Source organism: Camelus dromedarius, chromosome 18 (genome assembly GCF_036321535.1).
Source record: "Camelus dromedarius isolate mCamDro1 chromosome 18, mCamDro1.pat, whole genome shotgun sequence".
NCBI lineage: Eukaryota > Metazoa > Chordata > Mammalia > Artiodactyla > Camelidae > Camelus > Camelus dromedarius.
Window position 1 is genome coordinate 11426049 of NC_087453.1, and position 143580 is coordinate 11569628.

Consider the following 143580-nt stretch of genomic DNA (forward strand, 5'->3'; position numbering starts at 1 on the left):
CAGCATAAGCAATGAAATGGAACTAGTCACAGTTTAGAGAACAGCGAGAAGTTCTGTGTGGCTCAAGTGTCAGCTGCCTTTGAGGAAACTGGGTTCTGAAGAGGGGCAATGACTTGTCCAAAGTGTCACCTTGAGTTGGGGCACAGCTAAATTACAAAATATCTTATTTTGTCAGAAAGCCAGAACTTCAGAGCTAGTCGGATCTTTGAAAGACTCTAGTCCAAACTGCTCATTTTTCAGATGGGGAAATAGAGGATCAGGGATGCTCAGTATTGTGCTTGGGGTCCCACTGTAAGGAGGTAGCAGAGCTGGGATTTGAAATTTGGTCAGTTTGAAATTGAAGTCTGAACTGTTTTCACAGAACCAAAGTTGGGAGCAGGGTGAGGCCATCTCAGCTCAGCTGCAGAAGGCTGGGCAAGGGCAGGCTGCCCCAGTGGGACCTGTGCGTGTATGGGACAGGCAGCCTGGACCAGCTTCTATCCCATTATTGGCACTCGATGCTTGCACAGGTGGAGCACGACTCCAGCAGGAAAACTCAACAACAAGACCTTCCTCTTGGCTGGAGTGAGCCTGGTACTGCTTGCAGTCCTGCCTCTGACTCTCTGAGTGACCTTGGGTGAGACATTACCCCTCTCCACGTCTTAGTTTCCACAATCATCTCTACCTTAGGAGAATCCTCCTTGCCTACAGTCTGGGGCAATTGTTCTTACTGGCCAGTGGGGAGGGGGCATGGTTTGGATGCCCAGGGGACATTTGATAGTGTCTAGAAACAGTTTGGTTGCCAGAGGTACTACTGGCATCTGGTGGGTAGCGGCCAGGGATACTGCTGAGCATCCTACCATGTGCGGGACAGCCCCCACCACATTATCCAGCCCCAAGTGTCAACAGTGCCAAGATAGAGAAGCCCTGTAGTCTGAGCCTTGTTTGTGAGGAGCAAATGAGGCCACAAGGGTGGGCATTGAGGGCTGTGCAGAGGTGCATCTAGCCCAAGCTGTAACGTAGAGAAGCAGCAGTGGCCTTGATGTTGGGCAGACCCAGCGGTGTTGAGAAGTACTTAACCTCTCTGAGCCTCCGTTGCTTCATCAGTGAAACAGAGGCGGTAATAATAGCACTGATCTCAGGAGACCGTTGAGAGGGTGTGATGAGATCATGTACGCAGATGGCAGAGGAAGACCGGAAGCCAGAGGGCCCCCAGCCTGAGCCCCTCTACTGCAAACACAAGCCCTGAGCCTTTAAGCTCAAACTCCAGAGCCAGCTCTGCCACTCAGGGCTATCAGTTCTTAAACAACTTAACCTCTCTGGGCCCCAATTTCTCATCTGAAAATGAGGATTACAATAGTACCTCCCATACAGGCTTGGTGGGAAGATTAAAAATGAGTTAACAGATGTAAAGCACTTAGAATGGAACGGAGCAAGTGCTATGCAAATGTTAGCTACTACTATTGTCGTGGTGGTGGGTGTCGCTGTTGTTATTATTATTGTCATATCGATTCTGTCTTGCACAAGGCACTCATGCAAGTTGCAGAAGGTGCCTCAGACACAGGCCTCTCCAGATGCCATCTCTCGACCGCTTTCTGCCTGTCCCTCCTCCCAACCCAAGCCTCTCATGGACCCAGCAGAGGCCCTCTGCGACCCTGCCAAGGCTGCTGACCTCCCCCTCAACAGCTCCCACCCCCCTGGTCTATAGCTTCATGAGTCCTATCTCCACCTTCACCCTCCTCTTCTCCTGTTGAGTCTGCCAGAGCCAGAGATAGCTCTGAGAAGCTGACTTCATGGGGAAGGGGACACATGGGCCCCTGCAGCTCACTCTGTAACTCAGGCCCCGTCACACCAGCCCTCAGCCCTGAACACTTGTATCCTGAGCCTCGGCCCACCTGGATTAGCGCTTGGCTAACCCTTCAGAGAAGGGATGAATTCTCTAGCACGGGGTTTCTCAGCCTCAGCACTATTGACATTTGAGGCTGGATAATTCTTGGTTGAGAGGGCTTTTCTGTGCCTTGTAGGATGTTTAGTGGCATGCCTGCCTGGTCTCTACTAAGGAGATACCAAGAGCTCCCCTCCACCAGCCGCAACAGCCGAAAATGAGTCCAGACCTTGCCCAATGTCCCCTGGGTGGCAAAATCATCTTTGGTGGAGAATCACTCTTTATGACTTTGTTATAAAATGAGTTTCTGTCTTACAATAACCTGGCAGAGAAGCTTTTAAAACCTAATGAATGTCCTTAAGTTGGGTCCCTGATGCCACTCTCAACTTTATCCCATTTTTCAACTGAAATTTCAATCCTTTGACCCATTGTCTAAACCAGTTGGCCACAAACATCAGGCCCAACTCCCAAAGTCTCAGCCATAACCAAAGCCCCTGGATCTTAACGTTAAATCCCAAACTTCAACCTGTTTCCCCAACCCCACACCTTAATTCAATCCTAAATCCTAATTCTAAATTCAAATCCTAATCCTAAACTCCTGACCTCTTCCAAAACTTCAGCTTCCTTAACTTCAAACAGAATTCTAAATCCAAAGGGTAGCCCAGTAGGGAACCTCCACTTCCAGATCCTTCTAGCACCAGCTCCCAATCCCATCCCCTGTCCCTTCTGGCCTCTGGAGATTCTTTGGTCAAGCTTCTAGCTCCTCCCCTCCAAGGTAGCTCCAGGTCCCGGGGAGAGGCAGGAAGGGCTACAGGAGTCAGAGGCTCCGGGAGGCAACTCTGTCTACCTCAAAACCCCTCCCTCACATCACCCCAGGCAACCCATCTGGAAATTCTATTATTTATTCATTTGTTTATTGAAACATTTAATGAGCACCCACTCTGTGCGGGCTCTGTGTTGGACACCAGAAAAACAGTGGAGAATTGGAACCAGTTGCTGCCTACTCTCTGAGGGAGAGAAAGAAGTAGACAAACAAGTAGACAGAGTGTTAAAAACAGTGGTTCTAGAGCCATTCGAGAAATGGCCACTGAACACCTATTATATGCCAAGCAGCATTCTAGGTGCTGGTGGTGCAGCCCTGAGCACAAAAAAAACAAGGCCCCTACATGTAGAGCTTCCATTAAAGGGCAAGGAGGCAGATAGTAAATCAGTGAATGTGTACTGTAACAGACAGGGCTAATTTGTATGGGGGTGGGGCAAGGAGAAAGCCGAGTGAGGGGATAGGGAGGTCCTGAGGATGGAGGAGCTGCTTTATCTCAACTCAGGGAAACTCTCACTGGGCTCAGCCATTTAAGCCAACGTCTGAAGGAAGGGAGAGAGTGAGCCGAGCAGGTATCAGGGGACAACGGTGTTCCAGGCAAGAGAACCAGCAAATGCAAAGGCCCTGAGGTGGGAACATGCCCGTTACATTCAGAGAACAGCCAGAAGGTCAGTGTGGCTGGAATTAGGGGGGCAGGGGAGGCGGGCTTGGTAGGAGGAGTCTGGGAAGTAACAGGAGGCCAAATTGTGTTGGGTCTTATGAGCCATTTACCCCGAGTAAGATGAGAAGCCAAAGGAATTTTGAGAGGAGTGTTATGATCTGATTTATGTTTTAACACCATCACTGAGAACAGTCTGTAGGGGGCAAAGGCAGAAGCGGGGACACCAGTGAGGAGGCTGTTGTAATCACCCAGGTGAGAGATGACGGTGGCTTGGACCAGGCTGTTAACAATGAAGGTGGTGAGAATAGTCAGATTCTGGATCTATTTTAACGTAGAGCTGGTGGTGTTTGCTGATGGATTGGATATAGAGTGCGAGATAGACAGAAGTCAACAAGGACCCCAGGGCTTCTGGTGGAAGCAGCTGGGACGACGGAGTTGCCCCTTACTGAAATGGGGAAAGCTGGAAGAGGGGCAGCTTTAAATTTATTTTATTTTACCTTTATCTAGGGGTGGGTAGGAGAATAGAAGTCCGGAGTTCCGTTTTGGACATGGTGAGTTTGAAGTGCGTTTTATACATCCAAGTGGAGCTGTTGAACAGGCAAGTGGACACAGGAGCTGGGGGAAGAGATCTGAGTTGGAGGTACACACTTGGGTGTCATCAGCAAACTGATGGGGTTTCAAGTCGTGGGACTGCATGCGGTGACCTAGGGAGTGAGACAGAAAAGATGAGCAGCCCAAGGACTAAGCTCCGGGCCCCACCAACATATGGGGGTAGATGAGTTGGAAACAACAAAGCCGGGACAGTAAAAGAGCACCAGGCAGTGAGGAACAGGGTGCTGGGAGGGGCGTGTGGTGCTGTCCCCGCTCCCTCTTGTAGTTGTCATCATACCTTTTAATGAAGTTGTCAGTTTAATGCAGTCGTCAGCAACAGAGAAGTTGCTAGCAGAGAAGGGAGTTGATACTGGTCAAAGGGAGAAGAGAAGAGAGACACCAGATCTCGAGCAGCCAGGGAGGCTTCATATATCAGAGGTGATATTGGAGCCTGGTTTTGAGCAATTAATTTAAAAAAATCTCCCATCAGACAAAATTGGAGAAAAGCATTCCAGGGAGAAGGCACAGCACATGCAAAGGCTCAGAGGCCTACGACCACTAGGGCAAGCAAACCAAGCTCATGGTTCCCGACCCTCCAAACCTGCTACTGACTCTCCCTCTGCTCCCCACATCACTGCTGGGGCCACCTTGGAGTCCTCCCTGACAGGCCCCTCTCCCTTACCTCCCGGAAGCACTCCTACTGTGTCCTGAGGATTTGGCCTCCCATAGATCTCTAGAAACAGCCCTCTCCTCTCCACCCTCACTGCCCCAACCCTGGACCGGGTCACCATCATCACTCACCCGGACAATAGCTTCTCTTCCCATCTCCCTGTTTCTGTCTCAGCCACCCCCGCAGGGTGAGGGAGGCCAGTCTGCTTTACACGCACAGCAGCCTGGGTGAGTTTAAAAACGGGATAAGGTTCATGTTGATCCTCTGCTTCAGAACCTTTCAACAGCTTCCCATTACTCTCAGGACAAAATTTAAAATTTAACAAGGCCCGCAAGGCCCTGCGTGGTGTGGTCTCCCTCCTGCTTCCCCGTCTCATTTCAGCCCTCCTTCCCCCTTGCGCCTGATGCGCCAGCCTCCTGCTGCCTTTCAGGTTTCCCTACTCGACTTGCAATCCGCCCAGCCTCGGGGCCTTTACCTGTGTGTTCCCTCTGCTGTTCTCTCCCTCCCCACCTTCACTGTGTTGGTTAACACCCACTCACCCTCCAGTCTGAGAAAATTGGACTTCCTTGGGGAACCGTTTCCAGAGCTCAGACTGGGCCGGCCCCCTTGTTTGATGCCCCATTCACTCCGCGTACCTTTATTTTGTCATCATCATCCTGTTTTAATGTAGTCCTGAGTTAATGACAATAATAGCTAACAATGATTGAGAACTTCATGCTCAATAATAAATGATAGTACATTACATGTTTTCATGTATTTTTAGCCATTTAGTTGCCCAAACAACCCTATGAGGTAGCTACTATTATTATTCCCTTTCTACAGAGGGAGAAATTGAGGCCCAGAAGAGGTTATTTGTGCCATAAGATCACACAGATAGTAAAGAGCCAAACTGGGGTGTGGACCCAGGCCACGTGGCTCCAGAGCTCACAGACATCTGTCTTTTTTGCTTGATGTTAAACCCTATGGGATGAGGGACCATGTCTGTCTTGTTCACAGCTCTGTCCCCAGCATCCTTCAGAGGACTCAGAAATGTTGAATGAATAAATGAATGAATGAATAGGAGTTTGAGTGGTACAAGGCTCGTGGTGTGCAAATGCAAGCAGGGAGGCAAGCATTGGACAGGATGAGACAGGAAGAGCCCTGTATGGCCACCAGATGAGTCCAGACTTGGCTATGGGCCATGGGAACCATGGGGTTTTCTCGAGCAGAGGAGGGTGGAGCTCAGATAAGTGTGTGATAGAGATCTGCTGCTGGTTGTTGTGGAGGAGGGCCAGAGGTGGGCTCCTTTCCTGCCCAGCAGCCGGGCAAGGCTGGCACCCGCCCCCTCCCACTTGGCCCTATTAGTATTCCGCGTGTGGCTTGGGCTCCACAATTAACACAAAGGTACAGTCATTCATTCTGACTGGCGGACTCAGGGGATCAGCGGATCGAGGGCTGGCTGTGCGGGGCTTCTGCTGGGAAGGCCTGTCACAGCACAGCGGCCACCGAAATGAAAAGCTATTAATAATGATCCTGGAACTTCACTCCCATCAGCTGTTTGTTTAAAGGTGTTCCGTACTTGGAACCTCCTGATTTATGTGGGCAATAACGCGCCCCGGTCGGTCCGCACTTTTTAAAGCAGCGCTAATGGGGTGAGACCAAGACCCGGGGGGATGCTGGGGAATAAGCCTTGAAGGCCAGGCCTGGTCAGCCTCGAACCTTAACTCCCCGCCTGGCACCATCTTAAAAGGCCCTGGAGAGGACAAAAAGCTGAAAGAGCCAGGAGGGCTGAGTTCAAGTCCCAGCCTCTCCGCCCGGCCAGCCTGAGACCATGTCTCTCCCCCTCCCTCCACCCCAGCCTCAGTTTCCTCATCTGCACTTTGAGTAAAAGAACCCCTGCTTCGCAGGGTTGTTCGGACGATCGTGAGAAGCATACAGTAAGGGCTCAATGACGTCTTCATTTTCTCCACCTTCTCTTTTTCTAATGGAAAACTGTCCCCACCACCTGCCCAGTCCTCTCCAGGAAGGAGGAGCCTTCAATGTGTGTCGAGGATACACATTGTTGTGTTGTCATTTGACATTTAAATTTCTGAAGGCCTCACAACAACACAGAGGGGAGACATTGTATCATTCCTATTTTAGAGATGAGAAAACTGAGGCTCAGAGGAGGAAGAGACAAGTTGAAGGTGATCCAGCTCAAACTCCACTATGACCTGAGTTCCAAGTGGGCAGAGATTGTATCTATTTTGTCTGCCACTGAATGCACAGCACCCTTGCACGTTGCCTGACACTGAACAGAGGTGCGATATATGATTGTTAAATTGAAAACAAAGTGTCAGAACCCTGAGTCTTAGAGGTCTAGACACAAAAGCTAGGTCCTACCCCCACCTTTTAGGTAAGTTAGCTAATGGGGACATTGGATCAAAAGACTCTAGGGAGAGGTTTCTCTGCCTTGGCACGATTGACATCTTGGGTTGGATCATTCTCTGTTGTGGGACTGTCCTGTGCACTATAGGCTGTTTAGCAGTGTCCCTGACTTCCACCCACTAGATGCCAGTAGCATCCCTCCAGTTGTGACAAGCAAAAATGTCCCAGACATTGCAAATGTCCCCGGGGGTCAAAATCACCCCTAGTTGGGAACCACTGTCTAAGAGCTTTCCCCGAACATCACACAAACTCTGCACAACAGAGTTATGTTGTGGAGGTCTGGGGAGAAGGGGAAGATGAGACTTGAACTCATGACCCAGCCATGCCCCAAGGAGAAATGTCATATTGATATTTTCACAGTTACAGTTTCCCACTTGGCCTGTTAGAGGTCAGTTCTTCTCCTCGCCAGAGCCAATTGCCTGGCAGTTTCTGCTGAAGATGCTAACCTGGTCCACACACAGGTCACTTCCTTTGGGTAAGGTGCATTTCCCAGAATGCACTGCAGCTAAAACCAGGGACTGCTGGGTCCCTAGTGGGTTCAGAGGTGAAGGAGAGATCTGAGGCTGTCTAGGATGAAGGCCAGGAATGGCTGGTCTCTAGGGAGGCTCTGGAGGTTTGGAGAGACAAGAGAAAGCGGTAGGCAGGTCAGGGGACAGGTACAGCTTCAGCCAAGATGAGGAGGCAGGAGTGAGCGGTGGTAGGGACTGAAGAAGAAAATGGCCTTTAGAAGGATAGAAACCAGGGCATCTTTCCTTCTCCAATAGGCCCTCCTTCCCACTTTCCCACCTGGGGAAGCCAACCCATTTCCCCAGGGGACACAGTTCCCCCTGGCTCCGGTCATTCCCTGCAAGCCTCCCTCCCACTGGGACTCATTACACAGAGGTGGCCTGGAGGGGCAGGAAAGGTGGATGCTTTGATGTGGGACACCAAGGGTTCCAACTGCAGATTGGATCCTACTCCCTGTGGCCTTGACCCCATCACATGACCAAGGGTGACATTCAAAGTATTTAACAACTGCACAGGCACTGACCAGTCAGAACAGATAACATCTGGAAAAAAAAAAAATAAAGCTGGTAGACTATACACCATCAGCCCTGCCTCTGCCCTTCTGTCTCCACTTCTACAGAACAGTGACACATCCACCCCGTTGGGCTATGGGAAGAAATGGAAGAAAAGTTCCCAACGCAGCAACTTGCATACAGCAGGCAATCAATAAAGGTCCCTTAGCTTCCCCAGAGGATGCAGAAGGTGCTGAGGTTTGAACACCCCGCAGTGGGCCCTGGATCCCAGCAAAGACTTCTCTCTTTCCAGATGTTTAGGAAGCTGTCTAATGAGTCCTCCCCCCGCCCTCTCCCCCACCCGCCGGCCAGGAGCACAGAGGCTGGAGAGAAGCACAGGGTCCAAATACATCAACTGCGACCAGCACGCATTGAGCACTTACTTTGCAAAGGCCCCAGGCTGGGACTGGACGTTTGCCCCCAGGGGCCCTGGAACACCCAACTGTCACTCACCCCAGGAGGACCTGGATCTGTCACTCCATCCTGGCCCAGCCAGCCCCCCCCCTCAGTGTGTTTAGGCAGCTTGTCATTACAAAATCCATTTTCTTATCTCTTACCATATCTATTTTCCTATTTCTTACTTAACGAGCTTCCCCGAAAATAAGAAAATCATTGGAACAATTTCCTTAAGTGTGAAAGATTAGTCTGAAATCGGCATTAAGGGGACTAATTACCTCCATTCTCCCACCTTTCCGACAGCCGTTTGTTAGCTGCGAGGACTCATTCATCTGCTGCTCAGGGAAGTCAGTCAACATTTGGCTGCGATGGGATTCTCCACTCTTGCTTTTATTCACAGGGCGTGTGTGTGTGTGTGTGTGTACAAGCCAGAGCAGAGTGTCCCATGGGCAGGCATCAGGGGTGAGGGTGGCGTCCTATTCAGAATCAGGGGTGGGTGTGTACCTGGGGGAGGTGGAGGCAGGACCTTACTGCGCAAATGAGGAGGAGAAAGTGGAGGATCAGAGAGGTTAGATAACATGCCCTAGGTCACACAGACAGTGAGTTCAGAGCTGGAGGTGGAACTTAGGTCTGTCTGATTCTGGAGCACATGTCCTGTCCACTCTGCCTGGATTCTGGACTTCCATCTCCTCCCAGAGTGGCACTCCAGGTAGACATGGAGTCTGAAGACCTGGGCTCCAACCCCAACTTGAGATCGTACCAGTGATGGGACCAGAGACACCTCTAGGCATCTCTCTGAGCTTGGTTTTCTCCTCTGTGCATTGGGGATGGTTATCATACTTCCCACCATAGGATGTGTCAAGGCCCACATGTTGGAATGCACTCTGTGAACCGAAGTGTGAGGTAGCCAAGTGGAGGATGGCGATGGAAAAGCTCACTGGAGGGCGGAGGACCCAGGGAGAGGGAGAGACTCACACAAGGGCATGCTCAGAGTCTGCGGAAGCTGGAGACAATAACCCAGGTGTCCAGACTCCCACCTCCCCTACCTCTGGTCAGCTGCCCCGGCTCCTGTCCCCAGTGTTCAGGGACCTCCTTCTTGAACAAGGCTCTGAGATGCAGGAAGGCAGACTGACAAATGGCAACACCCAGAGCACAGCAGGGATAACAGACTCCAGCGTCCAGCCTGGTACCTGGTGTGGGGGAGGGGCCATCACCCACCCCCTCCCCCCGGGGAAAACTCACTGGGGGAGGCGGATAAGACCTGAGAAGACGACGGGAACATCTTCCATTTTCCATTTAACCACCTGATATTGAATTATAAATAATTCATACACCTGCCAAACATTTGATTAAAAGAACCCAATTCGCACTGCATTTGTCAAGGGGTAAGAATTGCATTTGGTGTTTTTATTTTAATCTGTCCTTTAACTCTTTTACGAATATTTATTTATACTTGGCTGTCAGATTTTATTCTATTTGCCCTGATTTTATTCTGGCTGTAGCTGGCATTTTTTCCTTTCCCTTTTTATTTTGTCACTTCTGCCTCAATAGTCATGCATTTGAGAACCCAGAGGTAATAAATAAGGAAGCAGGACTCCTTCTCTGCTCTCTCTAGGCACTCTTGCCCCACCCCCACCTGTGCCCACTGTTGATGGACCCCTCTCTCTCCTGAACTGCGCCCCCTCACCCAGGCGAGGCTACTCGGGGACTAACCCGCCAAGTCCAGGGTGTCTGGGCACATAACACACGCACCCTTCTGTCTCCTGACTTCTATCCATGCCCTTCGCCTGCCACCTTTATTCTTTGTTGCCAAGCGTAGAGGAGGCTCTCTAATAATTCTTTTTTGAATGAATATATGAAGCAACATCATTAAAATCATCAGTATCGGTGTCTCGGGGGACAAAAGAGAAAGTATTGGTATTCATCAGGTTTGGTGATGAGAATGAGCGGTCACAGTGGACCTTGCACTTGACAAGCTCTAAACCCCAGCTCTGCCACTTAGCCAGCTATGTGAATGTGGGTAAAAGATTTCAGTTCCCTAGGTCTGTACTCCCTCGTCTGTACAAGGTATATATTAAAATAGCACCCACGTCAGAGATGGATACAATAATCAGTGCGTGTGCCCAGCATGCAGTGAGCGCTCGAACACCGGCACCTGCTATTTTCACTCTAAAGTGCAGTCTCCCTCTCTCGACGCTGTCAATATTCCTTCCTGCCTCTCCCTTGAGTCCGAAGTTTCGGGCGTTTGTGATATTATCCTGAATGCCAGGTGTAGGTCAACAGAGGCGTCTGTGACAAACAAGAAAAAGGAAAGCGGTCCATTTCTTTTTTGCTGGCTACCTGCTTTTGCAATAATGTGCTGTGTTTGTCGGAGGGCTTACACTGGTCGGTTTGTGAGTTGACATAAAAACTTGTTTCTGCCAAGTGATTCAGGTGAGCTGGGAATTTACTGGAGATCTTGGTGATGCTCCCTGAATACAAAGGGGCAGGGAGATTGTACACCCAAGAAAGCCTGTGACTATGACAATGAGAGCATCAGAGTGGGTGTATGTGATTTTTAAAAATATTCTCACGTACATCATGTGTTTTATCTCAACCTCCCATAAAATCCCAGCGTCTTTCAAAATCCAACCAGCCACCCTACTGTCCCCTGGCTTTCTCCAGTTCACCAGGATTCTCACAAGATTAGAAGGGACCTCAGGGCCCAACTCTCATCTGAACTGTTCTCCAGAGCCTTGCCACGGGTCTCCCTGCCTCCGGGCTTGTCCCTTCCAAAGCCATACTCCACACAGAGTGTGCTTTCTGAGACCTAGCTAACCATGTCACTCTCTTGATTAAACCTTCAATGGCTCCCACTGCCATCAAAGTAGCTTTCAAGATGGCCCTTGTTTACGAGTGGGGTTTGCTACTCCAGTTAGATTGTGGTGATTTTTCTTGTTGTGAGCAGTGATTTAACCCCAGGAGAAGCCAAGCCACAACTTCCCTGGGCACCTACTTTATGTCATGTACTGTGTCTCAAGAGTTTAGAGGTGATTCAGGCCCCTGCTTAGAGTTGAGAGAGCTGTGGAAAGAGGCACAAAGCAGGAATCAACACTCACAGAGCACTTCCTGTGTACATTTTGCCTCTTGCAACCTGCAGACTCGGTATTATTTTGCAAAGCAAGGAAGTGGGTTATTGAAGGTCACCAGCTGGTAAGTGACAGACCTGGGATTCCAATCTTTCCGAGTGTGATATCTAAGGTCAATACGAGCACCATACTGCCTGCCAGAAACCAATCAGTGAGGGTCTCTAGAGAGAACAGCCCCCAGACCATGTTGCTGAGGTCTTTGGGACCAGCTCAAGTTGGGCAGCGGGACTTCTGCCTAGAGGCTGCCGGTTCTCCGGAAAGGGGGCTCAGAGTCTGGACGGTGCCTCCTTCATGATTATCCTATGACAACAGAGACCTGGAGACTATTTAAAAGGCATTTTCATCCCAAAGCCTGAAGCAGTAGAAAGAAGGGTCTAGGCTATCAGGCTGGAATCCCAGTTCTGTCCCCACACACCCCACGGGTAGAGCTCAGTGGTAGAGCGCGTGCTTAGCGTGCACGAGGTCCTGGGTTCAATCCCCAGTACCTTCATTAAAATAAATACATAATACATACATAAATAAATAAACCTAATTGCCAACCCCCCAACCAAATCACTTCACGTCTCCACGCATTGATTTCCTCCACACTAGAACAGGAATTATAATCCATCCCTCAAAGTCTCATTGAGAGGATGGAGTAAGGTCATGTGGCTAAAAAAAATGCTCTGTCAACTGGAAAATGAATTATACATTCTCTGTGCACATATAATTTGGTCCTTCAAACAATTTAGTGAAATAGGCAGGGCAGGAATTTTTTAAAGTTAATTTCTTTTGAAAAATTAATTTTATAAGAAATACATCAATCCATTCTCTTAGAAACCAGGACATTGTTGATGAAACGCAAGTCCCCTTTATCCGCCACCTCCAATCTGCTCGCTTCCCCACTTCTTTAGAAATCACTCCTGTGGTGTGTTTGATGTGTATCATTGTGTAGCATTTTTATACTTGAGCATTCGTGATTGTACCTACAGAAAATAAGTAGTATTGTTTTGTATTTTTTAATGTTAATGGAGTCATACTAGATACAGCATCACTCTGCAGCTTGCTTTTTTCTCTCCAACAATGGTTTTGAACGTTCTCAGTGTTGATAGGTCTAGCTCTGGTCATTCCATTTAAGTGACTGTGTCCCATGGTATGAAGGTACCCCGTTTTATGTGTCCACTCTTACCGGTAGACATGTGGAATGTTTTCTCTTTCCCACTTATTACCAGTAGTGCTTCTGTGACTGTCTCCGTGCACACCTCCTGGAGCACGTGCTGGTGTTTCTCTAGCACAGATGTTGAAATAGATTGGGGCGGGGCTTGTTAATAACGATAATAGTTGTCCTGTCCTGAGCTTTTGCTGTATTCTAGAAGTGTTGTGTGCATTATCTCACCTAACCATCACATAAAACCACGTGGGAGTGAAAATCGCATCCGGTTTTCAGATGAGAAGACCGAGGCCCAGAGACATACAGAATTTACTCATAGTCACACAGCTGGGTTGGGACAGAGTTTGCACCATGATCTGGTTTTCCTTAGCCCGCACACACCCTCCCCAGTGACAGTATCCCTTCTGCTCTTGGGGGTTTAGGGCAAGACTATCTGGAAAAACCAACTGGGCCATTCTGGACCCAGGACCCAGAATCCACAAAATTCCATGTGGCAGGTGTCTTCTGGTGATTAGAAAGGTGTCCAGGTCATTTCTGGGACTGGAGGCTCAACTTGTCAGCTGGGATGACCACCTACCCCCTCTTGAGTTTTCCTTAATCGGCACATCAGAGGCTGAGGTAGCAGAGTTGGGAGACTGGCAGGGACACCGAACTGTGAAATCCTAAGATACTGGAGCTGGACCTTTGAGGAGAAACCGAGGCCTGAGGTAGGGATGGGGAGGACTCGCAGATGGCTACACCGCCAACCAGAGTATGAGCAGGGTCAGGAGGCCGCCTCCCCACTGTCCAGGGGCCCGAGCAGTTGAGTGAAGTGGCTTTGAAGCCTGGGCCGAGGTTAGTGGCCAACGTGAGACGCAAAGCCAGCACTGTCCCCAGGAGGCCACGACCACGTGGGAAAGAGCGGGAGGGGCGGTCCCAGGGAGAGGAGGCGTGGCTTCTGCTCCCAGCTCCGCCCTTCCCCTCCTGTTACATCAGAGGAGCTGTCCTTTCTCTGCCTGTGCTCCAAGCCCGTCTCCTGCTTCTGCCCTCAGTCTTCCTCACGTCAGCCTCTCTGGCTCTCGCGGCTCCTCCTCATCAGTACAGACACACTCAACTCTCTCTCCTTTCAAAGTCTCTCCCTCCTTCCCACCGAGTTCCTCTCCAGCTACTGCGGGCCTCCCTTCTTCCCTTCCCAGCCCAACTTACCAAGTTGTCTCCGTTTCACTCCCTAGCCCTCCATCCTCAACCCACTCTGCTTAGCTGTCCGCCCTCTTCCCTGTTACAACTCCCTCAGGGTCCCCACGGCCTCCCTGGTGCTGTCCTGTACCACGATGTTTCCATTCCTCACCTTGGATCCCAGTACCCCGCCCCCTCATCGCCTTGGTCCTTTATCAATGTTGGACACCTGTGGCCACGCCATCCTCCAAAATCTCCCTCCTCCAACCTCTGGGACCCCTCTCCTGGTTTCTTCCTGCCTCTCTGAGCGCTTCTTCTCCATCATCTTTGCCATCACCACCTCCACCTGCCCCTCAATTTGTTTAAAGACACTTATTTTTATTTACCCCAAAAAGATCATCCTAACACCCTGTTACGTGCTTCTGCCATCCTTTAAATCTTGGGGCTGACCTGAGCCTTTTCTCACTTCTCACTCTTGTCTTGAACCAGAGTGGTGGGTGTAACGCCCAAATCACTTGTTGTTAATTTCTTCTCTGGATTCCAGACCCACATATTCAATCATAGAGCTGGCATCTCTGCTTGGGTAGCATCCCCCACTTTTGGTGGGTTTAGCATCTTCCCTCACAAACTGGCTCCACCTGTCACTTCCCCCCACACCCAGCCACCCCCGTTTCCCCAAATGTCTCTACCACTCAGCTAAGCCAGCAACCTGGGCTCACCCCAGAAAGCCTAGCTCTAGCCTGTGTCTGAATCTTGGATGCACCACTTTGGTCGTGGAACCCCCAATATGTTTCAGATTCCTGGTGTGTTGTGTGGATTAAGAGATAGGACCCGTCAGGTGCTCAGAGCCTTTCCTGGCACATGGTACCTGCCCAGGAAATGCTGGCTGTGATTATGAATATTATCCATGATCCCTCCCTTTTCCAACCACCTACATCCAATCAGTCACCTGTGACTGTCCATTCTCCCAGCTGAACTGGTTTAAACATCCCCATCCAGCCTCCCCCAATCAACTCAGGCCCCTCCATTCTGTTCTGCTCTTAAGTGATCCTTCCAAAAGGTAAATCGAATTATGGTCACTCCCCTATTTAAACCTTTCAGTGATCATCAACACTTTGAACTCCACGGTCTCTCCTGTGGCTTAGGGCACAACAGAGATACAGCTGGAAGGTCCCAACTGTGAATGGCCAGTGTCTTTTCTGATTGGTTGGTGCCCTGCTGAACTGACCATTACATATTCTGATGTGCCCTGTGCAGTCCAGCCCCAGCCCACCTCGCCAATCGCATCTCTCCCCCAACCCCCTTACAGTTCATGTTTCAACTGGAGCAAATATCTTACATGTCTCCAAACCAGACACACTTCCTCTCTGACCTCTGGCCTTCACATACGCTATTTCCTGGACCTGAAATCCTCTTTCCCTCCTTCCCACCTGGCCAATTCCCACTGATCCAACAGTTCATTCTCCAGGAAAACCCTCCGACCTCCCACTCCTCTAACAGCCTTTTGTAAAGTTTACCACACTTGTGATTTCTTGGTGACGGAGCTGGGGGTTCCCCTCCATTACTGGTCTAAGATTTGTTGTTTCCTATGGTCTCTTGACCACTAAAATGCAAGCCATCTAGAGGTGAGAGATTTGTTCACCCATTCACTGCTCTGTGCTCAGCCCCTAGCACAGAGAGGGTGTTCAGGAAACGTCTGTTGAATCACATGTTACTTCTTCCACTTAACAAATATTTGTTTCAGTCCTTTTTGTGTCAGTTATTGTTCTATGCCCTAAGGGTACATTGGGGAATCAAATCAACACAAATTCCTATCCCAGTGAAGCAGATATGCTAGTGATGAGAGAGAAACAGACAATGAGCATAATAAATAAGTAAATTACATATTAGAGGGTGATAAATGCTATGAAAAATAAAGAGCAGAGAAAGGGGGGTTGGCAGAGCCTTGGAGGGGGCTGCAGTTTCAGATGGAGTGATTGGGTTGCTTTCCACCGAAAGGATGATGTTTGAGCAAAGATATTAAAATTGGTAAGGAAGAGAGCCCTGCAGATATTTAGGGAAAGAATATTCCAGGCAGAGGGAGCAGCCAGTGCAAAAGCTGTCAGGTGGGAATACATCTGCTGTGTTCATGGAAAACCCAGAAGCCTGCAGGGCTGGAGCAGAGGGAGGGAAGGAGAGGATGGGGGTGGATGAGGTCAAAGAGGCCATGAGAGCAGATCATGTAGGGCCTTCTAGAAACTCTGGCTTTTATGCTGAGAGAAATGAGCCTTTTTTTCCCCATGACAGCTTTATTGAGGTGTAATTTACATACTATAAAATTCATTCATTGTAAGTGTACAGTTCCATGACTTTTAGTAAATTACAGAGTTGTGCAACCATCATCAGTACCCAGTTCTTAGAACATTTCTTTTATTCCAGAAAGATCCTTTGTGCCCATCTGCAGTCAATCCCCATTCTCACTGCCAGCCGCAGGTGACCACTATTCTGTTTTCTGTCTCTTTAGATTTGCCTTTTCTGGACATTTTACATAAACAAAACCACACAATGTGTGGTTTTTTTCCATCTGTCTTCTTTCACTGAGCATAATGTTTTTTATTCCATATGATAGCATATATCAGCAGTGTGTTCCTTTTTTATTGCTTAATAGTATTCCTTTGTGTGGCTATACCACACTTTGTTTCCCCATTCACCAGTTGATAGACTTTTGGATTGTTTCTACTTTTGGACTATTTTGTATCATGTGGCTATGAACACAGGCATTCAAGTCTTCATGTGGACATATGTTTTCACTTCTCTTGGCTATCTAGACATGGAGTTGCTGGATCGTGTGGTAAATTTATGTTTAGCTTTTAAAGAAACTCCCAAACTGTTTTCCAAATGGGCTGCTATGTGGAGAAGTCTACAGTAGATCAAGGATGGAAGCTGAGACACCAGTTGCTTAACTAAGATAAGTAATTAAAGAAACCCACTGGGTCTGGGGAGAAAGGAGTTAGGACTGTCATCCGGTTGGCACTGAAGACCGTCATGGAGGACACAGGCCAGGGAACCCCCAGCTGCAAACCTAGCCTTCCCAGCCCCAGAAAGGTGCAGGGAGGCCTGTCTCACCCCTGCCCGTCCCTCCACACTACCCAATCCCCAGACAGCTGCCACGCAGCCAAAGCGTGGAAATCCCCAGTGTGGAGAAGAATCCGCATCAGGCGTGACTGTTCGAAGCTCCGGAGCCCTCTTCCCCCAGGGAGATGACAAAATTTTCTTTGCAATTAAAATTCCTTTGAAACTGGGACCAAGGAAAATGCAGAGGAGAAAGCTTTTTAAACGAGGGGGAAAGACTCTTCTTAGCAATTACCATGTGCGTATTTCAACAAAAGCTGTTTCTCCTCCCTGCTCCTACCAGCTGCAGGGAACTGCCCCTGCTGGGGCTCTGCTTCTAAATTCACTCTGGACCCGTGGGTCTCCCTGGGTCTTCAGAACTTTTCCCTGGCTGGTCCTTGCTACTCTGCCCACTGTCCACTGTTAGCTCCTGGATTTCTCACGCATTCCAGCCTTCACTCACAACGTCACTTCCTATAAACTCTCCTTTCCCAACCCAATGGCTCCTCTGCCAAGATGCACTTCCATCTTTGTGTTCACCCTCGCTCTATCCTCTACCCCATGCTGTTGTCCCTCCCCATTCCCACAGAGGTCTTCCCCTCTCTGAACTCATAGCCCTGCCTTTCTACACAGCTCGCTGCTCTGACCACAGCTCTCTGTTAGTACGCCGGCCCGGGAGTGCGATGGCCAATGCATTAGAAAGAACGGGGATGTTGGAGACCTGGATTCACTTCATCCATTCAATCAACAAATATTCATTGAGTCATGACAATGTGCCATGCATGTTGCCAAGCCCTAGGGATTAGCAATTTCTGTGTTTAGAAACAGGAGACAGGTTTTTTGGAACAACCCTTCAGCTGGAAAGAGCTAAGAATGTTAGATAAAATAGAAAAAGCATCTTATTAAAGCATCAAAGAGCTGACAAGTAAGCTCTTTGTAAGGAATTACCAGGAATTATTAGGTCAAAACTGAAGGGAAAACAGAAACCCAGAGAAGTTTGACAGCATAGAATCTGTTTTTGTCCTGAGGGCGTTTGCTGATCTTGGAAATTCTGAATTTTTTTTCTTTTTTATGATCTCACAGCAAAGTCCATGGCCTGCACAAAGTAGGCAATCAAGTAGGAGATCCTCACCATAACAAGGTAGGACTCCAGAGGGCTTCACCCTTGGGGTAACGGTGAGCCAAAAGTAACCCAGTCCTGAATCATGGATTGACAGCTTTCTCCACATGACTTGGGTATTCCTGGGAACCTCAAACCTTGAATTTTATTTAAAGCAATCCCAGAATGGTAGCACCACAGCTAAATGCAAATCCTTCTTAGAAGTAAATACCTTCATCCTAAGCATGAAATTCTTCCTAAAAAAGAATATTCCTGAAAAAAAAACAAAACAAAACAAATCCAATCACAATGGTCAACACATAGTCAAAGATAACCAGACATGGCAAAAAGCGATGCTACTGAGCTAAGTAAGCACCAGAGGTATAGTGTGAGCAAATACATGACATCCCTTGCCTCATAAGGCTTACAGTGTAGCAAAGAAGACAGACTTCAACACTCTGATCAAAGCCACTAACAACCTCTGCATCCCCTAGTGGAGTCACTTCTCCATCCTCAGTTTGCTTTGCCTCTCAGCCGCTTTCAACATGCTGACCTCTCATTATGTTCTTGGTTTCCATGACACCACAGTCTCCTGGATGGCCTCCAACCCCACTGGCAGCTTCTTCTCAGTCTTTCTGCTTCCTTCTCATCCTCTGTTTCATCTCTGATGTAGGAGTTCCTCAGGGCTCACTTCTGGGTCTGCTCTCTATCTCTCCCCAAGTGATCTCATTCACTCCCTCAGCATTAAATATCACCTACATTCTGATGAATCTTGGATTTATATCCCCTCTCTTTGGAGTCCAGATTGTTCCATCCAACTACCTGCTACATATCTCCTCTTGCATATCTCATGAGTGTCTTAAACCTAATATATCTAAATAAGAACTCTTGCTTCCTCCCCCAACCATTCCTCCTCTCATTTGCTCCATCATGTGTCACACCATCCAGTGACAAGCCAAAGATCTAAGAGTCACCCTGGCTTGAATTAGGGTGGTAATGGAGATGATGCCAAGTGGACAACTTAGAGAGTTGTTTAGGAAGTAAAGTGAACCAGACTTAATAATAGATTGCCCACTGGGGGAGCAGGGATGAGAATTGTCCAACATGACTTCCAGTCTTCTAGCTTGGACCACTTGACAGGTACGGGTGCCATTCACGGAGATGAGGTGCCCAGGAGAAGGACCAGTACGGAGGAAGGAGGACATATGCTTGGCTTTTTACAAGTTGGGTTTGAGATTTCTGAGGCATCTGAGTGGAAGTGTTGAGAAGCAATTGTATTTTTATCTCTGGACTTCTTCAGAAGGGAGGTTGAGACTAAGCTTGGGAGTCATTATAGTACTGATGGTAATTGGAGCCACTGGCATGGCTGAGATTGCCCAGGAAGAGATTGAGGAGTTTGAAAATGGGACAGAGAAAGATAAGCCTAAAAAGGAGATATAGCAAGCATTTTAGAAGAAGGGAAGGAACCCAGTTGTTTAGTTTCATGTTTCAAATGCTGCTGAGAGGTCGAGTAGAGTGAAGAGTGGAGAACATCCATTGGATTTAGCAAGACGTAGGTTGCTGGTGACCTCTCTGAGCCATCCTGATGCAGTGCTGGGGATGAAAGCCAGATGGCACTGGGTTGAGAAGACAGTGGGAGGTGAGTAAGGGAGTTAGTGAGTACAACTGGTTTGCAGAGAAGTTCTGCTGTTAAGGGAAGGGGCTGAGAGGTGACGGCAGGTATATGCTTATTTTTGTTTGTTTGTTTTAAGATGGAACTTACTTGATTACATGTAAATGCCAGGAGCCCATCAGAGAGGGGTAAAGATCAGGCAGGAGAAGGGAGAATTTCCAGGGGAAGGTTTCAGATGCCAGGAAGGTGTGAGTGGGCTCCAGAACTCAAATCAAGGGACTGTCCTCAGACAGGAGAGACATTTTCTCTTTTGCAAAGAGTAAGAAAGAGGAGAGACAGAGGTGTATTCTCTTCTCTCTAAAATGGGGATTATAATAATGCCTACCTCTGGGTGGATGGGGTGGGGCTTCTATGAGTGGGTATTCATGATGGGTTCAGCCTGGGATAGTAATGGCAGGTGCTTAAAGCTCTACAGACAGCAGCTACTAGGATTATCTTTCACTCTCAAAGCTCTGATCCTCTCGCTCGTGGATCATGATAATCGAACCTCACCTGGTTACAGCACTTGACTCTTTCCAGAGGATTACTTTTACATTCATCTACGTGAACCTCACAGCCAACCTGGGAGGACTTATTTCCCCATTTTGACAGAGGAGAACCCTGAGGCTCAGAGAGGTAAAGTGACTTGCCCGAGGTCACACAGCTGGTAGCAGTAGAGTTGGGAATCCAGTCTAGGTCTAACGCCCAAGTCCCCTCCCCTCCACACCAGCTCCTGCCTTCTCCACAAAGATGAAATCAGATTTAGGGTCTCACCACCCTCTATGCAGCCCTTACAGGACAGCCCTGTGTGTGAGCTCTGCTTCCTTTAATAGTCTTAGTGTCCCCTGAAGAAAAGGATGGGGAATCCGTGATTTGAATCTATAGCTTTAAACTCAGGAAGGAGAGGATTAAGTTTTGAACAAGGTGCCGAGCACAGCTTGCTTTCTTGTTCCAGCCTGAGACAGGAGATTAGGAAGAAGATGTCCTATCTGCCAACTCCATCGCTTGTCAGGAGAGAGAATAAAGTGAAGCCTCCTTCAGGCCTGGCATTGGTGCCGGTTAGCTGTCACCCCAGATGAGGCCCTGCTCCTAGTTTAGGGGGTGCGATTTGGCCGAACTGGTTTGCAGCTGGCAGCTCCAGCAGTCCCAACCTGGGGATGTAGGACCCGTGAGAAATATTCTCTCCCTGTTCCCTTCCCCAATCTGTTCCACACACAGCTAGGTCATAATGAGTGTTTCCACCTCTACATTAGGCCCCAGCCCCTTGCCAAGGTGCTCAGCCCAGCCACATCTTACTTTTCTGCCCTCTTCCCCACCTCCTAGACCACCCTACACTGAATAGTCCTTCCTCCAAGACATTGCTCAAGCAGGTTCCTCTGCCCGGCACTCCCTTTCCCCTTTATTCTATATGGTGAACCCCTACTTATCCTTCAAGGAGCAGTTCAAATGACACCTCATACAGGAAGCCCCTCATGACTTCCTTAGAGAAAAGCAAGACTTTACTGAGCACCTACTATGGGCTGGTCCCTGGGTTAGGCACAGAGATGCAGCAGATCCAGGCTCTGCCTCCAGAGGTCCAGGGTTGCAGTCCTGTAGGAAGAAATGACAAGGCTGGAGGTCCCTGGGGACGTGGATGGGAAGCTGCAGAGGAAGCAGGAAGTGAAAACCCCAAATGGGCAGACTTGGGGCAGGGGGAGTGCTGACCTCAGGACCCAGGCCCGAAAATGTAAGTGACAGGCCACTTTCCCTGACACAGCAGCCATCCTTACTTCTCCTTGGTCTGTTGGCCCCTCTTGGCATCTTCTGTCTGCTCAAACATTTACAAACAAGCCAGGTGGGGTGGGGAGAGGCAACGTGGAGCAGGGGAGCACCTGGAGAGGAGCCTGGCTCTGATGTCAGACCGCCTGTGGGACCTTGGGCAAGTCACATGACCTCTCTGTGCCTCGTCCCCTCTGCAAAATGACAGTAGAAATAGCACCTACCTCATAGACTTGTTCGAGAATTAAGTGGATTACATATGTGAGATGCTGAGGATGGCGGTATCAAGCCCTCAGTGGATGTTAGCTGTTTTATTAATATTTATCAATTTAGTTGGCAGAAGATTTGGGTCCATGACCTGCTCCCCCTGTGCACTAGGGAAATCTGCCTCCTCTCTGAGCCTCTCTCCATCATGAAAATGAGGAAAGTTTTGGATTTCCATGTCTGATATTCTGGGATAGGAATGAAGAGGGGTCGTAAATGTCAGGAGCTAGGAAACTAGTATAAGAAAAGACCCTGGGGCAGAGCTGAACCCTAAGCAGGGAGGAGACCCCCAGGAAGCCTACTGGGTTGATGAATCACAAAAGGCAAGTTTCTGGAAAAGAGTTAGCTGCCGGATCACGGAGAACCTTAAATGCCAAAACAATGCTTCTGAGAGGTGACAGGACTTGATCAATTATTTGGAGACTGTGTCTAATCATTAGAGAGATAATGGGCCCTCCAGAGAGGCAGTGATCCCCCAGCAGTGCGAGCAGGGGCTGAGATCTAAGAGAGGATTCAGACATCAGATGGGTGGGCCAAGGTCTTTGAGAGCCTGAAACCTCTAAGAGACGACAGCCCTCCAGGAGCAGCGGCGGGGGGAAGAGGCAATGGCCATAGTGCTTAAGTGCCACAGCCCTGGAGTCAACTGCTTCCTTGGTGTTTGACCTTGGCAGTTGACCTCACGCTCCTGGGCCCCAGTTTGCCCATCTATAAAATGGGGGTGATGATAGTGTTTGCATCATGGTTAGTGTGAGGATTAGATGGAATAGCATCATCAGCTTGCTCCTTTATCGCTAGGGTTACTGTTGTCTCTCTGCCTTGGCCCCCAGAAGCCTGTTCTGCCGTCTTGGCCTCTCTTCCCTTCCTTCCTAGGAGGAAGCAGCCGCCCTGGAGTCTGGGGCTGAGTAGGCTCCAGCCCGAAGCCTCCCTAAGGAGCTCGCCATGGTTACCAGCTGCCTGCAAGGAGAGGCCATAAATCCTGAGCCTGGGGTGGCGGGCGGGAGGGAACCCATGTGTGGGGTGGGAAGCGGGGCAGCTAAGTGGAATTGAATCTTGTTTAAGGAGGAGGCCCACGCCTCCCCGGGCCTGTAATTTACTGCGAGGTTGACAAGATGAAAGTGGAATTTTCAGTGGCATAATCGCTGGGACCTCGGGGAGCCGCGGGAGACAAGCCGCGAGGCAGGCGGTGGCAGCCAGGCTTTAAGCGAGATCTGGGGCGCTGATCCCACTGTGATCACAGCGTGTGGCCGACCCGGGGCACAGGGCTCAGAGCAGGGCCAGGGCCTGGCTGGCTAAGCCCCAGGCTCAGGCCACGTCTTGTCTGCTGTCGTCTCCAGAGCCGAGGTCGGGCCCCGACTTTTCAGCCAATTTTATGTAGTGGAATCTACTGCCCAGGACAGCTGTGACAGTGGCTGCTGACAGCCCTCAGCTGAGCCCCTTCTCTGGGATTGGCCTCAGCTAAAGGGAGCTGTCTAGCTCAAGGTCACGCCCCCAGAGAGGTGGACAACTCACGTCCAATATCTGGTAGATGCATAGATTCAAGGCATCCAAGCTGCAGAGCGACCGTGGGAGCAGCTGGAGCCTCTGCTGGGGTTCAACTTCTCACCTCTCCTATGGCATTGCCTTCAACTCTTCCCAACAAACCTCCTGCAGGCAAATCCTTACCCGAGGAAGCCTGTTTCCAGGGAACCAGACCTAAGACCTTCCATCACCAGGAGGCTTATTGTAAAGCAGCTTTTGTGTGTAGTGTTGGAAGAGGATCATAGAAACTTCTTTTCCAGATGGGGAGACTGAGGCCTGGAGAAGCAAGAAACTTACCCAAGGACACATGGTGTTGGAGGCAGAAGCTAGGAGGCCAGACTCCCCGCCCACTAGTCCTGCCCCTCGTTCTTATAGATGGGAAGACTGAGGCCCAGAGAGTGTGGGGATGCAATTCAGCATCTATTATAAGGTGCAGGGGAAACTGCAGGAATGAAGGCAGTGTGCTAGGGTGAAAGCTCGTGGCTTTGGAGCTGGACCCTAGCCACACGGTCTCGAGCAAGCCACCTCTTCTCAGTGCCTATTTTTCATCAGTAACTGGAGAGACTGAAGCGCATCTCAGGAGGACGGTGTGAAGCTTACCTAAAATAATAACAATAAGAGCTCGTACTGGTTGTGTGTTGGGTGAGCCCTTCACACACATCTTGATGAATCCTGTGAAAATGTGTGGCTTGTCATAGGTACACGATGCTTGATCTTTGCTACACAACTTCCTGGCTACCTGGTCCAGGGACTCCTGGGTCAGTATCAGAGTCTGCCAGGGGGCTGTCCCAGACATAGGACAGGCTCTGGGGCCAGACTTTTCTAGTTCAGGTCCCAGATCCCCACTTCCTGGCTGTAACTTTGGACAAGTCATTTCACCTCTCTGTGCCCTTGTGTCTTCATCTGTAAAATTATCATCATCATCATCATCATCATCATCATCATCATCATCAGTCCGTGGCACAAATTAAATAAGGTAATTCATGTAAAGTGGTCAACAAGTGTACCTTCTTATTTTTAGCTCATCAAATACACAAGTCCTGGCACATAGAAAGCACCCTATACATGTTGCCTGTTAGTATTATCATTGTTACTGAATCAGATGTTCTGGGGACCTGTGGATATGTGTTTTGAAAGAGTTCCTCTTGTTCTGCTGCCAGCATGACCCTGCCCCCAGCAGATCCTCCGACAAGCCCTGGGAACTGCAGTTTGACCTTCCATTGTACAGAAGCCCAGAGAGGGCAGGGACTTGCCCAAGGTCACCCAGTACGATGGAATCAAAGCCAAGTTCCAACTTAGCCCACTTGCCTTCCAGCCTGGGGAGCTTTCTCCGGTGCTGCAAAAGGACAGATCCCTTAATGTCATCTGCTCAGGTTGCAATAAAAATTAACTACCCTGAAATATGTGTGTCATCAACGCAGCTCCAAGACAGAGCTTGGAAGCAAGAGGTGCCATGTGTGCTCCTGGGGGATCCAAGCAGTCTCTTTCATGACTCCTTGGAGGGCCCTTCACCCTATGAGGACCCCCATCAGCCTGCTGGTCTCCTCTGCTCTAGCCTGAGTGAGACCCAATGCTAGGCACAGGACGGGTGGCCCAAGAGACCTTGAGTGAGCAGAGCTGAGGGTGGGGCTTCATCCTTGGCCAGCCCAGGTTCCAGTCCCCACTCCTAACTCATCTGATATCCTACAGATGGCCACAGGGCCACTTGGGGCCACCTGGGTTCTCACCCCAGCCCAGAGGGTAGTGTTTTACTTGTCTGAGCCAGAGTAGAAGCTGATGTGCAGGGCAAAGGATCCTGCTGTGGACCCCAAGTCTCTGCCTCTAGGGATCCTCTGTGACAGATAAGCTTTAATAGACTCAGATCTGGGGGAACCTCCTTCTGTCTGCAGCCATGTATTCCAGGAACTAGGTGGGAGAGAGAGAGACTCAGAGAGAGTATTCAGTCCCCTGGTAGGATGGAGGAGCTGGGATCAGGTGTGTGTGTGTGATATGAACAGATGTAGCAGACAGAACAATGGGAGAGAGACAACCAAGGAGGCAAAACAGAGGGAGAAGAAGACGGAAGGGAAAGAAGAGATAGACTTAAAAGAAGAGCAGGAGAAAGGAGGAAAGCAGAGGAAAAAGGCAAATGATTAGAAAGGATATATAAATTGTGGCATATGCATGCAATGGAGTACTATATAGCAGTGGAAAGGAAATGCGCAAGAACAAAGATGAATCTCAAAAACAATACAAACAAGATGCAAAAGGATGTGTACAGGATGATTCCACCTATCTCAAGTTCAAAAACAAAAGTAAACTAAGACTTTAGGAATGTATAATTAGGTGGTAAACTGTTAAAAGGCCAGAAACTGGTTATCATAAAAGCCAGGAAGGAGGAAGCAGTAAGTTAGATCAAGGAAGGACACAGTGGGAGAGTGCTGAAGAAGGGGTGATTTTCAGTGTTTTGATCAAAAGGTGATCCATGGAGTTCATTTTATAATGATTTGTTTTGTGCCCTTTTTGGCATGACTGTTTAATTTCCCAATTTTTAACTGGTCACAAAGTCGAGAAAGAGGAGGAGGAGAGACAGGAGGGGGCAGCTCAGGCGTGAGTGGGAGAAAGGCCTCCTCCTGGGGCTCCTCGCAGCTGGCACCACAGCAGGGCCCTGCCCCCGATTCGGCGAGTTTGTAAAATGGAATAAATATTGACACGGCCAGGATGGTATTCAATTTGTCCTGATCACTGGGCTGCGGTGAGTTCTGACAGGGCGAGGTGTAAAACAGCGGCTCGGATGTAATTTCTACTGTCAACATGATGTACAGCGGGCTCTGCCTGCGGCACCAGCCGGCGAGCAGGGTGGGGGCAGGGCGGGGAGACAGGTGCGCGCTTGGGGCACCTGGAGTAGACAGTCCAGGTGGCCACCCCAGGGCAGGTGAACAGTGGCAGCCAAGGGGTGTGTGTGTGTACATGTGCATGTGTGTCTAAGTGTGAACATGCATACACGTGTATGTTCATAACTTTCATGGGAGCTCCGGCTTTAAGAGGCCTGCCGTAAGCAGTGTCAAGAGGTGTTTGAGGGAGGGACACGGTTTATGCTTAGAGTCAAATGCAGGCCTTTCCTTCCTTCCCAGCAGCCACTAAGTACCTCTGGGCCCATCCTCACCCCCTCTCTCTGCCACAGCCCATCTGAATTCCACAACTACCACTAGCTAGCTGTGTGACCTTGGGCAAGTCCCTCCACCTCTCTGAACCACAACAGCCCCTTTTTCTGTAACAGAAATTTTAAAGAGAGCTGTTGTGAGATTTCAATCAGATCATTGAAATACAGTGCCCTCCACGGAGCTAAGTGTTACCTCATTATTGGTTAATTGGATGGCACCGAGCCTGGCACACAGTAGAAGTTCTAGAAATGTTATCTATCATTATTCTCACTGACTCAGAATCAGCTCAATATATGCAAACTGCCTCCCTCTCTTCCTTCTTTATTCCTTTGATCTGCCAAGGCTGTTCCCCCAAAGGAACAACCCCACTGTGTCCCATTGGTATGCCCACCCGCCGCTGCATTCTTATCAGAGTGAAATGAGATTGTGAAGGGGGGTGATGGTAACTTACCTTATAGGGTTATTGTGAGGAATAAGCAAGGTGATGCACATCGAGTGCTAAAGAGTGCCTGGCTCTTAGGTCGGTGATCAATAAAATACCACTTAAAACAAAAACCGCGGGTCGTGCCCAATGTCTCTCCCCCTTCATTCCGTACGTCTGACCCATCACCAAGTCTGGTCCATTTTACTTCCTAAATATTTCAAATCTGTCACGGTCTCTCCATCCCACGACGGCCTCCCTGGTCTGAGCCGCCACCACCACCTCTCGCCCAGGCACCGCCACTGCCTTCTCACGGGTCTCCAGCTTCTGATCTCGCACACGCGCAGTTTGTCCTTTAAGCCACAAGCTTCTGATCTTCAGAACACAAATCTGATCTCCTCATCTTCGCTAAAAACCCTTCAGTGCCTTCCCATTGCTCTGGGGCCAAAATCTAACAAAATCCAAACGCCTTAAGCCCCTTTGTAAGGCTCCCCTCCCCCTGACACGCTATGCTCTGGCCCCTGAACTTTCAGGCCCTGGCATGTGGCTTCACACATTCTATTACTGGGCCCCAGGATCTCTCTTATCCTTTACCTGTCAGCTCAAAAACCTCTTTCTCAGGGAAGTGCCCTCCCGTGGCCCCACCCATCCCTAAAGAGGTTGTGTCACCTGTTAAATGTAGGAGTCCCCCGTACTTTCTCTTTGTGGAACACGACCCTCTTGGTAATAGTACATTTACTTGTGAGATGATTGGATTGATGAGTATGTCCCCCTACGCGCGCACGTGCTCACACACGGAACAGAAGGCATGCGGCAAGGGACTTTGATTTGCCCACTGTTACATCCTCAGCCTCCAGCACACTGCCGCCAGAGAGTAGGTGCTCAATAAACATTCGACGAATCAATGAATGGAACAAACAGAAGGAAACGATGCCATAGGACAGTGTGGGGGGAGGTAGTGTAGCAGTAACCAGGCAACCCCACCATGACCTTCTGACTGTCCATTCATCCATCCATCCATGCGTTCTTTCTTCCATTCACTCACACATTTGCAAGCACCCACTCTGAGCACGGCACAGAGGTCTGAGCTGAAGGGCAGAGAGCAGTAAGGGAGGTGCCCTCGGGCAGCTGGGAGGGTGCTGAGACCTAGACAAGAGAGAGCCTGGCTCTGAGCCACCTGCTCAGATGAATGAGCTCACTGGGATGGGGGGAGGGGTGCAGAGGAGGCAGAGAGATTGCATGGAAGAGAGGCAGTTGGGCTGGGCCCTGAGAGAGGTGGGCCAGGGTTGGATGTGGGGCAACATGGGAGAGAGGAAATCCTGGCAGAGGGAACAGCAGGAGCAAAGGCCCAGAACGAATGTAGTCAACAGTGGTGGCTCCATGTGCCCAGAGAGATGAGTCCATGAAAAGATGCAGTGACTATAATGCAGAGTGGGTGGGTCCAGATCTCCCAGAGCTTTGAGTGGCCACATGTGCAGTGGCTAAAGGTACAGGCTTTGGAGCTGACAGCCCAGAGTTCAGATCCCAGCTTCACATCTTCCCAGTTGGATCTTGGGCATTTTTCATGAATTCTTTGTGCCTCAGTTTCCTCACCTGGAAAATAAGGGAAAGTAACAGTACTTACCGCTAAGGATTCCTTGTGGGCCGAGTCATTGAGTGTAAAAAATTCAGATACTCTGAATGATAACTAATGAATGCCAGGCCCGAGTTGGACTTTATCTTGAAAGTGAAAGGGAGCTGGGGAAGGTTTTGAACAGAACCTTCCAGACTGAGCCAGGCTTCATGAAGGTGCATCTGGCAGCATGCCCAGCATAGACTGTGGCCAAGACTAGGGGCCCTTGGACCAGCCATGTATATGGGGTGCACATGGCCCCAGCCCTGCTCAGCCCCTCTCCTCTGACCTCCCACGTTTGCCTCCCTGGATAATGGGAGGCAATATAATGGATAATGGTCCAGCTACCAGGTCCAGAAGCTCTGACATATCCTGACCCCCACCATACAAACACAGAGAGGCAGTCCTGGCCCCACCTACCAATATAGTGCTGGGCTTATAGGACATGTGCATCACCCCCAGGGCCCCGGGAACATTTTGTGGGCTCAGCCTACAGCGAGCAGGCCACTAGCCAGTCACTCGCTCCACATGTACCGAGTGCCTGCTAGGTAGGGGTGTTTGTTCTAGGTGCTAGGATGCAGTGCACATGCGTGCTGCCCCTGCACACATCATTACTGATGAAATGCACACGTGTACTCAGGCACACATGTGCTCATATGTGTCAAGGCAGGCCGAAGTGGTAGTCGGTCTGCTTTCTTGTTCATGGCTCCACCCTGTCTTCCACAGAGCAGGGTGCGGGGGAGCAATGATGGGTGAACAAGATGGCTCTGCCCAGCACCCGCTCCATACCTCAACAGCTCCTGCATTACCCTGGGAGCCATTCTGGCCTGAAGGGAGAGTACTGAGCTGGTAGAGATAACGTCACCCCAGGGAGAAGGCAGCAGCCAAGCAGAGAGCTCTGGGCTCAGGACTCGGCAGGCACAGTGCCCATGGGACTCAGACAGGGCAGACAAGAGCCAGACTGCCAGGCACAGCTCCCACTGGCAGACCTGGGAGCCAGGTGGTCATCGAAAGAGGACATGTATGTGTCAAACCAGTGTTCGGGTCAGAGGGAGTGAATGAGTGAGCAGATGAATGAGCTGCCTCTTCCTGCATCACCCTTCACCCAGGCACCAGCCTAGCCCCGGAGCCAGAGGAACCACCCTTACACAGTATGGGTCTTCACTCTTCTCAGAACGAGGTGCACTCCTGGGCTCAAATATCTATGAACCCCCTTTACCTAGTCAGGATACTTTGTGCATAATAGGGGTCCAGTAGTATTGTTCAAGGGACCAGAAATAATAATAACAACAGTCATTACCATTACATTAGCTAAAATTTGTTAAACACTGTGGGTCCCTTAACATGCACCATCTCGTTTATTCCTCACACTGGCTCTAGGAGGTAAGCACTGTGATCTCCATTCTTCAGATGAGAAAACTAAGACTCAGAGAAATGGAAAAGATTACTAAGGTCACATACAGTAACACATGCAACTGGGACACAAACCCTGGTCTGACTTTGGATCCCATGGTTTGAGGTCCGCTGAATATAAAGTTCTGTCCCAGAGATAGGGGCTAGGAAGATTATCAGGAATTTGGGGAGGAGGCAGGGATGAGGAGCTTCAGGCTGCACCATGAAATCTCTCCTGCTTTGTCTTGTGTGAGGAGGTGGTGGGGAGGGTCACTGAGCCCAGCCTCTCTTCTTCGTCTTGGCAGAGTGAGAAGCTGGGAAACAAACATAAGATGGGTAAGATTAGACCTACCTTCCTCCTTCCCCAGGGAGACAGCCAGATGACAAAGGAGGGCCTAGAGTCACTGAGCTCATACAGCCTTGGCAGCAATGGTACTGGGGCACTGAGAAGTCAAGAAAGGACGTGCTGGTCACCCAGCCCAGATTCTGGAAGGATACAGTGTAGGCAGTGGAGGTGATGCCCACAGGATAGATGGGGCCACAGCAAATCGGCAAGGTTGGCAGATCCTCAGTGAGAGGAAAAGACATGTTGTCCAAGCAGCTCCCAAAATCTATCTGAGGAAAGACTCTCCGGAACCCCTCCCAGGCCCCAGCTCCGTGCTTAGCTCTGGCAGGTGTGTTTGTGAAGGCCAGGGGAGGAATAGAGGAAGGAATAGCCGTGATCTCTGTCTTCCAGAAGCTTGCCATCACAGCTGACACCAAACCCCAGAGGAAGACCCAGCCATATAGGTCTGAGGGAGTTCAGAGGAGAGAAAGAGTAAGAGTCTGGAGGAAGTTGGGGCTGGAAATGGATTGTCAAAGCCCAGAATGGATACATTTAGTGGTTCAACAGTATCATCAAGGGTACCGATTTTTCTATCATTTCTTAGTAGGTTTCCTTGGCCTCTTTGAGTGGCTCCCCTCATTGTCCCAAAATGGCTGCTATTTTTCCAGACATCACTTTCTTATACATGCAGAAAACAAAAAATTTCTCTTCAAGGGATCTCTTTTTAAAGTATAAAAAATATATATCCAGAAGCTCTTCAGGAGTTACCCTTTTATATTTCATTGGCCAGCATTGTGTCATGTGATGTTTTCTAAATCAATCATTGGTGGGGAGGAGGGGAATGGTTCTTACTGGCTTAGGCTAATCACTGTTAAAAGGGGAGGGGCTGAGCACATGGCCAAGCTGTGGGAGGGTGAATATGGAAACAAAATTGAAACAAGAAGGAAGGATAGGGGGACGAATTAGCTGTTAGCAACCAGCCTATCTTTTATATTTCCCATAAATCTCTTTTACACATCATAAAACCCAGCCAGACTGCTGAAATAGGGGTGGAAGCTGGGGGAGCAGGCAAACAAACCTTCGAAAATCTCTAGCGGACCAGCCACTCACCCACATGTGTCTCCACCTACTCTCTTCCCAGTCTCTCCTGAATCCACTCCAGCCAAGCTTGTACACCCACCACTTAACCAAAATAGCTTTTATCAAAGCCACTAATGACCTCCATGTTGCTAAATCCAATGGTTAACTCAAAGTCTACATCTGACTTGCCGCATCAATAGGATGACTATATAACTTATCCTCCAAAATGAGAGTAAAAGCGGGTAGGACACTATTCACAGTTATGCCAGGACAACAGATGTAAGTGTTAATATCCCAGGTAAAGGTGGACAGACGGTCACTAGTTAATGCCTTCTTCGTCCTTTCTTCTGATGGCTTCCAGGTTACCTCCTCTCTCCTTGTCTCCCCTCCTCCTCTCTCCACTCTTTCTCAGCATCCTTCTCAGCTGTTTCCTCCTCATCTCCCCAATCTCTATGTGTTGAGGTGCTGGACCTCTTCCAGTCTTATCTATAAATACCATCCAAATCCCCAACTTTCTATCTGCAGCCAGGACCTCACCCCTGGGCTCCTGACTACAAGTATAGTTGCTTGCTAGATGTCTCCCCTGGGTGTCTAATAGGCAGTGAATGTAATACGTCCAAGACTTGATTGTAACATGTCCAAATGAGTCTCTGATCATCTCCGCAAATCTGCTCTGCCCACACATGTCTGCAGCTCGGGAAAGGACACCCCATCGTTTCCACTGCTTAGGCTGCAGGTATGGCCTTGCTCGGCTCCTCTCTTTCCTTCACACACTGTTTCTGACCCATCAGCATATCCTGTGATACAGCCTTACTTCTCAGCTCCTCTGCAGCTCCCACTTTGTCCAAGCCACGTTTATTCCTCGTCTGGATTATCGAAATAGACCCCAGCCCCAGCTTCCCTTTATTTTGAACACAGCAGCCAATGAGAGTGATCTTTTAAAACATAGATCACGTCTTTCTTCTGCTTTCAAACCTCCTAGGGGTCTCATCTCACTCACAGAAAAACCTAAAGGAGAACCTGCGGGCTCTGAAGCCCAGCTGCACTTCTGACTTCATCTCTTGCTGTCCCCCTGCACTCACTCTGCTTCGGCAGCACTGGGCTCTTCACTGTTCCTCCTGCGCACCAAACATGTGCTGACCTCAGGGCCTTTGCACCTGCTCTTTCCTCAGCCTGGAATGCTCTTCTCCCAACTATGTGCACAGCTCTCTCCTCTCCTCACTTTGGATCTCTGTTCAAGTGTCATCTTAACTGTGGGGCTTTCCTTGACCACCTTGTATAAATTATCATTTATAATAGATGACTAAGAAAAAGGGTAGGAAAGAGCAAATCCCCCCACCCCAGCACTTGCTGTGCCCCTTACCCTGCTTTGTTTTTCTCTGTAGCACTTACCATCATCTGACATGTTATTTATTTGTTTATTGTCTGTCCCCCACTAGACTTGCAAGGGCAAGGACTCTACCTGTTTCCTCTCATTGTGCCTAGAACAGCACAGAGTAGAAACTCACAAATCTCCGTGGAATAAATGAATGTGTACCGGATACACACACACACACACAAACACAAGCACTGGCATCCATGCTTGCAGACACATGCCCACACGCACACAAGAACCACACGCACTTATGTGGGCCTGAGGGCACATGGATTATAGGAGGTGAGGCTGAAAAGTAGACAGGGAAAGGCCAATATTTATTAAACCAGACCGGGGCTTGGCTTTAAATCCTATCTGGGATTAAACAACTGTGCAGCAGGTTGAGACGGGCCCCAGAGAAGGCCACCAACGTGCCCAAGATCTCAAGGGGAGGCCCAGCAGAGCCGAACACAGCCCCAAGGGGCCACAGCTGCCTCCCCTGCCTCCCCTGAAGGACTCAGAATGGCAGGACAGGGTCCTGTAGTTGACACCCACTCAGGAAAAGCAGCTGGAGCAGGAAAGAAAGGAAGGGAGGGAGGGAAGAGGCTGGAGTGTCTGCGGCAGTCCTGGCAGGGCCGTGCAGAGCGGTGAAGAGTTGGCCAGAAGCCAGGGAACCTGGCCAACCCGCCAGAAAGAGGGCCCAGTGGGCTGAGGTATGAAGGCCCAGGGAGGGAGGGAGAGACGGGGCTGTGAGGGCCTCGCCCCTCAAATGACAATGCCGGATGTGCCCTGTACGAGGGTGTCCGGCCAAGGAGGGGGCGGAGGGTTTGGGCCGCAGCCACCCTTGTCCTATCAGGCGTGCCCCCAGCACTGAGCTGCATCCACTCAGACGAGCATCTCTTCCCATCCCCTCAAAGGTGCCCTCTGACAGGGGGACTCCAAGTCCTGGGTTCGAGGCCCCACTCCATCACCAAGTATCCTATGCAACTCTGGACAACACTCTTGGACTCTGCCCCCTTAAAAAGTGGGATCTCACCTCAGACCTTTGCAGCCCTTCCAAAGAGAGCGCTTCTCCCCAATACCCCAAATTCCACGTGTCCAAATCTTTCTGGTGCTTTACCTCCAAGTGCCACCTTCTCTATGATGCTGTCCCTACTCGACAGCACACTGTGCCTGGCCCTCCAAAGTCGGAGGACTCACATCATGAAATTCCCTTATGGCTGTGTGCCATTTCAGTCTCCCAGGGTTTTTATTGTCCCTCCAAGTGCTTCTCTGCACACTCAGAATAAAATGGAAACTGTTTCCCTTCCTCCAGTCCCGCCCAATCTGGCCTGTACCCCCCATCTCCTGATGCATCTTCAGACACCCCCTTGCTCCATACCAGCCACAGTGACCTTCTTACTGTTCCTCAGCTTGTTCCAGCCTCTGGACCTTTGCACACACTGTTCCCTCTGTGTGGAACCTTGGTGTGACCAGCTCCTTCTCATCCTTCCAGATCAGCCAAATGTCACCTCCTCTGAGAGGTCCTCCCTGATAACCTATCTATAACACCCACCCCAGCCCTTCCATCAACCTCTTCCTCCCTCTTTCCTGCTTTATGTTCCTTCTTAATACTTATCACTGAAAGTATATGGTAGATTTCATTCCTTTGTTACCAGAAGGTCAGCTCCTTGACAGCCAGAACTTTATTTTATTACTTTGTCCCCAGTGCCTAGCACAGGGTCTGGCATCAGGGAGGCATAGGTAAATATCTGTGGAAAGAGTAAATGAATAACCAGAAGAAATGCATCTCTCTCCTGACATATACCTGAGCGGCTGATTGCATCTTGCTGAGATGGTTTTTAAAGTATGTTGAATAAATGAATGAATGAATGAAAGAAAGGCATTTTTGTCTCCCCACCTGTAGTAGACACTAATGTTTGGTGAATGAATGATTGACTCTTACTGTGCCCCCCTCTTATAAAAGGTTAAGAAAGAAAGAAAAGAAAGAAAGAAAGGGAGGGAGGAAGGAAGGAAGGGAGGGAGGGAGGGAGGGAGGGAGGGAGGAAGGGAGGAAGGGAGGAAGGAAAGAAGGATACAGGGAAGGAGAGAGAACCACAGTGGGGTGCCTGTGAACACTGAGGGATCTCCCCGTGCTTCCACCTCCTGCGCCCCCCACACCCCCCTAGTGATGGCCCCAGCCTCGCCCAAACCCTCCCTCCCCTGTGCATCCCTGCAGGGCTGTGATGGGCCCTGAAACTGCCTGATGGAGTCAGGGGACCAGTTCCTGCAGCGCGCAGGGAAGTCATAAGCTCCAGGAAATGAAGGTTTCGGAGCAATGCCTCCGCCTCGCCCATAACTCCAGCCTCATTATGACCAGCCCATAACGTGGGGAATCAACGCCGGATCCCCAGAAGCAGCAGCACTCGGGGATTGCGGAGCGGGGCTGCCAGGGTGGAGGAGGGTCTGCCAACATCCCTTGGTTGTGCCTTCATGCTTAGGCCCCACAGAGGGGGTGAGGAGGCAGTGTGATGGGGGTGCTGGGGATGCTTACAGCAGGCTCATGGATCCTCCAGACATCCATTAATTCAGGGTGGGTCCTAGAGGGAACAGCTGGCTCGACTCCTCCCCTCCACTCTTCCCTATGGATGATGCTGATGTTTTCTCATTCTCATTGCCCTAAGATGCAGTTTTAATCCCCTCAGCATCACCCCCACCTCCCAACACATGACTCCCTACCCTGGAACCCCTTCTATAAAGGAATTCTGGAGCTGATACTGGGAAAGAGCACTAGGGAATTGAGCATATGCAAAATGGGTATAAATAAGACACCAACTTTTACAGTTGTAGTGACTCATGTGAATTAGTGAGTTAAAGGGATGAGAATTGCCCACTGTGGTCTTGGGTCACAGAAGGTGATCAGTATGTCTTCTGCCCAAAAGACTCCAGCCACTTCCCTTGTCTTGAGGACCGGGCTGGGGCTAGGTCAGTAACTCCCAGATACTCTGCCCAACCTCATATCTCACGTTTCCAACCTGACTCCCCAAACTAGACAGACTACCCCCAGCCTGGATGCATACTCCTCTGCCATAATGCCCATCCCTTTCTTCCCACTCAACCAGATACCCCCTCCTCCAAGAAGCAGCCCTGATTCCCTCCTGCCCACCTCCCCCTTCCAGACACCTGTACCCACTCCCTTCCCTGAGCCCCGCAGGGGCCAGGCTGCCCCTCCCTCTTATAGCCCTGATCACACACCACCTAGCATTTAGGTTGTTACTGGGGGTCTTGTCTCTCTCCGCTAAACTGTGAGCTTATTTATCTTTGTCTAGCATCCAGTCCAAACCTGGCCCAGAGTCAAAGCTAAGAGGAATGGAGTTGTTGAACTGAACTGAACTGGGCTTAGGGAGAGGATAAGTGGGGACTGAGCCCCTCAGCCCCACACATGCTTCTCAGTGCCTGAAACGCCTCCACGAAAGCAGCATTGCTGTCCCCTGTAAACACCCACATTAAGCCATTATTCATCATTATGGTTTGAGTAGGAGTCAGTCTCTCAGATCCTTTCTTGCTGAAAGCAGGATCTCATGGAGGGAGGGAAGGAGAGATGGATGGATCTGGGGATGGCAGTGCTGGTCTAGGAAAGGGGAGAAGTGTCTCTCAGACTCTGGGAAAGGAAGGTCTTCGGGGGGGATGTGGGAGACCCCAAAGGCAAGCTCAGAGGGGATGTGACTGTACCCAAAGCCACACAAGGGAGTCTCCAAGTAAGGCCCTCTGAGACTCAGGTGCCCCATCCCTGAAACGGGATGTGGAGGGACTCACATGAGTTCAGAGGACCTTCCCTGGGTTCCTGTTTTGGATGGAACGACCTCTAGGGGCTGCTGTGGGAGGGCAGGAGTGGTGGCTGGCAGGCTGGGTGCCAGACTGTGCACCCAGGAGTCCTGAGTCCTGGGAGCTCTTGAAGACCCCTTCTAGAAGGGCCTCCTTCCTCTCTGAGATGGCGGTTATCTAGGGGGTAGGCTGGGCTGGAGAGAATGGTCAGCCAGGCGCAGGGAAAGCAGCTAATTAGGTCCTGCCCCTGTAGGCACGTGGGCTGGTGGAGAACCAGGAGAAAGAGCTGGATTGGGGGGGTGGGCGAGGAAAGGGGGGGTGCAAGGAAAGGGGGTGGTGCTGGGAAAGGAGAAGTGTGGGCTAGGAGTGGAAAGGAAGCGTCTAGGGCGCGGGGGGGGGGGGGGGGCGGGCAGGACTACTAGAATATGGGTCCAAGAAGGCAGGGATTTCTATGTCTTGTTTGTCCCACCCTGCACAATGCCAAGCACACAATAGGTGTTTAATTAGTAGCTAAAGGATAAAGAGATAGACCCAACCTGCCCTGTCCCCACAGAGAGCCTCCTCTTACGTTTTCTTGTTTCTCCCGCAGGCTCCTGGTCGGGACGGCCACTAGTCCCCGAAGGATCAGCAGGGCCCCAGCCAGCACCCCACCGCGCAAAGACCATGGCGCACCCCAGACTCTGGAGCCGCCGAGGCGCCGCCTGGTGATCCTGCCGCGGCGGCGGCGCCAGGGGGGCGCGGGCGGGGACCCCCGGGGGCCGTCCATGCCCCGGGTGCGGCCGCGCCCCCTCCCCCTCCAGCCGGGCGCCCCCGCGGCTGGGCGGCGTTCAGGGCCGGGGGCCTGTCCGGGTGCCCCGTCGGGGGCGGCGCGCCGGCGGCCGCGCTGAGGCCACCATGTGACGCGGCGCCGCATCGTTGTGCCACCGAGCGGCGACGCCCCGGTGCCTCTCGTCCATGCACCTGGGCCCGGGCCCCTCGCAGGCCAAGCATGAGACCACGACCCGACGGTCGGGGGCTCCGGGCGGGAGCCATTCTGTCGCCCGCCTTGCTGCTGACGCTCACGCTGCTGCTGCTGCTGCCGCCAGCGCCGCCGCTGCCGGGACCCCTGCGGGCGGCGGGCACGCCTGCGCCGTCGGCGCCCGGGGCTGCGCAGTACGGCGCGCCGGGCGCGGGCCGCGTGAAGCGCGGCTGGGTGTGGAACCAGTTCTTCGTGGTGGAGGAGTACACGGGCACCGAGCCCCTGTACGTGGGCAAGGTAAAGTGGGGCCCCGAACCCTCTGTCCTGCTCCCAGGACCCCAGAGACGCCCGCTGCCGGACGCGAGGGACTCCAGTTCTCCTCCCCTCTAAATCCCAGTCCCTGCTGCCTCCTCCCAGCTGCCCCTGATCGGAGGCGGACAACTGGGTCTTCTCTCTGCTCCCGTCTCCTTATGTAGTCTCTCTCCCATTGCATCTCAGAGCAGAGAGTACTCATACGTAAACCCGGTCCATCCTGTGGCTAAATGCATCTAGAACGAGTTTGCAGATCTGATCATGTCACACACAAACTCGCCCTGCTCTGCTTAAAATTCTTTAATAGTTTCCATTCACTTGGGGTCAAGCCCAGATTCCATCCCATTGCCTGCAAAAATTCGGCTCCCCCTCCAGCCTCCATGCCTGCCATACTCACTCCCATTTGGGACACAACACCCTTCTGATGCCCTTCTGATGGTCCATTCCTCTGATGCCCACAGGCTCCTGTCAGCACCACCCCCCTCCTTAGATTCTTCAGGAACTGCTCAGTCCTGCTCCTTCTACTGCTTATGTATCTCACACTCAGGCCTCCATTCAAATGCCACCTCCTCAGAGAAGCTGTCCCTGACCACACCAGGCTGGGACAGATCCCCCTGCATGTGGCCATCCCTCTCTGTTGTGTGCCCTCTGAGGTCCCCGTATCTTTCCCTCATAACACTTAATTATGCATGTGTTTGTTTGATTACACAGTTAATGTGTGTCTTTCCTAGTAGATTGTGTTTGTTTTGCTCACCATAAACCCCCAGCGCCTAGCACAGGCATTGCTCACAAACTGTTCATTAAGTGAATGAATGAATGAAAGCTGCTTTCTCAAACTCTCTGAATAAATGTTGGTTAGTATGGCTGAAGAATTGTGTCCTAAGAGTATAAGGAGTGGAGAAAGACATTCGTTCATCCATTCAATCCCTGAGCCCCTCTCAGGTGCAGTGCTGGAGAGGCAGAGGCTGGGTCTCACTTGCCCACTCACAGAGGCAAGTGAGACCCAGCCTCTGCCATTTGGGGGGTCCCCAGAGTAGCAGAGATACCTTGGTGCATAAAAAGTTTCACAGGTCAGTACCTGGACACCGAGGCATTTCATAACTGGTTTTCTGTTGGCTGGCTTCGTGGAGGTGTTTTCTAGATGCCTGAGCTGGGTTTTGATGTTTGAGTAGGAGTTCAGGCTAATGGGGAAGAGGGCATAGACTGTGCAAAGTCTTGGAGGCCTGAGGGAGCCTGGCTTATTCAGAGACTTGTCAGCAGTTACGATGTTGAGGTGGAGGGTGCTCATAGGGCAAGGAAAGCGGGGCAGTGCCCAGGGACAGTTCTCTGGCTTCTGCCAAGGCCAGCTTTCCAGGAAGTTTTGGTCAGCAGAGATGCGAGGGAGACCAACTGTGGAATTTCCTGTGTGCTTAAATGAGTCTGAGAATTGGGAGGCTGACCAAGCTGCTCAGTTCAAGGCTCAAGGATCAGGACCTTTGTCAAGGAGAGGAAAGTCTTGATGTAAACTTGTGCGTTAGTCTTGCCAGGAACCCAGATTTTCACCCATCTAGATACAGTAGTAATCCCTGGTTCTTGGCTACACTCCCCTCTGGACACGTGGCTGAAGTTGATCCCCAAAACTGAGCAAAATGAGGATTTGACAGAGTACAGGGAGGTTCACGTCTTTGCTCAAGGTCACCAAGCAAACTAGTGGCAGACCCTAGGACAGTAAGACAGTGGAATGGGGTGAGGGGAGGGGGAAGGAGGAACCAGTGTCAGCTGAGCATGAGGTAGCTGGGAATGCAGACTTTGGAGCCGTCACACCTGAGTTTGACGCTTGGTTCTGCCAACCCGTTAACCATATTACCTTAAACAAGTTACATCACCTCTCTGGACCTCAGTCTCTTCTGCAAAAGTGGGGCCAGGAGAGCCCACTTCCTCTGGTTGTAAAAGGATTAAAGTAGAAAACTGAGCACAGAAAGTGTTCAGCCTGCCGCCTGGTTGGTTGTTTATGGTTGTTTTCTCATTATGCCCGTATGGAGCACTTAACCCTTAAACTGCAAGGTGGAAATCTTTTTTGTAAGGCAGGAAAATCCAGGTGCAGGTAGGGCAGAGTCACAGAGTGGGCAAGTGGCTTAGACAGGATTTGAACTTGAGTGTGTTGGAGGCCATTCCCAGCCTGATTCTCCAAACCTCTCCAAGACCTCCAGGCCTGGAAGAGAGACTTTGGTCCAGGAAAACCCCAGAAAGTCAACGAAGGACTCTGACACATCTGCCTAAATGTCTGCTGTCATGGTCTCAGGCATCTCAGCCCAGCTGTCTGTTTGCCCAGCAGCTGGGGCTCTGAGATGGCCCCCTCAGCCACCCACATCCTGAAAAGATACGAGAAACCAGCCACTGACTCACCACTTCCATCTGTGTCTGCCTAGCCATTATCTCAAACGCCACCCCTGTCTCCTTGAACCACAGTCTGTTGGTGATGGGAGGGCCCTAGTAAATCCTTTCATTGTAAGATGGGGAAACTGGGGCTAGAGGCAGAGAACATCATGCCAAGCCCAGTCAGCTTTCTAGGGAGTTTTGATTAGCAGAGATGGGGTGAGACTAACACTGTGGTAGAACCAACCCCAAGAGAAGAGGCTCTGCTGACACTGGCTCTGGACCCAGTGCAATTTAGCTATCTTGTATTAAGCGTCTACCATGAGCCAAGCGTTGTGCCTGGCCTCGGGGGTCTCTCTTCTCCTCTTCACAACAACCTCTTGGAGCATCTCCACTGCTGTCATGACTACATTATCTTCCCCCTCCGTCATCTTCACCCAGAGCCCTCGTCTCTTACTCTCAAGGCCACGTCCAGAAAAGCACTCCATGCAGGGAGGAAAGAGAAGTTTCCATCTCTTTTTAAAATTTGCCCAAAGCGCCCTTTCTTACGAAAGATGGTAGAGTGTGTGGTGCTGGGGGCCAACCAGAGCCAGGTTGCCAGGACTCAAATCCCTGCTGCTTAGTCCCTCTCTGACCTTGGCACGTTATCTAACCTCTCTGTGCTTCAGTTTCCTTGTCTGCTGAGTGAGGCTGTTCTGGCACCTCCTCAAAGAGTTGTGGTGAGGATTCAGTGAATTAGTGTGTGTCAGGAACCTGGACAGCTCCTGGTATGTGCTCAGTAAGTATCATCTTCTGTTATGATAGGTGTTGCCTGATATTTCCACCACCTCGAGTATATACAGATATGATGAACCCCGGCCCCAAATCCCGAAAGCCTTCTTGGCAACCTGATGTCCCAGTTTCTCACTACAAAGTGGGAGGAGGTGGTTGCCAACCCACCCCTCACTCTAGGAATATGAGCTCCGCCTCTTGAAAACGACCTGTCCCTTTCCAGCCGAGTCCCACATTTGTACAAGTGGTTGTGGGTGCACACATGCCAGCATACACACACACACACACACACACACACACACACACACACACTCACTCATACCACGCTCTCTGGCTCTTCAGGGAGAAAGGACTTCTCCACGGTTTCAGTTAATTCATTGCTTCCCCGTCCCCCGCCCCAGAGAGCCGCTCGGAGCATCCGTCCTTGTCGAATTCCAAAGGTAGCTTAGCAACAGCACCATCCGCCAGTGAACCCTGGGCGCCCAACGGTAACCTATTTTACAACCGCCTCCTCCATCACTCACCGCCAGGTTCCTGTCGGCACCTGCGGGAACCACTGGGCCCCCTGTGGTTGTCGCCAGGGCCCCACACCGACAGCTCCCTCTACTGTCCTGCCCCCCTTGGCAGCCCGACCCACCTCTTCCCTTCACCGCACAATACCCACCCTCAAAGCAACCTCCCAACATTTCCATACAATCTGGGTACTTTGACTAATCTCTTTTCCAAACTGTAATTTCCCTCGAGGCTTCTGTCAGCTGGATGTGGATTTTGTAGGATTTTTAATTTTTTTTTTTAAAAGAGAGAATTATGGGGTCAGCACTTATGACCAACTCCTGTGGGCGGTGAGATCTATTTTAGATATACGGCAGGATTAAAGTGGGGAGGAGAGCAGATTTAATTAAGTTGCTAATATTTAAAGAAAATTGATGAACTCCTGGTTTACGAGGAGCACAGGCATGAACAGACCCCCTCATTCCGGGGGAGGCTTTTTATTTGATTTGCTTTCCGTTTAAATCCTGGACTCGTTTTATTTGCGTAGCCGCACCGTCCATTTAATTGTCTTTAATAAGGAAAACGTACCTCTGCTCGCATTTAATTTTGATTTAATTAGGAGGAAGTAATTAATGGCCTCATAAATCCCATTTTTCAGCCCCCCGGGATGAGAAGCCATCACTCTTGTGTTTTCCACGTTGTTTATGATCCAGGGCTGGGGCTTTGGGAGGGGGAATTCACTCTGGGGCTGTCGGCACTTGAGGCAGAAGAAGGAACTCAGGATACGGAGTCAGACAGGCCTCCGGCTGTCTTTTATTTGCTGTGTGGCTTTCAGTAGGATGTGCGCACTCGCTGAGCCACAGTTTGCCAATCTATACAATGGGAAGAGCATCATCTCTGAGTCACAAGATCACTATGGGATATCAAGGAGGTAGTGGTAGAGGGTCTAGAAGTGCCCCATGACTCTCCTTCCTAGCCTAGCTCTTGTGTATCCGAGATTTAACAGAGGAACTGGATCATCCAGAAATCCCCAAAGACAGTTGGGGAATTCTAATGACAGTTGTATATTTCATTATTCATTTAGTCAATGTTTGGTGCTGTGACCTGTACTGGGTGCTTTAGAAACAAACGGATGTATGCTTGATCCTCAGGGAGCTCACAATCTCACATATGTGTGCTCACATACACACACACTCACCTCTCCCACTCCCCCTGTATTTTCTCTGCACGCATTGTCAGGACACCGAGTGTGGGCCAGGCATGGGGAGTTCAGACAAAGACAAACCAAAGGCCCTGAGGCCCATGGCAGCTGGTCAGATGGACTGCAACACGGAGGTGTTACAGAGGAGTGTGGAGCAGAGGGGAGTGTGCGTGGGGCAAGGGTACAGAGCAGGGGGAGGGCAAATAGGAGGGCATCTGGGAAGGCTGCCTGAATGAAGAAACAAAATGAGTTTAAAAGACAAGAAGATGTTGCATGGTGGCCCCTGTGTCTCTAGTGTGTTGGGATTTGAGCCTGGGGTTCTTGTGTCAGATGGGGTGGAGGGATGAACTAGGTGAACCTCAGTCCTTCCTGAGACCAGGTGATGGAAAAGGAAGTGAAGCTCATCAGCGCTGAGCACTTACTGTGTGCGAGGAGCTCCCACATGTTATCTGATGAATCTTTGGAATCTGTGGGGAAGCAACATCAGTCTCATTTATAGATGAGAAAACTGAGGCCCAGAGGAGCGTAACGTCTTGCTGACACTGGCACCCAGCCATTCCTGAATCCAAAGCCCATCCCCTCTCTTGATAAGTGATTTGAAATTCTTTTCCAAATGATGAAATAAGAGGCTCAGATTGAAGAGGCTGCCGATGACTATGGCCTGAGTGTACAGGGTGGTACAGGCCTCTCCCCCAGCCATGCAGCCCAGTGGCTGCCCCGCAGCGCACTCCCTCCTCCTTTCTCCCTCTTCCTTAGCCGGAAACATTGTAAGCGGACTAAACAGATTCCAGAGGCTGCAGAGGGACCAACCTGAGCTTTGGAGTCAAACAGACCTCAATTCTTCTCAGTCTCTTCACCTGGAAAATGGGGAGACATTTACATATGCCACAGGGTTAACTTAGATTTCTGCAGAGGCTTGCAACACAACTGGCACATAGTAGGCACTCACCAGCCCCCAGCTCATAACTGAGAGTCTTGAAAATACCCTTCTGGGGTAGAGTCATAGGCACTCCCGCTCCATTCCAGAGCCAGCCACCCAGGCAGGCAGGGCAGGCAGCCCCAGCCCAGCCCAAATCTGCAGCTCCAAGCTCTTAGCTCCTCCCTGGGCTGACCAGCCCTGTCTGACTATGCAGTCCCCAGAGAATAGTCCCTGGGCCCCAGCGTGAGCTCTGTGTCATGCTTCACGGAAGACCATCAATGACATCACCACTAGGTTCCACTCTCTCCTTCCCCCTCCTCACTGGCAAGTGATCCCTGGCCCAGGTCTGAGATAAAATATCAATGGCTGGCTGCAGGGACATGCTGGAGACCCAGGAGACAGAAAGAGGAGACAACTGCTTCCAGAGTGTTCAGGTCATACAAACATGCTCGTGTTTCATCCTCATGACACCACATCCTTACCACATCCTCACCATGCTAGGTAGGACCTGCTTTGATTTCTCAGATGGAAAAACGGACCCAGAGGGGTCAAATGAACAAGCCCATGATCACAACATTAGTGAGCGATGAGGTCAGGAGACTGGCTTCTCGCACTTAGCTGGGTGTCAAAGCAAATGACCTCTCCTCTCTGTGCCTCATTCTTCTCATCTGAGAAATGGGAAGAATAATGATGTTTCATATGACAGTGAGGAAGACAAATAAGATGATAGCTGTTAAACCTTCCCCCGAATGGTGTCTTTTCCACCACACTGCTCAGGAATGTTTGCTGATGAAATAAGCCGGCCACAGGTCTGATTAGGAAGTGGGTGGAAGCATCCTAAGAGGGAACAAATTTACCCTCTCCTGTCCCCATCTCCCCTGGGTAAAGGTGGAGGAAAAGTGCAAACAGCCAACAGGAGAGACAGGTCTCCTCATCCTCAGCACTGCCGATGATTCAGGGCCGATGTCTTGAGATAATTTTATTGGGGGTATTAAACTGAGTTATGAGGTTTTTACAATCCAGCCACTTATGAGAAATCTATTAACAGTAACTGGACAGGAAGAAGGCTTCTCGGTGGAGCCCAGGACGGGCATTAATTGGGGCAATCTATAACAGGACGGGGACCCGGAAAGGTTCCACCCGACGCCTCCATTTACTCCCCGCAATTTCTGCTGAGAATCAGCAGACTCGCCAAAAAGAGAGAGATGCCCATTAATCGGCTAATGAAATATGAAAATGTTTATGGGCCATTCAATCTTCCAAATGGCACTTCTATAATCCACCTTTCAGACACAAAGTTCCACCAGCAGAATTTATACCCAGGCTCCTCCTGCGTGGCAAGGGGTGGGTTTTCATCCCCCTTCGTGACAACCTCATTGGCACCTGTTATCCTGCTTGAGTGGGCTGGGGTGCATGGTGTCCTGGCCTGAAAGGGGCTTTATGGATGTCCTTGTTCACATCCCATCTCTGCAGAAGCTTAGAGAGGAGCAGGGACCTGCCCAAGGTCACCGGTTTCATTAGAATGCGTTTTCCTCTGCTGAGAGCTGCCCAGAGATTTGGGCATTGGAGGATAAGGACTTGGGTGTTTCTATTTGGGAGAACAATCTTTCTGCTGGTTCCTTGCCCAGGAGATCTTGGTGCACTGAAAACAGCCTGGGTTCTGGAGCTCAACAGTGCCTGGATTAAATCCCAGTTATGTATGGCTAACATTTAGTAATAATTTAATAATAACGATCACTACCATTTATGGGACACTTATTATGTGTTAGGCAGGGCTGATTTTCAGCTGGTAGCTACCAGTGTAGTTGTAGTGGTTCTTAACACAGTGAAAAAGCTCCTTACCTGCGGTCAATAGTCCCTCTCCTCTCCCTTGCTCCAACTCCCTAAGCCCCTCCGACCTCTCCGTGATCCAGCAACCGAAGGGCACCCGCCTGGCCCTGCAGGAGCTGTGGTACCGCTCCATGGGCAGTGCCTCTGCCAAGCTGGCTGTTACATATTGTAAGTGTCACCTTGTACCAAGCAGGTGCTAAAGGCTTTATGTGGGCTTTACACTCAATTAGCCCCACAGCACCTTTCGGAGCGAGGTGCTATTATGATCCGCATGTTACAGAGGAGGGAACTGAGGCCCAGAGAGGTATAGCCACTTGTGCAAGGACTCAACAGGGAGATGATGCTGGTACCCAGGCTAGGCCAGGATGTCCTGTTTCTCCCCCGCCCCAGAGGCTCCTCCCCAGGGGCTGGGGATAGAGTGAGAAAGCCCAGGCTGTGGACGAGACCAGTTTCTCCAGCAGTCTGACCTTGAGCAAATCATCCTCCTTCTCTAATCCTCAGCAGGAAAATAGAAAAAAAAAATTCTGTAAAGTACAGATAGCAAAACCTACTCTAGTAGGGATTTTCTTTTTAAAGAACTCTGAACCGGGTAAGTGTGTGAATTGCTTAGTACAGTGCCTGGCGTGTAGTAGGTGCTCCTCCAATTTGGGTTCCCTTTCCTCCTCTGTCCCTTGACTCCCTGTCCCCACCATGTGCCAAGCCCTGAGGCTGGCTCTCTGGGTAGCAGATGAGTAAGAAGTTCCCAACCCTAACCTCTGGGGGCTCTGAGCCTAGGAAGCTTAGACCTGTAACTCAGAGTGAGGTCTTGGACAGCATCTTGGAGGTTTGTTAGAAATGCAAACTGTGAGGCTCCACCCCAGACCTACTGAGTCAGAATCTGCTTTTTAACAAGAACTTGAGGTTATTTACATGCACATTAAGGTTTGAAAAGCATGGCTACAGTTATCCTACAGGCTGAGCATGATGATGGTGACTTGATGTATTACAAAGATTTTGGAGGGAAATGGGGTGGCAGAGGCGGGGGGGGGGGGGAATCCTGAAAAGCTTTAGGGAAGAGGTAGCATTTGATCTGAGCCTTGCAGGATGAGTAAACTTTCAGGAGGCAGAGAAATAAGGACAGGGTCCTCAAAGCAGGAGCCAAGAGATGTGGAGGTGGCTTTGACTTCTTTGTAAGGGCAACAGGGAACCATTGAGAGTTGTAAGCAGTGGGATGGGGATGTGTTCAGATCTGCCTCAGGCTGATTGCTCTGGCTTCAGAGGGGAAGGTAGATTTCAGGGGCAGGGCTGGTGAAATACTCCAGACCTGTCAGTGAGGCCTGGGACTGGGGTGATGTGTAGCTTCCCAGCCTCAGTGTCTTCGCTGAAGAGTGGGTATGTTAAAGAAGAGACGTGGAACTTGAAGGGGGGATGCCCAGAGGAGCTCCCACCATAGTCTCTACGATGCCTTCTTCTCTGCCTCCCCAGATCCACTCGGACTCAGACGAGGGTGACGGGGCCATCAAGTACACCATCTCAGGCGAGGGTGCTGGGACCATCTTCCTGATCGATGAGCTGACAGGCGACATCCACGCCATGGAGCGCCTGGACCGGGAGCAGAAAACCTTCTACACACTGCGGGCTCAGGCTCGGGATCGCGCCACCAACCGCCTGCTGGAGCCCGAGTCAGAGTTCATCATCAAGGTGCAGGACATCAATGACAGCGAGCCCCGCTTCCTGCACGGGCCCTACATCGGCAGCGTGGCCGAGCTCTCACCCACAGGTGGGCTGCCTGCGGGCTCTGGTGGCTCTGAGGGGGAGGCAGGGGGGGGCAATGGGGTGAGCCAGCAGAACAGCAGAAGGAAGGGGAGCCTGCCTCGGGGAGGGACAGGGGAGACAGGAACTGCTGTCCCAGGGCAGAGGCTACAGGTGTGAGCCCAGGTGCCCACACGGGCTCAAGCATAGTCCTGGGCAGTCACTGCTGCCACCTGGACAGAGGGACACAGATGACCTCAGGCACATACATGGACACAGTGCCGATATGGACATGGACCTCCATGTGGACACAGCGACACACTTGGACATGCTCATACCCCCACACGTTGTCACACAGGCCCAGCCCCACTTACAAACTCAGCTGTCCACCTGTCCCTGGCACCACTCAGGCATGGCTCCGTGCACCGGCAACAACTGGACAGTCACACACACAGGCACGGTTGTCCACCTTTACCCGGCCCTCCACCAGACTTCAGTTCCACACAGATACAGCATGGCCTTCAGTCGCCACCCCCACATAAATGCAGGCATAGCTGAACACGGGCACACCTACCACCGGAATCAACCAGGGTGGGACACAGCTGAAACAAGGCCCCATCGCACAATCAGACATGGCCCTCCACCCGACGTAGCCACAGACAGTGCCACCCAGGAGACAGCACCTCATACAGAAAGAGCTTATGCACAGACACAGCCACCTCCACAGACACAGGCAAAAGCCACAACCAGACATTATTACCGTTCTGAGGTTGAGCAGACAGGCATGGGCATAGTCAATGCAGTAACACCCAGACAGCTTCATCTGCTGCCCACAGGAAGCCTCAGCACACCAAGACCCAGCCACCTGGGGACACAGGCTCACAGAGATGGCAAGTCCCCAGACAGATTCAGCTGCCCATATCTGGATGTGGCCGCAAACACCCAGAGGCACTGCACACACACGTTGTCCATGTAGAAAAGGCATGACACACACTAAAACACATCTGCAAGAAGACCTCAGATGCAGCCATACTCAGCAACACATTCACACAGCAGCGGGACCCTGAAAAGAAAGGTTGGATGAATCTGTCCCTCCCACTGGGGGGCCCACAGGTAGTTGACTGACCATCAAAGCCCACTTAGCCTGGGGCTCTTAGTAGGAGCTGGAGTCATGGGGTGAGGGACAAACTGGTAGCCACCATCTCCGTCCCCACAACGTTAGCCTGAGTCACCTGCCGGCCAGGCTGGACGGGGAGCAGTGGCCTGGGGTCCTAGAACATGTTCCCTTGCTGATGTACGGTGGCCAAGGGCTTGGCACTGCCTCTCTCTTGGCCTTGCAGCTCTCCAGCTACATGTCAGGGGCCAAGGGTTTTTGGGTTCTTGGGGAAGAGTGCAGTCATCCCCAGCTACCCCAGATTGGGCCAAATCTGGCAGATTGGTGGGCAACAGGCAGGTAGCCAGTAATGGAAGAGAAGGGAGTGGACCAGAGAAAATGATGTGCACAAAGGGATGGTGGGAAAAGAGGGAACGGCAAGGGTGTGAATGTGGGTGGAGGTGGTCACACACACAGGGGTGTGCACGTGTATCTGGTGTGCATATGTTTTCTCATGCATGTACAGATGTGCATGTGCACAGTCTTTAAGACTCGTGCGTGCGTGTGACGTGCTGTGTATCTATTGAATGGATTCATTCATTCATTTAACAAATATGCATAGGCACTGGGGACACAGCAATGAGAAGACAGACCAGACTCCCTGCTCTCCTGGAAGGTACATTCTGGCCAAGCAAGACAGGCAGGAAGCAAGTTAACAAACAGATCATGGGTCTAGGAAGATGGCATTGAAACAAAGACTTGAAGAAAGTGAGGGCATGGGCCCTGGAGGAAGAGGGTTCCAGGCAGTGGAAAGGCCCCAAAGTTGAATCCCCTCTGAGCAGACCAGATCATGCAGCAAGGTGGTCGTAGTCAGGGTTTTGCATTTTATGCTGAGCAAGCTGAAAAGTCAGTGGAGGGGCTTGTTCAGAAGAGTGACATGATCTGATTTAATTTTAACATGATCCTGTGGCTGTTCTGTGAAGATTTGGTGGGGAGGACGGGGTCAGAGCAGAAGCAGATTGCCCACTGAGAGGGATATTGCAATTACCTAGGCAGGAAATGATGGTGGCTTGGAACAAGGTGGTACCAGTAAGGGGACTGAAAAGCGGTCGACTTCTGGATCTATTTTGAAAGTCAAGCTGAAACCATTTGCTAATGGATTAGATGTGCGATGTGAGAGAAAGAAAATTCCAGGATGGCTACCGAGATTTTGACCTGAGCAATTAAATAGGTGGAATCTCCATTTACTGAGATGGGAGAAACAGTGGGAGGAGCAGATCTGGGGGATGCAAGGAGATCAAGAGTTTGATTTCAGATGTGCTAAGTTGGAAGTACTTATTAGAAAGCCAAGTAGAGTTCTTGAAAAAGGCAGTTCAATACCCAGTTTCAGCAGGAAAGTCTGAGCTGGAGAGATCAATTGGGAGATTGTCCGTGACAAAGATCCATGGATTTTCCCAGCCCAGGGAGTACTTAGAAATCAATTTTGCAAGTGGGAAGACTGAGGCTCAGAGGAGCAGTGATGGGTACAAGGTCACACAGAAAGTCAGAGGTAACTTAAGCCTCTGACTTCCCAGGTCCAGCAGCCCCCACTACTGGACTCAAACTCTTCACCCAAAACTGCATGTTTCCACATGGAAAAGCTCAGAGAGATGAGGCTGGAGAAGAAAGCTGGAATTATATTCTTCAGGAAAGCACTTGGGGAAGGCTTAGGCAAGAAGGTAATGTGGGCAGACTTGCCTTTGAGAAATCTCCCTCTGCTGCAGGATAGAGAATGAAAGGAGATGAGGGGTTCAGAGGGAGATGCAGCCCCATATGCATCACAGTGGCTTGCCCATCATCACTTCACTCTCACTTCAGCTCCGAGAGGTGGCAGGACTGATGTGAGCAACCTCGTTGAACAGATGGGAACACCAAGGCTCAGGGTCGGGGAGATGTACTGACAGTCACGTAGCAAGTCAGTGACTGAGCAAGTTGTTGGGCTTGGCTCCCAGACTGTTGGAGTGGCTAGGTTCTTGTGCCATACATGGGGGAAATGAGACAGAGAAAAGGGCAAGGACTCATTCAAGGTCACCCAGAGAGCAGGAGGCAGAGCCAGCCCCCAGCTCCCCAAGGAGCCCCAGTCCTGCCTCGCCTCCCTCTCCCAGCCCACTGACTCACCATTCCACTCAGGAAAAAGTGGGGACTTAACTCGGACAAGCTAGGGGAACCCAGGAGGGGGAAGGAGGAAGCTGAAATTAAATTAGTTTATTTCATTTGAGCAACTTTTTGAAGGGGAAGCAAATCCAACACCGGGGTGCTTATGGAGACTCCAGGCGGCTTTGAAAATCAGTCACAATTACCGAGCCTCCTGATCTGGGTTGAGGGGGGCGGGGCCGACAAGCCGCACTAGGACCTGGGCGGCTTCGGAGATCAGAGGGAGCAGGGACGCAGCTTGGGACATGAAAGGCAGCAGCGTTCACAAATTAAACCACTCACAGCTTAAAAGGGAAGGGAAGTGTGCCGGGGGGCCTCCAATGAGCCACGCTTCTGAGGTGGGCCACACAGCCACGCTAAGCCTAATACAGCAAAGCGGATCCTGTATCTTGACAGTCAGGAGGCCCGGCTCCTTTCACGACCTTGGAAAAGTCCCTGCCCCTCTCTGGTCCCAGTTTCCTTTCTGAGCACTGAAGGGGTCCATTCATGCCCAGATATTTATCAGGTGCCTACTCTGTGCCAGGTAGTATTCCAGGCACTGGGAATTCTTAGGGAGCTTACATCTAGAGCAGGAAGAGAGACAGGAAAGAAATGTACAAGCCAATATCTAATACACCTTGTGGTGTAAGTGCTGTGAAGAATAAGGGAGTTGGGAGTTATACTAGGGGAGTCCTATTTTAGATAGAGGGGTCAGGGAAGTTCTTTCTTTTTATAAGAGGACATTTGAAAAATCTGAAGGAACCAAGGGAGTGGACCAAGGAGCTATGTGAAACAGTGATTTTCAAACTTTGTTGTGCATCCAAGTTAATTGGAGTACTTGTTAAAACACAGATGGTGCCCCCTATCCACCCACCCACACACACACCCGCCCCTGCCCAGGGCTTCTGACTCAGTAGGTCTGGGCTATTAGAAATGTTTGCGTTTTTAACAAAGATACTGTCAAAGGTGATACTGATGCTACCGGTTCCAGGGCCACACTTGGAGAAGCACTAAGCTAGAGGAAGAATGTTCCAAGCAGAGGAAACAGCAAGTGCAAAGGTCCTGAGGCATACTGTGTTTGTTATGTTTGAGGAATAGCAAGGATGTCAGTTTGGCTGAAGAAAGGAGTAAATGAGGGGAAGAGTGTCCAAGGAAGTTGGAAGAGGCATTGGAAGCTGGACCACATAGGACTTTGTAGCCATTGAAAGCTTTGTGGTTGTACTGTGAGTGAGAGAGGGAGCAGAGGAGTGACATGATCCAATGTACATTTTAAAAAGATTGTTTGTTGGCTGCCGTGTTGAAAATGGACTGTAGAGGGTAAGTTGGAAGTAGGGAGATTACTCAGGAGGCAACTGCAATCATCAGGGCAAGAGGTGATGGTGACTTGGATCAGTGGGTGGTGAGAAGATACGGGATTCTGAGTGTACATTGAAGGTAGAACCAACAGGGTTTGCAAAGGATTGGATGTGGGGAGGGAGGGAGAAGACAAAGATGATGCTAAATTTTCTGACTCAAGCAACTGAATGGATGGAGCTGCTATTGCTGAGATGGGGAATGCTCCAGGAAGAGCAAGTTTGCAGCACAAAATTAAGAATTCATGATTGGACATGTTAAGATTGAGACATCTACTAGAAATCCAAGTGCAATTGTCAAGGGGACAGTTGGATCCCTGAGTCTGGAGGTCAGGAACAAGATCAGGGCTAGAGTTACAACTTTGGAAGTCATAGGCAGAGAGAGAGAATTTAAAGCTTGAGGCTGGGCGAAATCAGCAATGGATTGAGTTTTGGCAGAGAAGAACTGGACTAGATAATCTCTTGATGTCAAGGGGTCAGACCCCTTCCGTCAGCCGGACAGCAAGAGAATTTTATGGGGTTCTCATGCCCAGTTCAACTCCACCTACTTATTAGTGCCAACTAGGTATAAGACAAAATACTTGGCACTGTTGAGGATACAGAAATGAGAAGTTCAATCCAACACACATCTATTAGCCTACTGCTTTATTCTGGGCACTTCAGGGGATGTAAAGATAAGTAATTGAATTAAATCCACAAATGTTTATTAGCAACCATTATATTCAAGGCCTCCAGTGTACTTGGCTCTGGAGGGACTGCAAAGATGAGTCACCCAACTAAGCCAATGTTTATTAGCACTTTAAATAAATAGCCCCCAAGGGGATAGAAAAATAAGCACTTGCTTTAATTCAGTAAATATGTAATACTTCCTACTATGTACATGGCACTTTGCTAGGTATGTAGGGATGCAAAAATAAGAAAGAGACAGTTTCAGAGTGGTAGCAGATCAGTTTCATCTCTGGTGCCAACTCTGATCAGTTGGTAGTGACGATAGGGCGGTGTTGAGAAGGAGTCTGAGGTCTCATTCAGGCTCAGTAGAGAAGAATGCCACAATCGATTAGGTGTCTAATCTGATGTCTGCTGGGAGCAGAGGAAGGAGAATGTGGTGGCACATAGGCCATAGGCTTGGCCTTGCTGGACCGTGGGATTGAGGCTCAACAGACTGTGGAAATGGGCAGGGGCCCTGCCACAGCCGCTCTCCTGTGAATCCCGGTCCCTCTGTGAGCAGCATCTTTAATAGATGGGAAAAGACGCTTTTGTAGTACAGTCTGCACTTCTTGGGACATTCACTGAATAATAGCTATCAGCCAACACTGCTTTCACGAAGCTATTTCCCTTTATTCTCACAATCCTAGGGGATAAGCAGGGCAGGTATAACTGTCCTCATTTTACCAACGAGGAGATAAAGGCAGAGAGAGATGAAGTAACTTGCCTGAGATTCCACAGTAAGAACTGGAGCCGGAACCAGACTCAGAACCTGGAATCAGAACCCAAGCTATTTGCCTCACTATGCATGGAAAACAATTACAACCATTTCTTTCGTGTGCACAGAACTTCACAGCGAGTAAAGCACTTTCACATCCCTAATCTCATTTCATCCTCCCAGGAACTCTCTTAAGTGTTGACACCTCCATTTTCCAGCTGAGGAAACTGAGACTCAAGAGGTGAAGGGAAATAAAATTGGGAGGGCACACAATCTGATTCCTAAGTCCAGTGCTTGGGGGGTCGATGGCAGAGAGGAAAGGAAGGAGGCAGGAGTCAGTGTGTCCCCCAAGGGTCTCGTTTGGGGAGGGCAGCAGCAGGCTGGGAGCCTCCAACTGTCCCATCTGCAGTCAGAGAGAGTGTGGCTCACCAGCCCTCAGGCCCACACCAGGAATCAATCGCTGGCCTCTGCAGAGGCAACTTCTAAAGATGTTTTTAATTAAAGTCCAGGAAGATCTATATGTGCAATATCTCCTTGCCTAGCAACGGCACTGACTCTCACCACCTAGGATCGGGGGAAACGGGACAGGAGGTTTCTGGTGGAGAGGTGGCAGAGGGGAGCAGAAGCCCTGGTCCTCAGGAGTTGGCCACGTGGCCCAGATCATCTGGACAGGGAGGAATACCCATATCTTTCTTTGTCTTTTCCATCAACAAATCATTCAACCAACATGAGCACCCTCTCTCTGCCAGGCTCTATGCCCACATGGCAGTGGGTACAAGGATGACAAATCCCCCATCCTGCCCTCAAAGATCTAGCACATAGTGGGTGCTCTGTAGATGTTGAGTGACTGTATGGAACTGAATTGTAAGCCAAAGATATTTGCTTTCTGCAACTGGCAGAGGGATGCTACTGCAGGCACTTAGAATGTTGCTGTCCCAGCAAACAAGGTGACCAGACTACTTAATAAAGGGCCCCGTTTATGTGTGGAGAGGACAGAAGAATGTATGGGACTCAGTTTAGGATAGTAGGAGAGTCCTCTCTCTCGGGGGAACAGATGAGATACACACTCACACACACACACACACACACACACACACACAAGTGTTGCCTGCTTAGGTGAGTCCGCAGCTGAGATCCATGAGGATGGAAAGAGTGAGGGGAGGCTGTTCAGGGGTTCACTGGAGACTCTGGAGAAGTGTTTTTGACATGGGGGTGCCTAACCCTATCAGGCCAATTCCCCTTTCTTCTCCCTGCCCCCCTCCTGCTCTCTCTCACTCTCCTTTTGCTTCCTATGTATCTCTGTCTGTCTCTGTTTGTATATAACCCTCCTTTCTGACTTCATCTCTGTAATTCTACCTCTTTCTGTCACACTGTCTCAGTCCCACTCTCTCTCCGTGTCTCTATCTCTGCCTCTCTGACCCTCGTCTCTCAGTCTTAATTTCTCCCGATGTGTCTGGGTACCTCTGTTTCTCCACTTTCTCTCTGTCCATCTCTCTGTATCTCTGTCTCTGACCCACTTTCTGGCCCCATCTCTCTATGCCACCTTCTCTGTCCCTTGTCTCTGGGCCTGCCTCCTCCCCCTCTATCCTCCGACCTCCCCTTCCCGTGCAGCCACTTCCCTGCATCTCCTGTGTATCATTCATCTACATTAGGCTGCCCTGGCTGGGCGGCCGGAAGTGGGGTTGAGGCCAGCCCAGTCAGCTGGCACTGTAAGTTATGATCAAAGAGGGAGTTGGGAGGAGGGTGGTGAGGGAGGAGTTTGAGAAGGGGCTTGTTTCCTGTGTAATCTGAGCGTTCCCAAGGACTCGACAAGTGGTTTTTAATTTTTAATAGAAAGCATTCCACGCAGTTCTAGCAGCAGCAGGGGGTGGGACTCATTTTTCATAAATGTTTGAGAAGCTAAATGTGAGCTGAGGGTTTCCCCAAGCCCAGCTGGGCAGCCAAGGGAGGTAAGGAAGAGGCAGGATGATAATAATTACAAACATCTTCATAATAATGACACATGGTCACCTCAGTTGAGGACTCTGTTCTTTTCCAAAGAGTTTCATCTTTTTCATCTCATAAAGGGGTCTCCCTCACCCAGGCAGGCAAGAAAGATAAAAGTGTTATCTCCATTTTACGGAGGGGAACTGAGGCCCAGTCAGGTTGGGTAGTTTTCCCACAGCCACACAGAGAGCCATGGACAGGGCTGGAGTGAGAATTTGTCTTTAATCTCTGAGCTGCACTGTACATGGCACCACCTCCACCCTAAGCAGCTGAGGGTTCTGGAGCCCAAGTTTGGGCCTCAGGTAGGTCTTACAGATAGCAAGGGTTAAGGGACATAAGGAGAAAGAATTCTGGCTTGGAAGTCAGAGCATGGATTCCAATTCTGGCTCCATGACAAAACATGTCAGAACCAACCAGGTAAATCAGAGGTGAGGGGTGGGCAAGCCCCTTCCCTCCTGATACTGGTGCCCAAGGGCCTCCTACTCAGAACCAAGGACACAGCCGCAGAGATCTTCTGACCATACAGAGAGAGGAGAAAGAAATAAACTTTTACTGAGCCCCTACTACATGCCTGGCTTCACTGGCCACTTAAATCCATCATCTCTAATCCACATAGCATTTCTGAGAGGCAGAGTGTATCCTTCTAAATTACAGGTGAGGAAACAGATCAAACAGGTGAAAAGACTTGGTCAAGGGCACAGAGTGAAGTGGTGGTATTTGAGCCCAAGTGTCCCTGATGCCAAAGTCCACCCAGCCTCCATGAAGTTGTGAGAGGCATCTCCTTACAGGAGTGTCTGACTTCTCATACTGATTTGGTGCCATGTGTCATCCTTCTTGCTTCCTTCTGGGTGTCAGTCTCAGTACAGGCACAATGAGTCCACAAGTATGACATGCTGGCTACATAGACATGGGCTTGAATCTTTCCCTACCACTAACTAATGATGTAACCTTGGGAAAGTCGTTGAGCCTCTCTGTGACTCATTTTCTTCATCAGTTCAATCAGAGTTTGGGTCTAGGGCATCAGTTCTCAATCTGGAACGTACTTTAGAATCACTGCAGGAGCTTTTAAGAATACCCTTGCCTGTGTTCTGCCCCAGGAGAGCCCTGCTGAATTGGTCTGGGATGGGGCTCAGCATCATTTTATTTTAAAGCTCCTAAGAGATTCTAATGTGCAGCAAGGTTGAGAACCACTGATTTCTGTGCTCTCCAGGGACCTGCCTCTCCGTTTTCAACATTCCACATGGAGCCCTGGGCTCTGAGATCCTATTTACCCAAGAATCCTTTGGGCAACCCTTCCTATGACAGCCTGGAATTAGTCCATTAGCCCCACGTAGCAGAAGGGATGGGTGGCAGTACCATGGACAGCGAAAAGCACATCCTAGCCAATCCCAGCCCTGCTTCTGCAAATCTGGGCTTGAACCACCTTCCAGGGAGGGAGAACTTTGAATCCAGTTCCTTGCTATTCCCTTCCTTTCCTTTCTTTGACTCCTTCCTTCTTCACTTGTCTGTCTACTTATACCCCTGTTGACCCCCAAATACTTTATAACGCACGGTACGCATGTGTTTTGACATCGGATAGACTGGGTATGAATACTGCCTCTCCTAGTTCCTTGCCAGATGAATTTAGCCAGGCACTGTCCTTGGTGCTGAACACAGATATCTATTTGAGTTTTCACAACGATCCTGAGTTTGGTAGTAATATTACCCTCATTTCACAAATGATGAAATGGAGACAAGAGGGGTTATTACTAAACTTCACTCAGCCCCTATTCCCTCACCTGCAAAGTGGAATCTTAATAGAGCTTACCTCAAGGCTTTATTGTATAAATTCCATGAGATAATATACATAAAGGGCTTATTATAGTACTTAGCACAAAGTACTTATTTAATCAAATCTATCATTATCATTGAATAAAATATATAATAATGGATATTGTTATTACTTATTATTAATTTACATTTTCACCCTTCACTCTGCATAGCAGTTTCCTCATCTGTAAAATAAAAGTGATGCAGGATTGTACTGGAGTTGGCTTGTATCAGCTCATGAGAGCCAAATATTGATTTTTAGGAGTTTCATGAGCGACTTGATATCACATTGGTAGATTGAAATTGGCCATGGTGAGAGTATTTACATCGTGGAAATCAGCAAACACTACAAAGCAGGGCATTCCTCCCCACTCCTCCATTCCCCAGAGCCAATGGTTAAACATTTGCCAGCATGCCACTGCATCATAGAATTGGTGTGAGGACTGAAGGAGAGAGTGTACATGATGATGCAATGTAAAATGCAAACTGCTGAACCTGAGGGCATGGCACAAGGTGGTCCTACAGCAGCCACAAGCCTGGCATCCTTTTTTCTGCCAGTTCTGGGGAGCTCCTGACTTGTGAAGAAGGTAGGAGGGGGTGTGAGGCCTGGGGAACCAGTGGTGAATCACTGACCCTTCACTATCCCCATGTGTTGGCATTAAGTGTAATGGCTGCAATAAAGAATCCCAGATTGGGGAAATGATTCCATCATCCCCGCGGGAGTCCCTGGGATGCAGCCAGGGAGAGAGAGAGAAAGAAAGAGAGAGCTAGCTCAGCCATGTCCCTGGGGAGTCACTCAGCCTGGCATTGTGCCTTGCCTGGGGTGGGGGGAACATGCAGGGGAGAGTGACAGGGAGACCCTCTCTCATAACAGTACAACAGTCTCTGTTGAGCACTCACCATGAGCCTAATGCTTTATGTATCTTCTCTCATTTCAGTTTGTCTTTGCAGGAGGCACGATTGTTCCGTTGTATACAGGCATGCAGTGCCTCCTGAGAGGACAACCTGTATTTATCGAGTTCTTAGCATGGGATAGGCACTGTCCTCGGTGCTGAATACAGAAATCTACTTGAATCCTGAAACCAATCCCAAGAGTTTGGTGGTACTATCAGCCTCATTGCACAAATGAGGAAATTGAGGCAAAAATGGGGTTCATGACATGCCCAAGGTCAAACTGCTAATAAGTGGCAGAGTCATCCCTGATTGTGATTCAGTACACAAGCCACCATCCAGAGCCACTGTGCCTGTGCTGACACTGGCTCCCAGCAAACTTTATCCTTAAAGGGTCCTGAGTTCAAGTCTCACTGCTTCCTCACTCTGTGCCCTCAGTCAAGTCATTTCCCCTGTTTGACCTTTTTCCTCACCTGTGATGTAGAGGGGCCCACTCTGCCTCTCAGAGATGCTATGAGAATTAGAGATGATGGGTTTAAGTGGCTGGTGAAGCCAGGCATGTAGTGGGTGCTCAATAGAGTTTATTTCTTTCTCTTCTTTCTGTATACTGGGAGGCACCTAGGATCCTGCCCTCGCCCTAAATAGGAGATTCCTGGGTTACCAAACATCAAGAGGAAGGGGCCTTGCCCAAACCTCTTCCCCAGCTTCTCCAGGCAACTCTGACATGGTTGATGTGGAGCTGGAGCCACCAAAGAAAGAGGCGCATTGCAGGGCCGGCTTAGCAGGCTGGGAGGAGGGGGACATGGAGAGGGAAATGAGAAATGCAAAAGAGTGAAAAATAAATACATGTGTCTGTCTGGAATGATCGAGGGCCCCAGGCTGGAGGCGGGAGAGGCAGGCGGCGGCTGGGCTTAGAGAACTGCTGCAGTAGCACTTCCAGTGCCTCACTCATTAGCCAGGCAGTGAACTGGCCTCACCCCCCACCCCAGCATGCCACCCTGCTGGCCCAGAGAGCCCAGCCCACCGGGAGGGCCCCACCCAGAACTTCAGGGGACCTGGGTTCCACCCCCTCACCAGCAGGGTACCTAGAAGAGGGCATCTCCTTGAAGCTGAGGTCTGAGTCTCATCCCCCTTGGGTTATATCCTGAGCCCCCAAGACTCCCTCCTGGGTCTTCCACCTTAGCTTTTCCATCTAGAAAGGTTTGGATGGACCACACTGCTTTGCCTTCCCCTTCATCTAACCCCTCCCCCACCCCTCCCATCACCCCCACCTGTCCAGCCTCACGTCCCAAGCCCTGCTTTCGTCAAATTGAACATGATGTCAAATTAGAGCCATCTCTGGGACAGGCCGAGAGAAGCTCCCAGTTTAATGAGGCAGCGTCGAAAATCAATAACTTAATTGCCACTGTTTGATGGACTTTTATCCAATTTATACTCTCCCCAGCAGCCTACGTGCAGAGCATAAGGAGAAGTGTGTGTCGGGGGGCGGGGACTGTCTGTACCCAGGGGAGGGGCGAGGAGGGCACCAGGGCCCACAGACAACTACTTCCCAAAGCGAAAGCTGGATGCTGCTATTCTTCTGCCTAGGGGCCAGGAGACACTGCCCCCTGAACCCCAATGAACTTGGCTGTCCTTCTGGGATGTCCCCCCTCACACCTCTCCATGGCGAGGATAGGGGGATATGGGGATGAGGAGGGAGAAGGCAGAATTCCCTTGAGAAATCCGGAGGGGCTAGAAAGACCCCTGCTTTGGGAGGAAGATGCCTGGTTTCCTTTCCTATCTCTAACTCTGTGATGACCTTAACTGGTGAAAATCACCATTTCCATCACTTATTGAGAGGCTGCTCTGAGCCTGTTCTGCACTGGGAGTTTAAAATGTGTTCTGTCATGAACCAAGGACTAGGAGTACCCCATTTTGCTGAAGAGGAAACTGATATTCAGAGAGGCTGCCTTCCCTTGCCAGTGTCCTACAGTTGGGAACCGCCAAAGGGAGATTTGAATCCAGATGACTCCATGGTAGTGCTTGTGCCATTAGGAAGGCCCCAGATCAGGAAGTGGGTTGGGGCTTAATGTGGGCCCGGGGACTGTGAGGGGACTGGCTTCAATAACCTGCCGCTTAGGTCTCCTCTCCCAGCTTCTCTGGGGGTGGGGAGAGGCAGGGAGGACGGGCACAGTGGCCCCAGCTGACCTATGTCTCGCTTGGTCCCCCGGGCCCAGGCACGTCGGTGATGCAGGTGATGGCCTCGGATGCGGATGACCCCACTTACGGCAGCAGCGCTCGGCTGGTGTACAGCGTGCTGGATGGCGAGCACCACTTCACCGTGGACCCCAAGACCGGTGAGGGGTGGGACCAGGCCAAAGGGGTGGAGCGGGGGCGGGACCAGAGGAGTGGCACAAGGGGCGGGGTCAGATTGGGCGGGCCAAAATCTACTCTCGGCCTTCCAACCAAACAGCGCTGAGGCTGGGACAGGGCACACCGAAGCAAATTGCCCGCTCCTTGAGACCCTGGGTCTCAGAGAGGAAGGGGAAGCCAGGCAGAAAGAGAGAAGAACTGAGGGGGGAAAAGAAAAGGATGGGGGCGGGGGATGCCTGTAAGACTGGCGCAAAAACAAAAAGGCAGGGGCAGCTACTATGGGTCCTCTGAAAAGACTTTGGAGATCTGAACTCAGTGGCCCTTCTTGCACTTGGAGCTAAACTGAGGAAGGCGTGTCCACAGCCCATATGGGATCGGTCATGGTCATAAGGGTAGCTTGGGGGCCCATGGCTGGGGGCGCAGAACGCAATGTTGGCTGGTGAAGGGCACCTTTTCAGCAGTTATGAAAGCTCTGTTCATGTGGCAGCTGTTAAAGAACTGATGAGAAGACAGAAACCGAGCCCCTTAGGGAAGGATGGCTTCCTGGCTTACTTGCCCTCCCCTACCACAAGTAAGCAATAGTGCAGCACCTCCACCCACCGTCCCCCACTTTACTCGCTCTGAACCTGGAACCTGAGTACATCTCTGAGGGACCTGGTGAGAGAGGCTGGGAGGACAGAAGGAGGAGGCTGAGGCTCAGAGAGGTGAAGTGGTTCACTCAAGGTCCTGCAGCTGGGAGCAGCTGCCGAAGCCAAGGGCAGTACTCTCTGTGTCCCTGGGACAGGAGGAGGCGGGGGATGAGACATCAGACAGAATGTTTATCCAGTGCCATCAGGGGGCTCACAATCCAGTGGGGGCAGGGGGACAGGCATCTGCATGGGTAATTAGGATGCAAGTTTCTCGGAGGCGGTAGCAGCAATCTCCAAAGGATAAGAAGGTATTGGCCAGACTGAGATTCAGAGGAGGGCATTCCAGGCAGAGGGCATGGTGCAGGCAAAGCCGAGAGGAAGAGAACAGCCTGAGGCATGAGGGGAATTGTAAGCAACTCAGGACTGGGGAAGAGGCTTGTTGAGAGGAGCTGTGGAGAGGCTGACAGGGGCCTGACTGTGCCGCGTGTGAGGCAGAATGAAGAGCTCGTATTTTATTCTAAGGGCAATGGGGTGGGAGGGTGTTTGATGAATTTGGGCTTGGGGTTTTTGTTTGTGTGTTTGTTTTGTTCAGGGGGAGGGATTGAGGATTCCAGTCTATAATTGCATTCTCTTACACATAATATCTGCATTATTCTTTCCTCCTTGCAAAACTAATACATTTTGGAACACATTCACACATTAAAGGAATGTTTTTAAAAAGGAAGAAAGGAAGGAAGGGATTCCCACCCTCCTCCCCAGTAATCTAGTGTATATATCCTGAGACCTTGAACTCATTCACTTGAAAAAATTAAGTTTTTGTTAAATAGACGATATATTTCACGCTTCAAAATTCAAAAAGTCCAAATTTGTATTTAGTGGAAATTCTTCACCCCTTTTTTGTCCTCCAGCCACCCAGTCTGTATCCCCAAGGCAACCAGTGTAATTTTCTTGTGTATCTTTCCAGAGCTATTCTATGTATGTACAAGGAAATAGGTACATGTATTTGTTTTATTTTTTTTTACACTAATGGTAGCTATAAACACACACTATACACACTGCTTGCCTTTTTCACTTAACAATATATCTTGCAGATTATTCCATATCAGTACATAAAGAGTTTCCTCATTCCTTTATTTAACAGCTGTTGTGGATATACTCAAATTTATTTCACCAGTCCCCTATTGATGGACACTTACGCTGTTTCCAATCTTTTGCTACAACGAACAATGCTACAGTGAATAACCTCATACATATATCATTTTGTGATTGTGCGGGTGTATCTGCAGGATAATTTTCAGGAAGTAGAAAAGCTGGGTCAAAGAGCAGGTGCGTTTGGAATCTGGATAGATAATGCCAAAATATACCAGATTACACTCCCGAGAGCCACATGCAAGAGAGCCTGTTCCCCCTCCCCCTCACGAACACTGTGGGTTCATTGATGACTTTTAAACTGAGAAGTGACATGCTTGGGTTTTCATTTTAACAAGATCCCTCGGGCTGCTGCCATATAGCATGGCTCAGAGGCAGGAACTGAATTCAGGGAGACCCAGCATTCTGGGGTGCCCAGTAGAGAGTCCCGAAGGCAAAAACCAAAACCTTCACCCATTCTCAGCACCCACCCAGACTCCTGAACCTACTTCATCTAGTTAGGGAGCCAGAGATGCTATAGGATTGGTAGGGAGGGTTAGTTGAGATGCTGAGGAGGGGGAATGAGGGATGGCAGTGAGATCCTGCAAAGGGCAAACCTGGGGGGACCTGGATGAATGTACGGGACTAGGCTGAGGGAAAAATCTGGGGATTCTTAACTTTGGGGCCTGGGATGGGAAGGGGTACCACCTACAGAAACAGAAGGAGGAATGTGGATTAAGAAAACTGTCTAGAGGCAGAGGAATTACTGAATGTGCTCCGAGATCTGATACAGAGCTTTAATGATATCGGCTTCTTAAAAATGAGAGAAGAGGAAAGAAACATCTAGAATAGGCCATTTGAAATATGGGCCTGGAGCTCCAAGAACGGCTGGGGCTCTTTAAGCTTTCGTTTCCCCATGTGCACGAGAGAGATAATAATACTCATCTCGCATGACGTGAGAATCCAATGGGAGAGTTCATTCCTTCACTCAACAACTCTTTACTGAGTGCCTGTATGTGGCCGGCTCTGCTCTAGGCTCTAGGAATGAAGCAGCAAGCAAATCCAAGACCCTGCCCCCATGGAGCTTTTATTCAAGTAGGAAATATGGAAAGTAAGCACATAATGTTGAGCAGCAGTGAGTGCTTGGAAGGCATATAAACAGGGTAAGAGAATAGACTAAGAGGAAGAAATCAGGACAGGCCTTTCTGGGGAGGTGACATGGAAGCTGAGTCCTGAACAAAGTGAGGATGTGGGCCACTCTCTCTAGGAAAGAACATGCAGGCTGGGGAACAACGAGTGTGTGACGTGCTCAGTGCCATACTTGGTACATAAACGTGAACCAAGGGGATGATGATGGTGGTGGTGGTGACTTCATCCATCCAACCCAAGGTGAGACCCTTAGAGTTGACCAGCTTTAAGGTGGGGAGGGGAAGATAGAACACAGAAACGAGGGAAGGGCCAAGACTGAGGCTGGGAGGTGGCAGGGGTGGGCAGATAAAGCATCAGACTCCAAGAGTGAGGAGGATGGCCAGATTCTGGAAGGAACATCCCCCAGTGCAGAGAGTCAGGAGGAGGGTGGCAAGTGGGAGGCCGTGAAGCCTGGGAGGGCAGGAACGGTTACCAAGAAGCCAGAAAGTGGGCACCAGGCAAGGCAAGTGATAAAACACAGATAGGGTCCTTGTTCTAGGGTCCTATGGCTGTCTCAGTCAGAAAGGGTCTTTGCTGACACTGCCCAGGAAGGACTTGATTTGTCCTCCCCTTGCCTTCAGCTGCATGGTAGGAGCCACCCTGGTGCCATTTCCAGCCCCAGTTCCATTTCCCCAGCCAGGAATATTCCGCTGATGCGGGTCTATATTTAGCAGCTGCTGCGAGGTACAGTCTGTTCTCGCTGTGCAGATAGCAGGGAGCAGAGCCGGAACGGGGCCTGAGAGGAAGGTGTGAGGGAAGGGAGGAGGCGGGGCGCCACGAGGCCTGTGCCAGAGGAAGAATTAACTTGTATGTTTTTAAAGGCCAGACCTGCCAGCAAGCCCCCCACAGGGAAAATAGGGGTGGCATTTGCGGGCTAATGAGGCATCCCTTGGGCCCCGGGGCCCCTTCTGCAGAATTTGGAGGGGACAGCAGGGGCAGGGAGGACAACAGCAGGAACCGGGGGTGATGGGTGAGGACAAGGCTGTGGGGAGCGAGGCCAGGTTCTAATTACCAGCCCCCGCCCACCACCACCTCGGCAAGAATAGAAAGCCTCTCCCAGAGACTTCAATTTTCCGGCTGCAAATTCTTAACTGGGAAGGAATGAAGTGAACCTTTGTAAGTGCCAGATCCTGGGGTCAGGTTGATGGACTCGATCTGGTTTCTGCCTTCATGGGGCTTTTGTTCCAACAGAGAAGCCAGAAACAAATAGACAGCTACACTCAGGCTGCGAGAGGGTGGGCAGAGAGTTTAAGGGAGTAGGTCAAAATGTTTCTTGAACACCTACTATGTGCCAGGCCCTATAGATAAGATGATGAACCAGGCCAACATGGGTCTCTGCCCTCATGGAACTTCTTTATGTAAGGTACTCAGCCCAGGGCTTGAGGAGGGGGTACCCTCAACGTATCTTCAAAATGTGGGACCAGCTTCTAGAAGCTTTGTCTCATTTAACCCTCTTAACAGCCCTTCTAACTGGTTCTCATTTTACAGAATAGGAAACTGAGGCTCAGAGAGAGTTAAGAACTTGCCCAGAGTCAGATAACATGTCAGCGGTGGAAAGAAGACTTGAACCCATATCCATCTGACTCCAAAAATCTGAGTCTATGAAACCTGGCACATAGCAGGCCCTCAGGAAGAGTCTAATAAATGAGTCAGTGAATGAGTTTTCAGAACCAGATGGTTTAAGAACAACTTCACAGGCTGATTTGGGAATTGGGCACCAGCCTCTGGGACGCTTCCCCCAGCATCACAAAGTAGAGTGGGAGTGGGACAGAGTAGACAGCAAAATATGCCATCAATTCCTCCCGTCCTCTAACTGATCTCTCAGTAAAATGGCTGTGCCACTCCTCCTATCAAGTGGGGGAGAGGCTCTATTTCCCTACCCTTTGAATCCAGGCCACCTCATGGCTTGCTTTGATCAGTAGAATGTAGCCGAAGTGACAATCTGCAAATTCCTAGATTGGGCCTTAAGAGACCTTGCAACTTTCACTCCTCTCTGGGAACATGGTCCTGAGACCACCATATAAGGAAGCCAGCCCAGCTCTCTGGAGGATCAGAGAAGGTCTGGCTGACAGCCAGGACCAACAGCCAGGCATGTACGTGAGGCCATCTGGGACCTTCCAGCCAGCTGACCCTCCAGTTAAATGCGGCTGCACGATTGAGTCCAGAAGAGGAATGAGCTGGGGAACTCGATTCCTCTATTAACCATCTACTGCTGTATAACAAACCGCCCCAAAACATGGTGGCTCAAAACAGCAACAATTCACTACTTGTCACAATTCTGGGGATTGGCTGGGCAGTTCTTTGGCTGGGGTCACTCACATGGCAACAGTCAGCTGGCAGTTCAGCTAGGACGGCTGGGCCCACCAGGTGGCTTTTCATCTTGGGCTTCCTCACAACACAGTGGCCTCAGGATTCTAAGAGGACAAGTCCCAGCACACGGGCTTATCAGGCCTCTGCTTTTGTCCCACTTGCTGATGTCCCATTGGCCTAAGCAAGTCGCATGGTCAAGGCCAGAGTCAGCGTATGAGGCATGACTCAAGAGCGTGGATCCCAGCAGGGATATAGTTCATCAGGAGGTATCACCATAGCAACCTATCACTGGTTGCGACCCTGGGAGCAGGGGCCTGAGGCCACGTGACCTCTGGATACCCACCTCCTAGTTGCCCAAAGATGGCACCTCAGCACACACACAACAAAGCTTCCTGGCCAGTTTCCAAATGAAAAGACTTTAGTGTCCCCAGATCCTCGGGAGCTGGAAGTGGCAGGGATAGTAAGGAGGCCAGCCACACGAGTGTGGCTCCTCACCCACAGGGGTGGACCTTAGCCAGACCCCTGCTCCAAGCCCCACTCAGAACCAGGGTCACTGAGCTTTTGGTCCACAAGCTCATAGATGCACAGTGGCCCTGATTCCATCACCAGCCTCTGCACCAGTGAGATCCTAGATGTAAATGATGTGTGCAAAGCTGAGCACATAGTAAGTGCTCCACTGGCCTGCTCCCCTGCTGCCTTTCTGCCTGGCTCATGCAGGGAGCCCCTGTCTCTGACCCGGTGATCACTCCCCTATCAACCTGCCTGTCTGCGCTCTCCTTTCCTCCCTCCCACTATCTGTCTCCACCCCTTCCTGTCCTTCTGCCTCTCTAGCATCCCTGAGAAGGTCTGTTCACTCTGCCTCTCTGTCTGCCCTCCCTCCCTCCCTTCCTTCCTCCCTTCCTTCCTTCCTTCCTTTCTGTTTCTCTCCTGGTGGATCTCTCTCCAAGTGCCTCCTCCCAGGTGTGTGTATTTCTCTCTGGCTTCACTGCTGTCCTCTGTCCTTCTTTCTGTCTCTGTAGGTTTCCCTCCCCCTCCCTTCCCCTCTCCTCCCCTCCTTTCCCTTCCTCTCTGTCTCTAGGTACAAGGTTCTCTCTGACTCTTTCCCGTCTGACTCTCACTATGTTCCTCTCTTTCTTCTCTCTCTCTTCTTCCCTCTCTGCCACCTTCATCCTTCTTCCTCTCCTCTCTCTTCCCTTTCTGCTTTCCCTCCTTCCAAACCCCCAGGGTAGAGGACACAACAGGCCCACCTTCCCAGTACAGCCCCTGAGGTTCGGGGCTGCAAATCAGCGAAGAGACAAGCTGAGGCCTTGAGTCTGCCCTCATCCCCAGGAGGGCATCCTCCTCCCAATCCCAGTGTCGAGTGCAGCTCCTGGAGGATGGGTCAAGGAGGGCCTGCTGCATAATTGGAACGTGGTTTGCCTGATGAGGACTAAGACGAGCAAGGAGGATATCCCGGGACCTGAGACAGGGCCACATAAGTAGTATCACTCTTTCAGAGGCCTGGGCTCTCCCCTTGTACCTCATAGTGGGTGGGACAGGGGACACCCAGCGATCTAGGCAGGGACACTCCATCCTTACAGTGGTCCAGCAGAGCAGTTCAGAGCAAGGACTCTGACCCCAGAGTGCCTGCTGGCATCCTGACTGTGTGCTTTCTACGTGTGTGACCTTGGGCTATTACTTAAGCTGTCTGTGCCTCCATCTCCTCACCTGTAAAATGGGTACTGTCACAGCACCTTCCTCATAGATATGTCAAGAAGATCAAATGAAACAATTCACTGAAGGTGCTTAGAACAGTGCCAGGTGCAGAGTAAATGCACATCAATGTCCATTATTGTTATTGTCATGTGTAGTTCTCATGAGATGAAACTCTCCACCAGTGGTTCTCAACCAATTTTTCCCTCAGGGACCATTTGACAATGTCTGGAACCAGAGTTGGGGTAGGGGGAAGGTGCTGCTACTGACATCTACTGGGTAGAATTATCCTGCCCAAAATGTCAGTGGTGCCAAGTTGGGAGAAATCCTGTTCTTTAGGAAGGTGTTGTGGTTGTCCCATTTTACAGATAAGTAAGCCAAGGTTCAGAGAGGTGAAGGGATTTGCTCAGGATCACATAGTCAACAAATGGCAGATCTGGGATTTATCCCAAGTTCATCTGCTTCCAAGATTCGCCTGCCCTTGGAAAGGAGGAGTCTTGGCCAAGGAGGGGTCAGGAAGGAGCTTACTGAGAAGTCTCAAAGGCCACTGACAGGGGGTCTGTATGACCCCTGATTAGACAGACTGCATATTCCATACCTCCATGTGATCCCACAAAAGCAGGGCCACCCCCTAGGTGCCCCACCCTGGGCTCCCCCAGCTTCACACACACACACACACACACACACACACACACACACACACACACTCTACAGCCTCTCCTCCCATTCCATTGCCTTTACTGGTGTCTAGGGGCCATTTGGGGACATCAGGAGTCAGAGATTGGGTTTTATGGGGCGCATCTTGGGGCTGCTGGTGCATGACTCCACCTGGCGCTCAGGCCCTGGGCACCACCTGTCACCACCTGGTGCTTGGCAGGTTGGAGTGGCTGGTGGGAGAGACTCTGAATGCCTCATCAACTCCCCCCTCCCCCCGGGCTCCCACTGGCAGGGAGACAAGGAGCCGAGCCTTTCCCTTTGCAGAATCAGTCTTGCAGTCACCCCCTTCATGCTGCCCCTCCCGCTGCTTCCACAAACAGCTTGAAGGATTGTCTGATCAGCGATTGGCCAGCCGGTGCCTGGACAGAGAATCTAGGGCCAGGCCTAGGGGGAGGGGGCTGGGGTGACTTAATCATGGAGGAGTATGTGTGAGAATAAGAGTGTGTATTCTTAGCTATGAGTGTGCATGTGTGTGTGACCTGTAGTACATGTGTGAGACACATCAATGTTCATGTGCAGGTGAGTGTGACTCCATAGTGAGTGTGGATGCATGTGAGTGTGAGTCCAGTTCACTTTGTTGCACACTCACCAGGCTGCTGCTCCAGGCCTGGCTCTGGACTGAGTGCTGCCCATACAGACAAGTCAGGCACAGGAGGGCCCTGGCAAAGAGGGTCAGGTTTCACCCTCCCAGGGGGAAACCGAGGCTCCCAAAGTAGGATCGGTCACCCCTGGAGATCACACAGTGGCTGGTTCTAGTCCCTACACCTCTTTTCAGTAAACCAAATAGTCCATATCCCATTGCTTTTGTGTTGCACGTGAATATGGGTGTGTGTGAATGTGTGTTTGAAAGTGTGGGAGCATGTATGAGAGTGTGTGTGAAAGCGAGTTTGTGTTAGTGTGTCTGGGTATAAATGTGTGTGAGTGTGTGTATGTATATGTGGGGGGAGGGGTATGTGTTTAAAAATGTGTGTGTACAAATCTGATAGCTGTATGTGTATGCATGAAAGAATATTGTGTGTGTGAGCGTGTGTAGTATTGAGTGTGTGTGTATAGTATTGAGTATGAGTGAGTTATCTGTATAAGCGTGCGTGTGTATGAATGTACATGTGTGTGGTGGTGGCTGGCACGGTGGCCATATCTTTGTCTGCTGTGTCAGCCGTTCCCCTCCTAAACTTGAATGAGCCCAGCCCCTTCCTGGGACTGGTCTCCGTATCAGCTGGCAGCTGGTTGGGGGCATCCCTGGCCTCACCCTCCCTTTCCCACAGGCGTGATCCGGACGGCCGTTCCCGACCTTGACCGCGAAAGCCAGGAGCGCTATGAGGTGGTGATCCAGGCCACAGACATGGCGGGCCAGCTGGGCGGCCTCTCGGGCTCCACTACCGTCACCATCGTGGTCACTGACGTCAATGACAACCCGCCCCGGTTCCCGCAGAGTGAGTGAGGACTTCCCAGAGGAAGGAGGTGTATCTGTGTGTCTGTCTGATCATCTCTCCAAGTTGTCCTCAGACCCCAAGCTGCCCTGTGGGCTTCCCACCAAAAGAGGGACTCCCCCAGTGGTCCGTCTGTCTACCCAAGTCACCCACTTACCTCTGCCCCACTCCAACCATACTTCTTGCAGAGGGCGGCCCCAGAGTCGTCTGATTTTTCATATATCCAAGTAACGCGGTTACCTTCCCACCCCTCACCTTGCCTCCTGCCGAGAATGAGCCCCCATCTGTCCACCGGCCCCTCCCTGTCCTGCTTATTGCGTGTGACCCGCTACTGACCCAAGCTTGCAAAGGGATCCTGGTGTGGGTGTTGGGCGGGGAGCTGATACAGCGATATCACAGGTTTACAGCCAGAGGCTACAGCCATGCCCAGGCTGAGGGACACCTACAACTGTGCACGGAGAAGCTGGGGTCTGGAGTGACAGGTCTTTCCCTTCTCCTCTGAGCCTGGAGAGCAAGATTCTGTGCTTCTGAATTAGGAGGCCTTTCCACTCTCTGCTCCCCGCCAAGCCCCTGGTGGCTGTGCCCAGTCCCCCACCTCCCCAGCCACCCACCCACCAGCCCCTCCATCCCAGGTTCTGTCGAGAACTGAGAGCCGCGCAGCCAGGGAAGCCGGCGAGGCTGGCAGAGACTAAATGCTGTGGGGAGCTGGGCTGATTCCTATCGGGCGAGTCATTACTTGAGGTCTGCTGCTCTCACATTAGGCCCTGCCACAGGGGACTGACCCCCGAGAGATAAGGGAATCCAATCCCTTAGCTGAGAGCGCATCGCAGCCCAGCGCCTCAGCCCAGACACAGAGTGGGGTGGGCAGAGCCCGCCAGGCAGCTCCACTCACTGGGGAGCCTGGTATGGCCGGCCCCCTGCCCACTGCCCCGGCCCAACCCCACTCACTGATGGGGAAGCTTGGAAGCACTAGGTGGTGGAGAGTGGGGGGCACCCAGTCTCTGCCCAACTGTGCGAGGCTCTGTGACAGCCCTGAGCTAGGTTGGGGGAGCAGAGCAGAGAAGAGAAACTAGGACCCCCAGAAGACTCTTGTTTATTCATTCATGTGTTCATTATTTCTTTATTGTGAAATACAGCACACATGCAGAAGGACATAAAACATCAGTGTCCAGCTTAACAAATAATTATAAAGCAAACACTTCTGGAACCACCCACCACGACCCCAGAAGTCCCCACATGCCCCTTTTTTTAAAAAAAAAAATTGAAGTATAGTTGATTTACAATGTTGTGTTAGTTTCAGATGTATAGCAAAGTGATTCCGTTATACATATATATTCTTTTCCATATACTTTTCCATTGTAGGTTATTACAAAATATTGAATATAGTTCCCTGTGCTGTACAGTAGGACCTTGTTTATCTCTTTTGTATGTAGTAGTTTGTATCTGCCAATTCCAAACTCCTAATTTATCCCTCCCCGCCCGCACTTTTACCTTTGGTAACCATAACTTTGTTTTCTATGTCTGTGAGTCTGTTTCTGTTTTGTAAATGGGTTCATTTGTATCATATTTTAGATTCCAGATATAAATGATACCATATGATACTTGTCTTTCTCTGTCTGACTTACTTCACTTAGTATGATCATCTCTAGGTCCATCCATGTTGCTACAAATGGCATCATTTCATTCTTTTTATGCCCACATGCCCTTTCTTGATTGTAACTTCTCCCCCTAACCCTTCCTCCAGAGTTAACCACTCTACCTGCTTTTGTGATGATTACCTCCTTGCTGTTATTTATTTTTTATTTTCGTGTTGAAGTATAGTTGATGTATATTATATAAATTACAGGTGTACAGTATAGTGATTCACAAATTTTAAAGGTTATACTCCATTTATAGTTATAAAATATTTGCTCTACTCCCCATGTTGGATGATATATCCTTGTAGCTTATTTTAAACCCAATAATTTGTACCTCTTACTGCCCTCCCCCTATATTGCCCCTCCCCCTCCTCTCTCCCCACCGGTAACCACTAGTTTGTTCTCTATATCTGCGAGTCTGCTTCTTTTGTGCTATATTCACTAGCTTATTATATTTTTTAGATTCCATACATAAGTGATATCATAAGTATGTGTCTTTCTCCATCTGACTTATTTCACATAGCATAAGGCCCTCCAAGTGCATCCATGTCACTGCAAATGGCAAAACTTCCTCCTGTTTTATGGCTGAGTAGTATCCCATTTATATATACCACCTCTTCTTCATGTCCTTAGGGTTGATTCACCCATGTAATTATCACCTAACATTATAGTTTAATTTCATTTGTTTTTTAACCTTATTTAAATGGAATCATACCATATAAATGATTTCTATCTTGCTTTCTTGTCTCTCAGAATTACATTTGTGAAATCACATGTTGCTGCTTGTAGCTAGAATGTATTCCTTTTCACTGCTGTAGAGTATTCCATGCTTTATCTACTCTCCTGTCAATGGCCATTTGGGTTGTTTCCAGTTTGAGGCTATCGTGGAGGATACTGCTTTGAACATTGTTGCATGTCTCTTAGTGTCATTCTGCATGCATTTTTCTAGGATACAGAGGGGCGGAATAGCTGGGTTGTGGGATAAATTCTTCGGCTTTACTAAATACAGCCAACTTGCCCCCCCCCCCCCCCACACACACACAAAGAAATGCACATGTCCACTGTGCTATATCCTCACTGACTTGTTATTGTCAGATTCTTTCATTCATGTTAATCTGGTGAGTGTACACTAGTAACTCATGCCCCTTTTCATTCATTCATTCACTAGTCACTCACACATTTCATTTATGTGACAGCCTGGTGTTCTGCCAGGCACTGTGAATGCCTGATGAATAAGAGATGTGGTCCCTGCCTTGCAGGAGCTCACATCCTGGAGGGAGGAAGGGAAGGGGAGAGAGAGAGAGATAGACAGAGAAAGAGAATAAACAGAAAATGATAGGGACATGCAGTAATCCTTACAATGGGATAAGTCTGCGGTCCCCAGACACACAGGAGCAGAGCCTGGAGATCTGGAAGCTTTTCTGTTGAAGGTAATATTCAGTGAGACGAGGGAAGAGTGGGAATCAGGGAGGTGAAGGCAGAGAGGAAAATAAAGAGAGGGAATGTCTAGAGGTGGAACAGAGCAAGTCATATTTAAGGAATTACAAGAACTTCAGCCAGGCTGAAGCTCAAGCTGGGCTGGGGGGCTTGGGGCAGGGGGCTACAGAAGTCAGCAGGGGCTACAAAACAAGCAGCTTGCAGGGCAGGCCAAGGGGGCTTGTACAACTCCATCCCCAGGGCAGCGAGGAGCTATGGCAAGGATTAACACATGGGAGTGGAGGAGTCAGCTTGTGTTTTAGCAAGAGCCGCCCCCCACCGCTGTGTGAGAAAGAATCAGAGGCAGTCACTCCACACCAGGGTATCTAGACCTGTGGGGGTCCCAGAAGACTTATCCCCATCTCCACAGCCCCTGCTTCACCTGGGCTGGCCCATCACTTAGCAAATCACTCTCACCTTCATCTCGGCTCTGGGAGGAGAGTAGGAAGTTGTTGGTGTCCCACCTGGGCCTCATTCCTTCTGGTTTCCCCTCTGCTCTCCGCCTCTGGCCACAATGGCCATCTTGCCCATCTTCAAACATGCCAGGCATTGCACCCACCTCAGGGCCTTTGCATGTGCTGTTCCCTCTATCTGGAATGCTTTCCCAAATATCTGCTTGACTCACTCCCTCACCTCCCTCAGACTTTTGCAGAAATGTCATCTTTTCAGTGAGACCTTCCTTGATCACCCTATTTATGACTCCACACACACCTTCATCAGAACTCCCCATTCCCCTTCCCAGCTTTATTTTTCTCCAAAGTACCATCTGACATACTGCATGTTTTACTGATGTGATCGTTTAGTGTCTTTTTCCTTCCATTAAGAGGAAAGCATTGTGAACCCTGGGATTTTGGTCTGTTTTGCTTGTTGCTATAACCCCAGTGCCTACAGCTGCATCTAGGACATCATAGATGCTCAATAAATATGTGGAAATAAAGGCATCAATATTATTAACATCAACAGCAACCAAAAATCAGCATGAAGCCCCAGCATTTTAATATAATTGGTTCCATTAATTGGGTAGCTATCAGGTGCTAGCCCTCTGCTAAGCAACTTATATGCATCATCGTCTGAGATAATTGTGATATTAACAATGCTGTTAAGAAGGCACTGTTATTATTCCCATTCTACAGATGAGGAAAACCAAGGCTCAGGATTACACAGCCAGGACTGGCTTCAGAGTTTTACCCTTGATCACTGTGCTCTTCTGTCCCCTCAATGGGCAGGTAGGGAAACTGAGCCCCAAGGAACTGCAGGCATTTCCCCAAATCAGTCAGGGAATAGAGTCAGGATCAGAATTACAGCCCTCTTCTTTGCACTGTGTTCCTCATTTCTGCAGAGGACACACCTCCCCCAGCACTCATGCTGGCAAGGCAGGAGGTCCTTTAAAACACTGCCCTCCAAGGAGTCCATCTGAGACCCACCCACCTCCTCTCCCCTAGCACTGGTGGAAGCTGCGGGAGGGACTGCCCCTCCATCCCTGCTCACAGCTGTGTCCCCTACAGAAATGTACCAGTTCAGCATTCAGGAGTCGGCTCCCATCGGCACGGCCGTGGGACGAGTGAAGGCCGAGGACTCGGACGTGGGTGAGAACACAGACATGACTTACCACCTCAGGGAGGAGAGTGGCAGCGGCGGCCATGTGTTCAAGGTCACCACAGACAGCGACACTCAGGAGGCCATCATCGTAGTGCAGAAGGTATGGCTGCCCCAGGAGGGGTCGGGGAGGCCCCAGGGCAGTGGAGTCAGGGAGGCCACTGAGGGGCCAAATACCCCCACCCCACTCCACTCCAGGGATTAGGTCTCTCCAGAGACCCTGGACCAACCTGGGAAAACGCTGATGGTGTTGTTCCCATTTTACAAATGAGACCATGAGGCACAGAGAGGTTAAGTGACTTGTCTATGGCTGCACAGCTAGTTGTATTCAATCCAGATTTGAATCTGTGCTCTTAAACACTACACTGTGCTTCTTCAAGTCTGTACCAGGCCCTTTACACTTACCGTTTCCTCTAATCCTCGTGTTTTCCTCTGCATGAGATGTTATGCCCATTTTTACAAGTGGAAAAACAGAGGCTCAGAGAGGGAAAGGGGCTTTCCCAAGATCACACCTGTAAGGAACAGAGTCAGGATGTGAACCCAGGTGTGGTGACTTTAAAGCTCTTTCCTTCCTGAGTCTAACAGCCTCCTCACCCACTGGCCAGCCCAGGAGCCAGAAGCCAAAACAGCAAACTCAGTGACCCCTAGGGGAAGGGGACAGACATCCAATAAAAAAGCAAAAATCCATCTTCTAGGACTTGTTCACAGGCTTGGCAACTCTGGACTGTGCAGGCCTTTGAGACCTTCCACTCCAACCCTGCTCTCCCCCGGGAGGTCTGAGTACCTTGCCCTGGTGCTCAAATGGCCGTAGGCCTTTGTACGCTTCTGGGGGTGGGATGCGCACTCCCTGCCATTGTCCAGCTCTTCCTCCTCCCATTCAGCCAGAATCTGTCTCCCTAAATCTGCTTCTTACAGCCTGGGCTCTGCCCTCTGGGACCCACAGAAACATCTGCTCTTGATGGCCCTTCATTCACTCAATAAGCTCATTATGACCCACTCTCTACCTGGCCTTGAGGGTTTGAGGATGGAGAAAACTCCCAGTTTCTTCAACTACTCCTCAGAGGATAATAATATTATACTAATGCTTATAATAAAGTGTCTACAATATGCCAGGCGCCTTTCAATTGCTTTCCATGTATTAACTCATTTAATCCCTACAAAAACCCTCTGAGGTACTATTATTACCCATTTTATAGATGACAAACTGAGGCCCTGAGAAGTTCAATCAGGTGCATCCAAGGTCATGTGTCTTACAGAGCAGAGTAGGGATACGGGCCTGGGCAGTCTGGCTCCAGAACCTACTCTTTTAAGCATTATGTGGTTTTTAGTCCTCTGATCTCCACTTGTCCTCACTGTAAGATGAGCCCATTTCACAGATGGGGAATTGGAGCCCCAGAGAGGCCCTGTATCACAGAGCAGCATGCTCAGGCCACAAGCCCCGCCTGGGGACCGCAGCGCAGCATTTGCTCTCATCCCCAGGGCTGCCCCATGTCCACCCCCTCCTCCCTGGCTCCCAGGCCCCCTCCCGCCTGCTCCAGCAGTGGCGCCTGAGGTGTCTCTGTGGAGTCAGTGCTGGCTCAGGGAGCAGAGCCCCTGCCTGATTGATGACCTGGCTCCAGAGCCCATCGCTCACTCCCAAGCCAGGCCAGCACTTGCCTCCCTGCATCCTGATTTCCCACGCAACAGGATGGAGGAAGAAGGTAGCTTTTCTTTCTTTTTCTTCCTTTTTTTTTTTTTTTTAATATTTTGCTGCTGGAGAAGGGGTTGGGGGTATAAGAGGTCCCCTACACATAAGGCAGGTCTCGGGGAAGGTCACCCTTGCCACTCAGATAGCTCCCCCGCCATGTAACGGAAGTGCCCATGGCTCCACCATTGCCAATTCCTCTTTGCTCTAAGGCATTGTCCTTCGAAGGCCAGAGCCAAAGAGCCATGGAGCTCATTCATCAGAGGGTCAGCCACCAGCACTCCCTGATGAGAAGCAAGGCTCAGCATGGATTTAGTTAGATCTCTGAGGAAAGCTCTAAGGCAGCCTGGCTTATCAGGGCTCAACTCACATTAGTAGCTGCCACCAATATACCAGGAATGGGGCTCATTTAACCCTCCCACCTGAGGCCCAGAGAGGCCAGACAGATGGCCCACAGACACACAGCAGTTCAGCAGCAGTTTCAGCACCCTTTCCTCTCATGGATTTAAGGGCTGGAACTTGGGAGCGGTACTGCCTGAGTTTGAATCCTGCCTCTGCCAGTGACTAACTGCTCAGTGACCTTGGGCAAGTTATAGAACCTTCTGGGCCTCAATTTCCTCATGTGTAAAATGTGATTATAATAATACAAGCCTCTTTGGGGTGGATGTTGTAAAATTAGATGAGTCAATATATTTAAAACACTGGCACATAGTAAGTGCTTTGTACATTAATCAATTAATGTAACGCCCCCAACATACTGTGCCCAGTAGCAGGAAGTCTGGGTGTCAGTCCTTGGCTCATGTCCCTAGGCAAGACTGTCCCCAGCAGGGTCTTACTTTCTCCAACTGTAACCTGAGAGGGTTGGTGTGGGTCTTGGACAGTCAGCTGCGTGGTGCAGCCCTGGTACTCTGGTGGCCCTGTGGAGTCAACTGTGACCTTGGGCCAGCTCCGCCCTCTCTGGGCCCACCTGCCCCTGACTTGGGATCTGTCCTGTCGAAGTGTTGAGCAGATCCCAGGCCACTCACTGGCCCTCTCCTCTCTCCCTCAACAGCGCCTGGACTTCGAGTCCCAGCCCATGCACACCGTGGTCCTGGAGGCCCTCAACAAGTTCGTGGATCCTCGCTTTGCTGACCTGGGCACGTTCCGCGACCAGGCGATCGTGCGCGTGGCCGTGACCGATGTGGATGAGCCCCCCGAGTTCCGGCCGCCCTCCGGCCTCCTGGAGGTACAGGAGGACGCGCAGGTGGGCTCCCTGGTCGGCGTGGTGACGGCGCGGGACCCCGACGCCGCCAACCGGCCCGTCCGGTGAGACCCCCGCCCGGGGCCGACGCCTGCTGCCTGCTATCCTGCCAGCGCCCGGACAGACGGCGGGCAGAGGGGGAGGGGCCCGGGGCGGGGAGGGAAAGGGGAGAAGACGGTGTCGGGGGAGGGGAGAGAGAGAGATGGACACAGAGAAGCAGAGAAACTGGCCGGGAGCCAAAGAGACAAAGGAAACACATTCGAGAACAGTCGCAGGGAGACAAGGGACTCAGGATAAGGAGGGAGAACCAGGTATAACAGACAGCACGTGAACTGGGCTCAGCCTGGGACACACACACACACACACACACACACACACACACACACACACACACACCCCTTCATCCTTCCAGCTTTTCAGGTCAAAAATGTTGAAAACATCCTTGACTTCTGTTTTTCTCTCACACCTCCCTCCAATCCATCAGCAAGTCCTGTCATCTCCGCTTTAAAAACATCTCCACAATCTAACCACTTCTCACCTCCAGCACGGCTGCCGCCCTGGTCCAGGCCACTGCTTTCTCTTGGCTGGATTACTGCCTCTACGCTGGTCTCCCTGTCCTCACCCCTCTTGAATTGAGAATCAGCACAGGAGCCAGAATGATCCCACCCAAATGTAAAGCAGGGTGTGGCCCTCCTCTGCTCAAACCCCTCCAAAGGCACCTCTCTGGCTCTGAATAAGAGACTAGACCCTCATAATGACCCTCAGACTTTACGTGATGTGGCCTCACTGTAACATCTCAGACCCCACCTCCCACTGCCTTCCTTCCCTTGTTCGTTCTGCTCGCCACACTGGCCTCCTCACAGCTGTACAGATACACCACGCCCTCCTCTACCTCAGGGCCTTTGCAACTCCCGATGCTGCTACCTAGAATCTTCTCCCCCTTAATATCCCCATGATTGGTCCTCTCACTTCCTCCAGGACTTTCCTCAGGATCCACCTTCTCAGTGAGGCCTTTCCTGACCACTCTTTATGAAATGTCAATCCCACCCCAGCCTCATGCCCCCAGACTCCATATCCATTTTCCTTTGTCCTCATCAGCCTTCATCACCATCAAACACACTGCCTATTTTTCTGCTGCCTTTGTTTGTCCTCCCTGAACAGTAGGCTCCAGGAGGGTGGGGATGCATGTCTGTGTCCACTGCTGTATCCTCAGGACCTCACCCACTGCCTAGTGGACACTCACTGCCGCATGGCAAATGAACTAAATGTAAAAAAACAAAGAGAAAAGAGACAGAGAGACTAACAGAGAGGAAGAGAGACCAACAGCGAGAGGAAGTGATCTGAGAGACAGGAGAGCCAGTGGAAAGAGGGCAGGAATAACTAAAGACAGAAGGACCTACCTGGCACTGTGGGAACAGAGAGAGGAGACTTGGAGAGAAAGCCAGAAAGGGGAAGAAATAGAAACAGATGCAGAGAGAGGGGAAGAGCAGGGAGGGATACAGGTGGGTGGAGGGGAGGGGATGCTGCCACGCTGTCAGTGGCCCTAAAAGGGTTTGGTAACTGCAGGGGTTGGGGAGTCCCTGACTGTGGCCCAAGATGGAAGAATGGCAGATAGAAAATGATCCAGAGGAGGAGACTGGGGTGGGGCAAATGGGCATGGTGGGATGGATGAGAATAACATTCCCATGGTCATCTGTGTGAATGGCTGGCTGTCTGGGAGCTGTATGCAGCCTGTGCAACCTTCCATGGCAACCCTAGATGAGGACACAAAGATACCATCCTGCTTAACGACACATGGGTTCCCAGACTGGGAACTCACCTCAGGGATCTAGAAAGACTTCCTGGAGGAGGTGGGAATTGAACTGTGCTGGGTTTGTGGGTCTGGCCAGATGTAAATATGAGAAAGGCATTCCAAGCACAGGGGTGTGGAGGCAGAGGGCATGGTAGGTGTGCGCAGAGAAGACTAGATCTGATAGCTGCTGGAGACTGAGGGGAATGAGCCGGCAGAATTCTGACAGCCTTAAAGTTACGCTACGGAGCTCAGAATGCCTCCTGAGCTGTCTCCACCCTTCTCATGGCAGAAATGGCCCTCCACCACCTCTGAACTCCTCTACCGCCCTTCCATCCCCACTGTGGGGGAGGCCCAGGCTTTAAACATCTCTGTCAGCCTCTAGCTCAGTCCCAGACCTCTCCCAGGAGGGCCTTATCACCCATGTTTATCAGGAAAATGAGGCCTGGGAAGCGTGGAGGCTTCCCCGGGTTCTCAGAGGGAGTTAAGAACCAGGAGTAGAGCCTGATCCTGGCCTCCCAGGTCGGTGCTCCAATCTGCCTGCTCCCTTCCTCTCCAATATTGCTCTCCACACCCCTTATCAGTCCTCTCCCTCCTCCCTCCGTTGGCTTCCCTTCCCCCCTGCTTTTATCTGCACTGAAAGGGACAACTTTGAAACCTGCTTTTCACCTCCTTTCATCTCTCTTTGCCGCCCCTTCCCTGGGGCTCCTCAGATGTGGAGGCGGTGAGGAGCTTGAGACAGGTCCAATTTAACACCACAAACATTTACTCAACTCCTCCTCCTCCGTGCCCGGCCCTGAGCCAGGCCTGAGATGACTCAGCGAAGGGCAGTGCTGGGGAGGAGTCCCCAGTCTACAGAGGACAGATGTAGAAATGGGAAGCCAGGAAAGGGGTCCTCACAGGCCACATTTGTGGCCCAGAGCCCGGGTTATCCTCCAGCTCCCAAGTTCCGAAGCTCAGGGACTTAGTCAACACCTACGCCTTGAGTCATGTCATGTCTGGCACTGATCTAGGCAATAGAGAAACAGTGATGATAAGACCCAGTCCCTCCCCTCATGAAGTTTGCCCTCACTTGGGGGAGGAGAGGAACAGTCAACAAGTAGTCAGCAAATGGTTAAAAGGGGTCATTGCAGATGAAAGCTATGAAGAAAATTAGCAAGATAATAGGATAAGGACCACTGGGGCCACAGGGGACAACTTTGGATTGAGTGGTCAAGGAGTAGACCAATGAGCATCAGAATGAGAAAGAGAGAGTCAATCACACAAAGATGTGAGGCAGTGCATTCCAGGTAGGAGGAACAGCAAGGGCAAAGGTCCTGAGGCAGGAACAAGCTCAGTATGTTCTGGAAATGAAGAAATGAAGTGGCATCCTGGGAGATTTTGCCTAGCATAGCAGCAGCTGGGAAATACAGAAATTCAGGTGTACAGAGTAAATTTTCTGAGTCCCTGCACTGGAGAGATTGGAGGATGTGTCATACTGTTATGTTACATTTGGTCAGTATGTAACCTGTCAGGGGAAGGAATGGGATTTAACCTATGATGACCTGCTTCCTGAGTCCAGCCTCCTGTCATTTCATCCATGCTTCGGACTCTCTTTGCAGTTAGAGCAGTTCCTGACCTTATACCATGCCCTCCCCTGTGTGTCAGGCACAGAGATGAGTCAGACATGGGCTGATGCGAGGGCTGGGGCCCCAAGTGAGTGAATCTAGTGACGGATCTGAGTGGGCTAAGGCAGGGGCTTAAGGATTAAGGAGCTTCACGGGGTGGAGGGGGTGGTGACGACTCTGGGTACCAAGGAGGGGTGGCCCCTGAGCAAGGACCAAGAGGATGAGGTTGGAATGGGAAGAGGGCACTCCAGGGTGAAGGGATAGTGAGGGCCTGGTGGCAGGAACAGAATCATGGAGCCAGGAGGTTAAATTCAGGAGTAGGGAGGTCAGCTGTATAAGTTCACATGGCGGTGGGAAGGGGGAGTGGGAGGGGGAGATGAGATCAGGGAGGGGCACTTGGGGACAAGCTGCCAAGGACCTTGATGAAGGTATAGAACTTTATCCTTAGGCAGTGGGAAGCCTTGGAAGGCTTTTGAGAGGAGGAGGAGAGGGCTCAGATGGGCTCATCTCTGGATTAGGCAGCCTTAAAGATAGCCTGGCCATTTACCAGCCCAGCCGAGCCACAGCCCTACCAGCCCCAGCTCCACTGTGAGTCTCCTTTGAACATCAAAAACAGGAAAGCCCAAGCTGGACCAGAGGGAGCAAATATTTCATTTCCTCCCAGCACTCCACAGTCGGGTCCAGCAAAAAGGACATGGGCTTTGGAATCAGAGAAGACCTGGGTTTGAATCCCAGCTCAGTTGTAGAATTGTGGGCAAATCATTGCACCTACTCCAAACCTCGGTTTTCCTATCTCTAAAATGGGCGTCACAGTAGCACCTGCCTCATTCATTTATTCAAAAAACAGGTATTAAGTTTCTACTATGTATCAAGTTCTGTGTTTGGTGGTTTGAGGTTGGAGGGTTTTTTTTTTTTTTAGGAATTATTATTATTATTTTATTATAACATCACCAATGATCTCACAGTTAATTGCTGGCACATTTAGCTGTGACTGTCACTCATAAAAAACATAAACATGTTATTCAAACTCAGTAGGCCCTCAGGAAATGGGCTTTACCATTTTTCTCAGTTGTCTAGACACCCGTTTCTCCCCTTCATTCCACAGCCAGTACTGACTATACTCAAATTTCTAGACATCAAGTGGGGTCTTTGCATGCTTTAAAAGGGGTGGGGGAGGGGAAAGACTCACAGACAGGATGGAGCGAGTGGAGGGGGATATCCCTTGGTCAAGGGAGCAGCCCCTTTGGCATCTGAAGAGCTTCCCCCGCTAGAAGCTCAGGTGGAGGCCGGGTCATTCAGCCCTGCTGCACGTAGACCTTTATGTACACGAGCCCGGACTCAGGAGCTCCGGGCAGCCTGGACACACATGAGCCTGCCGACTTTCGTGTTTCTCATGTCTGTGTGCGCTATATGTGCACATATTTCTATGGAGAAAAACCACGTGCATCCTCAAGCCAGGAAGACGTACCCTCCCCTCTTCTCTCACCCTGACCTTGACAACAGCAGCGTTCCATGTTCCTACCTTGTGGGAGTGGCCGCAGGTAGAACTTGCTGGTCCTGAGGAGGGCTCTCTTAGTTAGACCTGGGGCTCTGGACAGACAGCCGTGGCTGGGGACCTCGGCTTTGCTACTAACCAGCCCTTTGGACTCAGGGCAAGGCACCTGGCTTCTCTGAGCCTCAGTTTCCTTGAGTGTAAAATGGCAGTGCAGCGACAACAGTATCTGCAAGGATTGGAGGAGCTCATGCAGGTGAAGCCCTTCCACAGGCCTGGCACAAAGTCTTGCTGAACAAAGAAGAATAAGAGCTAATCCTTACGTCATGTGGCAGGTGCCCAGCGCTGTTAAAAGTGTTTTATTGGTAGTACTTGTCTAATCCTCACAACCACCCTGTGAGGTGGGCATTATTATTGGCTCCATTTTTAAGAGGAGGGAACTGAAGAACAGAGAGGTTAAGTGACTTGCTCAAAGTCACACAGCTCGATCTCCTGACCACCATTCTCAGGCTTCCTTTGCACACACACATATGCACACACTCACTGACACACCCACACTTTCACTGTGCTCTTCCACCCACACCTGCTCATGTTCCCCTTCCTGCCCTCCAGGTCATGGCTGACCAAATGAGTAGGACAATGGGATTCAAAGAGAACCTTCTAGACCCACAGCTGCCTCCTGTCCTTCTGAGACCACTGTCCAATGTCCAGATATGATGCCTCCCAACCCCCGGCACACAGACCACATGCTGGGTTGGAGGGTCTCCTTCGTACCCCTTACCAGACATTTCTAAATGCTAATTAGAATAACAATGTTCTCACTCACGGAGTCATTTTCCTAGAACTTGGCTAGGCACCTATCCCCCAGCAAGGCACTGAATCCTCCCAACCACTTGCAAGGTAGCAGTAAAATCATTTCCATTTTGCTAGAGATTAAGGCTCAAGATGAGGTGACTTGTCCGGGGACATCGTGGACCTGGATCCAGACCCAGGGCTGAGCGGCTGCCTCTTGTAGCTTTGTTCTTCCAACTGCAACACAGCATCACACAGACACACACACACAGACAAATGCACACTTTCCACTCCCAACACAACCAGACCCACAACTCATGCACCTACATGTGAGGTGTACAAGCCTCCCCCACTGCCCTCCATGTCTGCCAGGCCACGCTCCTTGCCACACGACATGCCCCTCCACCCCTTCCTCCCACTTACTCGCTGGCTCCTTGAGCTGGAACAAAACCGCCTGGGTTCAGCCAGCCACACTGACCGGCAGCCCCAAGTCCCTAGCTGGTTAATGGCGCCTCCCCCCCAGCCCCCGCCCCCTGGCCTTGAGAACAGTTGCCTCCACTTACATTCCAGCCCCCGCTTCTCCTCTAGCAGGGAACAAAAGAGGGGGGAGGAGGATGAGGAGGAGGGAGAAGAGAGGAGAGAGGTCTAAGCAGAGAGGGAAGGAGAAACAAAAAGGCGGTGGGCATCCTTCCACCAGCCCTGCCTCATGTGCAGCAATCAGAGCCCCAGGCCGTGTCATGCACGCCTCTGGCCCTTTCCTGTGCTTAGTTCTTCCACCTGTAAAATCAGGAGGAAGTCTCCATGGTTCCTTCCAGCTAAGCCAACACTCAAGAATCTGGTTCTACGTCTTCTGGACCCGAACATCTGACAGGGTCAGGCTTGGGGCAAAGGGAACCTGAGGCTCCATGCATTGCCACTTTGGATGGTTCAGCACACTAGAAAGAACTCTGGGCATAGAGTCCCAAATTGGGGTACAAATTCCAATTCTGTGACAGTCCCTGTGCAACCTTGGGGAGGGTTATTGCTAGCCCATATGGAAACTTGACTTAAATAGGAAAAAGGTCCCCTCTTTGAGAAGATGCTCCCTGGGCTAGGACACACAACTGGGCGGGCAGAACACTGGCTAGACTTCCCCCGCCACTTCCACTCTTTAGCCTGGTAACTTAGTGCAGGACACACAACCATACTCGGTAGTCCTAAGATTGGCAGGTTGCCTCTCTGAGCCTCAGTGTCTTCATCTGCAAAATGGGGTGAGATCACATCAGTCTTACAAGATGCCAGGCAAGGAAGGGCCTTGTTTGTCTTGTTTGCCATTTTATCCCCAGGGCTTAGCGCAGAGCAGCACAGAGAAGTTTAGGCGTAAAGAAACAAATTGAGGGATGGCTGGAAGAAAAAGAAACTACAAACTGTTGAGTCCTGTATTCATGGGAGGAATTATTATCTTGGGTCTGAACCTCACCACACACTTTCACCCAGGTCAGGAGGATCCAGGCTGATCAGGGCCAAAGAGGATGTGGGCTTAGCATCTCAGGGACAGGAAGGAGCATTGAACTGGGGACTCAGGAGACAGACTGTAATGCCCACTACACTCATGGATACAGCGCTTTACAGTTTGCCACAAGCCTTCACCTCCACCACAACAGTGAATATGAAAACAATAAGGGCTGTTACCCAGTTCCATGAATTACCACCTCTAACCCACACTGTGTGAGGTGAGTATGAATCACCCCCTTTTCCAGACAAGCAAACAGAGGCCCAAGAGGTCCGATGACTTGTCCAAAGTCACACAGGTAAAATAAGTACAGAGGATTCAAAGCCAGCTCTGTCTGCCCCCAGATCTGTCAGTACCCCCTGGGTACCATTATCCCCATTCAACAGATGAGGAAATTGAGGCTCAGAGAGGTTTGGTAATGCAGCCAGGGCCCTACTGAAGGGTCATCTCGGGGTTTGGGGTCCCCAGTAGAGGGAGTTTCTGGTGTCCTCCCCTACCTGGGCCTCAGTTTCACCTTCTGGAAGATGGGGGAAGGCCCCTTTCCTGCCGGAGAGGGCGGCGGGAGGGCTGGGGCAGAGCCCCGCCCCACCACGCTCCTTTGTACTGGCAGCACAAAGCGCCCTTGCTTGGCATTCCGGGCCTTTGTCGGTCGCGAAGCCTGGCGGCGCCCCCGCCCGCATTATCAGCGCGGGGAAGCGGCGGCCAGAGCTGGCGGGGCCTCTCTGGGCCACCGCCGCCCGAGACATGTGTTGGACACGGGCCTTTCAGGCCTGGAGCCGCCGCACAAAGGCCCGGGAAGAAGGCGGAACAAAGGGCTTTTTCACGCGGCAACTGAAAAGCCGCAGATTAGCACGCGGCGTGCTGGGCTGGCAGGGAGGGGCCGGCGGCCATCCCCCCAGGCCCCTCCGCGCTGCCCTCTGCTCAGCCCCTGTCCCTGGTCTGGGGCCTCCAGACAGCTTCACAGCGGCAGAGTTGACCCCCTCCCTCCTGCTCAAAATTCCCCTTGGCTCCCTGGGACGCGTCACCCCCCTGAATTCTGCACTCTCCGTGTTCCGGTGCTGCCCCCTCCCTACTTCCCAGTTCTGGCCATCTTTTGCACCATTTTCCCTTTCCTAAATGATTCTCACCTGTACAGTTCTCACCTGCCGTTTGCACCTTCTGTTCCCCCTGTCTGGCATGCCGTCCCTGTCCCTTTCTCAAGCCCAATTCTAGGGTCACCTCTTACAGAAACGTAAGAATCAAATAGTCCATGAGTGCCGACTCTGTGCTGGCCACTTTGTCTTCTTCCAGCCCTCACAACTGCTGTGGGATGCAAATTATTAGCCCCATTACCCAGTAGAGAAAAGTGAGGCTCAGAAAGGTTGAGAGCTGCCCATGGTCACACAGCAGGTACCCAGGGCAACTGAGATGCAAACCAGATCCCTTTCCACTCCGTTGGAAAGGATCTCTCTTGCTCCTTGTGTCTCCCAAGAATGTGGTCCCTCTTTGGGAGTATGGTGGAGGGCACGGGCTCCACCTTCAGTCAAACCCGCCCTGCCCTCCTCAGGTATGCCATTGACCGCGACTCGGATTTGGACCAGATCTTTGATATTGATGCGGACACAGGAGCCATTGTGACAGGCAAGGGGCTGGACCGAGAGACAGCCGGCTGGCACAACATCACGGTGCTGGCCATGGAGGCAGGTGAGCCAGGGGGCAGGGTGAATGTGGGAGGGAGGGGCGATGGCTGAGGGACGGGGCTGTGGGCAGGGCAAAGAGTAAGCAACTGGACAAAGATGAGGGGACAGCAAAAGCTGATCAGAAGGAACAAAACCTGGGAAGGATCCCAAGCCAAAAGGGCAGGGCCAGTCTTGAGGCTGGCTTTCTTCCTTCAGCATTTATTGAGCACCTACTACATACCAATCCCTTTCGTAGAGCCTGGGCATACAACCCTGAACAAGATAGAAAAACTTCTGCCTTCACGGGGGAAAGCTAGATGTTAACTGAGAGAAAGGGTGTATGCATGTCAGCTGATGCTAAGTGCTAACAGGAAACCAGGAAAGAAGAAAGCAGGGGAAGGGGATTGGGAGGAAGAGGGTGTTTCTCTTTGTGGAAGGCCTCTCCGAGGAGACATTTCAGCAGAGATCTCGATAAAGTCAGGGAGTCATGCTGCCATCAGAGGTAAGAGTGTTCCAAGCAGAGGGAACAACCAGTGCAAAGGCCCTGAGGTGGCAGTTTGCCTAGTACGTTGGAGGAACAGCAAGGAGGCCAGTGTGGTTGGCTGAGGGCAGGGGTGGGGATGTAAAGTGGTCAACCATTGCAGGGTGTTTGGACTTGACTCCAGGTGAAGTGAGAGTCAGTGGGAGGTTTGAGCAGAGGAGGGAGGTTGCCTGACACGATACCTCTAGCTGCTGCATTGAGCATAGACTGTTTGGGGACTCGGTGGGGGAAAGCAGGGGCTTAGCTAAAGCTACAGGTGACAGTGCCAGGAAGATGAGACCATGGCCTGGCCCAGGGTGATAGCCTTGGAGGAGGTGAGAAATGGTCAGCTCAGGGAGACATGCTGATGTTAGAGCCCGCAGGACCTGCTGATGAGATGATGTGGACGGGCGAAATGGAGAGGGGTCAAGGATGACTCCAAGGTGCTTGGCCTGAGTTTCTAGAAGAGTGTGTATGTGCGTGTGTGTCACAGGCATTTTGGTGCAGCTCGTGGGGAGTGTGTGCTGAGAGTGAAAGAGGGGGGCCCTGAGACGCGGGATCCAGACAAGTCAGGCCATGGAGGTGAGGAGCTAAAAGCATGGGGGCGTGCAGCCCCAGGCCCCCTCCACAACCAGAGCAGTGCTGCCCCCACCACTGCCGGGACCTGCTCTCCAGGCTCCCCCTCCCTGTCAGCTCTCAAGGTCTCAGGAGCCAGCAGAGCCGCCAGTAAGCAATGGTGACAACAGGAATACTCGGGAGTCTCTGAGCCTCTGGCGGGCACCATTCAAACTCCCCTCTTCATGCCTTGGACCCAAGCTCCTCTTGCCCCTTCGAGCCCTCCTGGTGGCCTTCTTCCTCCTCCCCCTGCTGCCACCTCCCACTTCCCGGGCCCCACCAGCCCCTTCCAGCCGAGGAAGTCCCTAGGCTGAAGTTCCCTTCGTCTCTTTCAACTTCGGTTTAAAAGAAAATACAAAGCTGGCTCAAACCTCAGTGCCTGCTGCTCCGGAGCCTTTGAATCCACTTCTCCACCGCATGAAAGGGAGATAACAAAGGTGGCTGGAGAGGAAGTGGTGGCTGGACTGGCGGGAAGAGAGCTCCCCCTCCTTACCTCCCTGAACCTGCTCTCTGGGCAGCCAGGGGGAATGGCTGGGCTGCTGGGCAGAGATGCCTCCTCTCCCTACCCACATTTACATCTCCCCCACCAGCTTGTCACACCACCTGATGGCCCACCCCAGCAGGTCCCTTCTTGGGTTAAGCATTGTGCTTCTAGCCAGTGAGTCTCCTTCAGAGAACCGCCAGAGCAGCGTACAAAGTCTGTAATGCTGCCATTTCACAGGAGAGAGGTGGGGGGAGAGGAGGGAGGACTCTCCCCTACAAACATTTTACAGTATTTACCTAATAGGTATTTTGAGCTAGATGCTTTGTAGCACATATTTTTACTGAATCATGACCAGTTACAGATCAGCACCCATTTTACTGGTGGGAAAATCGAGGCTCAGAGCATTAGGAGATTTGCCCAAGGATGTGCAGTGGCAGAGCTGGGATCTAGAATAGGTCTACCTGGTTCCCTCCACAGCTTTGCTACATGCCTTCCCTTTTCCCAGTACCCGGCTCTCTGGGCCCCACTCCTATCCCCCCAACCATCCCCAGAAATTGACCATCCCCAGCAACTGGGCATGGGGAAGGAGATGAATCTCCGAAAGGAAAAGACTGGTGGCTGGGCTAGAGACCACGCCCCTCTGAGCTGCAATTCACAACACCTGCCCACCTTTCACTGGGGATATTAACCAATGGGAAAAACGAGTGGTTCCCACTTCACAGTCCTGCTGGGAGGATTAAATAGGATAATGCACAGAAATAACTTAGCCTGGTACTTAGTAAGTACTCAGTTAATGGGCTCTATTGATCTTGACTCTGTGCACTTGACTTAAGCACCAAATCTGTGCGAGACACTTTACAGTGATGTGCTCATTGAATCTTCCCACCTATCAGGTGTCAGTTCTGCCATTATCCCCAGTGTGTGGATGAGGAAACTAAGACTCAGGGAGGTGAAGTCATTTGTCCAAATTCCCAGCCCCAGCCTGTCTGACTCCACAGCCCAGCTCTCACCCAGATGCCCCTCAAGTTGTATGTCTTTGGTGCCGGCCACGAAGCCAGGAACGTCACAAATAATCCACCCACTCCAGCTTCTTGCCATCTCAGTGAGACAAAGACAGAATTATTATCTCCACTTTGCAGATGAGGAAATAGAGGCTCGGGAAGGAACAGTGATGGCGTTGAGGTCACAGAGCAAGTCCACAGAGGGCCAGCGCTGCCAGCAGCCAGCTGGGGCCCCAAGTGCAATGCCCATGGGTCTGCCAGCACATGCCCTCCTGCTGAAGAATCCATTTGGCTTCCTCAGAAACAAGGGACAGTGGCGGGGTCTTGGCGCCCCACCTGCTCCGGGCATAACAAACATGAGGTGACGAGAATCAGAGGAGAAATATTTATACAGAGCGGCCAAGCTTTGCAAGCACCTCGGAGAAGGCAGCGCTTGGCCAGCCGGAGCCACCGCCTGTCATCCTGGATTACCTCAAAGACTCCCAAACCACTTAGTATGCCGGCTCCCCTCTCTCTGAACGTCTGAGTCATCCATTCTGCCCATGCAGACGCTCCTTCCACTGACATTATCTTTAACGTTTTGTAATCATGAAATATTAATGACCGATATTGAATTTAAAGTACAATTTGTGTCTGAATCCTTCGGTGGAAAGGGCAGTTGTAAAGGGACAGTCTTCAAAGAGACAAGGTGGGGGTGGGGACTTGGAAAGCCAGCATGGGGGTCAGGGGGTGCCAGGGGGCTGCATCCGGCCCTCTCCTCCAGGCCCCAAGCTGGTCTGGAGGGGTGGTCTCTAGCTGCCTGGGACAGCAAAGAGTTAACCAGATTAGCTAGAAGCTTCCCCACCTGGGTCACCCCAGGACCAAGTCATGGTTTTACAGCACCCTGACTTTTCCTTCCTACCAGAGAGCACAATTTATGATTTATATATGAATTTGTGTGCATACTTAGTTCATCTCTCTTCCCCAGGAAACAGTACCTTCCATGAGGGCAGGGTCCCACCTGTATCTATAGCATTCACACTGGGCCTGGCTCTTAGTAGGTGTGCATAAATATTTCCTGAATGGATGGAGAAATGGGCTTGCTGGCCCAGTTAGGAAGGCAGCGTGATGTGATGGAGAAAAGCTGGTTCTAGTGGCACGGTTCCCAGCTGTGTGACTTTGGACAGTCCTTCCCCCTCTTCTTGCTTTGGTTTTCCCATCTCTTCAACAGTACCGTATTGGGTGGCTGGAAGGATAATAACTGTTATTATTAACTATTAATAAGAGCAGCTTCTGTTGATTTGAAATTCACAATATGCCCATTATTGTGCTGAATGCTTTATATAAAGGGTCTGCTGAGGGCCTCTTGTCACCTACCTGGCCTGGGCACTGGGATCTGATGGTAAAAAGTCTTGGCCACTGACCTCGGGAGCCCACAGGTGGGCAGGGAGAGACATCAGTGACAATGCAGAGTGGAACGAAGTGGGTGGTGAGCACTAGGTGCAGGGAGTGATTTGCCCCCCACCCCCCACCCTGGAGGGCAAGAAGGCAGGAAACCTTCCCTAGAGGAGGGGACAAAGGCTGAGTTGGGTCTCAGAAGTGGAGGAAAGGGGGTTTGGGTACTCCCAGCAGGAAGACCCCTGTGTGCCAAGACCTGGAGGCAAAAAGACTCCTGTCTATTCTGAGAACAGAGAGGTTGGGTGTGGCTAGAGGCTGGGCCTGGAGAGTGGTGGGAGTGGGCAAGGTGAGGTGAATGGACAGAAGCTCCCTGGGCTTCTACCAGAAGGGCCTCAGATGTCCTATGAGGAGCTGGCCATCTCCAGGGGACAACATAGAGCCAATAGAAGACTTAGGGCAAAAGAGTGAGATGGTCAGATGGACGGTCCCCCGGGTTCATAGGGGAAGATGGGTGGGAGGGGGCCAGCCTGGAGCAGAACAGATGGGAGGCTGTAAGGAAGACTCAGACTTAAACATGCACTGAGGGTGCAGGACAGGCTGGGATAGGCGGGAGGAAGCACCAGGGAGGCTGACGGTGCCGTCTAGGAAAGAGGCATGCCACAGCCCTGCATGGAAGGGGAGTCTTCAGAAGGCAGTGAGCTCCACGTCACCAGAGGTGTGTAAATCAGGCCTAGGCTCCTCTCGGACCCAGTAACTCCCAGGATCCTGTACCACCTAGGTACCTAACAGATGCCGGCAGGAAGAAAGATTTTGTGATGTCCATGAGGTCTCTGTAGGACAGCCCAGAACATCAGAACCAGCTTAGCACTAGGGAGGAAAACTTTCTCCCACCCCCCTCCCAATTCCAGGGCCCCTAATTCACCCAGAAGTCCTCCCCCACCCTTTGGAGGACTAAACATCTCCACCCCAACAAGGTCAAACTTCCAATCTCCACATGGAAGACAAACAGATCATCAAAGAGACAGAAAAGGGCGCGCCAACCTCCTGCTTCCACTAGAGGTGAACCGGGACAGGGCAGGGAGCTCGAGCCATCGGCTTCTAACAGCCCTGACACCCCTCCCCCGGAGCACCCCACCTACTCACCCAGCCCCCCTCACCGTCCTGCCTGCTTGTCTTGGCCAGCTTGTAATTGGGATGATAAATCTTCCTGCCCAGCTGGCCAGCGCTAATCAGAGCCTCGTGTTTGGATGCAATTTAATTCCCTCGGGAAGGGGGAGGTGCTGAGGGGATGGCGGAGAAGAGGGCCCAGGCTCTGCTCCCCCCACCTGGCGCACTGCAAGTGAGTGAGAAAGAGGTACCGTCCAGCTGCCCCCACCTCTCTCTCCCCCTCCCTCCCTCCCTCCTTCTCCCCACTTCTCACTCTCTTCCCACTTCCACTCTTGCAGCCTCACTTCTCTCTCTGGGCTTCTCTCTGTGTGACAGCCAAGGAGAACTTTAGAGTCCAACTCCAGTTGTTTCACTGATGAGAAAACCTTGGTGCAGAGAGACAGAGACGCAGGAACGGGGTCACAGAGCTAGACTGCTCCCCGGATGGAGGGATCCTGGAGGGGGCACAATCCACCTCCCCTCTCCTCTCCCCATCACCTCCCCGGCATGCCAGCATAGTCAAGGATGCCACAGAAGATGAAATCCATTCATTGGACAGAACTTTATGAAGCACCTACTGTGTGTCATGCACACAGGGGCTTAGGATGCAGCAGTAAACCCAAGAGACCAAAATTCTGCTTCCTTTCTAGTGGGGGAAGTAGATAATAGGCAAGTTAAGTAAGAGAAAGCATAGAGGATATTGGATAAGTGCTATGGAGAGAAATAAAGCAGGGAGGGTGGTATCTGGTCAGATAGCAAGGAGCAAATTTAAATAAGGTCATTGAGGGAGGTCACTCTGGACAAAGATCTGAAGGAGGGAAAGCAGGAAGCTTGGAGCAGAGCCAAAGGGAGAGAGGGGTGAGGGATGGGGCCGGGGGAGGGGTGGCTTGTGGTCATGTGGGTCTTGGGCTTTTTTTCTGATTGCCCAGGACAGAAATCAGTCAAGGAAAGCTTCCTGGAGGAGACAGAGACACTTGTTTGGGGTCTTGAGGCAAGTAGAACTCTGACAGCTAAAGATGGTAAGAGAAACAGTACAATCTGATAGTTAAAACTCCCCCTTTGGAAGCCCAGGTTCAAGTCCTGGCTCCCTTGATTGTTCCCTGTGGGACCTCGGGCAAGTCCTTTACCTCTCTGAGCTGGTTTCCTCATCAGCAAAACAGCTATAATTCTAATCTCTACCTCCCACAGTGACTGACAAAATGAAATGAGGCAGAACAGACCCTGGCCCATGGCAGGTGCTCAATATATGTTTGCTGGTGTCCTTCTGGGAAGGAACGCATTCCTAGGAGTGCCCTAACAGGGTCACCAGGCCAGGCCCCGTCCCCTCTTCCCTTCCCGCTGGCCCCCAGCCCTCCAAGCCCAGTTTGGTCTAGACACCAGGTGAGTAACTGCCAGGGGCTGAGGGTCTTCCTTGGAAGGGAGCCAGAGTCTCATCATCTACAGCCTTTCCTCCTACCCCAGGACCTTTGCACATGCTATTTCTACTGCCTGGATCACTATTTCCTTTCTGTCCCTTTTACCTGATTACTTCCTAGTTGGATCTTAGCCTAAAGGTCACTGACTCCAGGGCAAACATCCTTGCACCCCACCAGGGTAGGAGCCCCTGCCCCATGCCCTCCCAGTCCTGAACTTTTTCTCTCAAATCTTATCACAGTCTGGAATGGTGTCTGTCCCTGCCGCTAGACCAGGAGACTGTGTTGGCCTTGTTCAACATTATGTCCTTTGTACAAAGGAGGCACTCAAACTGTAATAGTCAGCAAAAACCAGAAATTTGTTTCAAATTGCCCAATCCAGTCTCTCATCTGTTACACATAAGGGACTCTGAGACACACTGTCCACACTGCATGGCATCTCTCCGGCCCAAGTCTGCTCTCTTCCCAAGGCACCCACAGAACTGCCCACCCTCCTTAGCCCCTTGGACCCCCAGGGCTTTCCCTGCCACCTCTGCGGATTAATGGTGAGCCAGCTCAGAGAGGAAGCACCCGGCCGAAGCACGTTTAATTTTAATTTAGGAATCAGTTAAGGCTGCAGGCCTGCTCAGCACTGGGCTGTCAATCAGCCTTCCTCAAGGCTGCATCAATTAGTTTAAAAATATTGAATGTAATTTTGCCTGACACAACATATTGCAGCTACTGCAAAATATAATTTATTTTAGAAGAAGAAATAATTAAACTAATTTGCATGTCAGTCAGCTGAACTGAGATGCCAAGAGATGGGGGTGGGACCCAGGGGGGGCCCAGCCCCCAGAGAGGGCACCTGCCGCCGGACGTTGGGTGAGGTCAGCCTGGGCCCGGGTCTGAGCAGTAGCTGCAGCTGGATGGACAAATACTCAGGCAGCTGGAAGGCCCACTGGCATTGCATCTAGACCAAGCACTGGACATAGAGTTGGGAGACTCAAGACCCAACCCCAGCTCTGCCACTGACTCACCTGTGGCTTTGGTCTTGCCCCTTTCTGGGCTTCAGTTTCTCCATCTACAAAATGGGTTTACAAAGATCTCTTTTCTAGGTTCTGAGTCTCAAATGAGCTCATAGATAAGAAAGTTTGTTATAAGTTGGAATGTCCTGCACAGAGATGAAGATTAATTAATTGAGGGAGTCACTGTTTTAGACCAGAAACATTGCAGGTGGTAAAATTATGCATTATTATCAGTTATTACAAATGATGCTAACTGTGGTCAGGAGGGTTTTGGAGGAAACCAATCAGAGGCGAGGGTCAGGTGGGACCCTCCCCTAGCACCAGCCAGTCACCCCAGGGCAGTAGTTTGCAGTACTTGCTGCATATTAGATTTACCCGGCATGGTTAAAAAACCATCAATGACCAAGTCTTGGGCATCTGTATGTTTTAAAGGCTTCCTAGATGGTTCTAATGAGCCAGGCTGGAGACCTCTATGATGTCAAGGACACAGGATGCTGATTTAGGGCCTGCCCATGAGCTCTAGAGGTTCCAGGCCAGCCCCCAACTCACGGGTCTCTGGGGTAAGCTCTGTAGGTGGCAATTTTGGTGATGTACAGGCACACCTCTCAGCTGCCCCCGGCCCCTGCCTTAGATCTGAGACCCTCACTCAGGCCAAAGGATTCAGGGCTTTCCCAAGAGATGACCTGTGACATTTGGAAGGAGGAAATAGAACAACAACAAAATGGTAATTATATAAGATAAAGATGTACTAACTAATCTTATTGTAAACATTTTGCAATATATAAATGTATCAAATTATCACATTTTACACTTATACAATATGTCAATTATGTCTCAAAAAACTGGAAATTTAAAAAAAAAAAAAAAGAGGTCGGAGAAACCCAGCAGAACCAAAGGAATGGCACAATAATGGGGGTCTCACCAGCAGTGGACCCAGCCCTCCAGCAGGGTATCTGCCCACTGAGGGTCTCATACTACTCTGAGGTCTCCCTTCTGCCTCAGTGTGGAGAGAGGTGCCTGTTCCTGGCAACCGGCCTCACGCTCCCCTCCTCCCCTCCTCCTTTCCTTCCTCCCCTCCTCCCGAAAGCACCCATCGGCTGGCTGTTTAAGTTCTCCAGCAAAACACTCTTAAAAATAACAGCTCACCCGGCATTCCCAGTCACGACTTCCATCTCCTGCCCCCAGAAAAGCCCCCTCTAATCGCTGAAGCGGCAGATCTGGGTGAGCTGAGAAGATAAGGTGCCCCTGGCTAAGGGGAGCTCCAGAGAGGAGTCGGGGTCTGAGTTAATTAAGGACTCCCCCCTCCCCCGTTCCTTTCCCTGACCCCCAGGAGGTGGCCGCACCTGCCTCCCAATCTCCATTTCTCTCTTTATCAACACACAAGCAGCTGCAGTCGGCAGCCAGTGGGCCCTGGAGTTCAGAGAAAGAGGCGGCAGACCAGCCCCACTCCCCCACAAACTCATGGGGCTCCTGGCTGCCTGGAAACTTCCAGGCTGCCCCCCAAATAGCTCCTTACCAGGCTTCATTCATTTATTCATTCAGCAAACCTATTAGAACCTATTCTGTGCCACACCCCCACAATGCTGGGGCCCCAGGAACTAACAGGACAGAGGCCTTAACCTCAGAGACGTCACAGTGGAAGGAGTGGGGATGTCATGATTTTGCTGAGGACCCTGGCCAAGACCCTCCTCGGGTGGGTTTGTCTTGCCCTCTCAGGATCGGGTCTTGAAAGAGCAGAGGTTTGGGACTTCAGTTGCCAGCTGACCTCTTCTTTAAATTTTCCCATGTTTTAGTTTCTCTTCTGCAATATGGAGGTAGAAATTGTACCAAATCACAGGATTTGTGCAAGCATGCCTGAAAGAATGGGGGAGGATGCTCCAGGATCACTCTGTGCCCTCTATGGTGATAGGATGGAAATGGCAATGGTGATGATAGTGTTGTTGGGGGTGGGAGTGGGCGTGGTGATGATATGGGTGATGATGGTGGGAGTCATGATAGTTTTGGTGGGGCTGGTAATGACAGTTGTGGCGGAGATGGTGGAGATGGTGATTTTATTGGTGATGGTGGTGATATTGGTGATGGTGGCAATAGGGTGATGGTGGTGGTGGTAAGGGTGGTGATAGCAATGGCTTTCGTGTTTGTGGTGATGGCAGAGATGAGGAAGGTGGTACTAATGGATAGGGGGGTAGTGGCATCAATAATTCTAAAGGTGATGGTAGTGATGATCTAATGGTGATGGTAACAGAGGAGTGGTCATGGCATTGGTGATGGTGATAGTGGTGAGAATGGTGATGGTGGTACTGACAGTTATGTTGGTGGAGGTGGCAATAATGATTTAATGGTGGTCGTGGTAATAGTAATGGTGAAGGTAGTAATGGTGGAGATGATGATGATGTTGGTGATGGTGACGGGGTGGTAATGGTGATTATGGTGGTGGCGGTTGTGGTGATGATGCCAATGGTACCAACACTACTAATGGCAATGGCAGTGATGGCGATAATGACAGTAATGGTGGTGTTTACATTGATGATCTAATGGTCGTGATGATGATAGCAATGGTGGTGATGGTGGTAACAGTTATGGTGGTGATGACCCATTTAGCCAGATGTCCTCAGTCCTGGTCCTAGTATGAGCTTGATCCACCCACAGTTCTCTCTCAGTGTGACCCCACCGCCTAATCTTGTCCTAGCAGTAGGTGGGGATTGTCTGGGTCTCATACTTGATGCCTCTCACCCTACTCCTGTGCTCCTGTTACAGACAATCATGCCCAGCTATCCCGGGCTTCCCTAAGGATCCGAATCCTGGATGTGAATGACAATCCCCCAGAGCTGGCCACACCCTACGAGGCAGCCGTGTGTGAGGATGCCAAGCCAGGCCAGGTACCGCTGACAGGCTGGGGACAGGGGGTGGCTGCCAGGACGGGCCAGGGCACCCTCTACTCAAGCCCAGAGTGGCCCCAGCCTTACATCAGCTCCCTGCCCCCTCCTCACCCTTCAGCTCATCCAGACCATCAGCGTAGTGGACAGAGACGAGCCCCAGAATGGGCACCGCTTCTATTTTCGCCTGGTGCCTGAAGCTCCCAGCAACCCTCATTTCTCACTGCTCGACATCCAAGGTGAGTTACCTCTGAACCACCAAATCCAAGGATCCGTGGAAGGAGGGGCCTAGCCTTCTTGCCCCCTTCCCATATTACAGATAGAAAGACTGAGGCACCAAGGGGGCCAGCGTTGGGTCCAAGATCACACAAAGTCTGGGCCAAGTGAGAGCTGTTACCCAGACTGCTTGCCAGACACTGGAGAAGAAGAAGGAGGTGGTTTGGCAGAGCCGTGGGGGTGGCACCCTAAGGGTAGAGAATGGTAGCTGGAAAGATCCAGAGAGGGGATGCATGAGGAGTGGGTGGGCCAGCATCCAGGATGGAGAGAGGCCCTGGTCTAAGTGAAGATTGGAATAAGCCACACGCACGCCCTCCCACCCTTCTGTTTAAAATGTGCTTTAACCCATTCACGTTTCTCTTTGCATCCTCACTGTCACCTTGGGAGGTGGTTTGCTTACCCACCCCCATTTTGCAGATGATGAGACTTTAACAGGATAAGGGTCATATAGGGAGTCAGTGGTGAGGCCAGGATTCAGACCCACACCTGTCTCAGAGGCAGCGTGCTGCCTGCCTTAGCTCGCTGCCTTGAAAGCAAACTGTCCAGCCCACCCTGAGCTGATCCCATGGTGAGGCACTGCCCTGCAAGTTCCCCTTCAGCAAGAAGGTGAAGTATGAACCTTTGAGATGTTGACCAGGGTACGGGGAGTGAGGGACCTGGGTCCCAGCCCAGGGTCAGTTGATGGCTTTCTATGCAACCCTATGCTCTGCCTCAGTTTCATCACCTGTAAAATGGGGCTGAAAATGCCTGCCACCTCAGGCAGCCAGGTGGCCCCAGTGAGATGTGGGCTAACAAGGTATATTGTCAGTACCTAGAACATGGCAGTAACTTCATTCAGCAGTAATTTACTGAGCATTTATTGAAACACAGTGCTGAGGGGGAGGGTATAGCTCAGTGGTAGAGCACGTTTAGCGTGCACGAGGTCCTGGGTTCAATCTCCAGTACCTCTGTTAAAAATAAATAAATAAACAAACAAACCTAATCCCCCCCCCCAATTTTTTTTTAATAAATTAAATTTTAAAAGAAAGAAACACAGTGCCTACATGTCAGGACCCCATTCTAGGTTCTGAAAATGCAGCAGCAGAAACAAGGCAAAATTCCTGCCCTCGTGGCATTTTACATTCTACGGAGGGGAAACAGAAATTGAACAAATAAATAATATTATGGGGATGACAAGTGGCCAGCAGCGAGGAATGATGCAATCTTCACAAGAGTGTGGACTTTGTTTTTAGTGCTGGACCCTGGGTGCCTGGTACATAGTAGGTGTTGAATAAAATATGTTAAACAAAACGGGGGGAAAAGCAAGATAAAAGTAGAAGGTATTTTAAATAAGGGGGTTTAGGAAGGCCTCTCTGAAGGAATCCATAGTGAGTACGGATCTAAAGGAAGTAAAAGGGTGAGCCATGCAGACAACTGGACAAAGAATGATCCAAGTACAAGAAACAGCAAGTGCAAAGGCCCTGAGGTGGGAGCAGGCCTAGGATGTTTGAGACCTGCATGGGTAGGGTGAGTGAGTGACAATGCTGGAGGAGATGTAGTCAGGGAGGTACTAGGAGCCAGATCACGTGGGTTCCTTCTGACCTTGGAACAGGTCTGGAATTACCCCCAGGACCTTGACACCACTTTCCTCAGTGACCTCTGAAGCCAGACCCATCTGTATTTCCAGGAGTCATATTAAAAATATTTAACAACTTGTGCAGTTCAGATAACCCATCAGAAGGACACTGACTATAAATAGTCTGGAGTAGGACCCTGGAGCCTTCGCTGTGCCAAGCTTTAAACCCTTAGTGCCTTGGTTGTGTTAAAGTTGGGGGTGTGCTTGAGGGAGAGGCTGAGGCAGCAGGGAAGGACTTGGGGGACTCAGAATCATGGCTACTTAAATCTTTTTGGAACTATTTCAGTATTTTAACAACTTTAATGACCTGTACTGCCCTGCCTGCTTGTTATAGCAATGGTATCCTAAGCTGGCCCCAGGAGACATAAATAGTCCTGGCTTGACCTCACCAAGTTCAGAGATCTTTCCATCTCCAGGGGCCGGAGGTTCTGCCCCAGCTGCCTCTCTTTGGCCAGGGATAGGGGTCTGGTTTGGCTACCAGGGCTCCCATCCAGTGTGACCACCTGATAGGAGCCCTAGGACCAAGGGTGGCGGCAGCGTGCTGAGGTCAGCACAGTCAGGGAAGGGCTCCTCCTCCAATCCCCCAGCCCCTTCCCACGGAATGCCAAGCCCCCTCCTCCTCACCATATAAATATCCAGGTTGACAAACGGCTACCCCAACCCATCTGTTTCTTTGTACAAATTTGTAGCCAGTTTGGAAATGTGATTTATAAATATTGCTTTTGCAGCCAGGGATTGACACTGATGTATGTCAGTCCAGATGGATGGATGCAGTGCTGGGCGCAGATCCCGCCTAGAAGGGTGGGGTAGGGGTCTGGGGTGGCCAGTGGCTTCCCAAATGAAGCCAGCTGCTGCCTACGAGGGTGGCTAAGGGGTACAGGGATGATGCTCAGGGATTCCCACTGATGGAGTGACAGAGTAGCAGGGACTAGAGCTCTCAAAACATATGGCTCCATGGTCAAAGACAGCAACCCTGAGAAACAAACATCTCTTCTCCCCTTCTCTGTTCTTGCTTGGGAATTTGAGGCTGAGCCAGAGCCAGCGTCTCATTTTTCAAATCTGTCTACTACTCTCTGCCTCCACTACCACTATTATTTCACATCTAAAACACACAATAGCTTCCTAACTGGTCTTCTGCATCCACTCTTGTGTTTTGGATTAGAGGCTCCCTTGCCTAGCGTCTAGGCTCAGTGGGGGCAGGGACCATGACTGTCTTGTTCATTGCTATATCCTTAGGGGCTGGAATAATCCTGACCTGTAGAAGGTATTTAATTAGTATTTGTTGTTGAATGGATGGATGATATGTCACTAGGTTGCTTCTTTGCTTAAGTCCCGCCCATCAATGGTCTCCTATTGCCTTTAAGAAAATAATGCAAATTCCTTACCCTGGCCTCTAAGACTTTCCATAGCAAGCCCCTGCCTCCCGCTCCAGCCTCTGCTTGGTGCACTGTAGCCATCACCCTCACCCCTCCAGCCGCAAAGGACTGCTTTCAGTTCCTTGAGTGTATTATACGTCTTCCAACCTCAGGGCCTTTGCATGGGCTATTCCCACTCCTAGAACTCATTGTTCAGGACTCAGCAATATCACTTCTTCCAAAAAGTTCCCCCTGACCTCCTGGACTGGGTCAGGTCCTCTTGATAGATACTCTTCCTATATTCTTCCTTCTTAGCACTTACCATGGTTTGCAATTGTGGACTAAATTGTGGATTTATATGAGTAACATTTGTCTCTCAATAAGGCCATAAGGGCAGATCCAGGACTGTGGTTGGTTTAGCTCTGCTTTATTTTTCCCCTGTGACTAGCATGGTACCTAGCACATAGTAGTTACTCAGTAAAGATTTATTGGATGGATGGGTGGAGGGAGGATGGATGGATGGGTAGAGGATGGCTGGATGGATGATTTGATGGATGGGTGGAAAAGGTAGCTATGCTACCAGTTCACAGGATAAATTCAGACATGTCCCTTCTCTCTGAGCCTCAACTTCCACGTATATAAAATGGGAATACTGTCACAACTCTTGATAGTTCTGAGGATTAAACATCATGACGTACTTAAGGCATCCACCCAGTCCTCGATGCATCAAAAGTACGCAGTCAGTGCAAAGGAGTCCCACCCCACCCCTTCTTTTCCTCATCTTGCTCTTGAGCCTTTCTTTCCCAGGGGAAGGCAGATGTTGTCACAGCTGGGGTTGACTCACCCTTTGACAGGAGGGCTAAAGTTCAAGCCAGAGCTCAAGGGTCTGACCCCGGACCACCAGTTAACCCTCAAAGATGTGGTTCATTCAAGCACCACTCTTCAAGGCTGGCTCAGTGCCAGGGAAGAGACAGGCACCTGCTACCTTAACACAACGTGACAAGTGCTGTAATAGAAGTGTGCCTGGCACCTGTATAGTCAGAGCCGGGGGTGGGGAGCCATAAATCCTTCCTTCCCAGGGAAGCGGAGAAAGGAGGCCACAGAAAGGAGGTGACATTTAGCTGGAGCATGACAGATGAGGAATTTGCCCAGGCAAGAAGGTGGAGAGGGTGTTCTAGCTAGCGGGAACTTGGTGAATAAAGGCAGAGCAGACTAGGCAGAGAGTGGAGGTGGGGTGCAGCCCATGGGGGTGGGGCATGACAAAAATAACAGGCAGCATTCATGGAGAATTGCTCTGTCTTGGGAGCTATTCTAAGCATTATTGTTCTATTAAATCCTCACACCTCTGTGATGCTGTTGTCCTCAGTTGCAGGTAAGGAAACTGAGGTCCAGAAAAGCTAAGTGACTTTCCCAAGCTAGTACATGATCAACGCAGCTAAATTAGTTTGTAATATTTTTATGGGAATTTTCAAATCTGTGTAGAAGTGGATAGAATAACACAATGAACCCTCATGTGCCCATCACAAGAGCTTCAATCCACGACCAGTCTTGTTTCAGCGGGACCTCCAATCTACGTCACAGGTGTGCCCAAGGTCACAAGTCAGCCCTTCCAAACGCTCTTTTTCCTGCATTGTGTCCATGGAGGCCAGGATGGGCACACTGAATTGAGGGCTGTGGGGAAGAAGCTGAGTTAACTGTGGAAGGGGCCCAGGCTGTCAAAGTCTAAAGCCAGAGAGACCAGCCTGAAGACTGCAAGGGTGGTGAGATGGACTCAGGAGGGAGGCCTGGGCCCCCAGAAGGAAGCAGGGCCCCCTTTCTTGGAACTAGCTGGCTGCGGAGGGTGGGGACAGCAGCCGGCTGGACTCGGAGTCCTTCTACACCACTCCATTGGCAGCCACCAAAACGATCTCGGGTCCGTGCAGGCCTGAGCCATAGAGAAGAGGTGTGGCGGAGTCAGGGGAGCAGGGAAGTGGGCACACCCGCCCCCCAGCCCATGTTCTACACCCACCCTGCCACGTTCAGATACCCGTCCCCCGAGTCCTGACGGGCGCTCCCAGTGCGATGAGTATGACTCATGTGAGTTCGCTGTCCTCTCTGGCCACAGGCATCAGAAGGAGAGGTGGGAGAGGAGACCTTGGTGCCCTAGGGTCTCTCCATCAGGCCTGAGGGGCCGTGCCCCCGGCTCTCCAGGCTCAGCTCCTAGACTCCTGACAGAAGTTTCCTTCAGCCAAAGGCAGGTGGCAGCCCAAGTTCCCAGTCTTCTCTGGTGACCCAGGACTTATCAGGGTCCAGCTAGCCACAACCCAAGGACAACAGGACCCCAGGGTCAGGATGCATTGGGTGGCTGGGGTGGAATCTGGAACCAAAAAAATGCTGTTGAGACAGATGGCAAAAAAAAAAAAAAAAAAAAAAGACACAGCCAGGGACAGGACTTTGGCCCAGCTGGGGACAGAATCTTGGAATACCTGGGGACAGGACCTTGGCACAGCTGGGGACAAAATCTTGGAATAACTGAAAACAATTTTGAGACAGCAGGGAATACTCTTAGGACAGCTAAGGACAGAATTGTGGGCTGTATGGCTGGGGACAGGATCTTCAGGCAGCTGGGGCAGAATTTGGGGACAGCCGGTAACAACTTGGGGAGATCAGGGAATAGACCCAGGGGTCAGCTGGGAGGCAGTAGTTGGGGGCAGAGGGAGGCAGATCCTAAAGTAGAATCAAGAAGTGGCTGGGACAGGGGAGGCTGACCCCAGACCCCAAGTCACACGCCACTCCCTTTTTCCTGGCGCAGACAACACGGCCGCGGTGCACACACAGCACTTGGGCTTCAACCGGCAGGAGCAGGACGTGTTCTTCCTGCCCATCCTGGTGGTGGACAGCGGGCCACCCACACTGAGCAGCACAGGGACACTCACCATCCGCATCTGTGGCTGCGACAGCTCCGGCGCCATCCAGTCCTGCAACACCACCGCCTTTGTCATGGCTGCCTCCCTCAGCCCCGGCGCCCTCATCGCCCTTTTGGTCTGTGTCCTCATCCTGGTCGGTGAGTCTGCCAAGAGCCAGCCCCTCTCCCCAATTGGGCCCCATCCTTGGACCCTGGGTTTCTTTCCCTAGGAGCCCCCATATGGTCTCACTTTCCCTCTCCGCACAGTTAAGGGCTGGCCTGAGTGATCTCCGAGTTCTAACATGCAGATCCTATGAGAAGTCTCCTAAATACAGAGCAGCCCCACCACCAGCTCCAGACAGTGTCAACCCCCACCGGAGACTAAGTTTCATGCTGGCCCACTCTCTCCATGGCCGAAACTGTCCGTACTTTTTAAAAAACAGGCATATTTAAAAAAAAATTCTCTCATGTCTATTGTCCTCTTTTATTCTCTATGTAGGACTTTATTCTCTATGTAGTAAAAAGAGCTCTTGTGAACCATCTTGTCAGCCAGATGTATCATCCCCATTTTTCAGATGAGGAAACTGAGGCTCAGAGAGGTTAAGTGGCTTGCAAAAGGGGACCCAGTTAGTCCTCTGACTTGAAATCAGGTCTTTTTGTTCTATATTCACTGCTCCTTTAACTACCCCACCTGCTATGAATCTAAACTGGGGGCAAAATCTTGGGGCAGCTGGGGTAAAATCTTAAGACATTTTGTAGGGCAAAATCTACTCTTGTATTAGTTCCACTAGCAGCCAGTCAAGCCCTTCAAGTGAAGAGGTCAAATGAAGAGGTCAGGTTCCAGGAGCTAAACTGGATTTAGTTGGTCACCATGCCTCCTCTCACTGTCGAAGCAGAAAGGCCTCACCTCAGTCCTGATTACTGGACTTCATGGAACAGTCAGAACCCAAGGAACTCGAGGAAGGACCAGATTGTTCACTCAGTTCCCTGGGAGATTCATCTGCCTCCCACGCCTCGCTGCCCACCCCTGGGGAAGCTGCCTGTGGCTGAGCTGCACCTCTTCCATCCCTGCAGAGGCCCTGGGCAGGCTCCTCCTAGCTGGGAGACCCCCCTCCTCTCCCCTCCCCAGCCCATGGCTCAGAAACCCTTTTTCCAGAGGGTGCACTTTACAGCGGTTTCATTTTCCGAGGCAGTGCAAACAAATTTCTGCCTAATTGCCCACAAACGAAGAAAGTGCACATCAGTGCTCTAAAGGTGACAGGCGGAATCGCTGATCAGGCCTGGCACATCTGTCGCCCACCGCCCGCGCTCCCCACCATCTGCTCTCACGGGCATCCCCCTGTGCAGCTCCCAGCCTCCAGCTCTGAAAGCCGTCCATCCATCTTCCCAACTTCTCTTCTGACACCTTCCTTCCCTCCCGCCCGACCTGTCCCCGGATCCCACCTCCTCCCCTGTCATGAGCCACCGTGTTAGGTCGTGAGCCAGTACCCTGCCCCCTGGCCCTAGCAGCTGGCTCTGGCCACTGGAGCAGCAAGAAGAATCCAGTGCCTGACATGATACCGAGTACATATCTGTCCATCCATCCACCCATCTCTCCATTTAATTCTCTCATTTGCTTATCAGTTCCTAGTTTATTCATCCAGTGAATCCTTCCATGTGCTAAATTATTCTAAGCACTGGGATTCATCAGTAAATGAAAGAGACTAAAAGCCCTGAGTCACTGGAAAGTTGGGGTTGTCATCGTTGAAATGGGGTGACTGAGGGCGGGAAGAGGGAACTATTATTATTTCAAATCTGGACACATTAAGTTCACAGTTGTCCTGGTCAACCCCAAGGACTTGCTGGGGAGGCAGCTGGGTGTACCATCTAGATTTCAGGGGAGAAGTCCAGGCTGGAGGTTGCAGTAGGGGAGTTGTCAGCCTCTAAGTGGAATTTAAAGCCATGAGACAAGGAAAGCGCCAAGAAAGGGAGTGTGGATACCAAGGACTGAGTTCTGGGACATTTGATGTCAGGAAGTTGAAGAGGAGAGGAAAACCCTGCTTAGAAGGTTGAGAACGAGCTACCAGTGAGGTAGGGGGAAGAAGAGTATGCAGAGTCCTGGAAGTCAAGTGAAGGAAGCCAAGAAGGGGCAAGTCCTTCACTCGCTCATCCTTGTACTCACCCGGGTCTCCATCCAATTCTTCATTCAGTCGTTCATTCAACAAACACGGTTCATAGGCTTGTTGCATACCAGGTACCACACTAGGGAAACTTTCCCTGGGGCCTCCAGGGCAATTTAAATTGAGCTTGCCTCCAGGGCAAGCCCCACATGTTAACACAGCAGGATCTATGCTATGATGGAGCTGTAGTTCTCAAACCTGAGCTGCCTCGGCATCACTTGGGGGCCTTATTGAAACAGACTGCAGGATGGGGAGGGGCACCCACCCAGTAGGTATAGGGTGGGACCTGAGAATTTACATTTCTAACAAGTTCCTAGGAGATGTTGATTTTGCTGGTCCAGGGACCAAGGCAGGGTGCTAGAGAAACCCCTCACCAGGGGAGCCTGGAGGTGATGGCATTGAACCTGACCTGGAGCTCTCAGGGAAGGAGATATCTTGAGCTGAGACTCAAAGGGCTAACAGTGTGCCTAGAGCTTCTGGAGCAGACAGAGGAGGGTGCGGGTGAAAGAGAGGTCAGGGTCAAGGTCATTTTACTTCCACCAGACCACAGCTGACCCCTTCCCACTCCCAAGCACCGAGAGACCTCACAGGGATGTATCTCTTCGAAGAGTTGAGGGTGGAGACCTCCGAGGTTGGGTCTAGCCCTCAGCATCCATGAAGTCTCTTAACATTGCTCTCTGTCCCCACACCACCCCCAGTGGTGGTGTAGCCTTGATTTGCACACCTCCCAAGACGGGTAGCTCACTATCTATCCAGCTAGCCATCTCTGTTCTGACTGTGAGAAAGGTTTCTTTTGCACAGAACTCTAGGAAATTTGCATGAGCATTTAGGCTGAGCCAGCTCTGCTGGGGAGAAGGGAAGGGGTGGTCCCGGAATGCCCTGAGGGATGCTCGGCCCTTACTGGTCCTTGGCTGTCTCCCGCACAGTGCTGGTGCTGCTGATCCTCACCCTCAGGCGCCACCACAAGAGCCACCTGAGCTCGGACGAGGACGAGGACATGCGGGACAACGTCATCAAATACAATGATGAGGGCGGCGGCGAGCAGGACACCGAGGCCTACGACATGTCGGCGCTGCGGAGCCTCTACGACTTCGGCGAGCTCAAAGGCAGCGACGGGGGCGGCGTCGGGGGCCCAGGCGGGGGCACGGGGAGCCCCCCGCAGACTCACCTGCCCTCGGAGCGACACTCGCTCCCGCAGGGGCCGCAGAGCCCAGAGCCGGATTTCTCGGTGTTCAGGGACTTCATCAGCCGCAAGGTGGCGCTGGCGGACGCGGACCTGTCGGTGCCGCCCTACGACGCCTTCCAGACCTACGCCTTCGAGGGCGCGGACTCGCCGGCCGCCTCGCTCAGCTCGCTGCACAGCGGCTCGTCGGGCTCCGAGCAGGACTTCGCCTATCTCAGCAGCTGGGGCCCGCGCTTCCGGCCCCTGGCCGCGCTCTACGCCGGCCACCGCCCGGACGACGAGGCCCAGGCCTCCTAGCCTGCCCTCCCTGCCACCTAGGACCCGACTGGACTCCAGGACAAAGCACGTCCCCTGTTCACCCCCTTTCCCAGCCCTCCCAACCTCCCAAGGCGGCCGGACAGGAGGGGGGACTTGTTGGGGGGCAGACTCCCCGACCGCGGGAGGGGGGCAGCTTGCACCCAGAGGTGCGGGAATTATGACCAACATCATTAAAACTGCAGCGAGAACGGGCACCGCGTGGCTCTGGGGTTAGACAGGGAGATAGGGCCGCGTGGCTCCCTCCTGCCTTGGGGAAGAAGCCTGGAGGGAGGACGCTGCTGAAAGAAGGACATACCTCCCCAGGTACCCTCCATCAGTTAAGAGGAGGGACAGGCTGTTCATTTACTAAGCGCCTACTGTGTGCTGGGACACTGTACAGAGACCATCTTAGCTGTCATAGAAACCATGACGTGGAGCCCCGCAGGTAACAGATGGAGAAAGGCACCTGAGAAGTGGCTGTGCCCTGTCCAAGGACACCTTGCCGGTATACAGTGGAGCCATGACACTTACCGGCTACCTGGCCTTGGGCAAGTTTCTTGACTTCTCTGGGCCTCAGTTTCCTCCTGTGTCAAACGAGGCAAATAACAGAACCTACCTCGAAGAGCTGTGAAGATAGGTTTCTTGCGTGTCAAGTGGTTAGGACAGTGCCTGGCACATAGTAGGTGTTCAATAAATGTTAGCCTTTGATACTGTTTTTATCTTTGTCGTTATTAGAAGCCCAGCATCCCCCAGCATCTGCCTCCCAGATCTGAGTTCTCTCCCCTTTTTCCTAGCATCTCCAAGGGGGGGGGGGATAGTCTTATCGGTGTCACTCCTGCTTCAGGTGGGGGATAAGGAAGTTCCTAGTGACTGGAGAGCCTTCCAGAGTCTCAGGTGACACTGGAATAGGACACCTAGCAGGGGTGCCAAAAGAGGACAAGCTGGAAAGTTCCAGGACTTGGATGAGGTGGGAGGGTTGGATTGGTGGGAGATGGAGGGGTTGGACACCACTGGATGTGATGGGATCTTGTTTGGTCCAGAAACCCAGCAGTCTCGCCATCCATGGACCCCTAAGGCTAAGTCATCTCTAAAAGCCTCCAGCTCTAAAACCATTTGACTATAGGGTTTTTGTCTTGCACCCCACCCCTGAAGTGATTCATTCATTCCACGTTGATTGGCTGTGAACTCTAGCTCCTGTGAGGCAGGCCTCCTTCATCAAGGTCCTTAACTGCTGAAGCCTCAGTTTCCTCATCTGTAAAATGGGGCTAATGATAGTCCCATGAAGGGTTTTTGAGGGGCTTAAAGGAGATAATGAATGTTAAGCTCTGATCTCAGTGCCTTTCTGCCACATTGAAAATGCTCGATAAATGTTCATTTGCCTTACTTTTTTTTACCCTCCCAAGAAGCATTCATTCATTCCCTCCACATTTGCCAAGGTCCACTGTGACAGATCCAGAGATAGTTATTATTTCCTGAGTGCCTTACCTGTATTGTCTCATCTAAGTTAGCTACTGTCAGCCCCAGTTCACAGGTGAGGAAACTGAGGCTCAGAGAGGAGTAACCCTGACCAGGTTACACACAGCATAAGTAGTTCCTGCCTTCCAGGAACTCAGGACCCAACTGGGTGGGGGCCGGAGGCAGGGGTACCAGAAGCAGCCAGTAGTAATGCACTGGGTAAGAGTTGCAGCAGAATTAGCCAAACAAGATTGTGGAAACACAGAAGAAAGATTGAATAATTCCTGGTGGAGGTGACTCCAACTGGATCTTGAAGAATGAATATGAGATGTACGAGATGGCCAAGCAAGCAAGAGCATTCCAGGCAGAGGAGCATCGGCAAAGGCTGGGGGCAGCACAAAGATACGGTGGCTTCAGAAGTGGTGTGTGGTCCCCGGGGCTGAATTACTGGGCACAGGAATAGTAAGATGTGAGCAGGAAAGGCTTGTTGGAGGCGGGCTGGGAAAAGACCTTGAAGGCCAGGTCAAGAAACTTGATGCTTTGCTCAACTTGACCGTGTCTCCTAAAGTGCATTGAGGGATATGGGGTTAGTGTGGTCAGCCCAGGTAGGGGCACATTGGGTCCCTGATCCATATAGGAGACAACCTATAGTTCCCATAGCACATGCTATGAATGGGTATTGTAACTTGGGGACCAGTGGAGAGACTGTGATCCCCTCTCTCACCCATGTGTGCCCAACTCTCACATACAAAATCCCAACAAATCTCAGGTTGGTTATTGCTATCTCCATTGTAGAGAGGGAAACGGAGGCCCAGAACCAGAGGAGTAAAGTGCCTGGCTCCAGGTCATCCGCCTGGTAGGGGACAGAACTGGGACAACACAGGAGCTCTGATTCCAAGTCTCTGTTCCATCCACATGTGCCAGTTGCCTTGAAAGATTCTGACCCTGCCAAGAGGGAGGTTGCAACCAGGTTATGCATCCAGAGGGACATACAAACACAGAATCACAAAGACCCTTGGACATCTTGTCCAAACACCATCCATGGGGAATGACTTTCTCAAGGTCACACAGAGTTAAAGATCTTGCCAGAAATAAAAAACATTATTTATCCAGATTCACCTTTTGAGCCTCTGGCACTTCTGTTTTCCACCTGTGTGACTTTGGACAAGTTGTTTACCCTCTCTGTGACTCTGTTTTCTTATTCATAAAGTTCATGTGCTAGAACACCTGCACCATAAGGTTGTAATGAGGATAAAATGTAGTAATAACAGCTAACACTTACCAAGCATTTCCCACACACCAGACACTGCTTTAAATACTTCATGTGAATTAACTCATTTAATCCCTCACTCACTCAATGAGGCAGCCCTCATTTTACAGGTGAGAAACTGAGGCACAAAGAGGTTAAGTAGCTTGCCCAAGATCTAACAGCTAATAAGTGGAGATGCCAAGATTTAACAGGGGCACTCTCGCCCCCAGAATCTATACCATCTCCAGCATGCACAGTGCCTGGCCCCGGAAGCACTGGACATATGACCTGGGTATATCCGATGTCACCACCTGTGCCCTGGGAGAGCCTAGTCCTCCACTCACCAGCACATTCTACAGCCTGTGCGAGTCCTCAGGCCTCCTGATGACTTCTGCTGATCCAGGGGTGAGGATGGAGGGATAGGGAACGCTCCTCAGTCCCCTCTGCTTCCAGCTCCTGCACCCGCACTGGCCCTGAGCCAACCCAGGAGGGACATAGGTACGTCTGGCTTCTTCGCTGGGTTCCACAAGGTATCCACAAATGCCAAGTGTTTTGTGAGCTTTGTACATTTTCCTGATGATTTGAGGGTCTCATCATGCATACACAGCCTTTGGACACCTGTCTCATTGGTTCTTACCAGCTGGAGGGAACTGGCGCTCCAATTCCTCTCCCTGTGTTATGCAGAGAGCACAGCCACCTTGGTTCCAGGCTCTAACTGGGCACACCCAACCCTATCAAGAAGCTCAGAAAACAAAGAGCCTTCCCTTCACCAGGTCTGCCCTCCTTTCAAGGCATCTGGGAACATGAAACAAACAAAAAAATCATCTTTTATTGTCATCATGTCGGTCACCATCATTGGTACAGGATAAAAGAACATTCAGGGTCATGAGCAAGAATGGGTGTATAATTGGCCAAGAATTTTAGAACCAGAGATATTAATGACAACGACAATGATGGTAATAATGATGGTAACAGCACATTTACATGGCGCTTGCTGCATGCCAGGCACTGTTCGAAGCACTGTACGTAATTATTACTAATACAGGTAAAGCCCATGGAGGGTGGACTCTACTGTGTTTAGCACTTTACTTAAGTTGCCTTGTTTAATTTTAAGCAGGCACATCGTTAGCCCTGTTTTACAGATGAGGAAGCCAGTACTTACAGATGGGGAGGGTCTAGCTCAGGGACGCCAAGCTTATAAAGAACAGGACCATTTCACACACACCCCACCACGATTCTGCGCAGAACCAGGGCAGCTCGGATTCAGAGTGGAGTTTCTGGGGGAGTGTGGAGAGGAGAGAGAAACAGTTGGTGAGAAGGGGAGGCACTTCAGACAGATGGCAGAGCTGGGGAGCAAGGTGGAGGTGGGGCCGAGGCCGCAGTCCAAGCCAGGGTCTGCATCTCTATTGTGTACCAGCGTGTGTGTGTCTGCACGTGGGTGTGGGCAGGCACTGGGGAAGTGGGATGCCAGCGCTGAGCGCACAGGTCAAGAACTAACCTCCCACCTCCTGCTTCAGGCAGCTCAGAGAGCCGGCTGCTGTCATAGGGGGCGGCTGAGCGCTGCATCCGTCAGCCAGCCGTCATTGCTGCCCACCCCCGGGTCACGAATCAGCAACTCCACTTACCTCCTGCCAGCAAGTGCTCTCAGGCCAGCTCTGTCACTGGCCGCTGAGCCTTTAGAAAATGTAACCCTGTCAGCCCTCACTCAGAGGCAAGTGGGTTCACGCTTCAGTGCACGCACACGGGGGTACCAGCACGCCCACATACTCAGGCCAGCACATGATGTAGGCACGTGTGTACCTTCAGACATGTTCCTAGCTGGGTGCACAGTGCAGCCACATGCATGTTCCCAGCCACACACACAGGGCATCCCCCTGTAGGTCTGCCAGCGTGGTCACGGGCCCACGCATCATGCATGTACTCAGGACACGCTCTCATGTATGCACTCACATTTGTCCACAAAGCATACACATGCCTTCTTCACCTGTGTTCTCTTACATGCACATACATGTGTGTCCACTGATACTCTTCCAGGAGCCAACACATTTCTCCATTCAGGCATGCAACATACACATTAATGAGCATGTGTGTCCCCAGACACTCCCATGCAAGTGCATGGTACACATACACGTATCCTCTCAGATGTGCCCGTGCACATGCACTAATGGCCCTATGCACACATTCGTAATGCATATGCACATTTGCACGCATGCACAGGAAGATATGTGTAGCCTCAGGAACCATCAGTTACAAACTCTAAATTCAAGTGCATGACGCCCATAGATGTGTATGCACATGTGAGCACAGAGGTCTGTGTGTATATAATACACACGATCACTTACAGGATCCAAACAAACCGACATCCTCCAGCAAGCGCTTGGATCTACACCAAGGACACACATCCCTGCAATGATAGCTACTTCCACATGTCTGCCTGCCTACACTGGCGTACTTCCACTTCCACACCACGTGTCCTCAGGCACCCAAACACCTCTGTCCATATGCGCCTTCAGGCTGACCCACCATGGTTCACCCACAGCCATGCCTTGTGTGTCTGACTCCACACATAAGCAGACACACACCCAGACATGTGCCACCAAAGCCCGTCTTCCACACGTGAGTGGGGTCAGAGCCCTGGCACTTGGGTGCACACAGACCCCCTCTGGGGAACCGCCTGTCCCAGCCCCAGATTGTCAGGTGTGCTGGGGACAACAGGAATGGTGCCCACACACAGAAATCGCCACTCACGCAGAATTGCATCTGCCTCAAACTTCTCATCTGCTGTGCAAATGATGATTAAATGTTATTGTGCAAGAGAAAACGGCAAGGAGGGATTCATTAGCTTTATTGTCAGAAAGGACTCCATGGGCTCCAGCTCCCAACTCCAAGGCTGGCTTAACCTCCTGTGTGCTGGCGGCACTGTGCTCAGACGTGGGCTTTCAGAGAATGAAGTCCCGGGAGACAGAGGTTCCAGCGCTGGGCCCACGTGAGCCAGCTGGGCGCAGAGAGCGCTGGGGAGGGAGTCATGAGTCCAGGTGGCCACTGCAACCTGGCCCCTCATTTGCTGTGTGGTCTTGGATTTGTCTTTTCCCTCATGAAATAATCTCTCACCCCTACCCTGTCCCAGGAAGGCAGAGATACAGAGGCCATGGTCCCTCTTGGATACACAGGGCTTCTCAGATAGAGAAGAGCGTTCCAGGCCGACAAAACAACTTAAGCAAAGTCTTGAAGGCTTGGAGACACAGTAGCAGTGCCTGACTTGTCCAGGAAACACTGAAAGGGTTGACAGATCAACTATAGGGTGCCCCGTTATATTTGAATTTCAGACAATTAACAAATAATTGTTTTAGCATGAGCGTGTCCTAAATACTGTCTGAGCCATACTTAAAATAAAACAGGTGTCATTGTTTATCTGAAATTCACATTTAAGTGGAATCTTGTATTTTTATTTACTAAACCTGGCAGCCCTATGTATGGATTTGGATTTTAGAAAGATTACTCTGGTTTCTGTGTTCAGGGTAGATTAGAGGATGAAAGAAGAGAGAAGGAGAGCAGTGAAGAGGTAAGGAGCTCTAATTTTCACCTTTTTCTTTAATCAGAAAAAAACTAATCTTTGGTTGGTCACATGGACATCTATAACAAGGACCACATATCCCAGCCCCATCAAAACTATGTATTGTATGGACTGAGTCCTAGTCAACACAATCTAAGCAGAATGGGTAAGAGGCAGCTTCTAGGAACACCTCCTCAAAAGACTATTGACCCATGCATTTAGCCTCTTTTTCCTGCTCTTTTTTTTCTTTCTGCTGGCTGAACACAGCTGCGATGCTGGCACTCAAGCAGCCACCTTGGACCATGAGAACAAATGCTGACCCTTTGGATGCCAAACAGTGAACTAGAAGGAGACTGTTTCTTTGAACCTCATGGAACCACCATACTAGCCCTAAACTACCCACATCCACACTTTGGGTCTACAAGAGAGAGAAATAAACTTCCAACTTGTTGAAGTCACTATTATTTTGATTTTCTGTCCCAAGCAGCCAAGCCTAATTCTAAAACGATACAGGAATCTGAAAGAGAGAAGTTGAGACATAAACAGGGTCAGCTACAATAGGTATGAGAAATATTTAAAAGGAGGACCCAGCAGGAGTCAGCAATTGACTGGATGTGGGGATGGCAGGTAGAGCAGGTTAAAGGCTTCAGGCTTGAGTGGCAAGAACAGAGAAGTTGGTAATGAGCTGAGGAACCCAGGAGAAGCCTCAGATCAGGGATCATGGGAAGTCAGTTTGGCGAGGGACATGTTGAGTTTGAGGGGCCTGCAGGCCAAGTGCACAAGATGTGGAAATTCAGGGCTGGAGCTCAGGAAACAGGAGGGCTGACAAGACCTCTGCTGGTCACCCTCCTCTGCAGAGGAGAGCACATCGTAAGGGCAAGGGAGGGTAGAGTGATCAGAAGGTCAAGGGTGAACTCGGAGGAAGCATCAGAGGCAGGTGAAGGGAGAGAAGCCACTTGGACCTCAGTTTCTCCAGCTGTAAAATGGGGGCAGGTGAGAAGGATAACATAACTGGGTCTAAAATTCCTTCCTGATCAAACATTCAAGAATTAAAGTGTCCTCTTAGACCACTTATTTCTCCTCCCTGTGATCCCATTTCCTCTTTGGAAAAAGGGGCTAAAATACTACCTACTTCATAAGGTTGTTTGGAGGATGAACTGCCCCCGACTAGCACTTCATTCAGCCCTGGTCTAGAGTAAGAGCAGGATGCAGACACCGGGGCTTGGCGTGAGCAAAGGAGCAATGGGGATGAGTCCTCTTTCCCACTCCTGAGCCCAGAAAGAGACTGAAAGCCTGGGGCCCCTCACTGAGGCCTTTAGCGGGCACCTGCTGTATACAGAACACAGAGCCAGATGGGGTGAGGGGGGATATGGGAAGAAAAAGATGTGCTTTCTCTTGGTAAGTTGGTCAAGTCCAGTCTTGTCAGGAAGAGTTGGAGGAAGCTAAGAGACAGGGACAGGGGAGGGGTTGGAAGAGGGGCAGTAGTGGGGTCGTCAAGCCCAGAGGAGGGGCTGATGACCTGAGGCCTTGAGGGCAGAGGACTTAGTGCTGGAGAAAGCCTCGTGGATCCCACGCGCAGAGGGGGAGTGCGGCAGCCTGCCGATTACAGTACCGGCGCCTGCGCAATGGGTCTGCGGGAAGCAGGCGCCAGCTAGACGGAGAAGCGTTTCTACACTTCACATCCCCTGGATACGCTTGCTGGGGCTACCCTAACAAAGCCCCGGAAGCTAGGTGGTTTAAACAACAGAGATTTATTCTCTCAAGTGCTGGAGGCTGCAAGTCTGAAATCCAGGTGTCAACAGAGTTGGTTCCTTACGTGTGAATACGTGGGCCCGTGGGAGGCGCATTTATGTGAGGCTGTGTGAGGGACGGATTCGTGAGAGCCTGGCCGCCCTCCTTGGCTGGTAGATGGATGTGTCTCTTCCTGTCGTCTCTCCTCTCTACGTGTCCATCTCTCTGTCCCGATTCCCCCTTTTTATTTTTTTCCCTCTTTTTAAAATTGATGTAGAGTCAATTTACAATGTTGTTAGTCTCTGGCGTACAGCATGGTGATTCAGTTATGCACACACACACCTATGTATTCTTTTTCAAATTCTTTTTCATTATACATTACTACAAGATATTGAATGTAGTTCCCAGTGCTATACAGTAGAAACTTGTTGTGTGTCTGTTTTATATATAGTAACATATATCTGCAAATCCCAAACTCCCAATTTATCCCTCCCCCCTTTCCCTGCACCACCAGGTAACCATAAGTTTGTTTTCTATGTCTGTGAGTTTATTTCTGTGTTGCAGATAAGGTCATTTGTATCTTTCTTTTTTTTTTTTTAGAGTCCACATGTAAGTGATATTATATGGTATTTGTCTTTCTCTCTCTGACTTACTTCACTTAGTATAATCATCTCTAGGTCCATCCATGTTGCTGCAAATGGTATTATTTCATTCCCTTTTGTAGCTGAGCAGTATTCCCTTGTGTGTGTGTGTGTGTGTGTATACACCACAACTTCTTTATCCAAGCATCTATTGATGGACATTTAGGTTGCTTCCATGTCTTGGCTATTGTAAATAGTGCTGCTATGCATCTTGGGGTGCGTGTATCTTGTCCAATTAGAGTTTCCTCTGGATTTATGCCCAGGAGTGGGATTGCTGGATTATACAGTAAGTCTATTTTTCGTTTTTTTAAGGAATCTCCATGTTGTTTTCCATAGTGGCTGCACCAAAATACATTCTCACCAACAGTGTAGGAAGGTTGCCTTTCCTCCACACCCTCCGCATTTATTGTTTGTGGACTTTCTGATGATGGCCATTGTGACCAGTGGGGGGTGATACCTCATTGTAGTTTTGATTTGCATTTCTCTGATAATTAGCGATCTTGAATATCTTTTTATGTGCCTTTTCATTGGACATCTGTATGTCTTCATTGGAGAAATGTCTGTTTAGTTCTTCTGCCCATTTTTGGATTGGGTTGTTTGGGGTTTTTTGTTATTTAGTTGTTTGAGCTGTTTGTATATTCTGGAAATTAGGCCCTTGTCAGTCACATCGTTTGCAAATATTTTCTCCCATCTTGTAGGTTGTCTTTTCTTTTTGTTCATGGTTTCCTTTGCTGTATAAAAGCTTATGAGTTTAATTAGGCCCATTTGTTTATTTTCAGGGTAGACCGCCCTAGGAGAAGAACATTGCTGCAATTTATGTCAGAGAATGTTTGCCTATATTCTCTTCTAGGATATTTGTGGTGTCTTGTCTTATGTTTCAGTCTTTAAGCCATTTTCAATTTATTTTTGTGTATGGGGTGAGGGAGTGTTCTAACTTCATTGATTTATATGCAGATTTCCCCTCTTTAGAAGAATACCAGTCATACTGGATTAGGGGTCCATCCGACTCCAGTTTGAAGTTGCTAATCATATCTGCAATGACCCTATTTCCAAATGAGGTCACATGCTGAAGTACTGCAGGTTAGGACTTCAACGTGTGAATTTTAGGGGGACACAATTCAGCCCATAGCCTCCCCTGTGCCAGGCTCCACACCAACTGTCACCACAGACCCCTCCCTAGGCTCTTTAACTGGAGCTGAGTGGGTCCTCCACGCTTGGTGGAAACTTGTGCGGTCTGAGGGAGGCGGTTTTGGGACCCTGATCACCAGCTGAGATGGGTGGGGTGGGGCATAGTTTTCTCCCTTCCTCTTCCTTCTTACCTATTGATTCACTCAGAACCTCACATTTAACCATAGACAGACACACACACTCTCAGACTCCCTACTCAGAGGAAGCCCCAGAGCCCCTACCATCTACATGTGGGCACACACAAAGACACACACACACAAAGACACTTGGGCAGAACCCTCGTACATAAAGAATCACACATGTATATACACATTCTCACAATCGTGGAGACACACAGAGACAGACCACAACTCACACACATCAGATGTCACTCACACAGACACAGTGACAGCCACATGGATGGACGCCCCGGGATGCATCTACGACCTCCCAATCTCACACGATGCAGATCAGTTTGTGCATTCTCACAGGCTGTTAGAGCCACACACACAGACACAAAACAAATGGACAAAGGCATTCCCGTGCACACACACCCGCACAGGGGCCACCTGCACACACAGGACTTCTTAATCCTGTTGTGGTTGGCAGACCCTGGCATGCACGCACCATCCCTCTGGCCTCACAGCTCACCACCACTCCCTGGTAACTGGAGGCAATTTAATCCCCAACCTGCCCAGCCAATCACAGGCTCCACAGAGCAGGCAGCCACCAAAATGCCCCACCACGAGGGCAGCGAGGCAGAGAGACCCCTCCCGACTCCGGTTTCCCCATCCACCTTTGTAGCAGAGATGGAATTTACAAACCTGGATATGTACACACACACAAACACACAGACACATGCTGAGGTTTTGAGACTGCATACACACGCACAGTCATGTATGCACAGAAGCACACAACTGCATGTACACACACAACTACACGTAGAGGCACAACAGAGATAAAGGCACCATGAGATAGATGGTGTCTCTATCCACAAAGACACACGGTCTCCTTGTCGGTGTTATGAATGTGTGCACATCGTTCCAGGAGTTCTACTAATGCCTGTGAACACACAGACACCTTGAGATGGAGAACACATATACACGGCCATACACAGCTCTTAGTGGGGACTCAGTGAACACCCTCCTGGTGTCTGAGCATGTGCACACTGACACACAGTGACAATGAAGAAATATATAGGCACAGAAACACGGGAGCAGGTGTGCACATACCTGCACACACACACACAAAACATACAGGACCCTCACTGGCCCACTGCGTGTCCCTCAGAGGCCCACAGTCCATGTCTGCTGAACCCAGAGATAGCCTGGTTCCCTCCCCAACCAAAGCGACTTCCTAAAAGGGGAGGGGCCGAGACCCCGCCTGTCAACCTGCTGTTTGTCACTCCATCATGGCCCGTGCGCTGACATTCAGAGCCCGGCACTGAGATGATCGCATTTAGCAGTAATGTACCACAGATTGCACTGACATTTGGAAAATATTCCACCTCGGGACCCATTCAACTTCAAACTTTTTTTCCTGGAAGTGGAGAGAAATGGCAGAGAGGGGTCAGGGAGAGCCTGCAATGTTCTGAAAAGGAGCTGCTTCCCAGCCCAGACCCCAGGAGTGGAGACTCCCGGCCCCTCCTCCCAGAGACCCCGGGGCACTGGCTGCCCCGTCTGCATCTACCTGGAGGCAGGAGGTTGGAGAAGAGGTCCAAGGCAGAGATGAAGTTCCAGACCATACAGCAAGCCTTCATAGAGGGTCTGCCATGAATCCCTCCAAGTGTGGGACCCGGCAATAGCTACCTGCTGTCGGCAGAGCACCTACTAAGCGCCAGGCTCTGTTTTAAGCATGTTACATACATGACCTCATTTGCAACTGTAACAACCTTAAGAGTTAGGAACTGTTGTCCCATTTGAATGATGACAGGCCTGAAACTCAGAGAGGTGAAGTGACTCGGTCAAGGTCACACAGCCAAGAAAGGCTGGAGCTGAGATTTAAACACCTATCTGTCTGGCTCCAGAACCGGTGCTTTTTCCACCTGTACATGGTGAACTTGTCAGATGCATCACGGAGTCAGGCAGATGCTGAATCCGCCCCAGTCCCTCTTACTGCCTTTCCCTCTCTCATATCCCCCCTCTGCCTCTCTAAGAAGAACAAATGTTCCCAAAATAACGGCAGTCTAGGACAACTTCCTGGAAGGGAGGAGGGGGCTGGGACTGCACCTGGAGACTCAGAAGAGTGGATGGGTGGGGTGGACATCTGCAGAATCAATGGGCAAGCCTCACAGAAAAGCCTCTGGAAGCTAATGCCTTTTGGTGGATGGAGTGTTTGGACCCTTCCTTTGTGACAGGTTCATTGAGTCAGGGCTTGGATAGGGGAGACTGGCCTGGGGTGGTCCAGCCCTCTCTGAGGTTGCGCCCAGACTGGGATCCAGGCAACAAGGCCAGCCAAGTAAACTAATGGTGGCCAGAGATGTGCCCACCTGTCCCCTAAAGAGGAGCTGGCAGAGGACCCTGATTAACTGAACTGGGTTATAATGGTGGAAATACAGGCAGGGTGGTGGGAAAAAGATATTTTGAAGGCCAGGTGAAAATGACACGTTCCCAGCTGAAAGAGACAGAAGTAGGAAGACTGTCTCGTTCTCCGATGAGCTGATTAATTTCCTTAAATAACTTGGAGTCCAACTTCCCAAAAGGCAAAAGAAAGTTAGGTTAATCTACTCCAAATGATCCCTGAGCTTCTCACGGGTGGTAATCAATGCACACACACTCTCTCTCTTCATAAGTAATTCTCAGTAATTGCAAGAAAGAGGGTTTTTTGTGGAAAATGACATTGTAGCCACAGAGAGAATCCCTGGGAAGGGGATCAATAGGTTTCCAGTTGAAAGACCGGTCCTACAGATGGGAGGAGACAATGAGAAGGCCCCCAACACATCACATTGAGAGCTGCAGGGTCATCCTGAGGTCTGTCTGCCTGCAGGAGCTTTAAGTGGGGAAAAGGAGACTGAATGGGGAGGGTGAGCTGAGATCTCCAGCAGAAGCAAAGACTGGTTCTCCCCAGTGCCCAACACTGATGTCATCGAGAGCAAAATAGTGCCCACGCTGGATGCCATAGGAGCAGCCATCAATGCCCGTTACCAGTGTCCTTGGGAGCACATCGCTTAGCACCAGCACCCAGAGGGTACCATCCATGCTCATCAGTGATGACTTTCAGGCACCATCGATGTTCATTATCAGTGCCCTTGCAGGTCCATCACCTGTATTCTCAGGAGTAACCCTCAGTGTACATCCCCAAAGCCTTTGGTTGGCATCCTCAGTGACGTCCTCGGGCATAGGCACTATGTCCTTTTGGTCATCACTCTATCTCCTCTAGTCACAGTGCCTGGCACATAGTAGGAGCTCCGTAAACATCTTTAGAATAGACGAATGAGCGAATGTTCTTAGGAAGGACAGGAACTTCTTTTCGGGTGCACCACTCTACCACCTCATCTACCTTGCCCACTGCCTAGCCAAGGAGAGTGCCCCATAACTATCTGTTGGACGGATGAGTAGGTAGGTAGATGAATGACTAGATGGGTGGATGGATGGATGAATGGATGGTGGATGGATGGAGGATGGATGATGATGGATGGATGTGTGTGGATGGTGGATGGATGGATGGTGGATGGAAGGATGGTGGATGGATGGTAGATGCATGCATGGAAGGAAGAAAGGATGACCTCGGGAGCACAGTCAGTGCCATCTGTGATTCCAGGCAATCAGCCTCCAAGATAAGAGTTCAGCACAAAGTAATCCTGAGAGAGAAGACAAACCTGCCTTCTGCCCAACCCCTAGTGGTTCTGGGCTCTCCATTTGGGCCTGATGGCTTCACCTGATTCTCTCCTTTGCAGTGGGGATGGGGGTGGGTATAGAGATGGGCAGAGGCAGGGAGGCTCTCTGACCTCCTGGCCCTACTCTCCCACCCTCCCACTCTCCAACCCGAATACAATTTTGTAGAATATCCCCAGGTCCTGGAGGGAAAGCTCATTACCTGCCCATAAAAAATGTCAGTAGCTGCCTGCCGGCTGGGGAGCCAGTTACTGCCAACCCACCCTGGCAGCGGGGTGGGCAAGTAGGCTGAGGCAGGGGTATGCTGGCTGTGGGAGTCATCCCAGCCTCTCTGAGGACGCCAGCTTTGTGAAGATCCAGCCATGACCTCTGGCAGAGCCCAATACCTCCCAGAGGGCCATTCCGAGATGGGGAATGCTCAGTCTACCTGCCATTTGTTGCACACCCGTTCATTCCAAGCCCTCAACAAGCTGCCTGTTATTATTACAAATAACATCGACAACATAGCTTGGGGCACCCTTTGTTCCAGGCACCTCCTGGCCCACCTCGCAAAATGCAGCCCCATGCATCGTCCCGCCTGGCTTTCCCACGGCACATCTGCTACACAAATCACTGCCATTGATTTCTTGGAAGGCAGCATTAAGGATTTTGTGATTTTTCTTTTAGTTTGATTTTAAATCTTGGTTTATTCTTAGCATCTTAAAAGAGGAAGTGGAGATTTGGAGACAGGCTGGATCCTTCCTGACACTTGGTTTTCCTGTTCTTTCACCCTATGTTACCCCCAAACCCAGCCCACCTCTTCTACATAACTTGTCTTTTCCCACAAAGTGGGTTGCACCAGGACCTCTGTCCGGCCCTGGGAGACGAAGAGGGGATGGAGTTAAAGAGAATGACTTGGAGCCCAGGCACTGGCCCCTGTCCTCCTGGTGACTCCCCTAACCCAAGCCCTAGTCAGGATCTCCCCTTCCCAGCCACCCTCAACCTTGAACTCAGCGCACTGGCTCAAGAGCCCCCTGAAACTCTGCCACTTCCTAGCCATGTGACCTTGGGCGCACTATTAAAACTCTCAAGGCCTCTGTTTCTTCCTGAAAAATGGGTATGGAGGTACCATCTCCCCGAACTGTGGGAGGACCCATGGAGATAACCAAGACAATGGGGGCTTTGGGAGTGCTTGGATGCATGCGGGGGTCTCAGTCATCATTGTCTCTCTGGGAGAAGATCTGGCTGCCTCCCAAGGGCCAGGTGGAATCAGGCAGAGAGGACTTCCCAGCTGAGTGTTTCAAGCTCAGGCTCTGGAAATGTTGCAGCTGCCACTCTGCTATGACCCAGCTGGGACCCACTGACAGCATCTTAATTTTAGCCCAAGCTCTTTTCCAGACGGGCTGCTAATTAGGGCTAATGGGCAGCTCTCCCTGCTGGCTCCTGCTGCCTCCTCCTCCTCTATTAGAGCAAGCCACCGAGCAGGGTCGCTGGGCTGATGCCCCAGGGCCCCATTGGTGAGTCAGTCCTCTGGGTTAAGCACTGCTCTCCAAATTCTCTTGGCAGGGGTGAGCTTTTCTGTTGCTTTTTCAGCTGGCAAATGGGAGGTAGAGGAAGGGGCACTATTCATCCAGGCAGTTCAGTGACCATGTACCCATTTCCTACTTTATGCCAGGCACTGAGGCCATACAGATATAAGCTGAACCAGAAGCCAGATGTTCCTGAATTCAAAACTTAGTTTAATCTTGTTCTGGCTGTGTGGCCTTGAGCAGGTTACTTAACCTCTCTGAACCCTGGTCTCTGCATTTGTAAAATAGTCCCTATCTCGCAGGGATGTTGTAAGGATGAATGATATGCGGAGCTGAACAGAGGGCTAGCACCCCAGCCATGAAGCTGGCAGGAGTCTAAGGAATCATAAAAGGCCCTGAGTGCCATCTCAAGAAGCTAGAACTTCATGCCCAGAGGGAAATAAGCAGTAACTATTATTCTTACCATGTTTATTTCTGTTCACTGCTTATTAAGCACCTCCAAAGTGCTGAGAATATGATAATGGCTACACTTAGACAGCACTCAGTGTATGCCAGTCATTGTTCTAAGTAACTCACTTACTCCCCACAATAATCCTACAAGATGGATGGTTATTAGCCCCATTTTACAGATATAGAAACTGAGGCACAGAAAGCTCAAGTACCTTGCCCATGATGATCCAGTCAATAGTTATCTACTGCTGTGTAACAAATTAGCCCAAAACTTAATGACTTGAAACAATAAACACTTGTTATCTCACAGTTTCTGTAGGTCAGGAATCCAGGTACAGTATACCAGGGTGCCCCAGCTCCTCACTGCTATTGGCTGGAGGTATTAGCTCCTTGCCACATGGGCTTCTCCATGGGCCATAGAGCAGCTCGCAACAGGCCAGCTGTCTTCCCTCATAGAAAGCGAGCAAGATAGGGTGCCCAAGATGGAAGCCTTCATCCTTTTATAACCTACTCTCAGAGGTGATATTCCATCACTTCTGCTGTATTGTATTTATTAGAAGCAAGTCACTAGGTCCAGCTTACACTCAAGAAGAAGGTGCTCCACAAAGGCACAAATACCAGATGCCACCACCCCACTGGGGGCCATCTTACTGGGTATCCAGCCCAGCCAGTAAATAGAGGAGCTGGGGCATGAATCCAGGGAGGCTGCCTCCAGAATCCATTCTTAATCCAGAATCTGGTTAATATTCCAGCTCCACGACTGTTGCCTGAGAGATGATAAATTAGACACCATCCCTGCCCTCCTGAAGCTCTCCATCTAGAGGGAGAAGCAAAGAAGTAAGAGAGTGAGATGAAAGGTACATCAACAGAGGAAAGTAGAACAGATTAAGCAGGAAGCCTTCCTGCAGGAGATGATGCCTGATCTGAGAAGCAAAAGACAATGTAGAGTTGGCCAAGCAAAGAGGGGGGTAGAAGAGATCTGGAGGATTGAAGAGATCTGGCAGCTGGAACAATTTGTGTTGAGGTTCACGTGGAAGATGGGTTCTTTGTGGGAAGGTCAATGTGTGCCCAGGAGGAAGAGGGTTGGGCGGTAAAGGAGGAGCTGGAATGGTAAACAGATGCCAGGTCGTAAAGGGGTAGGTAAAGGATCTTGGCTATTATTCCAAAGAACTAGGTAGCCATGGAAGGTTGTCCACAGTAAGATTTGTCTTTTAAAAAGACTATCCTGAATGGTGTGGAGGATGGAAGAGGTTCACTGGGGACAAGGAAAGGAGTGAGGAGGTTCTTCCTTCCTTTATTCATTCATTCAGGTCATGAATATTCAGCAAGGGCCAACTATGGGTACCATTCTAGGCACTGGGGATACAGCAAAAATAACACAAGGCTCTTGGAAGTCATATTCTAGTGGGAGAAAATAATAAACTTACAAAACAAATAAAAAAGAAAATCACCCAAGTGATAGGTGTTATGAAAAAAATAATAATAAAGCAAAGGAGCACAGAAGCCAAAGTGACCCCACAAGCCACATCAACCTTAAACCTGGATGACAAGAAAAAGCTGGCCTTGGGAACACAGCCTTCCGGGAAGAGAAACCGCTAGTGCAAAGGTCCTGAGGTAGAACGGATTTGGTTGGGGGCCAGTATGGCTGAGGCATACTAGCCAAGAGGGAGAAGGACAGGAAATGAGGCTGAAGAAGGAAAGAGAAGTCAGAACAAGAGAGGGTGGTGCCTGACCCTGAGCACTGGCAGCAGAGAAGAAAAGTAGAAATATCAAGGGGTGATATGAGAATGGAATGAGCCACTGGCCTTGTGTCAGCAAATCAGAGTAATGATGCTGGACCCAATGGACCAAGGGAGCCACAGCAAGGGAAGGAGGGAGGGGAGGCTTGCCCGGCCCTGACCCACTTTGCGAACAGGCTTCCTTCCCACGGGCCCAGCTGCAAATTAACAGTCATCCCCATGGCAGACCCAGGCAAAGGCAGCCGATAGGCAGTATTTGCATATTTGTTTAATAAAAAGTTATGGATGTACAAAGACGGATAATTAATTACCCAGCATATTTTCCCTCCGTTCCCCTCCCCTCCTCCTCCACATTACCACTATGGCCCCAATCAGTTTCCTTTCCTTCTGGCTGAGTCAGCAGGATCCTTGCCTCTTCTGAGGGGGGGGAACCCAGGCCCAATAAATATGTACTTATGAAGTGTGTATTGCAGCCAGTCAGGCCTGCACAAGCAGCAATCCCAGACTGTTCTGCCTGAAGTATTTATGCCAGTACCTAGGGCCACTTGAGCTATTTATTTTTGCAAAGAAATTAAATTAGATAGTTTGATAGCTTTCAGTGTAATTATAAAAGAAATTTACATGAGATGGTTATGAGGGGAAGGGGGATCATTAAGCACCCAAACCCCAAGGATATCCATTAGCCAGGACCCCCCCCCTTATTTCCTCCCCAGCTGCGGCAAGAGGGTGGGGAGATGTCTCTCCCAGAGAAAGCCAGGGGGATCAAATTCAAATTGCTGGAACAGGAGCCCCAAGAGGGTGGGAGCTGCTTGTTTGTTTCAGCAGTGGACGTGGAGCAGGGTAAGTGTCCAGTCAATGCTCAGAGTGAATGGACACCAGCTCCCCTGAGCAAAGGGGTTTCTTATCTCTAAGACTCAGTTTCCCCTTCAGGAAGACTGCCTTCCTCACCAAGTTGTTCTGAGAATTCAATGAGATAATGCAAGTAAAATGCTCCCTAACCACAGCTTCCATTTACTAAGCACTTATGATATTTCCAGAACTGTTCCAGGTACCATACTGAATGCTCCTATCAATTATTTTCATCAGATGTCAGTACCTTATCACTATTTAATGGATGGGAAAAGTGAGAGTTGACCAGGTTAAATGAGTTATCCCAGCAGCTCAGGGCAGGGCCAGGTTTTAATCCAGACAGCTGGGCTGAGGCCACACCCCCAGTTGGGAGGTGTGCACCATCCTGGCTTTCCTTGAAGTGGGCAGGGAGCCTCTTTCTCCTGCATTTCAAAGACCTACAGCCTTCACCCACGCCAAAGTGTAGCCAGGGAAACCCAGACCCAGAAAGGAAGAGTTGTGCCAGCGTCCCACTGAGCAAGCCCTCCTAAAGCTGCCGCTGCGCTCACCTCCCTACGGACTGAGTAATTATCTGGGGCTGATTAGCGCTGATTGCGGAGACCCCCAGCTGGGCAGAGGAGGGAGCCCCACCTGGGGATGGGTTTGCTGGGAGGGGGAGTGCGGGCTTTGAGGATTCCTCTCCTCCACGTGGTCTCCTGCCAGCCAGGGGGCTACACTCTGAGCCCTGGAAGGATGCCCCTGGGAACCCTGGGCTGGGAGAAACCCACTTTAATCCAAAACTGGGAAACGGAGGCTGGTTGAGGGAGCTTTGGGTCCCAAACCTCCTGAACTCTAATTCTGGCTCTGCCAGTTACACTAGCTGTGTGGCAGGTTAACTTCTCTGAGCCTCTGTTTTCTTCATCCACAAAATGGGAAGATAATAATAGCCCCTTCCTCCTTGGGTTGTCATGAAGACAAAATAGGTCTGACGGGAAGTTAGAACACAAGAAACAGTATTAGTATTATCCAAAGCCCTGAAAGTGGGAAAAGCAGCAAACTGTCTTTTTAATCGGAGGTTGGATGGCTGATGGATGCAGGAGAAAGCTCTGCCCTTGCGTCCTACAGGCAGGGTGGGATGGCCATTCTTCTCCCCACAACCCGCCATGAAAGCTCCCCCCTCACCACCACCCCCGCCCGGCTCTGGAGGTGGACTGAGGAAGGAAACACCGTGTATTGATGATCTGTGTGTGCCAAGTGAGGTCATTCGGGTGAGGCCGGTTCCCAGATGAGGACACAAGTGCCGCCTGCAAGTCCTTTGCACGGACAGCCATTGAGGGCAGAGCCAAAATTCCAACCTGGGTCGCTCTGATCCCAAAGCCTCTGGGGCGCCAGCCTGCAGCCCTCTTCTCTGTCCTGCCTGTCCCAGGCCCTGCCCAGAACCCTGCTAAACGGAGCACAGAGGATTTCACAGAGGAAGCTAATCAGGGAATCCTAGAGAGGATGCCAGACAAGATCCAATTAAAATGCCAGCCACTGTAAGTTCCCCGTTTTAATTTTCCACAAATTAGCTTAAAAGGGGGGATGGAAATGAAGATATTAGGTTTGTTTTTTTTTTTAAGAGCGAAGAGAGAAAATCCTTTGAGGATTATATTACTTGTTTCTCTTTAAAAAAAAAAAAAGCCACTCTCAGTTGAGGGATTTGGATTCCATCTCTATCCCCCTTGGAGGCAATTTTCAGGGCCTGCCTGTTAGAGGGCAGGCATGGTAACCCCTTTATAATATAAAACACCATTTCCTGAATGAGCATTTGGTATGTACCTTCTAACCCTCACCACCCCGCAGATTAGCATCATAGCACCTGTTGATAGGTAACTGAGGCTCAGAGAGGTGAAATGATTTGCTTGAGGTCACACAGCTGGGAAGTGGTAGACCCTGGTTCCAACAGTCACATGCTCCTCACTGCGGCCAGGCTCTTGCTCAGCCCCGGATCCTGGTCCAAGCCTCAAGCCCATTCTGGATCCTGCAGGAAACTGCAGAGTTGAGGAGGGGGAACACAGGCAGGCTCCGGCCTGTCCTCTGCATCCTGCAGGGCCTGCCAGAGGTCGTTAGTATTCCAGAGGTCCCATGGACCTCCTGGCCTTCACTCAGGTTGGGGCAGCCCTGATCCTGGCTTCTCCAGGGAGGCAGTGATTTCTGACCTACACCTACACACACACACACCCCTACACACACTCCTACACACACCCCTACACACACCCCTACACACACCCCTACACACACACACACACACACACACACACACACACACACACACACACACACACACACACACACACACACACAATCTCTGCTCTTAAGCACCTTGCAGCTGGGACCCAGCCCATTTATCACTGTCTCCTGGCAAAGGCCAGCTCCTGCCACCACCACATCCCCACAGTGATTGGCCCTGGCCACCAGTGCCCTTGATCTCACTGCAGTGTCCCCCACTCCCATTTGCCCACCCCCATTCTCCTGTCTGCCAGGAATAATTTGTTTTGCCAGTGTGGAGACAATACAGACTTAGGCTCAGCGACAACAGCAGTGCCCCCACCCCCTACCCCAGCCTGTCTCCCACATAGGTGACAGTACCCCTCCCCAAGCCCCAAAGCCTGAGGGCATTCCCAAATCCCGGGGCAGGATCCTGGCAGAGACAAATCTCCCAGCCTTCAGGGCTGTGTGCCTTTGGACAAGTGACTTAACCTCTCTGTGCCTCTGTTTCGTCATTTCTAGAATTGGTGTGATAAAAATCTAGCTTGAAAGGTTGGGGTGAGGGTTCCATGAGAGCACAGTCATGCCAGGCCCTGGCATGCAGAGGATGCTCAAGAAATGTTGCCCTCTTCCCTCCAAAAACTGGGAGGTGAAAGGCCCAGCTGGGATGAGGATTCTAGATGGAAGAGGAGGCAAGAGAGGGCTGAAGAGATGAGACAAGACTTCCCTTAATGGAGTCCCGAGTCCACTGAAAGGGAGATAAATAAGGGCATCAGGGGGCTGGGTGACAGATGACAATATCTCGGCTGCCTCCCTGGCCTGGTAGAAATGGTCCCAGGTCATTGCTTCCTAAGTCACTGCCAGTGAGAGAGCTTCCCTGCACCTGGGTGGGCGCCGGGAGAGCCAGGCCTGCCATGACCCCAAGGCTTCATATGGGCTTGTTTGGGGCAGTGGGGCTTCCTGAATCTGAAGGCGACCCCTCGGATTCTGGCGGTAGCCCAAGGCTGGGGTGCCCAAGCTTGGGGCTGGATTCTAGTTTGGGGAGATGTCTGAATCTAGGGTTGTGCCAAATCTGTGTTTGAGCCCACATTTGGGGAATGTCGGTATGGAGAGTGAACTCTGAACTTGGGACTGACTCCAGTTGTGAAGTTACAGGTTTGGGAGGCTGTAGATCTGCATTCGGTGTTATCAAGACTGAGCTGAACCCCAAGTTGGTCTGTGAGCCCAAGCCTAGGAGATATCAGATTTGGACGTGAGCTTTGAATGTGGGATGTGCTGATAGTGAACCTTAAACTGTCAGGGCATCTGTGAGCCCAAGCATGTGAACCCTGCATCCGAGGGATGGAGTCTGTTTAGAAGCCCCGTGTGCGGGGGTCTACCCCAGCCCTGGAGGTGCATTTGGGAAGGAGCAGGCATCTCAGGGCTGTAAGGAATGAATCTTGGGAGGATCCTGGGCAGCTAGTGAAGACCCACCCAATTCCTCATCCTTTTGTTCATCCTTTACTCCTCTCTCAGTGCACACAATCCTCTTATCTTTGGTCTCACCCTCCACTGCCTATTCATCCCCCTTGCTTACCCCCATCTATGCCCTGAACTGCGCACTTGCCAAGAACTGCTGTTCTGAACCCCAAGTCTCAGGTGCCCCCACATTCCTTCCCTGGGTGAGGAGGATGAAGAGATGAGGGAGAGAGAAAATCCATCATCTCCTCCTCCACCAACAGGGCAAATCCTCCCTGAATCACCCTTCAGGGCCTTGGAAAGGCAGATCCGATTCTTGGGGAGCTCAGAGGCCTGCTGCCTTATCTAAGCCTCTGGAACAAGCATTTTGCATTTATTCCCCCAAATGTGTTGCCGAATTGCGTTCCAGCCTATGGCTCCCAGCCATCTGCAGAGAGAAATCCAGTTAGACCTTGTATAATAAGTTCCTGACAATCTTGCCGAGGACGCTGGGTCATAAAAGTCTCCTGGTTTTATCGCCGGTAACAGACACGGAGTGAAATTAAGTTGTCTTATCAAATTTAGATAATATATATCCCTCTAGAGTAGACGGCTCCGTATGGGGCTTTCATGGTATGAGCTCAGAAGGGGGACGGGGAGCGGAGGCGCATTCCTAGGGATGGGGCATAGGGTGGGGGCCGTGCTGGGGAGCCTAGCAGGACTGGCGGGCAGGAGGACAGAGTTACTGGCATCCCAGGCCTCGATGTCAGCCAGGCCTGAATTTGGGACCTGGCATTTTCGTTTCCATGCTAGGTGAACTTAGACAACTTCCTTTACTTCTTAAGCCCTCGGCTTTTTCATCTGTAAAGTGGGCATGACAATCATAGTGCCTGCTTCCTGGGTTGATGTGAAATTTAAATGAGACACTCCACACAACAGGCTTAGCCCAGTGCATGGCATGCGGTGAGCACTTAATACGTGCTGTCTGTAATTTGGGAATGGGAGACGGGGAACACAGGCTGGCCACTGATATTTTTCTGGTTCGTTTTCTTCCCATTTTACGGGTAGGGAAATTGAGATAGGGAGTAAGTAGACAGTGGTCACACAGCAGAGGGGGTTTCCAAGTCACCCCTTCAGGACTGAGCCATCCCAACTCTGTCCCACCCCAACGTGGGCCTCCTAAGGGAGGTTGCCACTTTCTCCTCTGCCTGCAGTCCCCCCATTCAGGGTCTTGCCCCAGCGAATGAACAGACAAGCACGGAGGGAAGCCTGGCCGTCCCTTTGTTGGTGAAATGGACCCCCAGAACATGGCCTGATGTCAGACTTCCAGGCCTGCCCAGCTGGTCCTGGAAAACTTGTCCCACTGTCCCAGGAGGGGGCTGTCACGCTCCAAACCAGCGTCTGCCTGATGGAATTGAGCTGCCTTTCTCCCACAGCTGGGATTCTCTCTGTGGCAAACCCTGCATTTTGGCATACCTCCAGTGATGGAGAGCTCATGACCTTAGCGGGCCATCGTGCCATTTCTGCAGCCTGGATTTAAGACAAACTCCACCCATTCTAAACTAAGACTCATTCATTCTAGAACCATACTTTGCCACCACAGCTTTCTTTCAGCACAGCCTGAGTGCATGTGAGATTGTGTAGGTTAATGGCTTTCTCTGTGTGTGTGCCACGCTGTGAGTTCTAAGGGGAGAGGAAACTGGACTGACAGCTCTGTGTTCCCAAGAGACACACAATAGGACTTAATAATAATAATAATAATAATAATAATAATAATAATAATAATAATAACTAACTTTTACTGAGCACATACTTTGTGTCAGGCATGAGTTACTTGCATTAACTCATTTGATTATTATAATAATGCAAGATGCTGTTACCATTATTAAGCCCAACTTACAGAGAGGAAACCTGAGGCCCAGAGAGGTGAGGTAACTTGCCCAAGGTCACACAGCCAGGACCTAGTAGAGCCAAGGTTCGAATGCAGGCCACGTGAGTCCAGAGCTATTTCTCTTATCTCCCGGGCATTCCTAAAGATTATTTGGGATGAAGGAAGGAAAAGAAAATAGAAAGGACAGACCCAGGGATGTATGTCCATCTCTTCCAAGTAGACCGGGCTCCTGGAGGGCAGGAATTGTATATTACTCATCTCTCTCACCCCCAGCAACTAACATGGTGCTTGGCAAACATTAGGTGCTCAATAAATGTTTGTTAAATGATTGTTTATTCCTCATAGGTATATTTTTCTCCCCCACTCCCAGGAGCCCTTGGCTCAGGAACTGAATTCATCTCTATAGAGCTGTTACTAACCCATTCTGTGTGGATTAGGAAAAAGCAGGCACGTTCCCATGCACATAGCTTGGCGAGCTAATGGCCCATTGTGCCAAAAAAGAAGAAAAGTCGTCTTCCTCTGGTACCAGGGGTCCCAGGTTGACAAGTGGAGCCCCACTCTCCCAGGGATGAAACTTTGTGTAGCACACAACCTGAAGAACTGTGCGTGGAAATCCTGTTCTGGCTCCCTGGGGTGCAGCACTGAGCCTGAATGTGCAATAGGCACTGTTTGTTGAATGACTATCTGTCAGTATTTGCCTCTCTCCTACCCTGTTTCACCCTTAGCCAGTCTGAGCCCCAGGAGAACGATTGGTGGAAGAGCCACCAGCTGGGTGTCATGCAGCCATGGTGCTGTTGGGGGAGTTTGCAGACATAAGAGGGACAGACAGGGTCAGGCATAATTGGTAAATATTTGTCTATCTAATCAGAGGGCCTTTTAATTAGCAATTTCATCCTTGCAACTGTTTTTTTTTTTCTTTCTGCGGGAAGTCAATTAAATGTAACAGATGGAGGAGAACATGGGGGTTTCCTTGTCTCCCACCATCTGTCCCATCCCACCACCACCCGCAGCTGCACTCACACCTCATTGGTGGAGCTGCCTGCCAGCCACCAGAGGAGGGTGGGGCTAGGGGGACTGGTCTCTGATCCCCAGGAAGCCCACCTTGATGCCCCCAGTCTCCCTAGCTACCTGGCACATCCAAGCTGATCCTGTCAGGGCGACCCCAGGTCCTGAGACCCTTTGACAGCTGGGGAATCTCCCCTTCCTGCCTGCCCAGGGGCCAGTGTCGTGGAAGGTGTGCATGTTTTAGCTCTCACAGCAGGCTTGCCAGAGTCCCCATCCAGAGGAGACTCTTGATTTAGTGCAACAAATCTTTATTCTGTATCTGCTCTCTGCCAGGCAATGTGTTGGGCACTGGGGACATAAATCGGGCAGTCCCTGGCCTTCAGAGATTTGTAGCCTATCGGAGAAGACAATCATTCACTCACTTAGTCTCTAAATGTTTATTAAGCAGCATGTGTGTGCCACGCTCCGTGCTGGGCCCTGAGGACACGATGATGAATCCAATCATTCCCTGACTTTAAATAACTGTTAAGCAGAGGAGACAGGCACGTAAATTCGTACACTTGAAAAGTATTTATTGAGCGTCTACATGAACTGTTCTGGCTGTTGAGTACACAGCAGTGAACAGCACAAAGTTCGTGTCCTTTCTAGTAGGAGGGCAGGCAGTAAACAGATGGATGTGTAATGCCAGGGGTGATCAGTGATTTGAAGCAAAAATAACCATAATATTGTATAGTGGGGAATCTAACTGAGCTCTGAAATTAGAAACCCAGAGTCCTTGGCAGGGCCAGCAAGGGCCCTGACCACGGTCACCTGATCACTTTCTCTCCAAGATCATTTCTTGCCACTCCCCAGCTCCGGGGCTAAATTCCAACCACATCCACCTTCTGGTGACTCCCTCCAACCTGCTGCGCTCTGTTCTGAGGCTTTCGCCCAGTCTGTTCCCTCTGCCTGCCACACTCTTCCCCCTGTTCTTTGCCAGGCTTAGCTCCACAGCTGAAACATCCCCTCCATCCCCTCTGGATCTCTCAGGCTGTGTTAGTTCCTTCCACTGCATTTCTGCAGCCCCAGTGCTCCCTGCAGCCCCGACTCTTCTTCCAGCTTGGTTATTGCCCCGTATTCCTCTGTCTTCCTCATCCTGTCTGGGAGCCAGCCTGGGGCCCAGACTGTGTCTGTCTCACTCCTCTGCACTGTATCACCGGCACCAGATAGCGCCTGGCATGTGCCTCAGTACCTATCAATCCCAGCGATATTGATTGGATCATATTAAACCAGCTAGAAAAAAGGAGAAGGGGCATCCCAGTCAGGGCCCAAGATTTCTAAGGCAAGGCAGCTTGAAAGATTCCTAAGTGTTTCTGAAATAGGGAGCAGCCCAATGTGGCCAGATTAAGGAGAAGAGCAGTGTACAAAGCTGGAGTTAAGCCTTGAATGTTAAACTACAATGTCTAGACTTTATCCTTGTAAGCCTATAAGCCAAATTCAATCTCTCACACTCCTCTCCCATGATTTTGCCAGAGATCCATGTGTTTCTGTACTACTGTTGGCTTTTTTCTTTCAATGATCACTTTTTTACTTTATTTTTTCAATAATGGCTTTATTGAGATAGAATTCACATAGCATAAAATTCATCATTTTCAAGTGTACATTTCAGTGGGTTTTTTTTAGCATACTCAGAGTTGTACAACCATCACCACCATCTAATTTCAGAACATTTTCATCATCCCAAAAGAAATCCTGTACGCATTATCAGTCATTTCCCATTTCTTACCTCCCCACCCCAGCCTCCCTGACAAGCACTAATCTGGTTTGTCTGTTTGTTTATTTCTGTGGATTTACCCATTCTGGACATTTCATATAAATGGAATCGTAATATATGACCTTTTGTGACTGGCTTTGTTCAATTATCAGACTGGTTTTAAGATCCATCCTTTTTATTGCTGAATAATATTCCACTGCATAGATATACCACATTCATCAGTTGATGGACATTTGAGTTGATTCCACTTTTTGGCTCTTTTGAACAATGCTGCTGTCAACACTCATGTACAAGTTTCTATGTGGATGAATGTTTTCAATTCACTTAGATATACACCTGGGAGAAAAATTGCTGGGTTATATGGTAACCCCATGTTTAAATTTTTGAGGAAGAGAAACTGCCAAACCATTTCCAAAGTGGCTGTACCATTTTACAATCCCACCAGAAGTAGATGAGCATTCCAGTTTCTCCACATCTTTGCTAACACTTGTTATGGTCTTTTGCATTTTAGCCATCCTAGTAGCTAAATTCTAATGGGCTTAAAATAGCATCTCATTGTGGTTTGATTCGCATTTTCTAATGACTGATGATGTTGAGCATCTTTTCATGTGCTTATGGGCCATTTGTATGTTCCCTTTGGAGAGAAAGGTGTATTCAAATTCTTTGCCCATTTTCAATTGTGTTATTTGTCTTTTTATTGTTGAGTTATAAGAGTTCTTTAGATATTCTGGATACAAGTCTCTTATAAGATCGTTTTTGCTTTATTCCTACAAGGAAAGATTATAGCAGTATCAAAAATGGGGGGGAAAAACAGTGAGAGCTGTCATAAATCAAAGGTGATTGTAAAAATATATACAATTCATTAATTCAAGAAACAAAAACTTCATAATCATCTCCAATGATCCAGGCACTATTCTTGGCATTGGGGGCATAGCAATGAACCAGACCATTAAAGTTACTACCAAACATTTCACTAACTAAAGTTCTTGGTTTCTAATTATATGGAGAAAAGCAAAAACCAAACAAAGGAAACAAATAAAAAAGAAAACCCATGCTCTGCTGCCCTTGAAGAGACAGATGCAGTCATGTCTGGGGATGACTCAGCTATTAGATGGTCAGGGAAGGCCTCTTGAGGAGGTGACCCTCGAGCTGACAGCTTAGGGAAGGGAAGATACCGAGCTTGCAAAGATCAAGGGGAGAAGGTTCCTGGACAGAGGGAATAAATGGAACTGAGCTTGGTGTGCCTGGAACAGAGTGGGTGACGGGGAGAGTCATATGGGATGAAGTGGGAGAAACAGACAGAAAAAGTCCCCGGTAATATGAGGTGTAATAAACCAGAGCAAAGGACTTGGGTTTTTGTAAGCACACGGGAATCCCCTTTGAGACTTTCAAGCAGTAGAGACACATCATCGGATTGTTTTTAAAAGCCCTTCTGGCAGCGGTGTGGTGGATCGTGGGGATGCAAGGTGGACGCAGCAGGACCAGTGCGGAGATTACTGTTACAGGCAGGCAAAGGATGATGATGGCTTGGGCCAGGGCAAGAAGCAACGGAGGGAAGTGACAGTTTCAGAATATGTTCTGCAGGTAAAGTTGACAGACATGGCTGGTGGATTGGATAGGACAGGCAAGGAAGAGAGAGGAACCAGGGATAGGTCCTAGATGTTTAAGCATCTCCTCAACAGGGAGGGCAGGAGTGGAGACAGAGATGTGGGGGTAACTCAAGCTCCATTTTGGACTTTTAAGGAGAAATGCCTATTGGACATCCAAGTGGTGATGTAGAGAAAGCAGCTGGACATTTCTCTGAGTCTGGAGAGATGGATTTGGGAATCACTGGTGGTGTTGAAGTCCACAGGACTGGATAGAGTCCCAAGAGAAGAAGGGGGCCAATGGCACACCAGCTTTAGAGCACTGGCCCTAGAGGAGAATCTTAAAGTGGAGATTGGGGAAGAGCAGCTAGCGAAGAGGATGCAAAGAAGAAAGCATGGAGCTGAGGACCCAAGAGGAGAGGTGTTTTGAGAAGAAGGAAATGGTTGGCAAAATCTTGTTGGAAAACACATCCGTGTTACTGAGTTCTAACAGAGGCAGTTGCTTGCTGATGGCTCTGAGTCTGAGCCTGGTCTCTCTTTGGTAAAAGGTGTGAAAGACAAACCACTACCAAACTGAAATGTCCTCCTTGGCATTGAAAGAGAACTGGAAAGTTCCCAAAGACCACAGATCATGTACCACCCAAGACCCCCACATCCCTGGGTTCTCCTAGTGCACATGGAGAGCCATTTCTGCAGGCAAAAGGGAGTCATTGAAGGCTGTGGACAAGGGCGTGTCATGGTCAAATTGGCGGGCTGGGGAATGGGCTAGAGAAGGAGAAACTGGGCAGGAAGAGCAGAGAGGTAGGGAGCCCTGAAAAGAGATGTGAGGTCTAGACTAAAGCAGAGGAACCTAGAGATTGTCAGGAGGTCCCCTGAAGCCGCTGCTTAACCCCTCAAGTCTCAGAGCCAGCACCTATATTCCCACCTTACTTTCTGTTCTTCCCAAGTCCTACCTCCTCCCCAGCTCTCTCTGACCCCCGCAAGCCCCCATCCATTCCCATTCTGCCCCACACCTAACACACAATGTTAGAATTTACTGAGTGCTTACTATGTGCCATTCAATCCTCAAACCCCTCCACTTCACAGATGAAAAAACTGCAGCACAGAGAGGGCTAACAAGTGGCCCAAGATCACACAGTAAAGATTCAAACCAAGGGGCTCTGAATAAAGTTCGTGTTACAGTGATGGAGAAAATGGAACCCAACCCCCTGTCTCTGAAGGAAGCCCTTTGTTAGTGACCCACTCCTTGCATACCTCCAGTGATGGGCATTTCACCACCTCTCAGGGCAGTCTGCTTTGCTGGTCAGGTTGATTTGTAAATCTTTCTTTTTCTGTCCCTACAGTCTGTCTCCCTAGAACTTCTCCCCACTGGAGAGGCAGCAGAGGGCTGGGGGCTGGCATGGATGGTGCATAAAGGTAGAAGGAGGGCTCTGAGGTCAAGCCAACCTGGATGAGCATCCCTTGCCCACTCTGAGCGTCTGTTTCCTCATTTAGGAGGTTGGCTGATGATAAAACCTGCCTCCGGGTTGTACGGATTGAGTGGCAGATGCTCAGTCCATCACCAGGCCCACCGAGAGCTCTGGGTAGGTGGGAGCTGCTAGGGTCATGGTCATATCTACTCTGTATAGTCTGCCCCCACCATCCCCGGGGACCCTGGCTGTCAGTCCAGGTCCTCAGCCTAGGCCCTGCTGTGGTTCGTCCCTGGCCCATCCCTGGGCTCCCCCCTCTGCCCCAGGCTGCCTGCCCTCCTGCGGCTCAGGTGAACCCAGCTGCACCTGCTCCCTAATCAGGATGCCAGGGGCCCCCCAACCCCCACCCCCCTGCAGGGCCCCAGGAGGCTCCTCACTAATTCCTCTTCCTCAATCAGCCAGTGCTCTCAGAGCCTCTCAACTGATTGTCCCTTTGTTCCCTGCCAGGCCAGTGCCGCCTCCAGGGCCCAGCTCTCCCCAGACGGCTCTTTGGGTGCCCTGCCCACCCCCTACCCCCTGCTCTGTCATTTAGGTTGTGTCTGGGTCTGCAGGCTTCTGAGGAGGCTGGGGTGCAGTCTGACTGGGGCATGTACAAACAAAACCACCGGGAGTGTGTGGTTGTGCACACATACACACACACACACAAAAGAAGTATCAACACAGGAGCAGGAAGCAGAGCACATCTTTTTAAAGGACGTCCACATTAACCAGGAAAACACACATACACACTTTGGGAGACAAGAAGGCACAAATATAAACCACCCAGGGACATCCACACACAGTCCAGCAGGTGCTCCATCCGCTCCAGCCTGTATTTCAGCTCCCACCACCCCTCTGCTGCCAGGCCCCTCCCCACTTCTTAACTCCATGGATGGGTTAGTTAATGCCCAAGGCCCTCAGCCCTAGTGAGCACAGATAACAACGCAAATCTCATTTCCAGAGCGTCTGTGTCTGGCTCCCACCCCCACCCCGCTGCCTCGGGGCTGCGCTCACACACCAGGCCCCCCACCTGGCCCAAAACATCAATAGGTGCTGATGGCCTGGCTTCTGGCCTTTATCATCCCCCAAAGTCGCTGTGCCCCTTCCTGGCAGATGGGAGGCCCAGGGCGGGGGAGGGAGGAGGGCCCATCCTGCCTTGTGACACCCCCCCACCCCAGAGCCTTAACACACACCGTTTCCAACAGGAAAAGCTGGCCTTGCTCAGGAGACCAGATGATCACATCCTAGTCGGCTGGCTGCGTCCTCTTCTGCCTCAGTGCATGGAGGGGTCCCCTGAGAGCTGGAGGGTGGGAGGGGAGGCAAGAGGGCTCTGGCACTCTGGGCTGGATGAGTCCCTGTGTGCCCTGCAGCCCTGGGCTCACCCCCTGACTCAATGGCCCAAATACCAGCGGTCACACAGGTCTTTGGGGAGAGGACCCAGGAGCTGCTGGCCAGAGAGGAGACAGAGGGAGCACAGGGCTTTGGAGACCTGCTGCCTCAAACCCTTGCCCTTTTCAACTGAAACACACCATCCTGCTATAGGGGATGTGAAAATACTGAACTAGACTTGACCCTTGAACAACACGGGTTTGAACTGCACAGGTCCACTTATATGCAGATTTTTTTCAATAAATGCATACTACGGTACCATACAATCCAGGATCGGTTTAATCTTTGGATTAGGAGCTGTGCGTATGGAAGGCCAACTGTAGTTGTATGTGGATTTTCCACTGCACTTCTAACCCTCCATGTTATCCGACGGTCAACTGTACTTCCAAACATGTTGCTAACTTGATGCTGCCCCAAGCTCTTCAAGTAGCCCCAACCCACTTGTCCCCTCCCTGACTCTCTCCTCATTCCAAGAAACTGAAGAGTTAACACCTGGCACAGCAGGGGGCCTCCAAGGACCCTGTCCCTCTGAGGTCCCTTCTCATTGGTCCTTGCCCATGATTACAGGTCAGCAACTAAAGATGTGGCGCATCCTCCAGGACCACAGTCCTGACCCTGATTCTGTTGCCCCTACTTCTCACCCTGGACCCAACCCCTCCCCCGATGCGGCTGCCTGCCCAGTTTGCCCTGCCTCTCTCTCTCTGACTGGGGGAGTCCGAAGCACAGGTGACTCAGGGCCTCCTCACAGCCGAAGGGTCCTGCATCCAGCCCTGTGGGTAAGAGTCTTATTGGGCAAGGGCTTCAAAGGAGAGTTGGAGGAATGGAATAGATGGAATAGAGCCGCCCCACAAAGACCTCAAAGGGAAGGAAGGTCAGCAGTCCCCTCTCTGGGTCTGGCCAAGGGAGAGTGGCAGTGGCCCTCCCACCTGAGCCCCAGTTTCCTCTGCCGCTGGCACCCTTGCTGCCCCATCCTGCTAGTCCCTCCATCATCTGTAGATTTATTTCACGATAATTTCATTTCATCCCTCACTATGAGGGATGAGCCAGCAAGGTGATTGGGGACTCTGTGTTGGGCTCATAAATTTGCTGCCCTGCTATGAAGCCCCCATGAAGTCCCCTGGGGAGGGTAGATAGAGGGTAGATGGAGGCAGGTGAGTGTGATGGGCTCTCACCCACCTTTTCCTGTCACCCTTGCTGGGGACAGGAGAGGGGGCCGCACTTTCAGGGGAAACGGGGAATTTCCCTGCCCTAGAACTGCCAAGGGTTCTCTCTACATTCATTACAAGCAAGGCTGATTATCACTTGTTACGCAGGTCGACCCACCATCCCCTGCCCCTCACCAGCTCCCAGCCAGGAGGGGAGGCCATCTCCTGGGTGGGCACTGGAGCTGGCTGAGGGGAAAGGGGACGAGGAGCCAGGTCTAATGCCCCCTCCTTCCTCTCACTTGTCAGCGGGAGGCTTTGCGCTGGGTGGGGAGTGGGAAGCTTGTGAACAGCTAGCGCCTTTCAGGAGGGAAAAGCATGCATGCACACACACACACACACACACACACACACACAAACACACGCAGAATAGTAGCACGCCCACACTAACACCTGCTGGAGAAGAGATCACAAACACGATAGCAGAATCAAAGCCACATAGGAGAAAGAAGCACGGGATTTGGAATCCAGAGGAGCCAGGAATTGGATACTGGCTGTGCTGTGTTTCCTAGGGCCACTTACTCAACCTTTCTGAGCCTCACCGGGTTCAGCTGCAAGGATAACCATACCCTCTCCAAGGGTTGTTGTCAGGATCAAATGAGATAGTGTGTGAGAAGTGCCTGCACATAAATGGCAGAATCACTGCTTGCTACACACACACACACACCCCTGCCCTCACCTTTCTGTATCTCCCCATAGCTTCACCTCTGCCCTCCAGGAGCTGCCCAGAATAGACCCCCACCTGGGGCCATATTCAGGTCTTCTTCCTTCACCTCCCCCAGCCCACCACCAGAGCAGAGACTCAGGGAACTAAGGTTTAAACCAGTGGTTTTTCAGTCCTGGTTGAATGTTAGAATCACCAGGAATCTCTAAAAATATACCGAAGCCTGAACTGCTACCATCACACCCCCTACCCCACGAACATTTTAATTTGTCGGGAATGAGATTCGGGTCATTCTCAGTATTAGGAGCTCAAGCTTGGTAGCCAGACAGGACGGAGCCCTGGCTCTGCCCCACGCTGCTGGCTCTCTGATGGGGAGGAATCCCTTCCCCTCTCTGGGCCTCAGTGTTCCCCTCTTGGAGAACACGCACCTCTCACCCCAGGAGGGCTGCGGGCATCGGTCTTCAGCGTGGGGTCTGGCCCTGGTCGTGCGCTCAGGGAGCCGGCTGGGTCCCCTCAGCTCCAGGTGGGACTGGGGTTTCTCGCCGTCCACCCCCACCCCAGCACGTCCCCTCCAGGCACTGCTGTGCCCTCCTGCCGCTCTCCATATGAATCCTTAGCCCCCTGCCTTCCTCAGGCTGAAGGCTCAGCATTTCATCTCCCCGGGGGGCCCCACCCCCCCATTAACCCTTCCCAGGGTCCAGGGTGGGATCAGGCCTGCAATTAGATTCACACAAGAACTGGTTTCTCCTCGGGACCCTGGCTTCCCAGATGGGAGTGGGGACCCAGGAGAGGCAGCTCTGATCCTGATACCCCCCCACTCCTGCCTAATTAGTATTCCAAGGAGAGCTGGCTCCACAGGCCCCAGGATTTGTTTGCCAGCCGGCCAGTTCCCTGTCTCCCCAGTTCAGAGTGAGTAATTCTGTCCCTCCCAGGCCCATTTAAGGGAGTGAATAATTAGTTACATTCAATTAGGCCTCTTGCTGCCACTGTGGCTCCTGCCTGCCTCACTTGGGGGGACACGCGCACTAATGAGATGGCACATGTCTGACACCTGGGAGCAACTGTTAAACACTGGTGACCCCCTACCCCCGCCGCAGGGGGCCGAAGGCTTTGACGGGGTGGAGAGGGCTGGATGCTGGGGAGGAGCAGAGAGGAGGAAGGCAGGAGGGTGGGGTGTAGGCACCTTGGAAGCAGGAAGGGACTCAAGAGGAAAAGGGGAGAGAAGCCACCTAAATGTCCATCAATATGGAGCCCTTATGTGAATCAGGCTCCAGGCAGACAATGGAATCCTATGCAACAATTAAAAAGCGTGTTGTTAATCTATATTTATTGGCAGATGTCTGCGTATACAGCCAAGCAAAGAGGGCTGCTTACAAAACAGTGTATGTAATAATAGCTCAAGTTTAGAAAATATTTTGGGCACAGAAAACAAGTCTGGAAAGACCTGTAGCTTGTGGGTGGCAGGGGCAGTGGGGAGGCTAAAGGTGGGCTTATTTTCCTGTGTGCTGCTTGGTTGGGGGGCAAGGTGTGATGGCTAGGTGTGACTTTCGTGATCAGCCAGAACAATAGTACGCGTTCAAGAGAACAAGGGTGAGGTGGAAGGGCTGGGAGAAGGGAAAGGAGGTGGTTGGTTAGGGAGCTAAGCAGAATGCAGGGATGGGAGGGGATGGGCAGAGACTGCAGAGGGTGGGAGGGAGTCCTGGAGAGAAGAGGAGGCAGGGAACTAGTTCGGTGCCAAGGCCCAGCGGGATGTGCCAGGGATGTGCCAGTTGACAGGGAGAGAGGCAGAGAGTCTCAGGGACTGGGAGAGGGGACTGGAATAGAGGAGAGGGGCCCTCCACCCCCAGTCCCCCATTCACTGCCCCCGTCTGTTTGGGCGAAACCTGCTCACTGACTTTACTGAGCCCGCCCCCACAGCAGTGCCACCTGTCCCAGAGGAGCCCCCCTCCTGAGCTTCCCCCATCCCCCAGACTCCAAAACCACAGCATGGGTTTTTTTCTTTTTCTTTTTCTTTCTTTCATTTTTAAATTTTTTTTACAAATTAAAACTGTATCTCCCCACCCCTGCAGGTGGGTTTGTAATTTTCTGTGCCAGGATCACTCTTGGGGAGAGAAATCCTTCGGGGCAGAGTCTTTAATAACTTCTGCTGCCCAAGGAATCGACTGCAGGGCCCTGAAGCCTCAGGGGGAGGGTACATGAGTCCATGCCTGGGAGACTGGGATGGGGGAGTGTCCTAGAATTAAGAGGACATCTTCACCCAGCTCAGCCCGAGCCCCTCAGTCCTCGGGCGGGCGTCAATGCTTTAGGTCCTGTTAACCAGGGTTGCAGGGTGGAGCCTAACCCCCAGGAGCTCTCTCCAGCCTCCCAGCTGGGGTGCAGAAAAAAGAGACTACCTGCTTAGGACATGTTGCCTAACTTGGTTCTGGACACTTCCAAGGCCTCAGTTTCCCCATATAGAAAACAAAATTGTCAGACACAATGAAATTCCCAGTCTCTTTTAATTCCAGTCGTCTGTGACATGCTTTCTTGGGCTCTCACGGAGTTTTAATTGGGGGATTGGTAGCATTTAAACATTGGGAGATTTCACATTGAAATCTGGATTCCCAGCAATACACAAATCTCATTCCTGCATGGCAGCCATTGGAAGGAATCCATAGACGCTGCCCCCACCCCAAGATGGGCAGAGCCTCACCACTTTGCCAGTCTGTGCCGTCCTGACTCCTCCTGAACTGGGCTGCCTCACTTTTTAGCTCCTGTGCGCTGGTGTGTTTGCCACCCCTGCCCTAGAGATGGGCTGTTCCTGCCTTGGGCCTTCCCTCTGCCCTGGGCACACTGTCTTTTAATGGCCTGATAACATGTCTGTTTTTTTTTACTTGATGAGTGGGTAGGAACCACAGGCTTTCGGATCAACCTAGTTAGGTGCAAATTCCAGCTCTAATTCTTCGGACCTTAGTAAGTCATTTAGCCTCTGAGCCCCGTCTGTAAAATAGGCATTAGAAGAGACTGTACTGCCTTATGCAGAGTTGTCATATGGACTCAGAAATGCATGTGAAATTCTTAGCACCGTGCCCAGCACACAGTGAGTACTCAGTTCATCCGTGTTCATAGTGGTGTCACTGCACAACCTTAGCTCGAGGGGAGGCCACAGTAGGAATGCAGTTGATGCTTGTTAAATGAAGGAAGCAGTGGAGAGGGAGATCTGGGGAACGGATGAAATTGTAGAGTAGAGGTTACAGGAGGCTCAGGCTGATGGCCAAGGGAAGAAATGAGAATCTGCAAAAATCAGCTGCCAGGGTCTTCGGACATTAATTTGGCGCCACCTTCTGGCTTACGTGAACCTCACACCCACCCATTCATCCACCAGCCAGAGCAGACCCTACAACACTGGGCTCATCCTCTTCTTTTTAGAATTGACAAGACCCTTAGAACTTATAGGACCAAACTTTCATCACATCTAGAGGGGAAAAAAGTCCAGAACCAGAGAGCAACTTTCCCAAGGTCACACAGAAAGTTCCAGGTTGAGCTCCGTTGAGAACCCAGAACTTGCTACAACTGCCAAGAATAACCCTTTTCCTTTGTCGGTGATGCCAAGACACACAAAATTGTACCTTTTCATGCCTGACTTCTGCTGACTCTTAGGGGGAACTTCTCCAAAAGCAGACTCTGTAACAAAGAAGGAATGCAGGTAGTTTATTCAGGAGTTAAACCCAAGAAGCATCAGTGGAGCGGTGAGGAATGAGACAGGGAAGGGAAGGAAGCCCATGCAGAGGGGTGCCTGTGGCTCCGTCCCTCTAAGGAACCTGGGAGACAGTGTAGAGCACACCTCAGATTTGTCCCTCCTAAGGGCAAGGAAGCTGGGGCATTTACCCTTCAATTTTCACTCCTATTTGGTTGAGAGTATTCAGGGCACCAGCTGCCCCCAGGTACATCTTATCTGGCCCACGCCTGCACCAAACATGTTTTTAAACCAAGGAAAGCCCCGAGGCAAGCAATGCCAAGTGCTTGCGATAGGAAACGGGCTGCTTATCTAGAAATGTGAATGCCAAGGGTGGTCCCTGGACCGGCAGCATCAGCATCACCTGGGAAAGTTCTTAGAAAGTCTTGGGCTCCATCCCAGACCTACTGAATCAGAAACACTGGAGGTGGGGCCCAGCAATCTGTCTTTTAACAAATCTTATAGGTGGTTCTGATACATGCTTCAGGTTGAGAACCAATGACCTAGGAGAAAACAAAGGAGCATCTGCTACAGCCATTGTCTCCATTTGCCAGATGAGCAAATTGTGACGCTGAAAGGTGAAAGTGACCTGCCCAAGGTCACACAGGTAATAGGTGGCAGAGATGGGTCTTTTGTCTCTTTCCACAATACTGTAACATACAGAAGAAAAACCAGCATTTAGACTCTAGGTAGGAGATAAATGTGAGGTCCCCGAGCTCCCCTCCCCCAACCGCACAATGCCACCGCTTTGTCCTGCTTTCCAAACCAGTCATCTCCCCCTGGTGCATCCAAATGGTCCTTGAAGCTCTTCCAGGCAGCCTGCCAAGCCAGGTGCCCCTCTCCTGGCTCCTAGCTGCCCTCACAGCCTCCACTGGGGACAAGCCCTCTCCACCCCCACCCTCCAGACAGCAGGACACGTTGAGAAAATCCGGAGCAGCTTCTCACAGGGGCAAGGGTGAGATCCCAGGGTTAAAGCAGCCCGGCCTCATCTTCACCATGAATCTTTGTGCTGGAGCTTCGCCTCGCTCTTCCTTCTCCTTCTCGTCCTACAACCTTCCTCCCCTCCCCTCTGCTCCCACTCCATCTGCTGCTCCTCCTGGCTAGGCTCCCCCTCAGTTGGCACAGCAGGAAAAGAGAACAGGACAGTTTATTTTTATCCTAAGATACTGCTTCGGGGGAAGGGGGCACCATCTGACCAAGAAGCAGCAGCTCCTGCAGCAGTTGGGAGGTCAAAGGAGGTGGGAGGCCCAGGAGCTCCCGGGGAAGAGGCT

The 143580-nt window shown here is 50.8% G+C and overlaps 1 protein-coding gene across 1 annotated transcript; it reads left to right on the plus strand.

Annotated features, from left to right (window-relative positions):
- Positions 1-37248: 37248 nt before the first annotated feature.
- On the plus strand, positions 37249-106533 carry CDH22 (cadherin 22). Its single transcript, XM_031433703.2, has 11 exons — positions 37249-37665; positions 46713-47007; positions 59922-60041; positions 68987-69154; positions 73770-73963; positions 76596-76849; positions 85503-85639; positions 95931-96052; positions 96171-96288; positions 102087-102338; positions 105265-106533. Exons 1-11 carry the CDS (start codon positions 37399-37401, stop codon positions 105816-105818), a joined length of 2481 nt encoding a protein of 826 aa, XP_031289563.2. The 5' UTR covers positions 37249-37398; the 3' UTR covers positions 105819-106533.
- Positions 106534-143580: the final 37047 nt, after the last annotated feature.

Excerpts from the sequence above, each read along its gene's own strand:
- CDH22 (XM_031433703.2), top strand. The coding sequence starts at position 37,399 with ATGAGACCACGACCCGACGGTCGGGGGCTCCGGGCGGGAGCCATTCTG. Across the intron at positions 60,042-68,986 it reads CACCGTGGACCCCAAGACCG|GCGTGATCCGGACGGCCGTT; the intron begins GTGAGGGGTGGG and ends CCTTTCCCACAG. Across the intron at positions 102,339-105,264 it reads CTGTGTCCTCATCCTGGTCG|TGCTGGTGCTGCTGATCCTC; the intron begins GTGAGTCTGCCA and ends TCTCCCGCACAG.